We start from the raw sequence: 117,831 nt of genomic DNA on the forward strand, positions 1-117,831 counted from the left end.
TCAAATTGTATGCAAATATTGCTTTTGTAATTTATACTTAGTAATACGAATATATGTATATAGTATATAGTCTGAATTGAATATTATATACTTGAAATGCGCAGATTTTAGACATAGATTGTATAGTTGAACAGTTATGTATAGTAATGAATATGAGTATTGCTTATAATTAAGTTATTCGATACAATTGGATTTATATCAAAACGAAAGAATTCTACACAAAATGGCCAAAAAATGGATTTTTGTTTTTCTTTTACCTGTAGCAGGCGGCAACTCATGATTCGGATATAGATACTTAATTGCTTATAATTATAATCGATACAAGTATATAAATATATACCATATACTGCAAACAATATGTCAGCTACGCACTAATCAACAAATTTTTAGGCAATTTTTAAACACATTGTTTTACTCGTAGAGCTGTAAATTTTGAATATGTTTGTTTTATTCTCTTGTATGTTTTTTTTTTTAATATTTTTAAAATATTTTCAAGCACTTGATGTATAGTTTAGCTTAAAAATAAATAAGTTATTTGGTTAGTAAATTGTGTGTAGCATTTTCAACGGAATCTCAACATTGCAAGGAAGATATTTGGCGGCGTTATCTCTATTTTTACTTAATCGTTTGTTTATGGTTTATATAGTCGCCATATACTTGGCTTTAACTTATGAAAATTGCGCTATATAGCTATAGAAATATATAGTATATGTTTGTGGGTGCATTTCTTCTGTGCTGCAAATCTAAGAAAAAAAAAAAGAAAAAAAAACAATAAATAGAAAACTTGTGCCAATTGTGTACAAAAGGAAAACAATAAAATAAAAACATAAAATCGTTTGTCGTTTGGTTTTATTTTAAGCCTTAGCTAATAAATTCTGCTAGAAAATCATAAAAATGTACAATGTGTTCTTTACGTTTTCAATATCGAGATTAATGTTTGATGTACACATATTTCTATATATATATATTATTTGTTTTTTACACATTAGTTATGCATGCATTAACTTACTTGGCTAAGAGGAATTGACTAAAAACTTGTACAAAAACAATGAAACAAGGTCGTTTGCCTCAGCTCCCGAAGACGCTTTGAAGTCTTTGCCAAGAGCACATTGTTAGATTTATAATGGATATGTATTTTTAGTTAGTTAATATAAGCCGTTGACATCTGCTTAAAAAGCAGTCGTCGAGGAGCTGAGGCATTAAATTCAAATAGTCACACTTAAATTAATATTACACATTTATCAAAATTATAGCTAATTTTGCTAGCGGCTCAGAAATCATATAATGTACATAATGGTTTCGTTTTTTGTATTGTATTGTTTTGTTTTTCTTTTTTGATTGAGGATTAACCCCCGAATAACAACATAATGAACAGCAAAATGGGGGACTTTTATCTTTTTTGGGATGTACAACAAAATAATCTAAAAAATTCACGAAATGTTTGCACATGATTTTCCAAGAAGTTTTCTGGTTTGGATATTGTTTTGTTTTCTTATTTTTTTGTTTGTTTTTGGACAAAACTCTGTTGTCGACACAGCCAAGCAGAGGTTGTTGCTTAAAGTATGATCTCTGTGGAGCGTCGCTGGAGCGGATCACAGGTGTAGTCTGCATCTCCGCCCACCGGCGCGTACTTGGAGCTGCTGCGCTTCGTCCTCAGTGCGGGCAAAGTGGTTGTGGTTGTGTTCGTGATGCCATTGTGAGAGATGACAGCGGTGCGAGTTCTCGGTTGCTTGGCAACGGTGATGACGCTGGGCGTTAACGTGGCGGTGGAGCTATCATTGCTACCTGATGCAGCTGCTCCTGCTGCTGTTGCTGCACCGGAACATTGCAACTGGGCCCTTGGCGGTGGCGGCAGCGGTGTGCGTGGCTTCACTGGCAACTCCTGCAGCACAGCGGTTTTTCGTATGGTCTGCTGCAGCAGGGCATTAACATCGATGGCTGGCCACGCGACCAGCGAGACACTTCGTCATAAATGTGAGTCCAGCAGCGAGGGGCTGCGCTTAAGACGAATATGCTTGCTCCAGCTGGCACTGTTGCTGTTGCTATTGCTATTGCTATTGGTGGTGTTGTGGCTGCCCTCTTCTTTGCCACCCGTGGCGGAGGCGAGCGAAAAGTATTCGGCAGATTGACTTAGCGAGGAGGCATCCGCATCGGTTATGGCATTCACATCATCATCATCATCATTGTCCGCCAATTCGCTGTGCATCGTGTGCTCCTCGGTGCTGAGCGGTGTCAGGGTGCTGCTATGCAGATCTGCATCCTGTGTTGGAGTGCTCCTTATCGTGTGATCCGCAGCGGTGCGATAGGATTCACGCTGTCCGGTCGTCTCATCGTCATCGTCCTCGTATTCGCCACCGGCATAATTCTCCTCGTCGCTGCAACGGCCACAGCAGCAGCTGTTTGTGCGGCAGGAACAGAAGCTCTTCAAGCTACTACGACGGCTGCCCATTTGTTGTTGTTGCTGCTCGCTGCTCGCACAGCGATGGCAGTCGGCGGCAACGGTCATCTCGTGGGCTAGATCCTCGTCCAGGCTGCTGCAGGAGCTGGTGCGCGCCTGATCACAGCTGCAACTGGAGCAACGCGAGCAACTGCTGCAATAATCCTGCATCGCATCGGGATCGAAACGTTTACGCTTAATCCTCACGCATTGGTTGCGTGGCGGAACAGAGCCGGCAAAGGCTCGTGCTGTGCTGCTGGAGCTGCTGCTTGGCCGTTTGACCATCGATGGTGTCAATTGCTCCTCATCCTCGGGTTGCACGCCCAGACGCACATCATCATCGTCGTCATCGTCATCGTCGTCGTCATCGTCAGCGTCGGCGTCATCGTCAACATCGTCGACATCGGCGTCGTCATCTCGGGACAGCTCATCCGTTTCGATGGTCGTATTGGAGTTGATGGAGGCGCGTCGCCGTCGCTGACGATGCTGCTCGCAGAGCGGAATTAGATTCATGGGCGCACCGCCGCCCTCGCTGGCAACCTTATATGGAAAATTTGAGGTGGCAGTGCTGCTGTTATTCTCCGTTACGGTGGCCGCATCAATCTCAATCGCAATGACATTCGAATGCAGTTGCGGCTGCTGATGCTGATCCTCGCTGGAGTCCAAGGAAGACTTGTTGTGTGTGTGGTTCGCCTTGTTGGCTGGAAGCGGACTGCGCTTGGAATGCAACTGCTGTCGGGATTGCGTCTGCTGATGCTGCTGCTGATGATGATGATGATGATGATGACGGCGTCGCTTGCCGCCGCCGCCGCCGCCACTGTTGCTGCCATAGTGATGATGATGACAGTGATGATGGCAATGATGATGCGTCACCTGGCAATGGCAACCGGATCCGCAGCAGCAACAGCAACGTTCCACTGGCGTCTGTGTGGCATTGTGTCGCTTGCGCCGATGGCAACAGCTGTTACTGTGACTATGATTGAGCTCCTGTGCACCATTGCTAACGCCTCGCGCATTGCTCGACTTGTGCACAATGACCACCTCGAGATCATCGAGAGCAACGGCAACGGCAGCGGTGGCATTGCTGCTCTCATGTTTGCTCTGACTCTTGCCACTGCCGGCCGAGCGGGAAAGTAACAGCTTATTGTTGTTATTGTTATTGTTGTTGTTGTTGTGATGATGGTGATGATGATGATGATACTGAAAGGCTCGATTGTCGTGACACTGGCCAAAGTCGAGTGTTTTGAAGTGCTCGTCATCGGCTCGTGCCGTCAGCAGACGATCGTCGCCGCTGCTGCTGATTGTAATTGGAAGCGATAATTGTCGCTCCTCGGAATGCGAATTGTGCAGTTCGTGTTGTTGTTGTTGTGTTGTTGTTATTATTTGTTGTTCTTGTTGTTGATTAAGTGGAGGCTGTTGTTGCTGCTCTTCGGGGGCAAACTGCTAATCACCGCGTCTCAGATCGCGCGGCTTCGTATTGTGGCGATACAGCCAAACCTGCAACAATATTGCCAGATCCAGGCTGACCTGTGAAACAGAGAAAGTTGTTGATTAGTTAAGTGAGTGATAAGTTAATTCTAATTTTTAATCATTAATGGCTACGTTGCTTGCAGCTTTGTGATAATAGTTATCTTATATTATTCAACATCGATCCAACTATCATTACAATTATAAACTATTAAACTCCACAACTGATTGGATGGATGATGTAAATATATATATATATATATATTGACATGAAGCCATATTTAATCATAAGAAATTATAAGTGATAGATTATTGACTTTGTTTGCATTGTCTAAGTGTTTTCAAACAATTTTTACGTGTACATTATTTGATATTTGAGTTATTTCATTTTCATTTGCCAAATTTGTTAACGAAATGTTTTAAATTTTTTTTATAGCAGCTACAATTATATTTTTGCATGTTTTCTTAAATGAATCGTGGAATAATTATGAGTTCTTTGAACTTTTTTTATCATTTAAAAGTTTCCCATGTAATAAAGTGCAAAGTGCGACAGACTTAAGTTAATTATTATTTTTTTGATATATTTTATTTGTGCTACGAGTATTTGAATGCCCTAGCAGATGGTATTTTATTTTTCTCGCAATGATTATCAAGATTGGACAAGCATATCATATAGCTTTCATAGCTTGTAGTGTTTTTTATAATTAATAGTTAACTTCGACATGTGCAAAACAAAACGTAGCCGTTAATCTTTGTTAATTTGTGTATTTGTCCGTTTGATTTGTATTTGTAGAGGATTTTACGCACCTGCAACGTGCCACAAATCCAGAATTGCGAGGGTGCTTTTCTAGCGACAAAGTAACCAGTCTTGAACATATCACCGAGCGTCCACATGACCACCATGTGTATGCTCATACCATATGTGGATTTGTTTTGAAAGTTGCGCAGAAACTGCGGCGCACCTGCAAAATTTAAATAAATATTATTATTTAATTATTTTAATATTGTGTGCCAGCTGCTAGAATACTGTACCCAACATGGCCTCTGTGAAAACGGCCACAAAGCCCATGGCCTCCATGAACCAGTTGACGGGTAGCATCAGATATGTGACGGCAGCGCCAATGGCCCATACGACGAGCATCATGTCCAAATACGATTGAAAATCTGTCCAGTTCCAAAAGTATTTGAAATCCAGATCTGAAATATGATTAATATATATATATATATATTATAATGTAATAATAAAGAATAATAAATATGAAAATACTTTTCATATAAACAAATACATTTTCAGTTTTCAGTTAAAAAAAAAAAACAAATGCTAATATCAGATTTACCTACACTGTTATATGGGTATAAAAGGACTCTTGGCCAGGTTAGTTAAAAAGTTGATGAATAAGGAAGAGCTTTGGAGTCATGGGTCGTTTGATAATTGTGTCAAGTATTTGTATCGCGAATATATAAATAAAAAAAATCGTTTGCAATATTTGCACTATCGTGATTATATAGAAAGAAAACATTTAGATTTATTTCCACTACTCGAATAGTGTTACTTTGACGCTATATAAGGTAAAAGTATTCCGAAATCAATTGCTATTATTGTTGCCTGCTTTTCAGCGTTGAACAGGGGCAACACACACTTGCAACACATACACACAGCACACACAAACTAAGATAAGCAAGAAGCCCAAGGCGTGCCACTATAATTAGCTCAATGTTATTTCAGTGGCGCTTGTTCATTGATCAATTTATGGGCCACGTTTCCGCCTACTAGCCCAGTTTTTTTTTGTGCTTGCCATTTGCGCGAACGCAGATTGATAAGACAAAAGGCCAAAATACACTGCAAATGGTACATTTAGATAAAGCCTCCAAAGGAGCACCATAAAAATTGAAAATGCGAGTATATATTTTTAGTGTGTGCTGTCTTTTGCTATATAACATGATATGGCCGGAAATTGCCGTCAACTGTCGCTGTCACGAACAGTAAATGAAGAGCACATAAAAAAAGTTTTCAATGAGAACTGCACCTTAAAAATGTGGGTCGAACTGTGCCAGACTAGACTTACCATTTATATAATGTCTGGAACGTGCACGTTTCAGCCCACCTGCATCACTCGTGGAGACGGAGGCGCCTGTATCCGTGTCCGTCAGCACTTTTGGCAAGTGCAGCTCGTCGCCTAAAAAGGAATAATGTGTATTAGGCTTAATCGAATTTATTAGCCGACAGCCGGGAGGCGTAGGAGCACTCCACTCACCGCGAAGCGTATGTTCTCGTGTATTGGCACCCATCCGTTTCACCTTCACGCACAGGTGTATCATTAGGAACATGGTGACATTCATGACCACACTCTGCACCAGCAGTGGAAGCTCAAAGCGGCTGGAGAACCTGCAAATGATTAAATATCACATTAGTTTTTGTTGCCATGCCTGATACACTAAATGGCATTATAATTGGCCACACGAAAATGGTTCAATCAATGGAAGTGAATCGACTGCGAATGGCTTTTGGGACATAACTCACACAATCAATGAATAATTGTCGAGTACTGTTATCAAATTTGGCCCAATGAGGTTAATAAGTGTTCATAAAACAGTCAAACTAGATACAAGTAAGAAATATTTAGTAGAGTGAGCCCGATTGCAAGATAGTTTGATCTAAATATCGATAGTTATCGATAATTTTAAATTTGGTTTAAGCCCAATTTGAAGTCCTAGGCTATATAAACTCGGCTGTTGAATCTGATCAAGAATATATACTTTATGGGGTCGCAGATGCTTCCTTCTGCCCGTTTGCACAAAACGATTAAAAATAGTTTTTAGTTTTTACAGGCAACTTTAACAACGTTTAATAAGCTTAAGCTTGAAATGCCAAATTCGTTAATTCAGCTAGTAAAAGTTGCAAACATATGATTACGCAAGTTTTACACATTTTTAATGGATACTAAACACATACACAGAATTTCTTTTTGTGTTTTTCGCCAACTAAGTGAGTTAAAGGTCAAAAGCACTTGACATTTAATTTTATGCCCAGGTGAGCAGAGGTGAAAACAACTTTTATGCAATTCCCAAACTAATAGAAACCCATTTATCTTGAAATGGGCAGAAAGTGTTTAGTTTTCACGCAACTTGAGCCTTTTTTCAGGCAATACAAAATTAATAAATATGTTTTAATGTTTATTTGATACTTTTCTTTATAATGCATGCACCCTTTAAAAATGACTTAAGAGGATAGCTCAAAATTTTACTAATGTACTCATATCTAAGAATACTTTATTTTTGCCAAAACAAAATTCACAGATCTGCTTTGCATAATCAAAGCTTAATAGCAATTTGCATAAGATAACAACACGTTGTGGTTATTTTTAAATTGTGATTAACTCAGGCATATCAATATGAATTTAGTACACGATTTATTATAGAACCAAGTCAATTGTGGAGAGCGTACTTGGGGATATTAAAATATGATTAATGTTGTAAGTATTTTGTTTTGAGAGCCTTCAAAACGACGCTGCATAGAATAAATTGAGATTCATTCGGGAAATGATGATTTATGAACAGATTTCTGGGCCTACAAAATCGATTATGTGCTTTAAGAGGACCAGAACTGAACATTTATTTTTGTATATGGCAGGGAGACAGCTTTCAGTGTCAAGCGAAGCTGTCACACAGCTGACACAACGGCAAGTGTTGGCCACGTTTGTGGCAAAAGGGCCAACAACAACAACAACACACAACTACAGAGTGAAATAGGCAAACAATGGAACTGGAACGTGTTGAACATTTGGCAAGGCAACCAAAAAAAAAAAAAAAGGAAAAAATGGTGAGATATGAAAAGGAAACGAAGTTGGAAGGCAATACCCAAACGCATTTGTTAGGGATTTGTTTGTGTGTCATAGTCGATAGGCTGTGCTATTAAAAGCTCTTAATGAATGGTTTTTTGTCGGGTGATTTGTGATAAGTCTCTGCGCACCCAGTAGTCACAGAGTTAGTTCATAACATATAATATTCATACTGTGGATACGAACCTAAATAAATGTCAGCTGGAGGCAGGCAGGCAGGCAGGCAAATGAAGCGAACCCCAAAAGTAGACAGCGCTTTTGATTATCACGATAACAAGTTTGTCAGCCAGTTTGGTGCGATTTGCTTGTGTGCTGAATGAAATTTAATTACAAGCTCTGGCATTTAATGCCGTTCTATGTTTGGGAGCCAAGCCTACATACACAAATTGGCAACACAGTCTTGTTGCCAAATGACATGCACAAATGGGCAAATACTCGTAAATAGCTTGGTGCGAGATTGCGAATGTCAAATGGGGCGATAACTGCCGTCAGAAATAAACAACTACCTATTTGGTTAATCGGTAGAAAAGTTCGAAATTGAAATAATTTTTGGGTACAATTATCAAACGGAAAATACTCTTTGGGCTTATTGCTAGCACATATGTATATGACACGAATTTAGGTGCCGTTTCCGATTCTGGTACGTAAACTAAACCAATTTCGGTATTTCTGCATTGCAGTAGTAGAAAACTTACAGCTTGCTTTAAGTGCAGCAGTTCAGCACTTAGTGGTTTGCTGGTACATAGAACGACCATTGTATTATTCCACTGAGCCAAATTCGCATTGAAGCAATCCTTTTGATCAGTTCTAATCAAATGCTGCTCTTTGTTGTTGGTGGCGCGACCCGTATAACAATAAAGTGCAATTTGCCATGCTGTTGACATTTGCACTTTCCAACTTGCAACTGCACAAGTGCCCCAAAACACCACTGCCCTCACTCGGTACTTTTTCTTATCACTTGAGTGCAGTTACGGGCTTTAAAACGTTAAATTGTAAAACACAGTTGTTACTATCAAAGCAGCGTAAAGTGTTGTAAAAGGTGGAACTAGGGGCATCAGCAGGAAGCAGAAGTGAAAGACAAACGGGAGAAATTATCGTAGTAGGAAAATTCGTCTTTTTATTAAACTATCCGATTTCCTTTTGAGGGTATACAAGTTGTTGCCATAGTTTTTCCACTTTGTTAAGCTTAACTTTTAAATTGCAAAATAAGAAGAGTCAACAGCAGAGAAAGTTATACACACCAATACACTCAGCCACACACACACACACACAATCCATTTTGCACACTTGTGCGTGTAAAATATGTATGTATGTAGTAGTTTGTAAAAGTCGTAAAAAATCGATAAAATTCGAAACGCTTCGGCGGCTTCATATTTTGCTGCAAACGGATTGTTCTCGCTTGCCCCAATATAATGTAAATAATTTCAGTTATGCATGCCGCCTCGTCGGACAACCGCCATTTGACGACTCACTCTTGCCTCATGCCACATCACACACACATGCATTCACACAGCATTTCGCAGGCGCTTTTTCATGGCCAATTTGTGCAAATAGCCGCAACGATTTGACTGAAAGACTTGCGCTTGGCAAAACGAGCAAAGTTTCATGGGGGGGACAAAAACATTTATCCAAAAAATAAGAATAGCTTTAAGGCTGGCATGTTTGACTAGCAGATATCCTGTCTGTGGACAGGTAAAATACACACAAATAAAATACATTTGATTTAAATCTTCTTTGCATTTAGTACAAATCAACTTTAATTTCAAATTAAAAATCATTGAAGGGAAAATCACGTTTATATAGTACTATACTGTACTACATTTCACAAAGTTCATTACACTCCCATTTATACAGCTTACAGGGTATGGAAAGCATACAAATGCCGCTTAATGCTGATGAAGTTTTCATTGATAAATTTAAGCAATTTCTTCTCGATTTTTTTTTGTGTCTGCCTTCACTTGCCTTGGTAAATGAAGTCACATTCGGTTAGGGCAATTTGTGTGTTTGCTTATTTGTTAGGTTTGTGTGTCCTTCACACCCCCCTCCCTGCTCAAGGGATGTATGTGCTAGGATGTCCGCTTGCAGACATATGTATGTGTGTGTGTATATAATTAAAACTGTGCCGCCTTTAATGCACTGTTTGCTCAAGTGTGTGCGCCGTTTTGTTTGCTCATAAGCGCAAACACACACACACACGCACACACACACACACACACACACACACACACACACGCACACACATAGAGTGAAATTTAATTTGCCTGGAAGTAGGCTACACTTGGCAAGTTGGGCAGCAGTGGCTGAAGCACTCAAACCAATTGAGTACATGTCATCATCGCCGTGTGAAGAGGCCTCCTAACGAACTGAATGTTCAGGCATTCTCCGAGCGCCACTTAAGCCTGAATCTGAGCATGAAGACAACGAGCTACATACATATATACATTTAAAAAAAAAGAAGACACAAGTATGAATAGTGTATGTTTGTTCCATTGAATGCGCCCATTTAGTGGCTATATTATATATATATATATATATATATTGTGTGCATATGTGTGTGCGGCCGCCAAGATTTGTGTAAATAAGGCGTTGCTGATGAACCAGCCAGTCAACCAGTCAGTCCACAAGCCGTAGTAATTATCCTTGAAAAGCGAAAGGCTCAACGCGACTCGGCACCGTTTCCCTTTGACGAGGCGTTGAATGAGAAACTGGGTCGTTCAGTGGGTGTATTGCTTGTTTTAAGCTGCTAAGCTATTTGGATGACCTTGCTGGGATTTGGGTACAAGTCGATGAGGTCGAGAGTGATGGACTCGAAATAAAACTAATGGCAAAAACACCTGCTGACCGAAGGGTACACATTGGATTAGGTGCAGATCTCATGAAAGTTGCTTCCATCTTTTATAAATAATATATATTTCTGTATATCGACTATCGGATATAAATTAGACTCAGTTTTGTACTTTGTTGCAGGTCTTTGTTTTCAGTAAGAATAATGAGAATCAAGAATGATTAACTACTTTCCACATTTTTTAAATACTGATTGACTGATTGGTGATTTTTTGCTTATAATTTAATGAGCCAAACAAGATATTGTGCTTTAATCCCTATATTTATCAGGTTGTCGCAGGACATTTCTTGGTCGACTTATCTTATGGAGAAGAGCATTCTTACTTGTTTCAAATTGATGTACGTTATTTTCTCGCATCTTCTGTCAATAGTCATGACAAAATGAAATGTTCTCAAGTTCATTGAGTTCACGAAGTTTAGATTAGCAAAATAAATTGATGACAAAACGAAACGCATAACAGCAATACTGATTATATTAAGTTGCTTTATTTGCTCAATGAAAATGAATACATGTGCACATTTGACATGTTTGGAGGTTCTCACTCTCACATGCCGCTAAGCTGCCCATCAACACAACTCACATTATATTCGCCGGCACAGCTGGATGGGAAAGCTATTCCAAATTACGGCGGAGCAGCAGCAGCAGCTACGGCAACGGCAACACCCACAAGTGATAACAGAAGAGCCGGCAAGCAGATGGCAAACAAAAGGGCGGAATAACAAGACCACAAAAGAAAAATGCGCAAAATAAAAGGCAGTCGCAAATGTTGCCGCTTGGATGCTGTTAGGGGTGGGGAAAAAAAAGAAGAGCACTCCGGGATTTGCATATAGGCGTAAATATTGTTGGCAAGTCGATGTCAGATATGGAATAAAACAATGGAAGCATACATACATATTTATAAAACTACGCCGCCCCCCACGGCAACAATAAAATACACTCGATAAGGCAACCAACCAACTGGGTGAGCTCCAGCAAACTGTGCAAAAGTTTAACAGATCCTAGATTTGTGGCAAGATTTAAGTAAAACTTTGAGTAACTTGGAATTTAAGTATGTACGGGATATCTTTTTAAGGAAACCATTAGAATATTGTTGTAAAAAAAACAAGTCGAAACTACAACTTGCGTTTGAAGTTAATAGCCTAATAATAATAATAATAATTAGTTTCTAAAACTAATCATATAATAAAGAATGAAAAGGACTAAATTCTTTAATAAAAATTAGTTCTTGTATTCATCTACGTCTATATATTTCTGCGATTAAAAGCAAGTAGTTTATTATATGTAGAAAAATAGTAAGGCAGATATATATCAAATTACGATGCTCTATCGACTAACAGATATCCTGGTCAAACAAAATTAAATAAGCAAGATCTGCCTGTGATATACGAGAACTCATATCTAGCTCTTTTAGACTCTGAGATGGGCCTATTCATATAGCAGGACGACCGAACGGATACGACCAAACCGACTGTTGATGCTGATCAAGAATTCCGCATGGGCTCAGATAAGCTTCCTTCTGTCTGTTGTTCTGGCAATGTTTTGTAAGACTGATTATGATTTACAAAAAATGTGTATTAGATTGAAACAAATAATCGAATTCATAGAATATTCATATTTCATGTTTGCCACAGATAAGCAATGTGTTGTACTATTTTTAATGAATCCTATTTCAATTTGACTTGGTGCTAGGCAAATCGCTTGCGTCAATCGGCAGCGTTATTGGACATTTGAAGGGTGAAGGGGAGGAGGGGAGACTTGAGTGCGAAGGGGTTCAATGTTCTAATGCGGTATCAGCATTTGCTTCTGCTGTTTGTACTGTCATCAGACCGAAACTGTAAACATTGAAAAAGAATTCAAATCGAAAAATAGCGATTTGAAGGAGGGTCGAATCGATCTGTTGTTTTTGCTACGGTTGTTGTAACTGTACTAGTTGTTGTTAATGTTATTGTTGTTGTTAGTGTTATTGTTGCTCTTGTTGAGACATTTCGATTAGTTTCATGGGTCGTTTGGTCGGTGCTTTTGGCAACGCAAGCAAATTAAATGCCACGCATACAAATCAGTTGAGAGCTTAAAGTCTTTGCAAAGCAAGTAAGAGTGCTGTAGTCGAGTGAGCTCGACTACGATTTACCCTGAAACCAGCTGTTAAATATATTCTAAAACTATCGGCAAATTTATACAAGTTATATAATAAGTTTTACACACAAATGTGAGCAGGGCTGCAAGTGCACTCATTTCTTATAGAAAGCTCAGGCACTGATGAGTAAAACAGACCGGTCTGATCCCAGCTGACTGGCGTAGAATACGCCAGAATATATACGTATATATAGAATACACACAAAGACATATTGACGTATTGATTATCATGTCATCTCTTTCTGGCATATTGATGCATACAGAAAATTCTTGAGGCTGTTGATAGAAATGGGATCCATATGAGAATATTTTTCGACAATAACTTGGGTCTTTCTTATCCGATCTTGACGAAATTTGGGCAGTTGATTAATTATATGCATATGCATATCATATATTCATAAGAATATATTTAAAATTGTAGCATTTATTGCTATCGGAAATTTAAATATATCGATAATCGAAAAACGGAGGCAGTTATCGATAAAATAAAGCAAACTTGATCTGCGCCTGGTATACGAGAACCTATATTCCATTTGAAGTCTCTAGCTCTTATAGTCTCTGAGATCTGAGTGTTCATACAGACAGACGGACGGACAGACGGACATGACTATATCGACTCGGCTGTTGACCCTGATCAAGAATATATATACTTTATGGGGTCGGAGATGCTTCCTTCTGCCTGTTACATACATTTGCACACAACCTTTATACCCTTTTTACCCATTTTGAATGGGTTCAGGGTACAAAAATGACCACAACAGAAGGTACAGGAAGACCTTTAAGCATTAAGCCATTTTAAATCACCCAAGGGACTTGCAAGAGCGAAAGCCAAGCATTAAAATTCAATTAGAAAAGCGGAACAAAATTGCTGAGCTTTTCCACTGCAGATTTAATACACACACCACTTGTGTTCTCTAGTCAAGGCATAGCAGCCAAGCACGAGACATGACGTGTCTCGATTTGGAGACACGCGCCCTTATGTGACTTTCACTTTTACTTTTCTTAATTACGCAAAAGTCTTCAGAGCTAGAGCTAGAGCGGGCTATGGAGCAGGAGCAGATAAGTGCGAACTGTGATAGCCTCCAAGTTAACATTTGGGTTAGGCCAACTGACCGCACCCAGGCGGCTATCAAGATAGGAATCACCGCCTTAAAAGCTGCTCGGCTGAGTAATGGCATTGAATGTGCTTTACATGGAAAATTCTAAGCCGATTCTGAGCGTTTCAGATAACGTGAAGCGAATCATCTTGAAAGCTGATAAGTGCCTAGCAAGTTGTTGAAATTATATAAAGGTTACACAAATTAAAAATAATTAGAAATAATGGCTAACCCAGGCAAAAAGATTGCACATTCTCAAAATAAATTTATTCGATTGTACCTGTGAAAAGTATATGATTTATTAGTCTGATGTTAACCATCTGCCGAGTTCTATTAGGATAGCTCGGACTTCTTTTGGGAGTTTTAAGATATTGCAGTCTGATTTCAATGATTTTTGCTCATAAAATAATTCGCCTATAAAATATGTCTGTTTTGAATCTCTTTTTAAACAAAAAAAAATTGATCACACAAGAACTCATTTTTCGATCGATCATTTCCATAAAAACTATATAATATAGTCGTCAGTTCGACGTTAATCACTTTGTTGCCTATATCTTGGGTGGATTATAACACTATGCGTTTTAAGTTTGCTTAAGATAAATTGATAAACAAAAAAGTTGTTCAGATTTCATCTTTCCATCGATTCTTCCTATTATATATCATATAGAGCTATATGATAACGGCCTAGTTTGTAGCAAAAATATGAGAAGTTTCATTCAGATAACTTCAAGACTAAGTGACAAGTTTGTTATGTCGACTCAGATAGTGTTGCATATCAAGAATATATGTAACTTAATGGGGTCAAAGACGTCTTCTTCAAGGCGTAACAAAGTTCATTAATTATAATACGCTCCACAAGGAGAAAATGAGTAATATTTTGAAAAGAATACACTATAAATTGTGTAGAAAAGCAGCTAGATCTTTTTAAGTCGAAGACAGCTACTGTAATTAGTATTATTTCACATCGCATACCGCACAGCCACAAGCTAAATCCAATCAAACCAAAGTGAGACAAGTGAAAATTGTAAAAAAAATATACGCATATATAGTAAAGTTTTTATACACACATGTAGGTATGTATATATAAATACATACGAAGAGATCAACAAGCTAAAAGTAGAACCCAATATCATCATTATTAACAGCAGAAGCAACCGGTTTGAAATGTGCTAAGCGCTAATTTGCATGCAAAAGGTAACATCATAAAAAAAAAACACACACAAAAAAAAACCATCAACATTTATAGCTAAGCAAGAATTTGGCAACATTTGTTGGTCAGACGAACATGGATCGACCCAAAAATTAATTGGAACCTACCAACACACGACAAAACACTCAAGCACCAATTCAAATACACAGCACACCCCCCGAACCAGCCCACTGACCTTGGCACAGGTATTTTTAAAGTCTTTGTTTATTGTGGAGCATATTAAAAATAAATTACTAAATGAGTAAATGGGTCAAATATTAAACCAATAATGTCAAGTTTGTTTTATATGCAATACCTGCTTATTGATTTATTATTATTATTTTCTTTTATGGAATAGATAAGATATGTGGCATTGTTCAGCCAATACAATTTTTTTTGGGTGATAAGGAAGTTGCCGTCTAATGCCAAGTGTCAGCATATTGAAACACTTTAAGTACAGGTGTCTTTATTTTTTAGTGCAAAAGTAGTCAGAACTGGGAAGTACAAATAACAGTTATCTTGATCTTAATCAAAATTGAAACGAGGCGTGCAGCTAATTGTTAAACGTAGTTAAACTGAATTTGGCTTTAAATATAAACATTTTCTAAACATGAAACTTTGTTTCCGAACAATTAGTAATAATTGTAGACGGTCCCGGGACAACTTTCAGAGTTCCAATGCCTAAATTCTGTAGATGATATGAGTGAAAGCATTTCTCGTAAGGATTAAGCTGTTGGAGAATGCTGCAAGAGAATGGGTCCCAAAAAGTGGATGATTTGTTGCCAAATCGATAGTTTTAGGTAAAAATAAATCAGGCGACTTTAAAATTGTATTAATGTTACATTTGCACGACTTTTTTTTTAATTATCAAAAAATTATTTCTTGTGGGAATTTTTTAATATAAAAATATTTAATCTAGCAAACTAATGTGAGTTAGTTTTGTAAACTTATAATTTTAATTTAATAAGAATGTAAGCATATGCATTTCGTTAGATTTCACATAGTGTTTCCAAAAATGTTGAGTCATATTACTGAGGTAATTTTTTTTGTAGTTACACAACAAGTTGTGCAATTATATATATTCCAAGCATGCATCTGTCCAGCTATAAATAATAATAGGTTTGTCAGAACGTTCTACACTTAAAAATAGCTAGATTATTTTGTTACGTGAGATAATTTCTCTCTAATAATTTAATTTAATTTATTATCAATGTGTTCTGGTGTACAAAAATAGGCTCTTTATTAATGTCACCCAACATTTACATTAATTGACAATTATTGAATCCACTTTTCTCATGGGCAAAGGCCCCCTTCATAGCAGTATACCATTTAATACCCCGTATTATTTAACTTAGTGCTTCTTCAGTTTTTTTGTTGTTAGTTTCTACGTAAATAATATAATTGTTCTAAGAGGCTTTGCTTATCTGCAATGAACAATCTATTATAGAGAATGCACGCTGTGGGCGATAAGAAAGCCATTTAGCTTAAGTGAACTCAGATGTTTGCTGTTGTTGCTCTATATCTTCAAAATGAATGAGGAGGTATCAGTAACTACATAGACAGATCTTAGAGGCCTTCCGGGAGGGAGCTTATCTATTGAGGAAGCACTGAGCGGCGGTCTTTATAAGTTGCTCATTGCCGAGAATAAACATTCAAGATATATTATATATTGATTTGCAGGAATATTGATAACACAACACAAGCAACGGGCTAATAAAGATTAAAGTTCTTGATTAAATGTAATTTCCTTTGTTCATATATACAATGAATTACAATTCCATCTCATCTCATATTAAGTTTATTCGTTATTTTTGTGTGAGGTGATAATTTATAATATATTTTTATCTGGCTGCCCTTTTTCGCTAACAATTTTCTTCTCATTACTTTCTCTCATCATTTCAATTCCATTCTAATTAGCAATTATATCTGCAATGCCCACACTCAACGCTGCCACATTTGAGCCTCTAGCGGATAAAACTTGAATGCCGCATTTGCCACACGAGCGTTCATTGAACCCCCTCTACCCGGAATATACCCCTTACTCATCAAAATGGCTGTAATATGAAATTGTTGGCAAATTGTATGCCCTCTTTTGGCCTTTCGCAACTAAAGCGGCTTTTAACTTTGCACATTTGCCAACAGCCGACTGCACTCAAAATTTAAGTGGGTGCTGGTGTACTTAAAAATTATATTTATAACACACACACACACAGGTACATATATATATATATATATGTATAAATATATATATACAATGTATAATACACACAAACATAGCTAAATATAACAAGTATGCGTGCTCTAGTCGCGTGTGACTGCCTAAGAGATGCCAGTGTGAAAACTTATAAACTTATGTTTAAGAAATTGTTGCACATGACTTATTCAATCTCGTAAACCACAATATCCACAACATTACCATACCCACTTCTATTCATTTAATATGCACAGGGTATACCGATTACATACCACATGTAGTCGTCAAGCACTTTAGTACAATTTTCGTTCTCATTACTTGATCATATATGTATTTTGTTCAATTTGTGCAAATATTTAATGTGCAAATACGAGAGCAACAAATAAATAGATTGAGTGCGCTACTAATGAAACTATTTAGGAACACTTCCCACTACTTTACTTCACACATCTATGTATTTGTATATCGAAAATGGGTCTTATTATTCAAATTGAATGCACTTCAATCAAATTGATTGTGGTCTACTTACTTAGTCACGAATCGTCGGCCCAAACCGCAAATTGAGTCATAGTAAAAAAAAGTTCCATGTTTCTTTTTTTTTTTTGCTTTTGGCTCTCGTATTTGGTCGGGATCCCTTTCTTGGAAATTTAACGCCTCTTTGTTGGGAGTGAGCAAATATTTAAATATGCTAATGTGCCTATTCAACACTATTGAAAAGCTGATCCAATAACCAAAGCATAAGTTAGGCAGTCTCCAAAGGCAGAGTAGTATATTAATATGCGGTGATAATAAGTCATCGATAGTATTAATATTTTGTTAAAGCAATGTTAAAGGTAACTTATGAAGATACCAACTATTTAGCTTGGTAGAGAAAGCTCGACTAGAAGATATACTGAGCCCAGCTTTTATGCAAAACCAATTCTGTGTTTCTTATCCGATCCTAAAGAAGATTCTACAGTTCATCGATGAGATATCATGGTGCATTATATATCAATTTGAATGCAGTATCTTTACAATTGTGTCTTTTATTGCTATCGGAAATCGGCATGTTTATAGGCAAACAGAGGGACGTGCCTAGATTGACTTGGCTGTTGAAGCTGATCAAGAAAATATAAGCTTTATGGTGTCTCTTTGTCTTTTAAATACTTTTACACAATCTCATTATTCCCCTTTTGCCCATTGTTAATGGGTTCAGGGTATACAAATATTATCGAGACCATATTTAGTAGAAATTATATATGTAAATGTTTGACATTAAATATTTTAAACAATGACTTAATTTTATTTGCACACATATTTCTACTCTCCGTTCAGCTTTGCTTTTTGCTGTTGTTGTTGTTGTTGCTGTCGCTTATTGCGATGAATATGATTAGTATGAGTGAATCGATGAGCTCATTCAACCTATCGAACATTTCAGCTGTGTAGGTGTGAATATAATATAAAAAAGCCAAACAATGCTTAATATGCGAACAATAACAAATGAAAGTGAGGAGCAGGCGAACGTGCCCGGAAACGGTTCTTCACTTTCCGCAATCGTTACAATAATTGCCATTTACAAAGTCGCATTTGTAATTACTTTTTTTTTTTTTAATTTTTCACGCTTTCGAATATGAATTTGCATTCTGAGCAACAGCAGCCAACGTATTCGAGACGATTTGTTATAAAAACTGCATAAACTGCAACACTTTTCATTTTTTTTACGAGTTCGCATTTTATGTGCTCCATAAAATGACCCCATCGTTCCGGGCTGAGGTTCGCCAATGCACTTGGCCGGATATGTGTGGAGTGTTCCGGGGAATGGGGGACTGGGGGACTTTGTCAGTGCGACAGCGATTAGACAGTGTAATGATAATTAACTTGTCAGCCTGTTATTCAATTGGCACTGGGCTAATTTGTTCTCAAAAGCACATTAAGATGCAACAATACAATATAATTGCCACTTATTTGGTAAGCAAAAATAGCTAAAATAATTTGTTGACTATGAATAATAACTAATTCATGATAATAACAGAACTTAACAGTTATTATTGATTGTTTTATATTTATCCTGTATCAAATATTATTAAGTTATTAAAACAGTGAATTTCGATTTCGAATAATTGTTCGTTTTCGTTTGACGCCTCAAGGCCGACTTGAATGAGTTGCTTAGAAATCCATACAAATATGAAGAACAACTTTTTGAACTCATGGAATATTTTGGTATTGGAAAAAACATGGGAGGCTCTTTATTTCGTAATATCGATAATTTTCGATAGCAATAAAGGATGCAATTGTACAAATATAGCCTTTGAATATAACAATTTATCGATCAACTGCATAAATTTCATTAAGATCGGATAGTGAACGCAGATTTTGCTAATCATATTTTCAAATTGAGCAAACTAATAAAAACAAGCTTATTATGCATGTTTGCTGTTTGCAGGGTATCTGCTAGTCATGTTATATTGATGAATATAATTTAAACTCTCGATAATTATAAAAAACTCAAGCTTAATTTTGCAATACATTTTTTTTTTGTGATAATAACAGTTGGGAACCATAAACAAATAGTTAATAAAAATATTAATCAAATAGTTTCGGCCAAGCCAAATATAAATCATAAGCGTGTTATTTGTGCAAATGTTGTTTAATCATCGCGCACCCACAGTAAACACATGTATTTATGTATATATATATATATATATACAATATAGATATGCGACCAACGGAATCGCGTGTTCCACGTCGCCACCCGCAGATTGCAGAGTCACGCTATAAATACTCAAACCTGGGTAGGAGGTACTTTTGCACCCAGATTAACTGTCGCAAGGCATTCAGAATAAAAAATGTTTTCTATATTTAAAAAAGAAATAAAACAGCTGATTCACTTGGTATGCGAAAGGCCGACAAATAGTTTCTAGACAAGTTTCTAGCAATTCAATTATTGATTGTTGTTGTTGCGGCTGACTAACGAACGTGTCAGACAAATTGACGACTGCCACCAGTTGCGTCTGCCTTCGATTTTATACCCTGCTGCCTGAGGGTATTCCAATGGAACTGTAAGGCACTCTTCAAGAGACTTGCACAGTTTTTCAATTAAATTGATTGAATTTGAAATGTGAACAGTTGAATTTCCCTCCATAAGAGTAACTAAACTTCGGCATGCTTTAAAAAGCTATTTTTTCTTTTGTATTTGTTATTTGTTACAATTTATTTATAACTAACTTATGAGGGTTTCGCCCTCGGAAATGGCATTAAAAATGCATAACTTAAAAAAAAAACAAAAACTATAGCCACATAGCAGCAGGTGGAAGTGGTTGACCCTGGCGGCAGAGACGGTGACCGTTGCCTGTCCCAGACAGTTGATGGCCTCCAGCTGAATCAGCTGCTTGAAACAACAATTCCCAACCCGTTCTGTAATGTTTTTGGCAAGCAGCAATCATTGCACAAATATTCATTTTCAGAACTGTTTGATCTCATTTTGGTGGTCAAGCGAGGTGAAAAATTCAAAGAGATTTGTTTATTTGATGGTATAAGCAAATAGTAAGTATATCCTATAATCTTTAAATAGACTTGAGTTTCTTTTCTTCAGGGATATTTGAACAATATGTGTTTTATGGGTGAGTACAAAATACATCGTTTAAGTGTGTATTTGGTAATGTTCAAAGGCAGAGAATTACTAATAGCAATAAAGTTACTTGAATAATAAACTAAATTCATGATTGAATATAAAATTAAAATGAAAATAAAATGAATGTGCAAAGGGCAAACAAAATATACAATTTTGAATACTTTGCTATTATTTTATAGTATTATTTTTATTATTTTAACACAGCGTTTTCTCTCTGTGTACATATGATTTGCCCAGTGGCAGTTACAGCTGGTTCGGTCTGAAAGGAACCCTGACATTGATAGTCATTTGCACAGTTATTCAAATTGAATTAAAATTTGTTGGTTTGAATTTGATTCATTTGCGTTTACGTCTGAATCGACTCAAAAGCCAATTGAATGTGTCATCGTTATTATTGCAAGAGTGGGGAAAAAATAAATGCATGCAGTACACAAAAAAAGCAAACCGAATTTGAAGTGGCTTTCAGATATACTCATATATGCACATGTGATTGTTGTTCTCAGATGTTATCTTGAGTACCGGGTCAATATTTACAGCACATCGAATAAAACAGCGATCGCACTGCGCCCAGTTGACGTCAAGTTCCATTTCACCCTATTGAATCATAAACCCCGAAAAAAAAAGCGAATAATGCTGATGCCCCAAGAAATCGAATTAATTCCATCGGACCATAAAGATGTTCTAAATATGTACAGATATGGAGAGTAGTTAAAAAAAAACCCGCAGTCAGGCCTTGGCTAATGTAATAAATGGTCGCGCAGTAATCTACAAATCGACTGAAAACAATGACATGGCTAGACACAAATGCCATATGCCATGAGATCATACGAGCACTTCTACAAACATGAGCTGATAAGCTCGATAAGCCGCTGATAAGCGATCGTCTAACTTTTAAGTTAAGCACCGGGTGAATTCAGATAACAATGTGGACACATAACGTGCTGCACGGTTCTCTTTCGCCTAGCAATCTTGCGAATCTCTCACAGAATTCATCTAGTAGGCAGCTGGAAAATGCAGAACAAGTCACTAAAAATTATTAACTTACCAGAAGAGTATTCTCAGCGAATTGGCGACCAGAAGGGCCAAACAGACATACAAAGAGAAGCCGTCGGCGTCCTGCGTCTTCTTGATCTCGATATATTGGGGGACATAGGGTATAACGCCGCCGATGACCATTGCCGAGGCGGCCGCCCAGCCGACAACGTGACCGACAGTCAAACCCAACTCATCGCTAATGATCCAATCCATTTTGTTTTTTTTGTTTTATTGTTATTGAATTATATGTTATTGAGAGACTTAGGTGAACTTTTACTTAATATGACGGATATGTTTGCTTAAGTTCGTTGCTGTTGCAGTTGCTGTTGTTGTTGTTGTAGCTGTGCAAAGGGGTTGACTAGTTAGGAGGCCGGCGGCTGGAAGTTAGTTGTTTCGTTACTTTTTTGTTGTTTTCTTTTGCATTATTATGCAGTGACGACAGCGATGGCAGCGACGTCAAAATCAGCGTAGGCGTTCTTTAATTTTGTGCCAAGCAGAGCAGAGCAGAGAGGGAGAGTGAGAGAGAGAGAGAGAGCGCGCGCGAGTGGGAGAGAGACTGCCAAGATATGCAGTCAGCTGCTCAGATGCTGAGTGTGAGTAAATGCCCAAAGAGGAAGTCAGCGTAGTAGTTGTTGTTAGTGTTGATTACCGCTGTTATTGTTGTTGTTGTGGCCAGTGCTGCTACTTTTGTTGTTTTTGTTGCGTTTGTGTTTTCGATTCGCTTTGTTTTCTCTTTTTTGTTTGCTGTTTTTCTTCTTCACTTTTCTGCTACACTGCTACACACACACACACATAAATACAAATGAAACACACACAGCTGCTGCTTCAAAATTTGCCTTTTGTTATTGTCGCGCCGTTTTATTTGTATTGAATTTTCCAAATTATTTTTGCCACGCCGAACGCGAACGCGCGCCTTTTACAATATATCTGTGGTCAGTAATTTTCCTGCAATATCCTAAACTACAACAACTACACATGGACAACGAGAAGAAAACGAGGCAGAGGCAGCAGCAGAACTCTGTTTCCATTTCCCACGATTTGTTTGACTTTTAATTTTGTATGCGTCTTGACTTTTCTCGGTTTTCATTAGTTTCTATGATTTTACATTTCCATTGCGCGTTAAACAAAACCTAATTGACTGTTGTTGTTGTTCTGGTTGTCCTGCTTAGCTGCTTCCTCATTGTTTTCGCTTTGTCGTACTCTGATTCTTGTGCATTTTTTTCTCTGTGCAAAATGCACTTATCTTCCGTGATTTGTCCAATATTTATTTTAATTTTCGCTTAATTCCACCCGCGACGCACGTCTCGCTCGCTCGACGACAAAGCAACAACAACGGCAATTAACATAAAATGGTTAGAGCAAGTGTTATGCTCGAAATGGCACTGTAAAAGTAGCAGACTGTTAAGGAAGTGTGACCAGCTAATTTTTTCTTAACTGCTAGTATCTTGACAGTGATAAAATCACGTCTATTTGATTTTTTTTTATAATTATAAAATTAAAATTACATATTGTGTAAATGAATTTTAAAATATTATTTCCTTGTTTTTATTAGTTGTTTGGGATTTGGTTCTAAAATGCACTTCAATTTTAGCTTAGGCTGTTATTATTCTGTGTACTTTACAATTTATTGACACTCATTTCGAGTATATTAAAAAAATCTGTACAAATTGTCATTGGTTTAATATTATGCAACGATTATCACAGTAAAAACTAAAGATTTTGTATGAAATTAAAATTAAACTATGCAAAACACATTCGACTTTAAACACTAAATTTAAACTAAGCGAGCGCGTTCTTTTCTTAGTTTTTCTTTTTCTTCTTCTCGGCTTGACCCATTCCCTGGGATTCCTGATACTGTCGCACAATCTGATCCTGGACATCGGGCAGACAAGGTGAATAGCGGGAATATTCCATGGTGAACTCACCCTTGCCTTGTGTGCTGGAGCTGTGGATGAAATAAAATTTTAATAAAGAAATTTGGGAGATCTTCTTCGAGGTGAGCATACCGGAGTTCGCTGGCATAGCCGAACATATCGTTGAGTGGCACCTCTGCGTAGACGGTGAACCAACCCTCGGTGCCTTCTGTGCCGGTGATGATGCCATGCCGCTTGCTCAGGTGACCCATGACGGCGCCTTGGAACTCCTCGGGCGCTGTGACCTCGACAAGCATAATGGGCTCCAGTATTTGCCAGGAGCCATTCTGGAAGACCTCCTTGATGGCACCGTGGGCGGCGAGCATGAAGGCCAGTTCGCTGGAGTCGACAATGTGATGTCCACCATCCTGAAGGCGGAAACGAATGCCGGATAACTTGTGGCCGGACAACATGCCACGTTCGCACATCTCGCGATAGCCCTTCTCCACGCCGGGCACAAACTGTTTGGGCACATTGGTGCCCACCGTCTCATCGACGAACTCGAGCAGCGTATTCTGATTGGGCGGCAGCGGCTCCATGAGGCCAATGATGCGGGCATACTGGCCGGATCCGCCCGATTGCTTCTTGTGCAGAAAGTCAAATTCGCAGGGACCGACGAGAGTTTCACGGAACGCCACCTTGGGCTTGCCCAGCGTCACAGGACAGCCATATTCGCGCTCCATGCGCTGGGCATAGATCTCCAGATGCAGTTCACCCATGCCCGAGACGAGCGTCTCCTTCACATCGTTGTCAAAGTAGAAATGAAAGGTGGGATCCTCCTTGGTGAACCGAGCAATGGCCTTGGAGAAGTTATCCCGATCCTTGGTGTTGTTGGGCTTAATGGCCATCGAGACAACCGGCTCCGGCACAAATATCGATTCCATGGCCATATTATTCTTCGGATTCGTTGTGAACGTATCACCCGACGCACAATCGACGCCAAAGAGAGCAAAAATATCGCCGGCAAAGACCTCGTTAACATCCTCCATCTGATTGGAGTGCAGGCGGACGAGGCGAGCGATGCGCACCTTTTTGTTGGTGCGCGCATTGAAGATGTTGTCGCCCTTGCGCAGCACGCCCTGATAGCACCGCAAATAGGTCAGCTGGCCGAAGCGACCCGCCTCCAGCTTGAAGGCCAGACCCATAAACGGATCCTTGCCATCACGTGCGGGATTCAGCACAATTTGCTGTTTCTCCTTGCCTTCGTGTTCGATGTAGGCGAGATTCTCAACCTCTCCCGGATTGGGCAGGTAATCAATGATGGCATCCAGTAGCGGCTGCACACCCTTATTCTTCAGTGCGGTGCCCACCAGGACGGGCGTAAAGGTGCGCTTGATGCAGGTGCGTCGCAGGGCCGCCTTTATATCTGCCTCGGTGAAGGGCTTCTCCTCGAGGAAGAGTTCGCCAAAGGTTTCGTCCGCATTCGACAGGTGCTCGATGAGCTCTTGCCGACGTTCTTGGCTCTCTACGCGCATCTCTTGCGGAATCTCATCCAGGCGCAAATCCGCACCGTTCTCGCCCTCAAAGTAGACGGCACGCTCCTGCACCAGATCCACAAGTCCCTTGCAGTGACTCTCCACGCCAATGGGCAGCTGTATGAAGGCCGCATTGTGATTCATCTTGGAGCGTAGCTGCGACAGCACCCGATTAGGATTCGAGCCTAAGCGATCCAGTTTATTTATAAATGCCAGACAGGGCACATTGTAGCGCTTCATTTGCCGGTTGACAGTCAGCGTCTGGCTCTGCACACCACCGACGGCGCAGAGCACAAGGACAGCACCATCGAGGACGCGCAGAGCACGTTCCACCTCCACGGTGAAATCGACATGACCGGGCGTATCGATAATATTGATGTTGGTGTCCTTCCACATCGTATAGGTGGCTGCCGATTGTATGGTAATGCCACGCTGTCGCTCCAGCTCCATGCTGTCCATGGTGGCACCCACATTGTCTTTGCCGCGCACCTCGTGCATCTCCGCAATGCGTCCCGTGTAGAACAGAATCCGCTCCGTTAGCGTCGTCTTCCCGCTGTCTATGTGCGCCGATATGCCAATGTTCCGGATCCGTTCGATCGACTTGTGCTCCGCATATTTCGCATGCGAGCTGTAGCCGCATTGCAGCTATAAAATGCATTTAATTCAATTACATAATGAGCCGATTGGACAAACTGGTTTGACTATTTGTATAAACCGTGACGAACACTCACCTGACACACGGTTTTCATGGCGCTGAGGCGCAGCGACAGATTGCCATTCAGCACACGCATTATAAGCGACATTTTATCTGCTTTTTAATTGATAATATTATAAATTTTACTAATAACACGCGCTCGATGCCGCAACCCCGAAAACAGCTGGTGGCGTAAAGAGTGCTGCAAAGCGGCGATCGCAACAGTGCTGTTAAATATCCACACTCTGCTGTGCAATCGATATATCAACAATCGATTATTATAGCTGAGATGCGCGCGAATTATTGAAAAGTGCGCTAATCATATTGAATATTTAATTCTTAATTCCTTTATTCATACAAAATACCAGTAATTGGGCAAGTAAGTGTGTACATTTTCAGAAATGCGTCTGTTATTAAAGCTTACTCAACAAATAAAACAATAACTGGCAACACCGGAACATTAAAAATCAATTATTTAAAGTCAGATGTGAGCGCGCGCAATTGAAATGCCCGTTAAAACACATTTAAAACATTTATTCATAATAAATTCCAGGATCAGGTAGTTTGAGATGTTCTTGTTAATTTGTGTGCTGATATGGTAAAACCGCAATATTTAAAATATATATATATATAATACATATATATATTTATATGTGAGTGTGTATTTTGTTTGTTGCAATTTGTGCCATTTAAACGCACTAGAAATTCATTGGGATTGCTGATGGCAACAGTAATGGTGGCTTGTACATAAATACATATTTATAAATTTAGACATATACGAAAGTTATACAAATACAATAAATATTACTAAATCATCGATTCAAACGGATGTTTCTGTTGATGAACGATATCCGCCCCACAATTGCTTCGTCGTATCAAATTTTGGGTTCTGTAAAAGCGAAATGTTTGTGTTAATATTATCCACTGAATGTTGCTAGACTTTAGATCTGACAGAATACATACATACAGATATAGAGAGAGAGACAGAGGTTTGATTACGAGCATTCTATGTGGTATTTAGACATCAACACGATGCAAATGAGTATTTTGATCGCTGATTGATGGCTGATTAAAAGATGCTTAATGGGAGCAGGCAAATACCAAGATATTGTTGGTGCTATATATATATATATATATATATATATATATGTATGTATGTACAATGTGCCAGACTGAGAACTATGCACAAAATACACTGAAACAAAGGAGACTATAACTAGTTTTTTGTTTTTAGTTTTGGGCGCACAAAATGAAACATACAAATATTTAATTTTTACTTTTATTCAATGTTTATACGTATATTTTAATGTATAAATGTGTATCTGTGTGTGTGTGTGTTTGTGTCTGTCTTTGTTCGTGTTTGTATTTCATTTAGAGCTTAGCATAATGCACAAATTATAATACATTTTACAGTTGCATTTGTTTGTTAGTTTAGTTTATTATATATACTAAACAAATGCGTGTTCGGACTAAATATTTCTAAGACGGCTTTCCTCTAATTCCTCTAACGCAATACATAAATCACGTATCTCGACTATAAGATCACAGCTTATCCAATCCCAACCAATTTTAAATCGAAAGCCTTTCATAAAACTGTCAAAGTATAAACTTAATTAAAAGCAAACATAAAGGAACCATATATGAATAGTAGATATTTATAGCATAGTATATAATATATATATATGTATATAGGGAGTGTTCATATTGCATTAAATTGACTCCGGTAATGTATGGTTTGCATTTGTTGTAAAATTCCTTTCAAAAAGTGTATATATGTGCATTTTTTTGGAATAGATATTTATCCAGTTAGCCTTTGAGCCAGATAGTATGTAAAAATAATACTTGTATAGCTTGTACCTGAGCCCAAAATCTATGAGAAACATTTGCTGTTCGATATATATATATTTTTTGTATTGCCATCAACTATTTAGGCAGATGGTTAATTCTACTGGCACACCAAAACTGTTGTCAAAAAACCACTACGAATAAGCTATGTATATATTTATATATATATATATATATATATATATATATATATATATATATTTAGTTATGATACTGGTATGTAGAATTCCACATTCATAGTTTCGCTAATTGTATGCTATTCTTGAAGTCCCGTTCTGGAATTATCTATTTATGAAAATTGTGCATTTTTTCTACGCCTTCTGTGGACTCTCTCTAACACCATATGGTGTGCTAGTTTAGGTAGTTGGGTAGTAATAGTATAACACTTAGACGGGTGTTATATTGGCTGGGGTCTGAGTGTTGACCACGACACCTTCGAGCTTGGCAGCCGCCTCCTTGCAGCTGCTCGTATTCTGCTGTTGCATCGCCGACAGCGTTGTTGTAGATGTTGTCATCGTTTTGTTAGGGGTCTCATTATGCTCATCGGCCTCGTGCATGGGCGATAGGCGTGGCGAGAGGGCAGCATTTGTCGAGGAACTGAGGAGCATGGTCGAATGCAAATGAATGATATTTATACATATGTATATAGGAACATATATAAGGACATATATGTTTTCTATATGGGCACTTCCACAAATGAGATCTAATTTGATAACAACTAGTCCAAATTCTCAAGATGATAACATTATTTTACAATAGTAAAATACATAGAAAGTTATACAAGCCAAATCTTAAGTCCATCATTAAGAATAAAAGCATTATTTACAAAAAGTATTGAAGAATATGAGGATTATAAATGACTAAATGTCAAATTTTGAATGTATCACAGCAAATATGTACATTGGCTAATCACAATTTGTTGTCCTTCCTCTCACGTATATAGTTATGGAAATGCCCATATTTGAAGAATGCAGAAAAATACATTTTTTCTTGCTTGACCTTAGAACCTAATTAAATTAAGTTTGTGAGCTCGTGAGCATGAGTGGCGATTAAGTATCGAATTGGTTTCAGTAGCTAGCTAGCCGCATTGATTGAGGAGCTCGTGATTGGTACTGGTACTACTGGTACACTTACTGATTGCCATTGATTTGACGCACTTTAACGGTGACGGGTATGATCAGTTGCTCGGAGGTGCCATCCTTGTTGATCTGTTGCCAGACAGTTGTTCTATTCACTTCCGGTGGCATAGCTGCCGCAGCATTGCTGCCCATTTTGTTGCCCGATAACGGAATGTGTATAGTTGTAGCACCCGAACCGGGACCTGCAGGATTGGTATTGTAGGTGGCACCCGTACCGGGTGGCGGTTGCTGATTCTGATGATGGTTGTCCTTCAATATATAAGACATTCATAGCATTGTTTCTTTTTCTGTTTTGTTTTCTTTTTTTTCTGTTTTGTGTGGACAGAGAGAGAAAGAGAGAGAGAGAGAGAACGCTTGCTCGAGCGAAAGAGAGATAAAATGTGAAGAGGAGCAGGAGTTTGTGTGGTTTGGTAAGATTTTAAAGTGCAGCCGCAGGTGTTTTGCAAGTGAGAGCGAAAAAGAGCCAATGCGGTGTAGTTGTGTAATGCTAAGCTAGAAATTTAGATGCTTTTGCTTCTAATTTTTGCCAAATAGTTGTTTTATTTTTGTTTTTGGTGCTGGCTATCAAATTACAACAATGTCGCTATAAATTTTGCTTTGTTTTTTGTTTTGCCAATTAGGTTTGCTTTGTAATTTGTAATTGTTAGTTACTTGTACTATGATTTCTTGTCGTTGGACTATAAAATTATTTAACATTTAATACGTTTACATGGTGTAAATCTTTGCGCAAACTACTTAAGCTAGATTTCATTAACGTATACAGATAGATATAAATACAATATAGTAAGAGCAGTATATAGTTTAAGTAAAGATAACACATTTCATAATTGATTAATATGCACTAGAAAATAATAGAATTTCAGTTAGCATATACAAATAGGACCATTAGCTTAGGTACAGTTTCGCTTGGATTTGGATGGCAATTGCATTATAATTGAGCATTATGGTTGAAAAGAAGGAAAGACAGCATAAAAGAAAGAACGTACACAAAATATTTGTAAGCAAATATATCAAACATATAAGTATATATATAAAAAATGATATATATATATATAACAAAATGCAAAAAGTGCATGCTACGATTTAAAAAAAATTAAGGAAAAACATTTACAGAATACTGTTTAGAAAAAACATAATAAATATTTTCACTCGTATGTACAAACAAGTATACGAAGGCGTTATATACTAAACTTTAAATATATACATATATATATATGTCTGTTAAGAAATATGTATATGTATATGCATTTATGTACAACAAAATGCAAAAATCTCTAAAAATAATTTACATTATAAGATAGCAAATCAAATTATTCTGTGGTGGATTGTGCAGCACTGCAAACGCAAACGAAATGGTCAGCACTGTGTCGAGTTGTGTGCTGAGTGTGACCAGGTAAGTCAAACGGCGTGTGAATGTGTGGTGTTTGTTGCGGTTTTTGTTGCTTTTTGTTGTGGTTCTTGTTATTGTTTTGTGGCTGTGTGTGTTCTGAGTGCGTTGCTCAATTTTTAATTTTTGAGCAGACTACTTTGTGCCTCGAACTCCTTCTCATTTGCATTTGAGGTATTGCACTTGATCAGGGCGACGGCATTGTTGCCGGCACCATCAAAGCCACCATCGAGACCACCCTTCGGTTCGCGTTTGTTGCGACCACCGAAAAAGGGTAAATATTTCTGACAAAAGCCCACCTCAGCGTCCAATTGATGCAGATCATCCGCCGCCGCACGTTTCGTCATCTCCGGCATGATATCATCAAGGATTTTCAGCTCACGTCGCGTAAACACAAAGTCGAGGGATTTCCGTATGCCAATCATAACCACCAACATCAGCGGGAACAAAATGGATGTCTGCGAGAAGCTCTTAATTAGCCAGAGAATAATCAGACATGCCAACTGAATGAGGGTAAACAAGTGCACACGTTTAATGGGCACCTAAACGTAGAGAAACCAAAGAAATCCGAGGCAATCGTGAGTTAATAAGAATCTTGTCTGCTTATATGTTTTTATTTTTACCTGTCTCAGGAACATGTAGTCCGGTTGATATTTGGCTGGCATAAACATTATAAGGATGCGATCGAAGAATTGCAGACCCTTGAGCGAGGCCACGCCCATATATAAGAAGACCCCAAAGAGTACCGGCATCGGTATGTAACCGAGCAGCGGTGTCAACAGCACTGAGACGCCAATGGTCAGGAAGATCAGGATGTGAGTCACACGCTGCTCGCGCACACCCAAGAACTGCGGTTTCTCGCCAGGGGCACTGCACTCCGATTCTAGTTTCAGCGAGTTGACATGATTAATGCTCAGCACCGTAGCAGCTACGAACCTACAAAAGATAAACCACATTTGTAAATTAGGAAATACCATAAAAAAATTTTGAGATTATTAAGGCGAATAAAATTTCCTTAAAATACTCTTAACTGAAATATGTTGTTGTTTGATCATTTATAACCATTAGTTCTCAAGAATTAATAACCTCGACATAAAACTTACCAGGGCAAACCCATCACACTGCAAATGACAATTAGGCCGGAGAGAATAAACAGATCCAAGTGATAGCCACAGCCCTTCCTCAACTTGTTCTCCTTGCGATTGACAATCACAGCCGTAATTTGCTGATCCATAAAGATGAGAATGGTGCCCAGCATTGCTGGAAATACAGCTATGAGTTGTGACCACCAAGGATTCCTCTCGCTAAATGGCGGTATAAGCCAACCACGTGTGCTCAACGTGGGCTTCAACTCATGGGGCACCTCAAGTTTCTGTGTGGGCACACCCAGCGAGTAGTCAAAGAAGGTCATCGAAAAGATGGCAATCAGTACGGAAAAGTCACTGATATACTGGCGCACAATGGATGGGAAGAACAAGGCATTCTTGAACTCCTTGAGTACGGTGGAAAAGATGAAAGTGCCGCTGCATAAAACCACGGACATAAGGAATACGTTCTCGGTGGGTGGCTTGCCACAATCTAGACCCGTCAAAGTACCATTGTAGAACTACATTCAAGAGAGAGAGAGAGAGAGAGAGAGAGAGAGAGAGAGAGAGAGAGAGAAATCAGTTAAGATGAGCTCATCGATAGGACTTTCGTAGATTACCTCACAAGAGTCCCATTTGTACTTGGCAAACTCCAAGACGCTGGCATTGCTCTGCAACGGTGGTGTGCAGATGCAATCGTAGATGCCTTGGTTGACGGGGAACGTCTTGCCAATAACGACCACATTCTCGATGGCCTTGTACACGAAGATCACTGCGATAAGTGTGGCAAAATTCTCCTCGGTGAAGCGTGTTATGTAACAGACAAGGGCGCTGGCATCGATTGCAACCAAGGTGACACAAATGACTGCGACCCACATGCCGATCCAAAAACGGAATGTCATATAGTCCCAGCCTTGAGCCATCGAGAACTCATAGACAATGGACTCGAAGACCAGCACTGGACCAGTGGAACCTAATATTGTTAACGGCTGTCCGGAAAAGAAACCATAACCCATGCCACAAACAAATCCAGAGACGAGGGATTCCATGGCCGCCATGTTCTTGCCCGTCGCCTCGGAGAGTAGGCCACCGAACGTAATGATGGGCGACAGGCAGGCGAAATACAAAAAGATCCACGAGGCCACACACTGCATGGAGAGGGCTTCGCGATAATCGCTCCAATACCAGGGCGCCTTACGCTTAATGTCATTGATAAGGCCGCCAAAGAGGCGACCCGATCGCGAGAGACCAGACTCTTCACGCAAGCGCTGCTCCTCCTCCTCCTCGTCGATCTCCTCCTTGAGCAGCTCTGGTGGCCGCTTGCGCACCTCTTGCGATGGTATTGCCGCTGGCGGCTCAATGCGTATTGTTGGATCCCATTCGCCTGGTGGTAATACTGTAACCGCATCCAAAAACTCATCCACGCCAGCGAGCAAATGGTCTCGCTTGCGTGCCCTATATGCTACCTCATGGAAGATTTCATCCGACATCAGTGTGGCCATGGCACGTCCAATCTCATGGAAGTTACTCTGGCTGCCCGGTGGACCCAGCAGTATGAAAATAAATCTGTAAAGAGGTTGAGGTGTTAAAGAGCGATTAGCTGATGGCTTCATCTAAATGCTTAATGCAAGAATGCGATCTGAGATGAAACCCCTTTAACAGATAGTCAATATACCTAACAAAACTTAATGCATCCCTTTGATTCTTGGCTCACCTGGTTGGTACTGGCACCTCGGTCAGATCGCCCATGACAGCCGCCTGGCTTAGACGTATGAAGCACGAGAGGGTGCGCTCCAGGAAGTCCACCTCGCCCACTAGAATGTTGCTTGCTTCCGCTCCTGGTGGTATTTTGCGCATGAAATTCGTGTTACCCTTGTGTTGCTGTTCGGCGAGCTCTGTGCCGCTGGTCTGCCTGGCCATCGATTGGCTGCTGGGACTCTTCACCATATCCTCTGTGATCACAGGCATTTTATATTTGGGCCGCAAATTTTTGGAATTTGATTTTTTCTCTACATTAGTCAAATTCGGTATCGCATAGATAGGTGGTACGGAGTGGGTTTTTGGTATTGGTGGTATTGGTAGACGTGCAGGTTGTTGGTTTTGTTGTATATTGTTTATCGGATATAGGCAATACATTACAGCAAAGACAAACAACAACATAAATCATAAATAAAGAAATAAATACAATAGAAGTGCAAGAAAAGTTTAGTTAATAAAATTCATTCACATTGGTGTGATAGATCATGCGCTGAACATATTATTGAATACTCTGAGTTACAAGCATGCAAAGGTGTGTGTCTGTGAGTGTGTGCGTGTGTATTAGAATGTGTAGAAGGAGATAAATGTACTTAAAATCACATATCTGAAAATTATTGCCTTATATATAGGTTCCAATGTTTCTTGGAGCAACGCGCATGCAAATTTCTTCTTTTTTTTTAGATCTTGGCCTTTTTTTAAATATTGTTTACTACCAAAATAAGGAAACAAATCTGGGATTCATATTTGCAGCTATTTTTTTTGTAATAAAATCAAATAGGCAGACACGTAAACGAACGGTAACGGTAAAGATAACGATAACTTTTTGATTCTTGATATTTTGGAGGTTTTGAAGTTTTGGTTTCTTTACCAAGCGCCTTGCTGCTGGGTTTGCCGGGCACAGTTAGAAAACGTCCCATTCCCATTCCCATTCCCATTCCTAGGGCATTGCTACTGCCATTGGTATTGCCGGGGGGTCCGGGCTCGCTGGCGGTTACCGATAGCGGCGTGGTTGCCATTAAAGTGTTGCCAGACTGCTCTTCAACTGTAAATTTGCGTCGTAGTATTGTGATTGATTAAAATACATAAACAACGAAACGAAATGAAAACAAGGAAAAAAAGAAAAGGATATCTAAGAATCTCGCGATAAGTCAGCTGCATCATGTCTAGATTATTTAACGCGAAACCCAGAGGAATCTCAATTAAATAGGAGAATATTATCATATCTTGGAATATTTTGTGAGGAGTTTCATAGCAGATAAATAGAGTTGAGTATCAAAAAAGTTGTAAGGGTTGAAAATCAGCTAAAAAATAGCTGGAAGTTTTATATTATATAGAGATAGAAAAAAGGAGAGAAATATAAAGTTAAACTAGATACATATCGTTGTTTAAGTACAGCGTGCTATGGTAGGTACACTTTACGCAAAGAAGTTAAACCATTTAAAGAGTTTACACAAAAATATGTCTAATAAGACAATTACTTGGCAATTGGGTCGTCGTTGGCTGTTGCTGTGTCGCTTGTCCTTGTGCGCTGGACGACGGGGCATGCGAGGGCGAGGCACCCGCATGGAACCAGGTGGTAACGCCAATAGCGCCCATGTCAGCTGTTTTTCAACAAACGAGTTACCAGTTGGGGAGCAAAATCGAGCGATCGTTAGAAGTGGTGTTAGCAAACGCTTTGAACTGACGTTGCACAACACTGCATTTGTGACTTAACTACTTAACTAGTGTTCGAGTGATTGATTGATTGATGAATGAGATGGATATTGCAGATGGAATTGTATGAGCGTGAATCGTATCGTACTTAGAAGTAAAGAGGCAGAGTTACGAGTCTGCGAATCTATTTGCTAGATGGGTGGTGCGTGCTCTCTATACAGCTGTGGTGTGGGTCTGGAGCATTTTGCGGTGCATTGAAAAGCTGCTTGGAGAGAGAGAGAGAGAGAGCGAGACAGAACCAGAGAGAGAGAGAGAGTGTGTGTGTGTTTGAGTGTGTCTCTAATACCTGTGGGAACAGCGAGATAACCACCACGCTGATCCTTACTGGACACAAAGAGGGGCGTCTCGGGTGTACGGTATCCATCCAAACCGAAACCAGGCGATGGGGCATGCAACGAATGCCCACTTGCGTCTAAGCAACCCCATTTTTTTGTTTTTTTTTTTTATTTTTATAATGGTTAATATTGAAGTTAATGTGGGTTAAGTTAGGAAGAATCTCGACTCATGATGATGATGCGCAGCAAACGAACGAGATGAGCTTAGAGTACACTGATAATGACGAAAGGCACTACTCACTTTTTGATGACGACTGATTGCGCATGTCTGCCAGGGAGCGAATGATTGGTAGACGCGACTTCTTCGCATACTCGTGCTGATGCCGATGACGACGCAACAGTGCATCCTTCACCTTATCCTTGACGTCGGCGGGCAGGGTGCCACTGTTGACCATTTGATCGCAAACCAAGTCGGCGACAAGCTCCAGATTGCTGGCCTCCATGTCCAGCATGACGCTGCCATTGAGGAGGAGGCCACGCAGCTCGAAGAGCGAGTGCAGCGAGAGTGTTGCCACATGCGGCTTGGACCAGCGGTTGCCACCCTCTTCGACATCCTCCTCGAACTTAATCCAGCGAGCTGTTTCCTTCCATTCAATTTCATCGCCTTCCTTCACCAGCATGCCCATCTCGGAGAAGAGAGGATGCGAAACATGCGAGCCATCGTCCACATCCTCGCCCAATATAAACTGTACACGTTGTGCGGGCGGCGTCGCTAAGAATGGTCGAATAAATGGGTCAGTAAAACATTTACGGCACTCAAGGAGACAGCCACAGGGTCTGAGCGTAATCCGGTTAATTGGCCACATCATTTGGCCCGATCCGCTCGGGAATCGCTCTCGACCATATGGCCACTTAGTATCTGTGTGTTAGTTGATTGCGTGTCTGATGTGATAGTGAGGCAAGTGAGGCAGGCAAAGGTTCGGCCTGTATTGAATGGGGTCAGGTGTTGATTATTAATGAGCCTAGCTCCGGTCTTAAAGTAGCTTAGTAAATTGAATTTTAATATATCTACATTAGAGTTAAGCTAGTCAATAGTTCTATACATGTTTTATATTAACAACATTTGCATATAGCTGGGTGCTAACCGCATTATTGCAGTCTTTATAAAAATTATATAAGGAGGTTAGTTCTTAACTAAGTATTTATATTTGTATACGTTTTATACTCAGTTTAACGTGACTGTGATATGCTCAAGAAATTATATTTTGATTTCTATATGGCTTCAATTTAATTTAATTTGTTGACTATGATAATTCGGCTCAACAGATCTGAATTGCTATTAAATTGTTTTCTCTGTTAGTTGGTTGAGTTTAGCATAAGCTAACATTTATTTTGGCAGAGTTCTCTTTTTAACGATTCTCATGTTTCAGTGGAGGTTGGCAACCCTTTTCAAATTTGGTACAAATAAACTTTCGTTGATTTTGCAATCATCTTTAAATTTAATCATTCATCTGGTAAATATTGGATAACAATATGAGCAGGAAGAATAGAGTTTGTTAGCAGAATAATGCTGGCCATCGTCCGTCGAATAATGCATTAAGCTGCTCTGCTAACTCATTGATATATTGGTAAACACCTTTTAGAATATTTCACAGATTGAGTTGAGGTGTAAAACCGGTTGATAACAGATTTGACAAACATCTTTATATCATTTGCTAATAATTTATTCATCTTTGATGTAGACCGTGCATAACTGACTATCTCCATTTCAATGATTCACTGCAAACTATGATTTTCACAAGATGATTATAATTTGTGTAGCCTACTGCGACGAGTCTCACATCCTGTAATTTGCTATGATTTTGAAGCAGCAACGTTGATTGGCCGCAGATGTCAACTGGCAATTGCCCTCATCATTCATTCAACAACGTGTCCAGTTCGCAATTATTTTTTCCAGCATACACACACACACACATACACACATAAGCACATGCACATGCACAGTAAATTTACACTGGGATTGTGGAATAGTTGGTGCTATGCCACCCACCTGGACGCTCCACTTCCTGTTGCTTGTCACTGATGCTGCTTCTGCTAGTGGCAGTGCCACCAGCAGCTGCCGCACCCGCTGCTGCTGCAACAACGCCTCCCCCGGGTCCACTGTGGTGATGCTTGCGGCGTCGCTGAGAATGGCGTCGTCCTCCTGGCACGTGTACGCCCACATAAACGGTATGTGCACGGTGTCCTGCATGCGTGGATTCAAATTGAATGTGTCGCTTAATTGATTACAACACAATACCAAACACAATAACAAAGTATACACACATACTACGTGAATAATTCTGCACTCGGAAATCAAATGGCAAAGTCGGTCAGTTTATTCCGTTCCGCTTTTATGGTTGATAAGAGTTGAGGCTACAGCAAGTTTATATTCTATGCCATTGCGCTACGATTTGCCCTAGCTACAGCCGACTTTCGTATCAGGTCCAGTACGGCATTGCACATACGCCGCATTGTCTCATGAGGAGGGTATATTTTTTTTAGATCGGAATTGCTTTGTGTGCCTAATTGCAGCTGAATAAGCGCTCATCTAGTAATATATGTATATTACTAATTTATTTCTCCACTATCTATATACGTACTATGATCTGTTAACTTCCTAGTCCTATTACAATTTTAATTGTGATATTGTCTGTATTGTGTGGCAGCTGTTAGAACTCGATCTGATCATAATTTGAACTAATTATAAGTGACAATTTTTTAGCCTGAAAAAATCGATATACAAATTAATATTTGTATATATATATCAATGACTGGTGGGCGTTTAGCAAGCTGCTGCTTACTAATTTAATTTGCAATTCATCTGCGAATACAGTGCGGATTGTTTACACGAATAACTGAAGGTATAATGCTGGATTAATGTAAAATGTGTGAAAAGGCATAAAGGTAAAGTGAGTGGTATGTATATGGATTGAATAATGGATTAGACAAATAGGATAACAACATAAAGTTTGTAATATTAACGAAAAATAATAATAATTTCGTATTAAAACTAATTAAATATAAATTAAAATTAAAATAAATGGGTGTATATTGAAAAACACTAAAGTTTCATTGGAGTAATTAACAGAAACTTGGGAAAATGTATAAATATGTTAAAAATAATTAGACTAGACTCATTTATAGATGATTTCTTATCCCATCAATTCCGTTATGTCTCAAAATAATTCTCAGAGAAATATTTTTAATAACTGCAAAACCCGCTTTTAATATTTTTAAAAACTAAAAATTAACTTTTATGCTTAAAATCTTTTTCAATTATTATAATCATATATCTGTGGTCTGTCTTGTCACATTAAATCCATTTTAATTCTAAATTATTATCACAATAGGAAAAATAATTTTTTGAAAAGTGCATTAGCCGGTTTTTGAACTTTATTGAGTCGAGTAAGTTATTCAACAGATTTTATGCAGTTCACGTTTTCTATGAATAATTCACGTAAGCGTCCAGTTTGATCTAATTGCCCGATTAATATGCTAATACTTAAAAATTATCAATATTTAAAAAGCAATCTATAAGGGAGCAAATAATTTGTGTAGTAAATCACGTGATTCAAATAAAAAAAAAAAAATCAACATTTTTGGGAGTGGCATCTTTCTATGACACATTGTATCGCATTGCATTCTCAAATATAGTTTTGCAAATTAACACGCTACTAAATGTGTTGCTTGTCATGATAACTATTGTTCTGTCTCCCATTTCTTCCCTTGCGGCATTTTGCCTATTTTCTTTGGGTTACGTAATACGAAAGTTCTCAGGTGTGCCTGAGCCAAAAGCGCGGGCGTGTCGTTAAGCAAGTACAAATTTTCAAAAAGCCTCAGCTTTCAAGTCTATTAAACTGATTTGCCATACATTGCGTATACGCCGCGTGATGCAATAGATTTGCATTTATTTACTTACCCTCAAAATCGTTTTCTGTAAATTGCTGAGTGAAGTCCTCACCACCGGTTCGGGGATCTTTTGGTGCCTCATCGTCACCGCTTGAGGAGTTCATGTTCCAAGGCCTTTAAGAAAAAAGAATAAATTCACAAATATTTAGTTTTGTTAAGATTTATTCTACTTTTGATCCATAATTGAAAATAAAGCTCATTTTTAATGATTTTCTCGCACATCGATTTAATTATTTAATTTTAGAAAATGTTGCACACTCAAAAAACCAGTACTGCATATGCCTTCATGTAATTGAAAAGTAATTCCAAATGAATCAATTCTAGTGGTGTCATTTGGCTGACTTAAAACACTAATAAACATTTGATTACTCTGACAGTCACGCCCACTTCGCATTACAGACAATCACAAAGTACTCCAAAAATGATTTCGATTAATAGTGGTTGGGCAGCGATGCCTGTCATTGTTTAGTTTAGCTTAATTCCACACGCGATTAATGGATGAACTAAGCCCAGCAATTGTTTCGCTTATTCAGCTAAAGTTGCTCAAAAGATTTGTCGGTTTTTATTACTTTTTATTATTGTGCATTCCATATACGCAGTGAATATTTAAGTTTGTGCGCTGAATTTTATACTTTGACGAGGTGTTATAATTTAGACATCAAAAATCACATAATCTTAATCAAATACTGGAACTATATAAATATTTATTTGTATGTGAGTTTTAGTGTATTTTGTTGGCTGGGTTAATTAATTGGCTTGACAATTTGAATATTTTGTTTCTATTTAAATATTTGCTGTGCATATTGAGTATGTGAAATAAGTAAATAAATACTGTCTCAATAATTACAATGTTAATGTTCACGTTACAGATTTGATACATTTAAATTCCAAACCAACTTTGTAAAAGATTGCCAAACGTGTTGAAGTGGTTATAACATCAGGTCAAAACCTTGCCACTATTAGAAGTGCATTTTTGAATTATTCAACAAGCGTGATGCCAGCAAAATAAATATACTGGTCGTGTATGCTCGACTATCTGATACCTGGTATAGAAGCATAGAACGAAAATTGCATTCTATTTAAAGTTTCTCAATAGCTTCAATTAGAAACCTTTTCAAACCTATTTTTGAATAAGAATCAAACAGTCTACGCTTTAATATTTGATTTTGTAATTCGATTTGCACATGACATGCGAAATTCCTTATAAAAGTATATATTTGCATTTGATCCATTTAATACAATTTTTATTGTGTCTATAGAGTGAATGTATCACGATTGTCGTAAATATTTATTAACATCTTGAGTCAACAACAGCGCTATCAACAGTCTAAAATGCTTATCTATAAATATGAAGTACATGTTTGTCTACATATATATTTACAAATATGTATATATGTATATATTTACATATGTATATATATATGCTTGTCCAACTGATAGACAGACCCTCCAAGCTGTCTGCCAAGTGCCGTTATAAACTGTGTCAATTTCAGTCATACGAAATGTTAATATTAAACCACTTTCGCAGTGTCCCAGTCGCCATCCAAACCAATATCAAGTGACTCACGTAGCGCCGGTTTATAAAAACAAGCAGCCGACAGATATGCACACACTTGAATCTTTAACAAGTTTGTTCAGGCAAGTGTTTAATTAAACTCTTAAGCCCAAAGATAAATCATTTTGAGAAAGATATTTTCAAACTGTAGAACAATCAGAACTTATTGGGCCCTTGTCCTTGATCTCTTTTATGATCGTTGCTTAAAGTTTCGTAGATAAACTCGTCAATTTCCCACTGTGACATTTTTAATAGCACTGATATTTTTTTACCGGTTGTCATGGGTTCGAGTCCCACTTCGTGTGTACTTTAAAATATAATAAAAATTAATCAAGTTCCAACGAATAACGTCACGCGTTTGTTTTATGTGTTTACTATAATTGACTGCTAATAACTAATAATGTCATGAAAGGAAATTTTTTTAAGTACTTAAGAACTTTTGACTACCAGGTACAATATTTAAAAAAATTCACCTCATTGCTAATTGTATGTTGCACTTGCCTTGGGGCTTAGGAATTTATTTTACTCTTTACTTACGTTTCTTCTTCATAATTGTTGGCCATACTCTGGGGATTTGACTTAGATATGGATTTTGACACCGACAAAACACACGATCGCGTATCGTTTTTAGAATTGCGCGTTCGATTTGCTTATTACTTGATGATTATTGATGCAGTCCAAACCGAACTATGCGATTGCCGTAGATAGGCACAATATTTGTCCAATTGCTTGTCGCTCGGATCAATTTGCTATTTATCACGCCGTTCTTACGACTCGCTCCAAGCCCGTGCGATTGCAGACTAACTACTAACTGGCCGATCTTCAAAGCGAAGCAGCGTCGGCGCTTAACCCGCTGCTGCGACTGCTGCGTTTGCTGCGTCTGCTGCTGCTGCGATTAACGTCGGCAGCGACGCCGACAGTGGCTGCACAGTGGCGCCAGGTATTGTTATTATTCAACAAACTTAAGAATCAAGCCTTGATTAATATTGAGTTATAATCTCTCATTAATATATAAAATCACATTTGTATATAAAATAACAGATTCTCTTTTTCATGTTATCCACTTTGACTTCTAACAAGTTAAAGTTCAAATACTAAATACTTAATAGCTCGGAGCTAATAGCACTCGTACCACTGTCCGTCGATCAGAACACACAGTGTGTTAACGGGAGAGTGGAAACATACTTTCAGAATGCCTATACACAAATCCGACAGACTCATTTACAAAATGTGTTTCTAAACGTTGATATACATTGCTGACTTTATCGATATTCGCCGTCTTTGTTCTTATCGCAGGGTGCGTTCTACCATTCTTTTTATCAGTGTGAGTAACTTTGCTGTACAAGCTGTTTGTCTAACTTGCAATTAGTTTTTATTACAAGATTTGCAATAGGGTTGCCTTTATATATATTTATATTTACATTTTTTGTTACAGTGATTTCATTGATTAATATTGATAATAGCAGTTACAACTGTAATTTTCCAGAATTTTTATGTGTTTGTATTTAATTTTTGTTTTTTTTTTTTTTGACAATGTTGCCGTGCTCCCATTCAACATAATCGCACAATCAATATTACAAGGTTTATGACAAGATTAATTTATTATATATTTTATATAAAATCTTTTTTGTGTGATGCCAAAGGTCTTTCACAATAGGTTACAGCACTTTAAGTGATTGCTTGTTTGTTAATGAATTTGTATTCATATTTTAATACTAATTTTCATGAATAAAATACGGATAATCTAAGCTATTTTGAATTTTAGATAACGTTGTGCTTCTGCTTTGTTTTGCTTTGTTTGGGGTAGGTTTTCATTTTTTTGCTTACAAAATTAAATAATTTTAATGACAAGACCAGCCAGCTCTTTATTTATGTTGCAGTTAATTTTTTATTATATTTTTTCAAGGGAAATTATAATGAAATTGAATAAACATTTCAAAAGTGATGGAAAATTGTGTGTAAGAATTAAAGTCGCCTAATAACTGTCTTTACATGAAACGACAACTTAAAGCTAATGCAGTTCTTGAGAAAGAATATTTCAGACAATTCCAAATACGAGCTTTATCCAAAAAATGATCTATTGCAGATCTTGTGAAAGACTTACAAAACTTATCAAGTTTCCGCATGTTTTCAAACTTATTATACAACATTAAAATTAAAATGTAAAATTAATGTTTATTCTTGTTGCTGCCCTCTGATTTTATATTTTTATCTTTTTAATAAAATAATAATGATCCGCTTCTAGCAACCGCATTAAACTGGTATTTGTTAAACATTTTGTTTATCACTTGTTCCGAGGAAACAAACAACAAAAAAATATGAATATGAATATATATATTTATTTTGTAACTCTTTTCGTTGTCTTGGAATTATATCAGTTGCCTGCTGGAGTCGTCTCGCATATATTGCCATACATATCTTCAAATATATGTATGGAAAACATATGTTTGTCGGGACTAAATCGTAGGAAAATTGTAAACAGAAATGACAAAAGTGCCAAGAAAATATGTTGGGCATGTTGTGTTTTGTTTTTACACTGCTTTGTGGTATTTAACGAAATTAAATTTGTAACAAATTGCCAGACTTAGATGCGTAAAAAGCGACGCAAACAGAGTGTCATCATTTTCTGGCTTAAACTGGAATGTGGCAACCGCATCGAGTTTTGGCAACTTACAAATGGCTAGTGCCTTAAAACAGACTCAAACTGTCTGGCTAACTGACTGTAAGAAAGTCGGTCTGATTTAATTAGACATTTTGATTTTAATGACGTATCTGCAGCGGGGAACTTTATAAATCTCTGCTGAATGTTTACTGAATTTGGGATGTTTATTTGATTTGTTAGGATCACTTCCGTTGGAATATTCATAATTTCATTTTTTCTGGTACAATAAATTATCGTTAATTAACACATGACAGCCTGGACATATAATATTGTTGAATTGATGTTGATTTACTGCTCTAATATTATTAAACGTTTGTCGCCTGTAAGCAAACACTTGAACGATAATTTCATAAAAATAAAATCGTCAGTTAAAGAGTCTAACGCTGACAACCTTTTCGAGTGTCTGTATAATTAATATTATTAGTAACCTAACTAACATTGACGTCAGATATTCTCCATCTTATCGATGAAAATTTGAAAAATCATTAAGCTCCTTGGGCATAAACGTGTCATAGCCAAGATTCATTGCAATTTAAAAGCTTAAAGCCTTGTTGGAATCTCTATATATTTTCAATTGCAGTTTGCTTGCTTTAGACTTATCGCAACCTCTTGAGAAGTTATTCTTGATTACAAAATTGTTTAATAAACGTGACAAGCTCCTCAACTGAGATGTTTATCGTTGCTGGGCTGGCGCGTCATTCTGCCAAATACTTGAACAAATCACTCGATAAGGTTTTACTTTCTGGCAATTGTGGAGCTTATCATTATCTAAAATATGTTTGGTATTAACTTATATTGTGTATATGGTTTTGTTTGTGTCGCTTGATGGGTTTATGGTTTTTGCCAAATTTCACAATTTCGAGATCGAGTTTTTAAGCCAAAAAATATCACCAGTTTATCGTCAGATCAAACGTATCCATAAATATTGTTGTATGTTTTTCTTTGCTTTAGTTTATAACACTTGTTTTTAGTCATTTGTTTAGTTTGAAGTGTCAATAAATGCTATTATTATTTTATCTTAGCCGACATTTTAATATACACTATTATTGTTTAATTAATGAACAAATAAGGCGAGAGCTTATGCATCTACAGAAATGTCTAGATGGGGAGGAAATGAAAGAGGAAGGTCATTTAGTATTGATCTAATATTGACACCAAATATTGATATACAAATAGAAGTAGGGTGTCTAGCATTAATAATAATAAAAATGCTATTTTTGTTCGTTAAATCAATATTTTGAAGCTTAGAAACAGTTTGATTGGTATGATAAAACCTGAATTGGAGTATAACATCAAATTAACATTACATTCATAATTTTCTTCAAGTCTATATTGGGGTAGCGTATCACATTTGTTTGTATGTACATAAAATATTATCATTGATTAAAAAAAAAGGGATTTGCCAACTCTTCCTTTGATATATCGCAGCGAATTTCATAAAATTTTTATGAACAACATCAATTTAACGACCCAAGCCCTTGATTAACTGGTTAATTGGGTCACCTGACTGCGGGAATTCACATTTAAAATTCACATGTAAGGCACAAAATGATTCGCCAGAGCCCTCTAATATTGAATATATTACTTGTTAATCAACTCGAATGTAAATATTATTTTTTTCATTTTATATATTAAGAGAACTATTCGATGCAGAGAAATTACTTGTGTTGCCGAGGACAAATCAGTTGTTAAATAAATTAAAGAATTATTACTTCAAATTAAGTTCCTTGTTCTAATGTAAATATTAATTGGCCTATTTTATCCAGAGAAACTAAATTAGTTGCCGAGAACTTGTTGTTAAATAACGACCTGTCGATTAAAGTGAATAATTATTAGTATACCTTAAGTTCCTTACGTACAGAGTCCAGTTTCTATATGGGTTAATTATAACCCTTTCCATATTTATGATTTGGTAATTATCAGTGAACAATTTTAGCACTTATTATTTGTTTTTGTACAATTCTGGTTCAGTATATTTTTAAAGGCATATCGACAAATCCTCAGCCATATATTTTTGTCAAGGCCTTCTGACGTTATAAATCCCATGAAACTCAGGGTCGTCTGCTGGCAACTTGGCTTACTCGCACCTAAGGCCCAGTTGAACAGTTGCCCAGTTGCACAGTTGTCTAGTTAAGTGGTCAACCGTACCCTCGCCGCAAATTTAAACCACAAAGTCGTGCACAAAAAATATATATCTTCAAGCTTGGCTGATGTCATTCTTGACACGATTGCTTCCACTTTTATTGTCTTTGAGGGACGTCATTTAAGGCGATGAATTTCAGGCGTCAGCTGCACGGACAACCAAAGCCCTGCTGCCATAGACGATTAAAATAAATAAAAACTGTATAAATGAACCACTACGTTAAATGAAATGAAATGGTTTAGTTCCAAGTTTCATGGTAAGAAATCTCATGCTAATGGCAGACAAATATCAAAAACCCGACTTGTACCGTTTGTTCAATTAATTAACAGAGCGCCAAATATGAAGCAAAAGTTTCTAAAAATAAAATCCTATATATAAATATGAAATAATCTGCAAGTTTACTCAAGTTGAAGAGGTGCAAAGGGGCATTGTGGGTACCACAAGCGTGCCACAGAGGCTACAAGCATTTCATGTCAAATGTTGCATTGCGGAAATGACATACATAAGATATGGGGGCGTGTGAGGCTTGGTCCAGCTAGGCAAATGGGATCAATGTCCCCGCCTAGATGTTGCACTGGAGAATGAGGCAAGCAAAACAGAAATGCCAACTAGGGTAGACAGTTCAGCATGGGTACAACACACAGAGAGAGACACGGAGGCAAGAGAGACAGACAAACAGAGAGAAAGAGAGAGAGAGAGAGAGTTAAGCTGCCATGCAGAAACAAGACTGGGAGTGGAGAGTTTTGCAAGAAGTGTCTGCTTTTGCCTATCGAATGCTTCCTGGCAGTAATACTGCACCTTATCATAATAACTACAATAGATATCCAGACAAAAACACATATGCACTTGCCATGTTATTGACCCAGTGCAGGCTCTAACAATGCAACACACACAGACACACACACACATTTGGTTGCATCGAAACAAAACGGAAAGTATGCCAAAGTTCTCCAGAGATGCAGACAATTTATATATTATTTGTCTAGTTCCTTCCCTGATATGGCTTAAGCCTTTTGGTCGTGTCGGCTTGTTTTATTTGCGCTTTCAATTAGACGCCGTTAAGTTGAATTTATGGCCTAATCGCATATTAATGACAATAGCCGGAAAATTTTCGCGGCCGTTCATAAACTGTTGACTCTATTTGAGATATGCTTTTTATACTTACCTATTTTGCCGCCCACTTTATTCGTAGTACTTATATCTAGATGGGTTCTATGTTAGGTGTGCGTGTCGCGGAAGTTTCCATTGTCACTTAATTGGGGGCAAATTGTCTAGTAGTAGTAATGCTGCACAATTTGCGCATTATGGAAAAGCTATTGTGTTCAGATTTCTTGGACTTGCCTTCAGTGTGACTAATTTAAATACTTATCATATATTAAAAAAGTATACGTACTTCATATTGTGCGGCAGTCTGGGGTAAGCAAATAACAGCCTTTCAAACTGACGCGCTTTAATAGCTACAATTTATGTGGAAAAAATGGGAGAAACAAAGGATTATGGAACGGTGATGCCTCATTCAAAATAAATAAAGCACTCGAAGTAAACATTGAAATTTTAATCGTTTTAAATGAAAATTCAATTTCAGATTTAATCCGATGCTTAGCTGCTCGGTAAATTTCAAAGCTCTGTTGAACAATCAAATCTTATCAGAACTGCCTGCCTCTGCTTTATCCTATGAGTGATTAATTTGGTGATTATTAATAGATTAGCAGATATTTGGCTAGCAGCCTCTTAAAATATCGCCTATTTAATTACCGGCAATTGAGTTGCAAATCAAACCAAATTGTTGCTTTGCAATAAATTATGTTTTAAGAATTATATTGGAAAATTGCTTTAAATTAAAAATAATGTATCCATTTTTTAATATAAATATAAAGATTGAAGCCATTAGAGAAATGCCACTATTTAGATAGCTTTGTGTTTGTTTATGTTGATATACATACAGATGAATATCTGTATATTTCAGATCTAGTCTAGACATCTTTAAAGAAAATTCGTAGAGTTGAAAATTGTATATTGATTTGGTGTACGCATTACCTGCTACAGTCCATTGTTATCACTTTTGACAGCCTGCCATGTCCGAGGATATGCTTGAGTTGTGCCTGTGTTTGGGTTTGTTGTGGCATTCTGGCATTCATTTCCACAATTTCACAGTCAAATTTGCCAATGTCGCTGTTTGCTTTCGAAATCAGCAACAAAGAGACAAAGACTCAGCGGCGGGTTATTGACTCGTGCAACAGCGACTGCGATTGTAGAAGCGGCAACGTCCGCGTCAACGTCAGCGTCAGCAGCAGCGACGTTGACTGCGTTGCTGCAGACACAAAGGACAACAACGAGCAGTAACGAAAGGAGTTACCACAAAGTTGAAGTTGCGTTCAAACTAACACAATCTATGACTAGAAATTAATCGCCTTGCAGCACTTGCATATATCCTGTATGCTGGTAGAGTACATGATTAATTGTTGTGGATCGTTTACACTTCGAGCACTTGACGGCCAACGCTAATGGCAGCCGTATCCGCCTCGCATTGAGTCGCGCGCTAGACTAATCTGGCCGGGTTAGGCGGGCGTATCGTAGTCGTGTCGTCAGCTAGAGTTTTCCGCAGCCGGCTCAGCTGTTTATGTCGTCGCTGCATTGTGGATATACAGTTCATTCGGTCTGTCTGATAAGCGCACTCTCGCTCTCTCCATTCTTGTCTCTCTGTTGGCTGCAACAGTTGCACAGAGCGCATTGCTGCATTGACTGCTCTCTCTCTCTCTCTCTTTCTTTTGCTCCCTTAAACTCTTTGGCTGCGCTCTTTGGTCGTGTGCCTTAAAATGCGTTTGTTTTTTTTTTTTATCAGTTTCTCACATAATTATCTCGTTATTAGCACATTACAAGTTCGACCCGAGTGGAAGCAGAGGGAGAGCTTGCCTCTGGTAGCGGAAGCCGTCCAAAGGATGCCAATGCGGTAATGTGTAAGTGTGTGTGTGTGTGTGTGAATGTTGGTGTGTGTTGCTATTCCTGGTTAAATGTTTCGTGTTGATTTTGCTGTTACTGCAATGCAATTTAATTAAATTTAACGTGCTCAGCAATTTGTGGAGTGTTTTTTGCAACGTTAAAATTACATTCCATAAATTCCCAATAACAGTAATTGAATGATGCTGATGCTTCAAGGCCGGTATTTATATTTATTTGTATTTTTTTGTGGCACTCAGTATCCACTTAGTTTGAGCCTATGAACTTTTTAATTGACATTTTAAGAATAATTTTCGTGTCAAGGCTATGACAAAGTAATAAATGCAGATAATTTGTTAAATTTTGACATGATTTTAGATATTTGTTCACAGCAAAATTATAAGTATTTTAAACTATTCTTCAAAATTAAATTAATTGTGAAAACATAAATTGATATATTATCAAATGCAAAATGCATTTCGGGTGAAAGTTATGAGAAAGTGATGAAAGTGAAAAATGTATGAAAGTTTAACACATTCCATGTCTATTTAAGATAAACTAATAAACAATTTTAAAGTACTCTTCAAATTTAAATTTCTAAATAAACTGATACAGAAAATGCAGTTTATATTATTTTAAAATTGAAATCATTATTTAAAATTGCATAATATCGGCATATCAGGAAATGGCATTTTCCTCATATCGCGAATTCCACTTTCCTATTTGGTTTGCATTTGCGCTGCTTATTTTATATACTATTGTAAGCGTCCGCTTCTTCGCCCCCTCCCGCATTGCATTTAATTTTCCTATTCAACTTGACGTTTTTCGACCGTTTTTCCTCTATGCGGAGACATGACGGATATGAGAACTGTAGCCAAACGTTTTGTAACCAACAATGTTCGCCGGCTTATAGGAAAACTAGGCCCGTAAAACGTGCGAATGCCAAAGCGATTGTGCGGAAGGGAGCTGTGGGGTTGGTGGGTGGCCGGTTGGTGGTGGAGGGGGTTAGTGGTACGTATGTATGTCGAGTATATAGGCCCCGGGCTCGTGCCAGTGTCAAGTGTAAATGAAATTTTCAATTTCGCAGTGTGTGCAAAAATCAGCAAATGAAAGGAAAACGTGGCTCTTATTGATTTTTATTTTAACACCACATACAAGGGCGTGGTTAACTTTTCGCAATAGGGGGCGGCCTAATTGTAATGTATTCACAAATTTGAATCACATTCCACACATTGTAATCAAATAATCAAAAGGATTCCAAAGGTTCTTGGAAAAGTCCACTGAGCCTAATATTAACGAGTTGTTGTGTCTACACAAATTGTGGTGCCTCCTTGTATACATACATTCTATATGGCTATAAACAGATATGGGGACATTGTGGGCTAGTTAGACAGCGGTGGAAGGCCGTATTGTAACGACACAAAAGCCACTTATACATATAAATATATACCAACAAATTTCCAGTCTGGTTTAAATTTGGATTTGGTTAAAACGCGACCACAGACGCACTTTCCAGCAAGCACTCATGCAGCAGGCGGTCTCATTAGAAGCGTCGCATCTAAATATAGGCAGGGATTTGTGTCAAGAGGTTAAGGGCACGTATAGCTTTAGGGCTTATTAAAACAACCTGCTTCGCCTAAATTTAAACAAAAGCTAATCTAAGCTGACAGAAAGTTAAAATCAACATTTTACATTTCGAGAATAAAAGCAAGGAAATACAAAAAGAAATCTTCTGTCAAATTTAACACATTATAAAACTATGCTTAGGTATAGATAAAAGAAAACGAAGATTCAAACTTCACAGCTGACTGGACGGATGCTGAAGAGGAAATTCGATGTTTTGAAATTTATATATAAAATAAGAAAATAATTTGACCAGCAAAAACAATGAAAAGAAATATGTAAGTGGATCTCAAAGTTGTAAAACTAATATGATTATGTTGAGAAATGTGAGCTGTCAAGAATACGTTACCTGTTCTCAAGTACCAACTGTCACTTGACATACGCATAACTTGGAGAGTAATTCCACACACAAACACACACACCCGCACACACGAGCTAATTATAGAAGGACTTTTCTACTTGAAGGACTTTTCTACTTGCCGGGCATACTTTGTAGTTTCGACGGCCAAAATAATGCTGTACCTGCTGTCACCCATTGGTTTTGCATAAGTTACTACACCATATGCCCATTAAAGGGCAATGAATTCGTAATGCAGAGCAGCAGGCACTGCGGGAGATGGCTACTCAGCTGACAGGCCGCGTAAAAATAACCATCGATTGGAGCCAACATTTCGCGTTGACGGTTTGATGTCCTTGTCCCGAAGGCTTTGCATGTGACAGTACTGTGACTCTTCGCTTGTGGCAAGAGTAGCATATAAATTGTGATACACGCATGTCCCATTATTCCCACACACATGCACATACAGTAGTCAATAGCTAGTGAACTTAACCTAAAAAGTTATATTTGCTTCATGGCTCCGATTGAAGCTCAACTTTGCTGACTTACTGGAAGCAGACTATTTGGCGTATTTATTGTATTTGCTCGCTGTGGCTTCAGGTTCGATTTCCATCTGAGAATGTTGCGCAATATGTTCTTAGTTAAGGCGAAATAATACTGATTAAACAAGTTTGCTTTGTGACTTCCTTGCCGCAGCGAGAAATTGGATCTTGGCAAGTGTTTCTGCAGTTTGCTCAAGTGAAGCATAAATAAAAGTTATTTTCCCAAATAAATTTATTTATTAATGTGCAAAGTAAGTGAGAGTTGTTAAGCCATATTATTTTCCCATTTTCGATATTTTGAGGTGTGTGCTGTTTACTATTTTGAAATCAAATTTTTTATGTCTTGCACCTGCACAAAAGGTAATTAAAATTTATTCACAAAACTTCTAAATTTGTTAATATTTCACACATTCTTTTATAGAACTAATTTAAAAAGCAATCAAGGAATCAGCCAAAGAGCATACCGAATTTCTTAACAAAAAACTTTTCTCATAGATTACGTTTGAATAAAACAAATCGATTTATAATATAAATCGGTTCAAAATTCGTTTACAATGTACATATTTTGTCCAAATCTAATCGAAGTTGGCAAATAATCAACTTTGCCTAAGGCTCTAAGTACTTGGCAAGGATTGAATGCGAAGAAAAGTGTGCATATCTTTAAATTAAAATTCACCATCTTCAGTTGGCAGTGGCGCCAACAACTGAATTGCAAGTAAGTGACAAAAAAGCACTTGAGGGCATAAAAACAATGCTGACCCCCTGACCCGCTTTACAAGGTTATTTACTGAATGGGTGACATGAACTGAGACTGAGGCAGGTTAAAATACCCCGTGTATGGTTGGATATATTGCCTCTTATCAGTTCAAAGTAAAGGTTTGCAATAGGAAAGTTAGCTATAAAAGTTATTCTTGAATATACTAAATAATACAAATGCAAACAGAAACTAAGCATATGTATTTTGTAGACGCATATAAATTTTTGCTGAAAGCAATCTACTATCTAATTTACCCCTTATTTTACGTCTGTACAGGAATGTATATCATAAGTCAGTTTAATCAAAAGAAATCTGTCAGCTGCTGTTTACTCTAAGCCACAGCATAACATGTGGCCACATTGGAGCCCTGTTAAAATGGAACGTATTCCATGAATTTGTATACTTTGTCGACAGTCACATTAAATTACTTTTCTGACCGACTCATATTACACAGACACTATTGAATGAGTAACTACACAATTTATTTGTTTGCTTTTTTTTTATCAAATTAATCAAAATGTTAAGCTTGTTCTGTGCTTGACGCCACCATTAACCGACTAAGAAGTGCAAAAAGCACAATCAGAAACAATAACAAACTACATTGCTCGATTTTAGAGTGATTGACCATAAAATACCCTGTGCAGGCAGACCCAAAGTAATCACAGCATTGATTAATTTCGCATTAAATATATGCTGTGATAACAAGCAGCTCTTTTTAAGACTTGCAGGACACAGAAGGGAGATTAGGAAAGCTATGAGTACCCAAAAGAGTTGGGGCTATAAATATATCATATGAGCTTTGATGGCTTTAGGAGAAGCTAAAAATAAACGACATACGAGATTTATTTATTATTTATTAAGCTTGCTTTATCAAGCTATAATGGATTCGGGTACTTTGAGCTCTTTATAACATAATATTTTTACAAATAATCATAATCACATTGATCAATTTATAATGTGTAGAGGGTATATAAAAATGTGTCAAGTAAAAGTGAAAAGTTTGACTGCTGTTTGCTTCTTTTGCTCATGACTGAAAGTAACTTACCGTATATGCCAGGAAGCCCTGGCTGTAGGGTTGGATAGGGCGTAAAAGTTGGCAACAGTAGCTGCTGCTGCTGCTGCTGCTTACTGACCCAGTTAGATGGTAGATGCTTATTTTGTTCTTCCTTTAAATGCTGCTCATTTGGTATTTTTCATTTATTTGGATTTGAAACGGTGGTTTTATTTGATTGTAGCCGAGCTAAATGTATAGCTCTCTTTGTGGCAGTGTTTGCTTTTTTAATTACGCGAATTTATTTGTTATTCAATTACAGCAATGACTACATTGGCGTTTGTGGTTGTCAGTGGTATTGTTGGCTTATTTTGAAGGTGTTGGGATTTTATTTTTAATAATTTATCGATTTTGGCATTGGCTATTCACTGTCGGCTGTCGGTTCACTCCCTTTAATTTGCTCTGCCAGGTTTCTTGGCTCATAAACATTAACATAAAATATTGTATTGGTATTAAATATTTATTATGACTCTATATATTTGGTTAATAGATTTTTTTTCGCTACTACTTTAGAGATTTAAATGCACTTTGTTATAGGGTACGGGACTTGGACTCGGTTTAATATTAGGTACACACACACATTCACACACTAAATACACACACACACAAGCAGGTAAAGTTTATTCACAAAATTGTAACAATAAATTTGACTAAAAAAGATTATTGTTTAATTGGCTTGTTTTAATTGTTTTCGATTTTAGCTGTATTTGTTGTTTTTGCAAAACGGTTTTTTCTTGCAATTTTCTTGGCTTTCTGGTTTCGGTTTCGTGCAGCTTTCCGTTCGAATTGAAAAAAACACGTCCGCACTGTGCAACGAGCCAGGAGAACCTAAAAATCAGTACACATATTGCCAAATAGACAATAGACTCGGCTTGCCAAAACGCTCTCCCACTTGGCGTTCTCCCTTTCTGTTTCGCTCTCTGAAACGGTCTCGTGCGCCGCCGCATCACCTACTCGGCGTCCTGTGACATTTACAATGTCACAGAGAGTAATTGACAAAGAGAGAGAGAGAGTGAGAGAGAGAGACCATGAGTCAGAGAGTGTGAGAAAGTTTGTTGTCAGAGTTGTAATCCAAGTTCGAGCGCGAACGTGCGTGTGTGAAAGAGTAAGGGCTGAGAAGGGCCAGGTAGACGTCTAGAAATTGTTTTCATTTTGTACGTCTTTGGGGCGGCGACTCCTTTGGGGCTCGCTCTTTTGATTTTTGTAGTTCTTTGTTAAGTATGAATATTTTGTTGCCCGATTTAACAGTCATGTGTCGTCAAGAGGTGCGCTACACCACAAACTACAGGGTATACGACATAAGCAGTCGGAAGGGCAGTTGATGATAAGCATAATGAGCTGTCATCCAAAGATATCAATGCTAAATAAAATGAAAACTTTGATAAAACTATTGATGACTAAGTACATACATACTCGCAAATTATATAAATAACATTGGTAATAAAAAATCTGATTTGCTTGAGTTCAATTAATATTTGTACTTTGTACATATTTACTTACTGTCCCTTGTATTTGTGGAGTTAAATATTTTGCTGTTAAATATTTACCAAAAAGATAATTGTATAGTGTGCTGATCAATGAACGCTTGGTAAATATAAATATAGTACAATTTATTACTATTTGGTGCTATTTTAAAGTTGCCCCACAACTACACCCGTGCACTGAGAGCTTGGGTTTCTGTTTGCATCATGAGACGTGTGCGTGTGAAAGTAAGTACATCAACCTGGTTTGCTGCTGTCAATAAATTTTCTTATCAATCACAGCCCTGACCATATCATTTGGCTACGGATTTTCTTTGGCATTCCCTAAAAGTGTTTTGTGAGTCGCTTTGTATATCAATGCAATCAGGTGACGGCCCCTCAGTGCCATTTCACCTCGTCTGGTCATTACGGGCGCGTGCTTGCGGCTCATTGACTGACAAGTGGATTGGCAACCTCCGCTCTTATTAAGCAATTGAATTGGCGCTGTTGACGTAGACGACCCGCGGAGAGGGTTGCTTCCAATTACTGCTGAACCTATTTGTGGCTGCGTGCCCAAACCGCTTTGCGCTTTTTGCCGTGTTTTTTTGTGCCAATCAAATGGTAGCCATTAAGTTATTGGGGGGTGTAATGGTTTATTGTGCTACTGTGTGCTTAATAGTGCCAGTGGCTTATGCTAATTGTTGGGCTAGGTAAAGAAACGCGGCGATAGACGTTGTGGATAGTTCAGAAGATGCTCGCTGTTCTCCCTCCTCTCTCTCTCCCTATCACCTTCTCGTTCTCGCTCCCTTTGCCTTAGCATTTTCCTATCTCTCACCCTTTCCCGACTACTTAGCTCCACCTGACACGGATCTACAGTGGGCGAGGATGGATGCAGGGGATGGTCACGTGGCCAGGCAAGTCTTTCCGGTGTCTCATCATCATAATACTGATCGCTGTCGTTGCCATAAGCATCCGGATCCTCAGCAGAGCTTAGTCCATACAGAGGATTAGGACGACCCCGGGAATTTGATTGCGGTGAAGATTTCGGGACCATTTGGGGATAGCTAGGTCCATGTCGTCTGCCTGTCCGGAAGCGTCGTGGCTGCATCGGAAGGGTGACTGGATTGCCAGCTTCATCGCTGCACTTCAGGCCCCGCACAATGTTGTTCATGTAGATCGAGTGGGGCACAGGCTCCCTGAACTTGGGTCTAGGACGGGGCATGATCTGTTTGTTGCTCACGTAATAATCTCGTCGCTGTGGCATCATGCCAATCCGTTGACGTGGCTTGGCAAACTGACCCTCATATAGAATGGGCTCTACATAGTTCTTGACGGGCTTGCGATAACGACCTGACGACGGCATAAGTCTCATGTTGGCTGTCAAAATGGAAGAGGTTTGATAGTTTTTCTTTTATTTTATTTTTTATTTTTGCCTTACCCGCCTCCTCAGGCGCTGAAAACTGTGGACATATATTTGTGTCCTGATCCTCGGCATCCTCACAGTCTTCGCTTGCTGTGGTATTAGGAATTCATTAATTTTGTACTTTGAAAATCGATAAACAAAGAGTTAACCATAAGACAAGCTAAATACAATTTTTTACGTCTTGTTCAGTATGTTTTCTGCGTTGCATAAATTATGACTATCTGACCTTAGTGGCGCCACATACCTTCACTTTCTTTGCCGTCTTCTTGGTCTTCATTTGTTTTGCTCTCATCGGTTTCCGCTGCCGTTTCCTCATCAGCTGAAGCTTCAATGCAGCCAGTTGTTGTTTCAATTTCCGGCGCTAATGTGGTGGACATTGGACGCGATCGCAACTCGGCCGTTTCTTTGCTTAGAAACACCGGAAAAGTATCACTGGGTTGCATGGCGCCATCCACTTTAATCTGGGGCTTATCTGGTACCCTTGCCAGTTTATCACGTAACTTCTTGCGCCGCCTACTTCGCAGCGACTTCAGATGGTTGTGCATTGCGTAGCCCAGAGTGGTGCTACTTGGCGCCGTTGTGGTTATTATTGTTGTCGTAGGTGGCAAGGTGCTCATCTCCACTGTGGTTGACAACTCTTCTTCAGTTGTTGTGGTCGTTGGTGTTGTGGTGCTGGTTGTTGTTGTGGTGGTGGTGCTAGTAGTGGTGCTCTCTGTTGTACTGTTTTCAACTCGAGGCGTTGTTGTTATTGTTGGGGTTGTCTCGACTTCAGTGGTTGTCGTTGCTTGGCTTGTTGTGGTGCTGTTCTTGTTGTTCAGGTCTTTGGCTGCAGGACTTGGTGCAGCTTTTCGCTGCTTTGACTTGCACTTTTTACGCTTCGGCTTCGGCTTCGGCTTCGAAGTGGTAGTGGTGCTTGTGCTTGGGCTTGTGGTTGTGGTTGTTGTCATTGCCGTTGTTGTAGGCTGCTGCATTCCTAGCGTGAAGTTTGTGCAAGGATCGTGTCGCGTCAGTGGGGTGCGCAGTAATATGACACGCACAAAACAGGGATGCTGCATGGGCAGCATTGGACGGGAACAGGGTTCAAGTGTGTCGTTGGGTGGTGCCGGCTCACAGGGTCGGCCATAGTCGCCACACTCTTCACTCTCGTCGAGATCATCGTCGAATAGACTCAATTTGTCGCTGCTGTCCTCCGCCAAGCTATCGTCACAGGGCACGGAGGAGGCAAACATTATGGGACTCGATCGCTGGCTGCGGCCACCCAAATCACCATTATCCACACCCAAAATATTCTGCATCATCTCCAGCATTTGCAGTTCGCTTTTGGGCAGCGCCGAACTTCGATCAATTTAATTGTTTTTATTTAATTAATTTATTTATATATAATTCTTTACTTACCCAATTGTCGCGCCACAGAGCAGTGCCCAGAGTAGCAGCAGCAGCAGCATCGATAGACTTGTTGGCAGTTTGGCAGTTTCCATGGAAATGTTGCCACAGCTCAGTCAGCGTTTGGCTTTTGTTTTGTATGGCAACGATTGGCGTCGGCGGCGTCTCAAATGCTCGACCGCACACGTATCTGCCAGATACCGAATGACGCTCGAATGCAGCTCGCACGCTGCGCTCTCACTTTCTGGCAATTGAGATGCACACCCCCCGCCCCAACACTCACTCACTTCGATTGCCCAAAAATCATAGTTTCTGTTCAGCTTTCTCATTAGAACGTCGCCGACCCAAAACACCGTCCGTCTGCTTGTTCTTCGCTTTCGTTCGCTACGTGACTGCTGAGTTTGCTGATTTTTCTTTGCGCTTGTTTATTTTGTCATGCACTTTTTGCTGCTGCTGTTTTGTTTTATTCGACCTGCATTTGCATTTTGTTTTATTTCAACGCTTCTTTTTCTTTCTTGTTAGCATTTGATGTTACATGTTTTTCGGCTTTTCTCAGCTTTTCGTTAATCACTTTTTAAGTAGTTAGTCGACATGGGTGGGACATGTGGTGTCAAGGGTAAGGTGTCTATAGGGGTATCTAAACACACAAATGTTTTTTTGTAATGTGGGTACTCTGTTGACCAAGTAATTAATACCGTCAAACTGCTTGAGGTTTCACATAGATGAATACATTAACAACAGCAACAACAACAGAAGCAAGATAATGCTGACTGCTTGTTTTTGTGGTTTCCAATTTAATTTGTCGCATTATGTTCAACTTCAACAGTTGAATATTCGCTTATCATGCTAGCTAAAATATATATTTGCCAAATTGAGTTTTAATTGCAGCCTATTAATAATAAATATTAAAACTAATAAATGCGAGTCAGGACTTTCCTATGATCAAGTTGCATTAGTCAGTAATTAATTAAATATAATTAATATTCATATGAAACATGGTGAACTGAAAAGCTAACGAATATGTCCAAAAAAAGAGCTGCTCTAAATCAATCCTTACTATGCTAAACATTATTTAAGTCTGCCTATCTTATCTACAAAAGCTATATATTAACTTGTGCTGATAATTGCAACACACTTTATGGAAAAAACCTGTGTATTCCAAGATTTAACACATTCTTTTTCCAAAGTTTAATTATCAGGCTATCTGCATTTCTAATTTTCTGCACATTATTTTGCATAACATGGGTGTTAAATGTTTCTATCCCATTGGGATTGTTGTTGTTGCTCGTGCCACACGCTGGGCTGTCAATGTGTCAGTGGGGAAATGCGTTAAACTAATGCGTTCCTAACGTGGCTTGAACTCAAATGAGATAAGCGTTTTATAACATCAGTAAACAAAAGTAGCTAACATAAAATGAAATAAAAAACAAATTACATTTTTAGCGCAATTAACTAATAAAAGTGATTTATTCTAAAATGTAAGATTTATAATAAATGCAGCTAAGAGAACCCAAGCACTCAATATAATTTAAGGACATTTCAACACATTTCATGCCAAGGGCGTTTTATTTATTCATGATTCCAATTGACAAAGTGATAACAATTTGATTTGCTCTTGGCAACAATTTTCAAAAACATATGAGTAAGAACCACATGTTGACAGAACAAGATTACATTTGAATTCAATATTAAATAAACTCGGCGACAGTTGAGGATACAATGGCACCATATAATGATGAATGTTTTTCTCACCAATTGTTCCACAGCTTGTTGTCGTTGTCTTCCAAGCAATGCTTTCTACATGCAAGAAACAGTTTAGCACGCAAAGCGCTCAGCAATGTTGACAAAGCATATCCGTGTCAATGTCAAGGTGGGCGTTTCTCTGGGTGGCGAGACTGATGGCTTAACTCAGAAATGCGTGCCACAGTGCTGCTTGTCTAACAGGAAAACAAACAACTTGTCCGCTGTATATACATATGTGCGCCTGATATCGTACACCATGTACGCACACAGGATCAATAAAAACAAGAGTGAATTATCATTTTCACAGGTTGACAACCAATGCTAATCGGATATGTGTGCAAACTTTTCAAAGGGTTATTTAATGCTGTTTTTATACAACAACTCGTTCTTCTTTAGAATACCACAAATGTCCGACTTCAATTGGTTGACATGTGATTTTTTATATATAAAAAAAAGCAATCTAAAAAATCTATTCCATAATTAAGAAGCGCAATCCACAGAATTCGTCTATCAACACCAAATAGAGACTTTAGATTTACTGAGCTCCTCCATTGCATTATTTGATATGCTGCAGAAATTGATTGAATTCTAACAAATTCTGTTGGTATGATCACGTTCAAAATATTTCATTTAGATTTAGGGAATTGTTATGATTGGTCGGAAACATTGTACACTAATCTTAGGTTGGTTTTTTAATGCTGAATACTAAACATTCTTGAAAATGTCGATTATGTTAGATGATAACAATATGACTATGGTTAATATCATATGACTGCTGACTTACCTATTGAAAAATAAATAAATCTACTGTGCTTAAATTAATTGTATTTAAAGCTGAGATATTAAAAAGTTCTTTAATTCACTTTTTTTCTAAGAATTAATTTGCATGGCCTTTGTATTCTGAGCAAGGTAGCTCTCAAATTTATATGCAGACTCCAACTCAGCATCTTAAGATAAAATTGCTGCTGTTGCTAGGTATGCCGTACATTCATACATATTTTGTATATATGTATGTCAAGTATTATCGTGAGTAGACAATTCGCAACGTGATTGTGTGAAATAAAGTTGACAAGATATAAATAAATATGTTTTTGTCTTTGAATGCATAAACTCCGCTTTATTCCCTATGATAACCACTGTGATTTGGTCAATCGAAGTGTCAAATTGCTATTTGAATATGAAATATAGCTCATCGAAGGTTCAAGTTCCCGGAGACCCAAATCAGATACTTTGCGATTTCAGTGAAACTTTTTATTTCATTTCATTTTCATGTGTTTGTTTTTTTTTACGTTTGTTTGTTTTGTTTTGTATTTTTTTTTTTTTTTGGTTCGTTTTATGTTTAAATACTTATTAAAATTGTTTTTGTTGCGGTATGTTGTTGTTATTAGCGTCTGCCTTTTGCAGATGTTCGTATGTGAGTGAGTTTTTTTTTTTTTTTGCTAAATGAAGTTTTTGCCATTTTTTTGTTGAGATTTTTTTCTGTATGCGACGGCAGCTAACTGTTATTATATATATGTATATGGTATTATCTATGATATAGATGTAGGTGTATGTATGTGTGTATGCATGTGATTATGTGCGTGTGTGTGTGTGTGTGTGGGTTTGTTTGTATTTCTGTGATTTTATTGGCCTTTAGTATTATTAGCCTTCGTTCTGAGCGTTTCTATCGTTTGCCACATTATTTTCGTCTTGCTTATCATTTCATCAAAGTTTTGTTTTATAAGTTAGGAATGGAAAAAATACAAGCAATAAACTTTACAAATTACATTTAAAAAGTACAAAGAGAGCGTTCTGTGTGTATGCTGTGTGTGAGAGCGAGTTATATAGTTATGTATATATTTAGATAGGGATAGAGAGGAAGTGTGGGAGCAGACAGACAGATAGATAGATAGATTGTGATGGAAACTGGTGTGGCCCGCCTACTTATTTACAAAAATATTTGTCCTCATAGCGCTGACAATAGTCACAGATCAGCTGACAGCAACGTCCATTGTTGAATCGGCATCGACACTTCTCCACCTGTTTGAAGACCCGCGTGGTGTAGCCACGCCCACAGCATAGATTCGCACAATTGTCGGGATGCAGACACTGGCGATCCTTGGTGACCGAGCAGTAGGTGGGCGAGGTCTCCAAATAATACAACGTTGTGTACTGCGATTGTTGTTGCTGCTTGAAATCAAAGAAATATTGCTATGTTAGTTTTGTGTCAAAGCAAGTTAACTATTATGTAATATATTTAATGCAGAAAACAGTATGTTGCTTAAAAAAATAATACAAACAAAGCAACAGCTAAAGTTACTATTCTTTATCTTTTTTTCGATTATCAGAATATCTTCAAGATAGTCTAAACTTTTGTATACAATTTAAACAAGTAAATACATTGATACATTTTCAGACTTAAAGTTAAAATCTACATTTTTGAAAATGATTATTACTGTTGTTAGTTAGTTGAGAACGCTTTAAGTTGGGGAAAAACTTACTTTCTTGCGTCGCTGTTTTGGTTTTTTCATACGACTCGCCGGTGCTTGGCGCATGGTCCGCTGATTGGGGGCCTTGCGAATGGCCTGGTTATATTTCTGGCGTAGCAGAGTGGCCGTGGCATTGAAGTCAGCCATTTTCTTCCAGCAGGTCTTCATTGAACAGGAGCCAGAGACTCCGTGGCACTTGCACTTGTCCTTCATCAGCGTGGAGACGGCCTCAATGCCAACCTAGGGAAAGATACAATAAATCAGATTTAGATCTGCAAACTGTTGGAATTCGTTTTTAGATGTGTGAATCTACCTCAGAGTCGTGTCGCAATATTTCGGTGACCTCGTCCCCATCGCCGCCGCGCAAATCCAGGAAGCTGCGCGTTACCCGCTTGCCATGCTTCAGATTATCGTTGCAGCCACCCCACTGAAAGTCCTGATCCACCCGGTTCTGTTTGCGCGGTCCGCAGCTGCACTTGGTCATCCGCCCCTCGGCGCAGGCCCTGGCTATTGAGTGCGTCATCGCTGCCGCCGTGAGGGCATGCACAAATGCCGTCTCCTTGTAGAGCTTCTTGAATATGTTGCGCTTGCCACGCGTCTCAATTGAACAGTTCCAGCGATCATAGCGAAACTGATCCTCGCAATGGGTGGTGGCCAAACGTCGCGCCTCGCTCAGCGTACCCGGCAAACCGGTCTCCTTGCGGCACTGGTGATTCTGCCGTCGTGTGGCGGGCATATAACGGCACGGACCACCCACCTGACCCTGCGATGTGAAAACGGCCATGACTGTGTGCTCCGAAATGAAGTGTTCGCTGTAAATGCGACAAAAAGTTATATAAGAGTACTAAATTCCACTTAATTTATCTATCAAAAGTTATTTGAAATTGTTGAAAAATATGTTTATTTTTATGTATTAACTATACTTTTAATTTCAATTTATTTTAATCATTATTAAATTGTATTTTACGTTAATTGCCTTAAGTTTTTTTTATTAAAATTTTCAATTTTCATTTAACGACTCAGGGTTTAAGTCTATGCTATAAGCGAGAATTTGTAAAAAGATTTTCGTTAAGTGAATATTTGCTTGGTCTGTGTCATTGCTTAGCAAGTATACAATCCACCATCGTTATTGAAATATATTTTTTGCAGCGCAGTGAGCTTTTTGTCGCCCAAACAACGTCAGCGTTATTATTTAAAATGACAAATATATTTTAACAAAATTTGTAACTTGCGACACTTTTAAATAGCTGTTCTCATAAGACTGTTAGGCAATTGTAGGAGAATTAAAACGAATTTTCCCAGCTGATAAGCCAAAACACAAGCACCCACCCATTAACCCGTTGCATGTAACGAGTGATTTCCTGGGAGCCACGCCCAGAAATGTACACTTTTCGCTTATCAGTTGACCCAATATGCAATTTCTGAGAAACACCGAAAATTTCGACAGAGCTTTGATTACTTTTTATGTGATTCTTTTATTTACGAAGTTTGTATTTTGATTTTTTACAATGCCGCCACGCTTCCTGTCCAGCTTTGGGCAACGTGTAACGTTATCGCGCTGTCTCACTCTCACTCTCTGACTGATTTGCAGGAAATCTTAAATTCTCATAAAACTTAAGTGCACAGTAAATTGGCGTATGAGTAACGATCTCAGCATTTCTTGGCTATTTCCGTCTACATCGCCGCTTCGGGGCACACATCGCCAACGCGCCAGCGCTCATTGCCTCAGTTTACCTCTAGCCTCGGCCCATAACCATCATCCGCCCTCCCTCTCCATCTGTCTGCCATTCCAAGCATACCCTCTGCTGCCCATTTTGATTGAAACTTTTGCCTGTTCATAATTTGGTTGTTGTACGTGTAATTTTTCTGTTTTCTTGCGTGTGGGAAAAATAGCGCAAGCGGTTTCTAATGCGAAATTAATTTGCCAGATTTTCGCAATTAATTAATTAATCAAGTGCTTCAATTGTTTACAACTTGTCCGACTTCGCACCATGCGGTATATTTTTTTGTGTAGATCTTGTGCCTGAGCGAATTTTTATCTATTTATCTCCCGCAGAGTTATTTTGATATTTGACGTAGTTTTCGATTTGATTAAATTATCATTCGTACTGGCCAATTGAATTGCTTCAGCTGAGAGATGAAAACTGCATGGAAACTTTTCCAATAAGCAAAAGTTCGGTTCGGCGTGAAAAAAACATTTAATAGCTATCGAAGTGGACGTGAGACTCAAGATTATTTTATTTTACTTAAGTCAAATATTAGATTAGATCAGAGTATGTTGTTGAATAATAGAAGTTAGATATTTTAAGAAATTTTTGAGAGGGAAATAAATATTATTCTAAAATATATTACTTCTACAGTTGAGCTCTACACATTTATTGTATACTTTAGCGAATACCTATTTAAACATCTTAAAATTTGAGTTTGAGTTCTCAACCCAATTCGAAATCGCATCTAGATTCGGTTCAATATTTTTGAATGCCACAATTTTGTCAAGAGTGAAACGATTTTATAAAGCAAGGCCGTTTTAATCATAGTTTGACCTCAATAGTAATCTAGATCTAAGTCTTTTAATGTTAAATTATTGATGGTAAATTCTACACAAACTTTCGTAATTTTATTACTGCTTTGCCCCAAATAAATATCTATGACGCCACCAATATAATAACATCATAGAATCTCGATAGAAAAAACGTCTTGTTTCAATGTTATAAGTAGATATTCGAACTTTCCAAAACAAATGTGATTGCCATTGTCTTAATCAGTGGACTTATGTATATTTATCTATTGTATCAAACCCACAAAAATTTGACGCAACAACAACAATTGCTAAGTGACAACAACAAAAACAACAAGAGACAGTCTTCAATTACAGCTTAAAGCTCGTGTAAGTCGTTGTGTAAGCTTACCCAATGTTGTTGTTGCTGCTGCAAGTGCAATGGAAAGCGCATTAGTCAAAGCCCACACATGAGAAGCTACCCGCTCAACACTCCATACTCCCCTGCCCCTTGTTATGCTCATGTTACCCACTTCAGGCTGGTTAATGTGTGTCGCCTTATAGCATGGAACATGTGGAATTACGAGCTCAGCTTCAGTTTGGAGGCAGACTATTTCTCTGTGTGACTGTAAGTGTGTGTGAGTGTGTGCGTGTGTGCGGGTGGGGGGCGTGTCATTTAATCCTTTTGACAAAACGTTTACATGCGAAATGAAATACAATTAGCTATGCAGGTGGGCGTGGCTGCCGAACAGATAGAGATACATACAAAGATAGGACACAGAGACAGAGACGGAGACGGAGACAGAGACAGAGACAGAGCGCACTGAGTCTCTGGATTTGTGTGCACTTTAATTTCACAAATTTAGCTGCCAGCAATTTGTATCTTTGAGATACAAAGTAGTTGAAAGCTATTAAAACGGCCACGGAGCTAAACAAACTGTAAAGAGTTGCTGCTGCTGTTCTGGTTGTTGATGTTATTGTTGTTGCTGCTTGGCAGGCCAAACAACAAATTGATAGGCAGACAGACAGACCGACGGATGTGTGCCAGCAAACATCAGAGCAGCCAGAGAGAGAGAAACAGAGAGAGACAGAAAGAGAGAGAGAGAGAGAGATAGAGAGAGAGATAGACACGGCGAGCGACTATAAAACAAAAGTGTTGATGGATATTTTCCTCGTGTGCTGACTGACTGACGACAACGGCATTGAAGTTGTACTACTTAGCTGTTGCTCTTATACCCTGTACACATAAAAACATTGTGAATCATCTTGTGAATAATCGAAGAACTATTTCGACAACTCAAGATCTGAAATTTTTGGTGTTGACCAATTTTGTTATTCAGCTATTTACGTTTGTAGTATAATATTAAGATACTCAATATTTGTTCAACAATTTCGTTTATGTGTAGAGCGAAAGTGTATTTATCACAGGGTATCTTAAAGTTAAGCAGCAGAGCTTTAATTTACTTCATTTAGCTATAGTTGCCGTTGGCTTCAGTGCTACGCATTTGTACAGATTCATCAAATTTTCAGAAACGTAAAATATTCAACACACAAATGTATATGTGGAGAGAAAAATCCCTTTGTGCTGTGGCAGAAGCATTTTATGGACTTACAGTTTAAGTCGCAATAGTAGCAACAACAGCAGCCAAAGAGCATAGCAAATGTGCAGCAGCAGCAGCAGCAGCATCAGTAGCAGCAACAGCAACGGCAACGGCAACATAAGCAGCAGCAACATCAGAAAGCGATTTGAAAGTAGTTCGAAATTGAAATCGACGCAGGCACATAAAATCTTTTTTAAGTAGCATAAGCATATGAACTGGCTGTGAACCGAGAAGCTGGCTCTCTTTCTTTCTTATTTTTATGGACTTTTTACCATTTGCATTTTATTGCCAAAACATAAATGCAGCTGATATCAGCCGCCCCATCAGTCCTCCTTCCCACTTGCACCATCCGCCTCAGCGCGTTGCACTTTATTTATAAAACGCTGGACGAGCTACCGATTTGTGGTGGTGGTGGTGGTGCTGGTGGTGGTGGCATGTGGTTGAGTTTGCATTGCAGATCGTTTCTCGTGGCGATTGTTTGTTTATATTTTTTCATTGGCCATTGGCTGTCACATAATTTAAACGCAAAACTTCAATTAAAACGCATGCAATCAATGCCAATATTGAAAATGGCAAATTGCAAATGGAAAATTGAATCTTAATCGCATTGTTTTATAATGGACAAACGGCAAATGAGACGACTGCGGCAATTGGCTTCAAGGCGCAATGCCTTTGTGTTTGACTGACTGGGAAATTGGCAGACAGACCCCAAGACCTGACACATACATAGACAAATGTACACATATGTGTATGTAAGTCGAGTTGAGTGAGTCTGAATTGAGAGAGTTGGGACATCTACGAAATATGGTCTGCAGATTCGCTTGGGTTGCTTTAATTGATGGCAGTCTATTTTCCAATGCAGAATCCATTAATTGGAATGGAGGCTAATGAGCCTGTGTCCGATGGTTGAGCAATTTCTGTCACAGCTTTTCCAATTTCAAATTTTATAGTTATTAATTAGTAAGGACAGTCGTTTGGCTTTTATAGAGTGGAAATAATCATTAAACATAATGTTCTTAAAACTATATCATTCTTAATTGCTTATGAATATAAAACGGGCCAAAGTACTTGGGCAATTTCAGAATTTTTGTCTCATTGGTTTTGTTAATTTTATACATTTGTTGGCAATAATGAATGTGACCAGTAATGGAAGGTCCAATGAGATTAGTTTTAGTTACATACAGTTTCATTTTCCCAGTAAGAAGAATTTCAAAAAATTGGATTTAAATGAAATGAAATGAAATTTCCAAGAGTTTTAAGTTATAATTACAATTGACTTGATTAACTTAAGAAGCATTTTAAAGCTCGTTATAAATCAGATCATTATCGTGCGAAAAAAAGGTCGGAGAACAAGCTTGCTTACTTTGCTAAATTCAACAAAGAGCTTCTTAATAAAGTTTCTCTTAAGCCAAAGTATAATTGAGAAACCTGTTGGTTATATATATTTCAAAAATGCATCCGGTATTTCGATTCAATATTCTTAAGGAGTCTTAATTTTAGTCATTTCGTGGCCCCGTTTCGCTAATTGCCAACGAGAATGCTGTTTCCTCATTGTGAAAGCATTTGCCAATATATCAACTCTGTTTGGCCATCTGTTATTGCAAATCCCCCAAGCAGCTTAAGAGCGGATTTCAGATGCCCTGTCGCTCTGGCTCCCTTTGGCTACCTTTGTTACCGAAAACGGTACCCGGGTATTCCTGTGTCCCCTTCTTGGGTGCGAACAGCATTATTTTATGGGCTAGTTTCGCGACACAGCAAAACACTTCAAAATGCGCTGTAAATATGCGCTTAAGCTGTTAAATTGCAGGCCGCCAACAAGAGCAACAGCAGGAGCGGCAGTCGCGTCAGCAACGGCAACAATAACAATAACAACAAAAGTCGCTGACAGGCCAAAAATTGCATGTGCGAAAACCGCAAGACAAACGCCCGACTTTGTTACTCCCCTCCCCCTCTCCCTCTCCCTCATTTTGAATCCCAGCTCTGCTGGCTACAGCAACCCCACGTTTATAAGGGCGGTTGCTTTTGCTAAATGCTGATGTATGAGATGCTGCTGTTGTTGTTGCTGTTGCTGTTGCCCGATTTCGACAGCGTTAAAACATAAAATATGCTGCCGCTCATAGTCGTTTTACCTCCCGCAAACCCCCAACAAGCCACAACCCATGAATAATGTTGCAGCGGAGTGAGGGGCAACAACAACAGTCGGTGGTTGTTTGGGTGTTGTTGCTTCCGTTGCTGCAATGACGCTTCATCATAAAAAGCGCATCCTTGCCAGCGTTCAGAGTAGCTGCGTTCAAGATTATGGTCATCAATTTTGGCATCAAGCAACGACGACAAACAGTTGTAACCGTAAATATTGTCAGCTGCTACTGCTGCTGCTGCTGCTGCTGCCCAAACTGCTGCTCTCCACCCCAAACAACAACAACAAATGTGCCCCTCGGGGTTTTGCAAAAGGGGAGTAGGGGTGGGGGGTGGCTACGTTAAGGCATTTTTATGGGCTGGCTCATAAAATTTGTGCATGGGATTTGGTTGAACAGTAAGTAGACAATAAAATGACGTCGCTCCTTTTTTTTTCTTCCAAATTTTTAATAAAAGCTGCGGCAAATGATTAAAATCCGGCAACGACAACGACATCGGCAGCGGCAACGGCAACGGCAGCAACATCGACTGCGCAGTAGCAACAGCAATCAATTTATGCCCACCCAAGCAGACGGTTGGGCTGGCAAGCGAGGGTCGTTTCAGCACTTCCACACTTTTCTAATGCTCAATATTGTTTTTGTTTTTGTGTAGATATTTTCATTTTTAAGCATTTTACGGTTTCTCGGTTGCTGTTGCTGTTGCTGCTGCGGTTGCAATCTCGTCGTTTATTTACTCAAAACGCTGCTTGCGGCAGACAAAGCCAAAATGCAAGCAACGTTAAAGTTTTAAGCTGGCACAACAAAAAAATGCCGTGTTGCTGCTGATGCTAATATTGTTGCCCATGTTGTTGTTGCTGTTGCTACTGCTGCTGCAGCGTGTGCGCCATAAAAATGCAATAAAAATCTTTACGACATATTTCGCCCAGCAACCCTCATACGGTATTTGTACACTTCACACCTTGCCAACGCATCTTGGGCGCTTCCTTCCTGCCCTCAAATCGCTGATGTTGCTGCTGATGATATTGCTGCTGCTGTGCTGCAATTGCTGCTAACAGCGCCGCATCTGGTGAGTAAATTTAATGCGAGCACTGCTGAGTAGCTGGCAGCTAGCCTCAATATTTAACGTCATTACCGTGTTGCAGCTGTTGCTGTTGTTGCTGCTGCTGCTGCTGTTGCTGCTGTAGTTACTGTTGTTACTGGTCACCCGCTGCTTGTGTCATCAGCAAACTAACGCTTTGTTTATGCAGCATAAATTCGCTGGGTTGTTATGCTTTTTATTGGACTTTCATGCATTTGACAGCTTCATTTTAATTGTGTGCTGCCGGTGAGATTCATAAAAATTGATTTGAAATTGCCAGCAGCAGCAAGAGCAACAGCATTAGCAATAACATTGCACGTTGTCATTGGTAACTGGTTGTTCCTCACTTTGTGCTTAGTTTAGTGCTGTTTAAACTTTTTTGCCTTGCTTTCAATTCATTGATATGGCTACTGCCCGCCAGCAACATGAGTTGTTGATGCTACATCACTGTTAATACAACATTGTGTTGTATTTATAATGGCTTTTCAAGACTTGTAGCCACTCAAATTGCTCGATTTGCTTATTGCAATAGCCTAGTTATTCCTTTATTGCAACTTTTCGCAAAGTTAAAGGTATTCAAGTTCAATTTCTTTAGCATATACCATTCACAAAAGCTCCGTAGCAACGTTACAAGTTGCTTGCAATTTGAGAGCATCAAAATTTCTTTAAAGTGGTAGTAATTAGTTTCATTGTGTATTGCAGCTCACATTTCACTCGCCAATGGGTTTGCCCTTTGGTTGCTTCAACGCTTCCGCTTTGTTTCGGTGCCGCACAGCAGCAACATTTATTAGCCTTCAATGCGCACTGCTGCTGGTGGTGCTGCTTTTGCTGCTGTTGCATTGCCAAACTATTTTTCAGCTAATATTAGCTATTGTTGTTGCTACTTCTGCGGTTGCTGCCCTTGTTGTTGTTAGTGCTGGTGCTGCTGGTGCTGCTGGTGTTGTTGGCGTACTCGTATTTGTTTCTGCTTCAGCAGCATTCCGGCAATTTGTCTGCATTTCTTTTCCAGCTACCACATTTTGTTTGCTATTATATTCTTTCCTATAATTCTGTGGCTCGTCTGTGCATTTTACAACTATTTGTTGCTCGGCCACGCCTCAGGCACTCCCTCCCGCCCACAAGCCTCATGGCCGTAGCTAATGTTGCGCGTTCTTGTTGCCTGCTGCAGCAGCCTCTTCAACGAAATATTTATCAGGTAATTTCTGAATGAGGAAGTTTATGTCAGATCTCTAATAAGCAGTGCCTATTATTGCCGCCGTTGTTGCTGTTGCTGCTCCCCCAAGAAATGCTCTCTACCCGCACCATCATCATACATCTAATTTTGTTGTGATTTAATATGGCTGAAGCATTTCGGTTATTTATGAGACCTTCTTTGGCCACTTGACATTTCTGGCGCTCGCTTTTCCGCGCTTATTTATAGAAATGTCATAACATTTTTTTCGTGCTGTTAGCCTGCGCTTTTACAAGCATAAGCAATTAAATTTAACTGCTGGAATTTGGAATTTGGAATTTGCTCGGCCCACACCCACAACTCCGTAGGAAGTCATCAAAATTGACAGCACATATACATTTAAATTCATTTTCTCTACGCATTTTCTTTTAAACATGCGTCGCGGCGATTAATGATTAATTTCCTTTGGCCGAGGTTGCTCAGCTGGTCAGATCCTGCAGGAAAACCAGAAAAAGAGAAAAAGAGAAAGGGAGAGTGCCACATAGAGGCGCTGAGAGACGCATTAAAATTAAACATCAGCATCAACATTAACGTTAACGCAAAACGCAATCAACATTAAAACTTTTGCTGCTGGGTTTATGTGTGTTGCTGCTGCTGCTGCTTGGCCATAGTCGTGGCTGCTTTGGGAGAGGACTATGGCTATGGCTATGGCTAGGACTAGGAGAGAAGGTTGGGGGGAGGTATGTATGTAAGTATTTTAAGCGCACTTTTATTTGCGTTCATAAAAAGTACGACTACGTTGTATGGGCCAGCGATAAGAAGGCCAAAATGCGTTTCGCATAAAATGCGTTTTTATGACCATGACGAAAATGCGAATCGTACCCAAAAATAAAATAAAGGCAAACCCAAAAGCTAAGCGGTATATCGCACTGGCAAAAAAGGTGGCGACGGGGCAGGGACTCCATCACTCCATTCCCAATACATCAGCAGCTCATTTGGAGTCACAGCCGGGGCCAGGCAATGATGTATTAATGGACGGTCACGTAGCACACATAAGATTTCTTAAAAGCAACCCTCGCAAAGCTGGTGAATAGGCCATAAAGGCGGAGCGAACTGTGGCAGCGGCAGCGGCAGCGGCCTTGTCAGCTGGCATCGAGTACTCGAAGATAGTAGTATGAGTACACTCGTATTTGAGTATGAGTACGAGTACTTGTGGCAGCTGTTGCAAGCTGAGCGGACGAGCGCAAAATTCCTCGACAGCTCTTCAGTTGCTCATTGAGTGCTAATTAGGCAAATGCCTGACCCCTCCTCCACCTACAAATTGGGGCCAACTTGGCGCCACATTCACATAGACACACATAGCAGATGATGAGTGTGTGTGTGTGTGTGTGTGTATGTGTGAGTGTGTATGTATGAGTTTGAGTGCTTTATTTTTTTAAACAAATCAAATGCTGCCAAGCGCGCATTCAATCAGCCAAGTTGATGTTGCTGCTGCTGTGAGGTGATAAAACAATTTCATGTTGCTCATGTGGCAGCTGCAGAGATTGTTGCACACACACTTTTCACTTTTGCTTTGTTAAGTTTACATATCAAATTATTAGCTAATTAGTTAAAGACTCAACTTCAGAATAACATTTCTATATCATATCATTAAATTTAACAGCTTTGTAAACAACTAAAACTTCACTGCCATTTGGATTAACTTTTGGTAACTTCATGTTGAATATATTTTTGGAAATTTATCGCATATTAAATATGAGTTTGGCGTTTCATAAAAGTAAACATCATCGAGTATCTTTTGAAGTATCTACTCGTGTAGCACATACTCGAAAAGTATATTTATAAATAGTTGCGCAATATTTGTACTAGTCCTTTGTCTGTTTGGATTTACATTCCATTCATTAGGTAGGTCGAAGTAGAAGCCGTTCGTATGTGAGCGTAATTTAAATTGCTCTATGAAAATAACTATATATTGAAGGCCTAATTTCATTGGTATTTTTTTGATTTTATAATAAATTGAAGCTTACGCTCAAATCTAAAATAAAACTTAATGAAACACTTCATCTAAATATTATATTCCAAACAGTTGTATGTCTAAAACCTCTTACATTCATCGTTTGCTATTTCATTACTTCTTAATATGCCTTAGTAATTGAATTTTGATGTGTATAGTGTAGTAATGTTAAATATTTTGTTTGTTTGTGTTGAAGATATTCGTATTTACTTGCAGAATGTCACGGTAATTAGCTAGTTGTGTTAAATGCTTCCGCTATCCGCTTAAGAAAATATTAAATGATCATAACTTAGCATTGAGTGTTCGACACAGCTGCACAGGTTCGGCTAGGGAATGAAATGTGTTGCTGGCATCCCAATCCGTTAGCAACTTCCGTTTGTTGTATGCCGCATTTCGACACTCCAACAAATTTAAGCCAAACAAATGGCCAAACAACCGAAAAATGCAATCCAATTTGGTTGTGGCACGCCTAGAGGCAGTTGGCGAGGTAGAGGTCTGTTGGCGGGGCTTGGGGTATGGTCTGACGGATCTGCCACAGTCTGTGGCCACACAGTTGCTGACTCTGGGTAGGTGGCTCGGCATATTTGCTGCGCCTGTCAACGCCAAGATGCGCTTAAGCATTATTAATTGTTTATGAAATGAACTGCGCCGGCCACTAAACAAATGATAATGAGCAGCGAAATATGCAAAACGCTGCCTAAGCAAAGCTACATAGTAACATCAACAGCAACAGCAAGAGCAACAGCTATAGATCTGAGGATGCCACAGCGACATGGGGCAACTGAATGCAGTCACATATTCATGCCTCGACTGCGCATCGACTGGGCGAGCAACAAACAGTCAGCAGGCAATTTTGCATAATTTCCGAAACACATGTTGCCTTCAATCATGCGCGAAGCAGCAGCTACAGGCCCAGGTCAGAGATACATATAGGGGGCAGAGAAAGAGTGAAAGAGAAAGAGACAGAGACAGAAACAACGACGGAGACGGAGACGGAGACAGAGGCGGAGGCGGAGCAGGAGCAGGAACCAGAGCGAACGGGCAGAGTGAGCCCTCGGGGCCACATAGACAAATTGACTAACTGACTAACTGACTGAGGCCTGCAATTCGAAACTGTGATGGGCACTAGCACTCTGCCTGGGACTCGGCCGGAGAACAGCGAGGAGATGGGACGGGGACGGGATAGGATGGGATGGGTCTTGCCGACTGGCAGCAGAAAATCAAGTGAAAATGTAGCGGAAAACATTTTAATACTAATTACAAAGAATTTGTGCCGCCGTCGTTTCGCACTTTTCCTTTTTTTCCTCCTTGTTTTCTCAGTAAGGTTATACACTTGCTATTGGCCTTATAAGCTTGGTTAAGCATCTTGCATCATTCAGAAAAAAAGACAATTGAAAGTGCAAATTTTTAGTACACAATATGAATGTATTTTCTAAAATAAAATGTCTGGAATTTTGTTCAAATTCTATAAATAGCCCAATTTCGACTTTGGTATGAGAGATAAATTTGTTTATCCAGAACATCCTTAATTCGTATACTGAAAACATAAGTATTGGGTAATCGTCTAATGAATTAAATGTATTTATTTTGAATATCTGTCAGTGTATTTTAATTCGTTGTGTTATCTGTTAGCATTCACTCTCACTTTCTGGGCACGGTGTTGCTGCTGTTATGGGCTCCCTTCATTCCCCGTCATTTTTTTCGATTTCCGAAAATAAATGTTTGGCACAGCATTTTGTGGGACAGGACGACGAGCACCGATTGTGACTCTGACTGCATTTTAATTGGAAAAGAGCTCGTCCAGGCCGGAGCTGGAGCCCGTTGCAGTGTCAGCTAGTTTGGTTTGGCTTGGGAGTCGTTGGCGGCATTTTCGCTTTAATCAAATCGTTTTATGACAGCTTAGATATACGCCGACAAATGACACACAAGACACATAAACGTCATTAAGTAAACACACGACCCAATGCGATCCTCAGTTCCCCATGGGCAAATGGAAATAGGAATGGGAATGGGAATGGGAACGCGTGTTGGGAGTCGGTGCATTGTAGATGCAATCGGGGCCATGCGGGTGGCAGGTGAGCCGCTCGCTTGACATTAAACGCGTGTTAATTTCAGTTAATTTGGGGCGTGATTCGCTTTGAGTGAGTCGGGAAAATCAGCAGCAGCAGCAGCAACAACACTGGCAAAGGCAACCCATCCATGTTCGCATCCATCCATCAACAACTGCGTGCGTCTTCTGACACGCTTCACTGCATTTGTCAATCAGCATCTTGGGGCAGTGTAGAGAATGGGGTTGAACAGGGTAAAGGGGGATAATGGTATCGCTGTGGCATTTGCATGCTTGTGTTGCAGCCTCAAGGTCCATCACTTGTCTCGCGGTTTTTGGTCTGGTTCTTCATCATGTGGCGTCGATCTAAGCAAAGTATTGCTCTTGAATTTCGCTCGTGAAAGTCTTTCAGCTAATCAGGCAGAAGAAAGAATCGGCTGGTGGAGGAGGGGAGGGGAGATTGAGGGGGTATTGATGTGAAGTGCGTATTCGTGTTGAAGATGATGAGAATGTGGCACTTGTGCTGGATGCGAGAGCATTAAAGTGGGCGTGAGATTGTGAAAGTCATTCATGTAGAGCAATAATGTATAAAAATAAATTAATTAAAACGCATCTATGTACGTAAATTAAATATTTAATCTTAGAAATGAAAACTTGAAATGCAAAATTTGCCTAGCATTTTATCAATAGCAAAGTTCATTTAAAGTTTAACTTGATTCAGAGTTTCATATTGATAGCGCTTACAATTCTAAACGGGTTGAGTAAGTTTGAGAAAGATCGATGTAGATGATTTGCTGCTCCCTAAAAAGTTGCTTGAATGGCACATTCGTTGTAATTTGAGCCTCTTTGTAATGCCATCGATTCTTTTTTGCTTTCTGTCTGCTCCTTGCAGCGACTGCTTGTCGACGAAGCAGAATTCTTGAAGTTCTGAGAGGGTAGTCTGTGCTCTTCATTTTTACAGCACTGGCTTTTAATCAATTGCTGTTATCCATTTCATGTTTCTCCGACAAGAATCCGAATTGAATTAAAATACCAAACATGTTGTATTTTATTTTCGGCATTACGTCGGCATCTGTTCTTCTCTGCTCTACACTCTTTTTTACTCATTTCCATAATTGTTGTGCTGTTGTCTGATTGTGAGTGGCTTTGCTTTGTGTCGCCGCCGCCAGTTGTTGTCATCATTTCCATTGTCGTCGGATGCCTTTTCAGGGTCAAATTGCCAATTTATATCGATCTGCAGACAAGTCGCAGCCACGCCTCAAAGACCGCGAATGCATATTAACACCTACACTCAAATGGAGGCGCAACTGCAGCTGACAGCTGAAGGGCGAGAAAGTTGCAAAAGCGGAGCAGATGAAAGAGGAACTTGAGGGGAGTGTCTAACGTTCTAGGCGTCAATTAGGCTTTAAAGATCTGTCGAATAGCTGCGAAGCGTCTTGACTCTTGTCGCCAATTTGCGCAAATTATGTGCGCGCCTCTTAAAGTACCGCTAAGTGAGTGCCGAGCCGTGACAACAAAACGACAAAACAACCAGACAACAACGAAGCAGCCAAAACTCCAATTATGTCAACAGCAAACAGAAACCGCAAGAGGCGCAACATCAAAGCTTAGCCAGGTGCTGGAGCCTGCCCCGAGTGCTGTTTGCCAGCCGACAAAGCAACAGTTGTTGCTCAGAACCTGGCCAAGAGCCGAGGCTTGCGCTTTTCTTGCTTTTCTCGCTTTTCTCTTAAATTCTTTTTATTATTTATTTTTTTGTAGGTTAAACCGTTTAACAGGATGTGACTGCAATTTAACTGTTAACTGCGTGTGGCAAATGCGGCGGCTCACTAAACTTCCCCCTACTGCACACACCCGCTTTGATCTCTTTGATGTGTGTGCTTGGAGAGCGCCTCAAGGTCCGCTAGAACTTCAAGGTCCCACTGTTGTGTGCCACATGTGTGTGTGTGGTTGAATGTGTGTGCGTCTGTGTGTGTGTGTGTGTGGCAATGTTTGTCTTTGATGCAACTTCCTCAATGCGCTGCCAAAGAGACGCAACTTTGGCCAGGCAAAGACATTGCCCAAGATCAAAGGCATATATACAAAGCAACAGAAATGAAAGCAGCAACAGCAGCAACAGCAGCAACAGTTGTAGCTACAAGAGCAACCACATCTAAATTCATCGACTCCTACACACGGCTGCCATAGCCGATTGGAGTTTGTTTTAATTTTGACACCTTGGAAGATCTTGCAGCATGTTGTTTGATTTTCATTTCGCTTGCATGCAACGCTTGAATCTGAATCCCAACCGCAGCTCAATTCTTTTGATTTGTTTAAGTCATTTTTGGGTATTTCTTGCTTTCGACGCACATTAATTACACGAAGATGCATTTTGTGTCATGGGAACAACAAAAAATTTTCCATTTCTATTGTTGTTAAGAAACTGCAGACTGCAACCCTCGCAGCGATTGTGGCACAGCTTCAATTTCGGTTTCAGTTTGAGTTTCAGTTTTATTAGACTCATCATAGCCAATTTATGAGGCGATTTCTTTGGGGTTTCCAGCTGATTTTTTCTATTCACTGTTTTATTTTTATTTTTTTTTTGTTTTGTTTTTATGGCTTAGCTTTGGCCAAGGCACAACAAAGGATGCTGCTGTATAGAATTTAAGCCAAGCTGGTAAAACTGAAAATCCCCGACTTTATCATTAAGACAAAAACCACGAGCAAGCGGAAAAGTCTAATGGCAGCAGCTGCATGCCACTGACAAAGAGACTGTTCAGCAGTTTCAAATGAAGGCAACGGCATCATAAAACGCAGCCATCAAAACGACAAAATTAAAAAGTTCAAATGGCAAATGGCAGGCAAATTGTTGGCGGGAAAATGGCTAGAAAATCAAATTATCAATGCTCAAAGACACAACACCGCACATTGAATGTACTTCATGAACATCGGAAAACGCAGAAAATATGATCATCTTTCAACGTAAGCAAATGAAAATGCTATATTAATTGGTGGGTAAAGGAAAGCGAAACAGAGATCTCTGAATAATAAATGACCGTGAATGTTTTCTGCAAAAAGCAAGAGAAAAAATATGACTTGCAAATTGTATCTGTATTCTAAGCACTGCAACAATTCCCAATCCATTTTATTAGGATTCTGTTTTGCATTAAGGCTTTAATACTGCGTCACCAAATGCTTGACCATGTCGCAATGCCCTCAACTTTTCAAGCACCAACAAAAACAGAAAAAAGTCAAGCAAATTAAATAAAAGACCACAATAATAGAGGAAAGGAAAAACTTTATGCCTGCCATTTCATTTTGCAAGGGTACTATACTACCGAAAGAGGGGACACCAATCTTCCTCCCCAGAGTTGCTTTCATTGTCGTCACTGGCATATTGAGACAAATAAATTCTTTTTTTTTGGTGGTGCCACATGGCGATGACTGCAGCAGCAGCCGCAGCCGCAAAAGATTTCCCGCATTTCTTTTGCAGGGATATTTTTAATTTTGTGCCAACCGAAAGAAAAAAACCCAAAATAAAAAGAAAAATATAAACAATACCGAAACTTTACACATAATCGTTATCGTCAATTTCGAGAGCCCAACCCTGGCGTCTAGCAGAATCATCTGGCATGTTTCTTGGTAACCAGTCTCATAATTTGCGGCCTCTGTGCAACAAAAGCAATTCACTGGCTTTTCTTCTGGGTGGAAAAATTAACATTTTTATGTTTCCGCTAGGACGCCAGACACTATAGAGATACGAGCACTATAACCACTCAGATACAAAAGGCGACAGGAACAGAGACAGAGACAGAGACAGAGAGTTGAACTTTTGTGAAACTCAAAGAACTCGCATAGTTAACATTAAGTTGTTCTTTTGTTCTCGCAAAGCCAGCAAACAGCAAAGGCAACCCAGGCAACGGTAAGTAAGTAAGTTTTAATTACTCTTTGACAAATATTTAACTGGGAGGAGGGAGGAAAGCAAGGGTCGTGGTCGGGGACTACAAGGCTTACGCACAATTAAGCAGATTTTTGCCGCTTGTAAGGCAAATGAAATCACAGCGGGCCAAAGGATTGACTGAAAAGGGGGTTGAGTCTGCCTGGGGTGGCGTTGGCTTTTGTTACACCCTGTAACAACATCATTTTGCGCCGTATAATGTCATAAATGTCTGTTAACAAAACAACAGACGTCATAGGGCGAGAGACGCTAGACGGAATGTGGAAAGGGGGGTGGGTAAGGGGGGGGAGGGGGTCGAGACGGAAACGAGACTGTCAAACATTATTACATTATTTGCCTTTTGCTTTGCCTTTCAAATGGTGAAATTGAAACCAACCCTGCCCAATTCTGACCCCAACCCGCGTCCCCTACTCTTTAGTCAAATTTGCAGTTATTTTTTTGGTTTTTGGTTTTATTTGACTTGGCTGCTGAGTTGCTGGTAGCTGCTTCTTCTTGTTCATCTTCTAATATTACCAGGCGCAACCCTGCGCTGAAGATTAATTGCGACTGCCGGGGGAATCATTCTGGTTGTGGGCAGCGGGCAAATACTACGCTTCCTTGTCCATCGAGTGCCTGAATGGCAATTATTAAATTTTCATTACATCCCCTAATCAGCTTTTCTGCATATTGATTCGTGTAAACAGGCACCCATCCCAAATCCAAACCCAATCCCCGCCCCCTGTTGCCTGCTGCCTGATGCCTGATGCCTGCTGCCTGCCACACTGTGTGCTACATTTCCTTCGACTCGCATATTTGCATATTAGGCCAACCACACTGAGACCGGGTGAAGTTGCACTTGCAAACGAACTGTTTAGGCAGGTGTTCAAGTACTTTATATCCAACTGGGCAGGACAGAAGATTAACGGAGTAACTTGGCACTTGGTCTCCATAAAGTGCATGCAAAGTGAAAATTGATTTACTCTGGCTCATGGTCTCAAATCTGAATACAGAATGAATAAGTGGTTTCAATTTTTTAAATCTTAGCTTATTATAAAAAAAAAATCCAAACTGTAGTTTTAAAATTTCTTGCGTGTCCATTGAGAATTGAAAGTGTGGTGTTTGTTTTTGTTAATAGAATATTGCAATTATCTTAGTTCTTCAATAATCTCAATGAATTTCAAAAGATGTGCTGAAGTTTTAACTACTTCATCATATGATGCCCTTTAGTATTTTAATGATCGCTATAAGCAAAAAGCATAATTTGCTAATATTGCACTCGATTTGTGCTGACATTTCAAATCAATAAAATAGCACGTTGCACCGCATTTGACGTTGAACTCAATGAGGGAGCCGAGTGGCAGCAGAGTAGCTCATCAGCCAAATGGCAAATTGGCAAATTGGCAAATGGGAAAATGGCTCCGGTAAATAAGCCGATTAATTGTAATCAAGCGGGTCTAACAGTGAACAGTGAACAGTGAACAGTGAACAGTGGTCAAATGTTGCCTAATGGGCTATGGCTATGGCTATAGCTGTAGCTTGAGCTTATTGCTGTCTATCGATTTGTCTGGTCTACGGTTGGGTCAACGTTTCAGCAAGTGAAACACTTTCTACCCCATTGAGACAAGCACAAAAGCAAAAAAAGAAGAAATATATATATATATATATACATGTATATATATATAAATAAAATAGGTACAAAATTAACAGGGAATCAGGCTGCAGCTGCAAGTGTGGCGCCCATTTGGCTATTGGGCAATAAAAAAATTCCCAGTTCCCGCACGGAGAGTGCTGAAAAGGACTGGAGGAAGTCCAGCAGTAACCCTAGTTGGAGATGGCACACGGTTGGAGTTGCAGTTGTTTTTTTGTGGGTGGCTTTGTAATGGCAAATAATAACCGTTGCCACTGCCAGGTCCTTTCCCCTTTACCACTACATTGCCTGCCGGGCCTCGGCAAGCCCATTGTGACTGCTACTGCCTGTTGTCAGTGGGCAAATTAATGTGAAGTGTAAGTAAAATTTACGTTGCAGTCCGTCGCTGCTAATAATCATAAAAAACGACGGCTCGCACATTTTGACAACTGGCCGCCGCCTGGATTGAGACTAGCCAGTAGCTTCAATAATTACGCCTCCACCCTCAATTCTCAATCCTTGCAATAAAAATGAAAATGTTTTTGGCTGACAGGCGCAAAAAGCAAAGTAAGTATAAATAATTTTACTTTATTGCTTAAGCGCGCCTCCGGGCTTAACACAGACAGCAACAACCAGCATTCCGAAGGGTCGCCTTTCGTCCATCACCTCAACTTCTGCCTCTTGGGATTTCTTAGCAGATTGTGTGGCAACAGCTTCGGGTGGTCTTCAGACTGTTGCACATTTTGCGCTGTTATTTATTTAACTTGGCGGGATCAATAAGCATTAGCTACTGACCGATTCTTATATAAACTTGGAAATCAAGTGTAAACAAATAAATGCGACCAATCCAAAGTAATTAAACTGAAAAGTTGTTTGGCATACATCAAAGAGCAAATTCAATGGAAAAACACAAACGAAAATTGGAGAGTTTTAATGAAGGCGAGTTTTTATTTATCTTTTTCTAAGAAACCTCAATAATACGCAGTTTTCACTACAATTTGCTTAAATAAAGGCAACAGAGAGAAACAAATTTGGTCTAATTTGTTTAGAAAGCCCAATTATGAAATTCTATTTGTACCTAACAGATCTGCCAAGCTACATTTTTTCGGAATAATTCGATTAATTATTATTATTATATGGCTTAATACATCTGTAATTTGAAGTTTTTGGTTAAGTATTTAACTGTCACAACATAAATTTTCCATTTATTTTCATTTAAAATAAAAAATAATGTCGAATAAGTTGTTTTTAATATTTCTTAAGATAACTTTGTGAGTCCAAATCGTTAACTTAAATCATGGAACATATTAAATATTTATTTTATAACAGGCAAGGGTCAAAATGTGATTGCCAGTTCTGTGATGGGTTAAGCCAGAACTCAAGCCATGTTCTTAATGCCAGGGAACATATGTATGAGCAGCTCGTTATAATTGCAGGAGGGTAAAGAGTAAAAGTTGATTTGTGAATGGTTCAATCTGTAGATTGTCTGGTCGGGAGACGATTGCACCACAACATGTCAATGGCAATTGGCCCCAGGCCAGAGAATGCCATAAAAAAACGCATGGGATGCCCCCGGCATGTTGTTGTTAATAGGACAAAAGAATTTGACGAGCTGCCTCAAGTTGAGCGTCTTCATCAATTGATGATAAGATTTCACTTGTGCATGCGCCCTCCAATTAAGCGTGTGTGTGTGTGTGTGTAGTGCTGTAATAATAACTGTTAAATTACTCACTATGGACTCTGCATATCCATGCCTCCTCCTCCGCCTCCACCGCCAGCAGCCGCAGCGCCTGCTCCAATAACTCCTCCTGCGGCGCCAGCATTAAGCATAGTTCCTCCTCCATAGCCGCCCATGCCGCCTTGCATGCCCAACATTCCGGACATGCCTGGCATGCCCTTGCTGCCCACAATAATGCCGAGATTGGCCAGTCCAGCCAGCGCATGCCCATGTGGATGCCCTCCCTGTCCAGGGCCATGGTGTCCGATGCCATGGCCCATTCCCATGCCCATTCCGTGGCCCATGCCAATTCCATTTGCTGCCGGAGCGCTTGCTGCTGTGCTGCTGCCTAGGCCTGCGATACCTCCCAGCTGATTGACGGCAGCACCACCGCCGGGCAGTGGCAAGGCACCTGCACCGCCTGCAACACCAACACCTCCCAATTGGCCAGTGCTGCTGAGCAGCGTGTTGAGCAGCGTACTGTTCAGGCTGAGATTGTTGCTGCTGTGCTGCTGATGGTTAATGTTGCTGCTGTGCGGCTGTTGATGTTGATGCTGTTGCTGCTGCACGTTTGCATTGCTGTCGATGCTCGGCAGCAACAGTTGCTGCTCCTGGCAGCGTCCCAGCCGGCTGATTAACTGCAGCAGCAGCACAAGCTTTATAATTATCGTTTGCATATTGTTCTTGTCAGCAGTTGGCAATTATCAGTTATCAGATTTACTAAATGTGTCGCTTTGTTGTTTTGTGGTTATTGTTGGATATTGTTTGGTTCCGGTCTAAAGTCTACTTTTTGGCGTGTTTTTGAATGCGTATTGAATGCGATTATTTCGGTTTTGTTTTTGTTGTTGTAAGTACTTTGTAGTTAATAAATTATTAAATGCTAGGTTCTAATTGATAAAATATTTTATTTATTTTAATTATTATTGTATGATTAATATAAATTTTAATCAATTTATTTGTATGCAAGAAATGGTTTTTTTTTATTATTATTTTTGAAATTAATAAGACTGCGTGATGTATAAAAAAATGTATTATTAAATTCTATTCGAATTATACTTTTTTTTTGTTTCTTTACTTATAGCCTTATATTGAGATTATGTAACTTTGATAGTCGTGATATATGCCTAAGTATGTATCTATTTAGCTTTATTTTCCAATTCCAATTTCGTTTCGTTTTCTTGTAATTTTTTGTTGTTTTGCTATTCCTGAACTTATTTGGACTGCTTAATACTTTTCGTTTGATTTGCGCGCTTTATTTTTCTTGGCAGCTACATTTTGTTTTTTACAAACATTTTTTGAGTTCACTTTTGCATGATTCAATCAATTATATATATTTTTTTTGATTGTATAGATTTTCACGTGAGCACTTCAAACGGTTTCTCATTGATTTTTTGCTGCTTTGTTTTCACATTATCAAATGTTGATTTATTTGGTTAACAGCAGCGTCCGCCGCAGCCTCCTGGCCGATCCAGTTGGCTTCCTGGAAACGTTTAGAGCTGCTCGATAGCTGCGTTCGCCGAGGGCGCAACATCAAAAGGCCAGCGATTCCAGACAGATCCCCCGATCGAGCGCAACGAAACCCGTTTGAACAGACGACGCGCCGCGTCCGCCTCGATGCCTCACGCCGATCCATCCATCTAAACAGGCTTAAAGGTTTCGGCTCGTTGTTTCTGTTTTTTGTTTCAGATAAAACGGCGCCGACTGCGTCTTCAATACAATGCGCGATTGGGGGCCGGCCGGCCGGCCACGTCTCATATGTGGACTCTCTACTTGTTCAGATCGAAACACGCGCGCCGGAATCGATCACACGGAAGTTCGGTGTACCGTTGCAACGGATATGTTTATACTAGCGCGAAGTTGGCTTTTGCTTTTGTGTGTGGTTTTTTATGTTATTTTTTTTTGCCAGGGACTCGACTCACTTTCGACACGAATTGGTTCGCTCAAGTCTGCTGTATGCCATATACGATATACGCTATATTGCTCTGTGGCTTTTTCTGTGTGCGGCACACACGTGCGTTCCCCAGCTCGTTCGGAACTCGACTGTAGACCACGACGACGACGACGGCTGGCGGCTGGCGGCTGACGGCTGACGGCTGCTTCGTGTGCTCTCGTGTCGTGTATCTTTTGGATTCAGAAGCGTCGTCGTTGCCCGGCTCTGATAGGCACATAAAGTGCGCTCGTTATTGGTTTTTTTTGTTATTGTTGTTATTGTTGTTGCGCATGCTGAAGAAATTTGCTGCTGCGCAGCTAGAGCGGTGGTAGCTGCCTGAGTTTTTGAGCGCAAAAGATACAAATGTATCTGCAAGCAATGCTTGTTCAATAACAATCACAACTTGTCAATGCTGCACAATTTTTGATTTTTGATATGCATTCAACTAACTAATCGTTGTGTATCAGCAAAAAAACAACAATTTTAGAGTGACGCTGTTCAAATTATGCTCTTAACAAAACATACAAATTTGTACAATTCCAACGAAAAACGAGCTTGAAATATTTTTTCTGTTACATAAACAGAATACATCTGAATACATCGATACAGCTTAAATATCTCTAATATTTGGAATATAATCTCTTTAAGTTCTCGTAACTCGTAAGTTATAATTCAGTTTACTAATAGCTATAATTTTAAGGCAATTTATCAGTGATATTTTAGCTTCTACTGAACTATATAACTTATTATCTGAATGCGCAGCGAATTGTTAACAAGTATTTGTAATTCGCATCTGCATCTGCATCTGTATCTGTATCTGTATCTGTGCATGTACGCTACTGCACATCCCTTGTGGCTGGAAGCAATGCATTTGTTTGTCTATAGATAAACGCAGAGTTTTGTGTTTTTGTTTTTTGTTTTTTAGGCTGTTTTGTTTGCTCGGTTCATCCATTCATCCATCAGTCAATCTGTTGGTTACACACATTTCTCCTTAGACAAACCCATATCCCAGCGCTCAGCAACTACTTTTCCACTTGTTGTTGTCTACAAACTTGAGCTGTTTGCTGTTTACCTTCTTTCTCCTGTCCGTCTGCTGCGTCAACACATTCCCAAAAGGGCAAGGCACTCCACTCCACTGTACTCTACTCCACTCCATTCCACTGCAGTTGCCGATACCAACCACCGGCTTGGTATCTTCTCATCGTTTTATGGGCCTGCAAATGAGGCAAAAATTGCAGTTACAACTTTTGACCCAAAACCGTATGCGACCTGGAATCTCCGGCTCTTCCGTCTAATATTTTCTCAACGTAATTACAAAAACAACTAAAAATCATATACTTCTCTGTTGTCGTCGTCGTTGTCGTCGCCGTTGTCGTTGTCGTTGTCGATCATTCGGCTTGCTTATTTGTCCAAACATTTGTCAATTTCATTGAGCTCTGACCAGGCACATTTCCTCATGGGGGCGATCATCATTTGCAGAGTGAGGTGTCGGCAAACGCTTTGATCGAGCGTCGACGTTGGCTTCAGTTTCGGTTCAATTAAGATTCATTTTAACGTTGATATCTCACACATGTATGTAGTACTCATATACATAGTACAATACATGCCATGATTGTGCGTTCTTTGCCGTTTATCTAATTTACTTTTACTTACACCACCAACTACAACTACGTGAATATCTATATGTATGTCTATCTATATATATCTATATATATGTATATCGACTGCTGGGCGCCCTCTGCCAGCTGATAAGTATCTGAAGATGGGCAACGACTAAGTAGCTCTGGCCTGCTTTTATTGGCTTGACAATGAGCCCGTGTCTCTATCCCTATCTCTATCTCTATCTCCATCTCACTCTTCTTCTGGGCAAGTGAAGGTTAATTGTGAATGTGCTTCAAGCACTTTTTGGTTTGGGCCGTCGTCCCCAAGCAGCGCCCAGCGGGCATACAATGAGACTTACTAATGATTTTCAATGAGCTGAAAGTCTGAACGGCTAATAGAAAAATGACGCATTCATAGCACTTACCAACTGAAGACAGAAAACGTTTCGAGCTACTATAATTTCTTTCTATTATGATAAATAAAAACATAAAAACATTAAAATAAAATTATTGTTATCTTCAAGTTGGTCAATCAGGCAGTCATTGTTTGAGAATCGATTATCTTAGTAATTTATTAATTACAGAATGTTTTATCGAAGACTGCAGAGATATAAAGACAATGCATAACATACAACAAATTTTATCTACATTATGTCTATAAATTTTAGTTGTAGATTCAGTAAGCTGTCAAAAAGTAAGCTATGCAAAATCTGGAAACAATCTGTGCAGTTTATCTTTGTATAAAAAAAACTATTTTATGTGTCTGCTTTTGCATTTTAAGTATCTAACATTAAAATATTATAAATCACAGTTACATTTTTACACATTACGTGAAATGAGAATTTTTATGAAAATAGATACAAAGTATACTCCGCTATGTAAATTTTCAATTGTTTTCCCTTTTTAAATAGCAATTTACTGACCCCCAAATAAATATAATTGCCCTTGTAAGGGTCAGAAAGGTCAGCGACATTGACCAGTGCAGTGTTAAATGTAGCGTAAAATTGCAATGTCAAAACGTTGTCATTGAAATCACGCCTTTCGAAATGGACTCCCATCCCACCATCGCTGTCCCCTTCCAGAGATCACATCTAATGCGTCAATGGCATGCCAGAGTCCATTAGACTCCAACTTTGCAGCTAATTGTCGCCAACTGTTCGAGAGTTCTTTGAAGTGACCCCCCCTCTGAAGTGACCCCCTTCGAATGGTGTTCACTCGCATTGGAAAATGTTGAAAATGTTGCAGCACATTTCCTGTGTTTGCTGTCGATTTTGGTCACTCACACGAAAGCCTGCGGGGAAAACAAAATGCAAACATCCAAAGTTTTCTCACTGTTTATGAAAAAGCAATTTTTGGTTAAAAAAAAAATAAAAAAAAAAAAAAAATTGAAGCTTCGAGATGCTAAGAAAGCAACACAAATCAAACAATAGCCAAGTCTAAACATTTTTACAGACACCTGCCACTAATGACGTCTTGTTTTGCTGTCTGCTGTCTGCTGTCGATTCTGAGTGTGCCCTGTAAAGCCACGATCAACTGTGGCATGCAGAATTTGGTGTGTGGTTATGCAACTAACAGATATATAATTGAATGAAATGATTTAAAGTGTTCAGCTGATTGTATTAAGAAAATCTCGTAATTTGCCACTTGAAATTGTTATGATTTTTTATATTATATTGGGTAAATTAAATAAATAAACTAATTGAAATGTTCGTCACTTATTCGTTGGACTTGGTGATATAAACAGGATATCTGTTAGTCAAACAAAATCAAGCACATTTGCTGTCTTACCTGTTGTAGATGTTGCTGTGGTGGTTGGCCTGAATCGCTCAATCATGTGAAGTGGTCAACATCTATTCTTAGCACTTAATTGGCAACTAGGCGCCGCTTGATGTGCCCATTATGATGCTACTACTGCTGCTGCCATCTTTTAATTTCTTTTATATGGTTGAGAATTTTTAGTGTGGCATTCTGCGTTGGAGGCGCAGTCACATCAAAGGAGTAGGAGCCAACTAAAAATGACTGCGAGGCCAACTTCAAAGGCGTCCACTGGCAACGACTTGCGGCTCCAGGGCCCAGGTATACACGGTTCGAATACACACCGGGTACTGAGTAGTGAGTAGTGAGTTGCGAATAGTTGTTGCTCTATGCCACACATGTTGAACCGAGTGTTGCTTTTCTTGTTTTGGGTCGTCGCGTTGCATGCGACATTAATTTCAGTTCCTGCTGCTTCAATTTAGTTTTTTGCTCTCAAAATTAATTTCATAGCCAATTGCTTCGTGCGCCATAAAATGCCATTCAATGCCCGACAGGTTCATTTAGCTGCCTATTTCTCTTCCGCTGCATCTTCCCATTCCCATCTGAATGTTTTGTTCTTTTGGTTTTAATGGCTCATACTTACTCCGCAATTGAGAAACGCATCAAATAAAATTGTATTTGGTTTGTTTTTTTTTTTTTAGAGGCATTCGCTGCAATTAGTGCGTCATTTATATTTGCAATTCAAGACTATGTGGGAATATAGAGAATTCCCTCCTCCCTCCGTACCACCCTCCACCACTATACACATTTCAGCTCCATTATAATGGACCCGCATGGTATTCAGCAGCGACGCCGGCTGTCAAATTTATGACAAGTTATGAGCGGCAGCAGCATAAACAAAGCCCTGAATCCCACTCATCATTCGGGCAGATGAAAATGATCTTCTACTCCAACTGCTGCTTAATTGTGCCGCAATGCTCTCTCTCGAGTGAGAGAGGAGGGCCGGGGAGGGCGTTACGGTACTTCCACTTGAAGTAGCTTGTGTGTGTGTGTCTGTATGTGTCTGCCAAGCAGGCGATAAGCTGTGAAGCTCTTTAAGCTGCTTACAGAAAAAGAGCCTGTAAGTTATGTCCAAGATTTTCGCTTACAAAACACTTTCCTTTCATGATGGGATAAATACACGTATATTCTGACAAAACGATTAAATCAAACGATAATTGACGAATCTTTGCACTTTAGTTAAATGTAAAAAGTATTCGAATATTAATAACAATATTTATGATTATAAATAAATTTATACGAACATAGCATAATACTACAATAGGGATATTACCTTTGGAAGTATCAAGTTCTGTTCTGTAAAAGAGATTTAAAATATTAAGTTATTTAAGTACAACTTTTAAAAATGTCTCAAGCAATAGCAATTGAGGTCCTTACGCCCAAGATTGTGCTACAAGAAAGACTTGCCAAAGCCATTTCAGATGCATGGCCAACTTAGATTATTTCAATTTTTCGTACAGGACAAAAAGAATGCTTCACGAGCCCATCTCAAATTTGCGTGTGCAAAATGCTTAGAAACCATTGTTGACACTTCTGCCCCCTTTCATTATTTTCAGCATGCTAGCAGGGCACATCAAAGCCAGCAAAAAAGTGATATTCAATAAACGCAAACATTTCTTAAAGCCTTCTCCCTATTTGGAGTCCGCATCGTTGACCCCAGCCACAGTTACCGTTACCGTTGCCGTTGCCGGAAACTGTAACCGTTTCTGCACCCGTTCCTAAGGTCAGATTGTTTATGCGCCAAATATCCAAAAAATAGTTTTACGCTCTTACGGATAGCTGCGAGTCGTAAGTGCGTCGCCAAGGATAAGTATAAGTATAGTGAATGCCAGCTAATAAGAACGCATATATTCCAAAGGCAGTTCGTGTTTCAGAAACTAAAATATGTATCTAAGGGAATATTGATTGCAATTAAAAGTGCTGGGATATGAATTATATTTTTGGGAGGTCAAGTGAATTGAAAAACAGTTGAAAGTACGATGTTAATATGAGGACACGTTGAGTTTGTGTTCCAATTTGCGAGGGACCACTGTCTAAGGATAAAGCAGGCGCAGGTCCACTTAAGGTAACAACAGGCAGTGGCGTCGGCGGCGGCAGGAAGGCAGCTAGACACATTTGGGCAAAACTTCTGGCTCCTTTCTATTGAAGAGCTGGGAACAAAGGAATCAACAAAGGCGCCTGCTTGCTCGAATACAGCTAGCAATTTAATCAGCTTGCCTCTCAGCCAGAGAGAGAGAGAGAGAGAGAGTGGGATAGGGGTGCGGGGGACTGTGGACGACTGCTGCCAATGATGTTGTCAAATGGCTGCCCCTCTGTTTCCCGCCTGCCCCAAATCTAGTCGAATGCGACCAGTTTGTGTTTAATGTGGCGCAAGCAAAAAAAATTTGCTCAGCTACTTTTGCCTCATTGCCCGACGCCAACAGAATTTGTAATGTGTACCGTAATATTGTTTAAATGTTGTTGAATTCTGATTCAATTAAAGCGGATTTCGAGTACCAGGGCTTCGCTTAATTAGCACTGCCATTGCGGGCCAACGGAAAGCCTGAGGGGCGGCTGAAGCAAAAAACCTAGAAATTTAAAGCATAAGGACGAAGGCGCGTGCAGCACTCAACTCACAAGGGTTTTGTGGTAATAATGGGAGTAATCATTTTACGCTCGCCTCTCATAAGACAATCGACCTGCATTAAATACATATATATATATATACATATATATATATATCGAAGAGCCATTTTGGGAATTGTTAATTAATTGCTTAATGTTGAAAAAAGCATTGACAAATTAACATTTTGGTTTGCCTACACAAATATATTGTACTAATATGAACGTAAGTTTATTTTTTCCATTTCATATTATATTTTTTTATTTTTTTTTATTTTAATTTAAAGCGCTGAATGTTTGTATGCATGCATACATATTTATATTTTAACTTTTGGTCCAAATTTTATAATTTTCTAATTTTTGTCATTTTTTTTTAATTTACCTATGCCCTTGTGTATTTTTTCTGGCAAATCCTTTATTACAGATTTTGGCAGGACGTGGTGCGTTAGAATTTCGAGGAGCTACTTATACTGTATCGAATAGAAATTGGATGAAAAACTAAAATATTCTTTAACCGCATGACTAAAACGAATCGTTTGATTTTAAATTATATTATTGTTCCAAAGGTAAAAAAAATATTGAATTGAAAGGCTTTAACCTGTCTGTTGGAACATGTGCAACCTGAGGGCAACTGAATGCGAAAACTTCCAGGCAATGATGAGGGTGATATCCAAATTCTAGACGATGCTGTCCGTGATAACGTAGGAGTGACGTTACTTTAGTTAACTGATATTTACCATAAATATCAAATAGATCCTTTAATGCTTAGACCGAAGATGGAGATGTCTTAACCTTAAGTGTTTCAATGTAGTTAAGCAAAAACTGAAGTTCAACTTAGATAATTAAGAATCAGTTAGTGACCTCAAAAAACTCGACAGGTAATTAATTTTCTTAAGATTACTGCCTACTTTTAAGCTGCGCAAACAATTTAAACTGGTTGTGATATCTGTTGTGCAGATGGCGCAAGCGAGAATGCAAACAATGCGCTATATTAACAGAACTGGTTTGCGTCTTAGATATATTAACAGAATAACTTTACATGTAGCTGTATTATGTGATGTGCGTTCAGATAAAATGTCCACAATAGATGGCGTTAACAAATATATTCAAATAAAAAATACATCAACTTTATTAAAGAACTTTGAAGTGCCTCACATAATTTATGATATCAGCGTAGTGGCCTTTCGACGTGAGAGCGCCCATAATTAAATATCCCTTAGTAATTAAAATGTTAATTTTTAATGCATTGCTTAGATAAACTATAACTTATAAATATTTTAATTAAATACAAATTAAAATTATCTTATTATTTATTTATTAGCTATAGCTAAACAAGAGCTCTCTAAAATATTCCTTCAAGAATTAAAGGCCAACATTAAAGAAAAAATGTTGAATCTAAGCATGGAATTTTTAGCTATGCCAATTTGTAAGATAAAATTTTGCTTTTACTAAAATGACAATTTCAACGTGCTGCAAAAGTTGTATCCAGTTTTCACTGCCTCTGCGTTTATTGCCAACAATCTGTTGTCGACCATTTCAAGCGCACTTTGGACCACAACGATGATGATGCTGATGATGATGATGATGATCACAACGTTAATGATGATAATACTGATGATGATGATGATGGCAGCTAAAGTTGAAGGATGCGTGCGCCATAATAAGTCACAGCTACAATTACAAATGTGGCTGTGTGTATTTTTGTCTGTGTGTGTGTCCTTGTGGATGCTGCATTCGAAATGCCTGCAGGGCCTGCCAATGCAGCTATATGTATGGGTACGGGTATGGGTATGTATGCCATAAGGAAGGCAGGGGAGAGGAGCTAGCAAATGCAACTGAGCGCTGACTGTGCCCGGGTACACTTGACGCAATCTTAATAACCATGAAGCAGCGTGGCTAATTAGCACAAAAAGCTTCGCAATAACCATGCTCAATGAGGCACAGGGCACCCGACAACTGGGAGACTAAACAACAATGCACCGGCGAGGGCGTGCAACACGCGTCGTATGCTCAACGAGGCCTCTGTGCCTCTTTGCCTCACTGCCTCTGCCATTGCCAGCGAGTAGGTGGAGGCAGGTTGACTAGCGAGCGAGCGAGCGAACGAGCGAACTGCTGGGCAATCTGCTGCTCTTGAGCAACCACCTACCCCCTTGCACCCCTCTCTCAGTTCACCATATTCGTCTCAATGTGCACACTGCGTGTTGATTTTTGGTTCTGCTTTCGGTTTACATATCAAAACAATTAGCTTTCTATACCCTCTGCGTATTTTAATTAGTTGACTTGGGTATCATGAAGTTGAGCAAATTTTTGCGTCTTCAACTCAATTAATTGGATATATGTTCCTGATCAGCATGATGGATAGAGTCTTCATCTAGCCATTTCTATCTAGCAATATCTGTTTTGGTGAACGCATTAATCTCGAAATCAAGATGCATGTACAAGGATCAGTAAAAAATCTTTAAGAGTTTAAGAGGTCAACCTTATTTTGATTTGTGTAGATAAAAAATGAAGTCAGTTCTCAGTTTGATGCAGGGTATTCCCTAGTTGCACAATCTCAACTAAAGCGGTCTTGTTTTTGCCATCATTGTTGTGGCGTGGAGTATGGTTTGGGAAGGCGTTGAGGGGTGGCTGCTTGGAGTGCATTTTGTGCGTGGTGCTGTTGCCCTCAAGGCCGCACTGTACTGAACCGCTGATGAATTGTCCAGGTCGCCAGAGAACTGACTGCTGCCTGCTGCCTGCTGGCTGCTGGCTGTTCAGCATTTGTTTGCACAATCAAGTTGCGTTGCTTAACCCAGAGGTTAAGGCTCCCCCACAAACACAGCCCTTTGCAGCGCACTCAAATTGTTGCTCAATTGTTTACGTGATGTTTTGCCTAAATTAGAAACAGTGCCAATCTCGGAGGCAAGCGCAAACACCAGGTCCAGTTCTATTGCGTATACGCCCAGCTGGGCTGCCGTAAGCTGCTCTTTTTCCGGCAAGTTTCCAACTAGAAACAAGTGTAACTTTTGCCAGTTTAAAGCTCCAACCCTGAAACAGGTGTAGGTCCTCGGTTCAGCTCACTTCAGTTGGGATTGGTTTGGTTTGGTTGTGCTTCAGTTCAGGGCGTCCTGGCCTCAAGCGTTTTGTGCACTTCCCTTCGTCCATTAATTGGCTCGCATATTGCCAATTAAGTTGTTTGTGAAAAACGGAAAATTAATTTGGATTTGCCTCACTTTCAGATTCAGATTCAGATTCCGATTCAAATTCCGTTTGCTGCAATGCTTGGGGTCGAGTTTTAGCGGGGTCGAGCTGCGGTAATTGAAAACTGGGCCCATTCCAGAGGCAGAGCCATAAATTTTCAGAGAGCAACGCAGCAACTCAACGCTAATGGTAATGGCTGATTGGAAACTCGTTTCCAGCATTAACATAATCGCTTTAAAATTGAAACTGAAACTAAAATGCAGTTAACAACAACAACAACAGACTCAAGTCGCATATACATCGCTCACATTTGTTAACCGATAGCCAACTATTGTTTTAGTTGCTTCCTCTTCTTCTTAGTGTTTTTTTTTTTCTGCTTTTTAACAAAATTCAAAAATTGAAAGCGAGCTTATAGCAGCCCAAATGCACGAGGCATATTTTAAAAGTTAGGAAATAAAAGAAATATCTGAATTAAATTGAAAGACAATTTCATGGAAATAGAATTTTACTGAATTAAAAATGAATTTCAAAATATATTTATTAGAGCAACAAGTGAAGTTTAATTAACAATTTAATTTAATCTTTAAGTTTAATTTCCAATTACCAGCTAACAATCATAAATCTTAACAGCTTATACCTAGATAAAGCAAAGGCAATTTCTAATAGCTATTGTTATTACTAATTACTTTTAAATCGACCCTCGCTCGTATTGGGATTTGCATTCACGCTGGTGGCAATGTATTAACATATCAACATTTGTTAAATGACGTTTGACTTTTGTGTGACAACGCGATTTTAATTCAAAGTGGTCCCCTCGGTGGCTGCTCAGTGGCTGCCTCTGCTTCTGTTTCTGTTTTTGGCCAAATAATATATTTAAATAACTCAATTAAGCATAAAACACAACTGGTGGGCACTCCGAGCCATGGAATTCCCAATGAAATGCCATGATATATGGCTAAATAACAATAACTGTCAACCAACATTTTTTAATTAGCAGCCCAAGCGCCCAGCTCGCTATCGTATGAAAAATAATCGAATAAAATATGCAACTTAACCAAATAAATAAATAAATAAACAAACTGAAAATGTCTGCGCTGGGAGAGGCCACTTTGACGACGCCTCAAGGTGTGCCCGCAAAGGTTGTTGCGGCTTCGTTGCTCTTCTTGTCATATTATTACATTTCTGGTATGGAAACGCCAAAAATAAATGAGGAACCTTATCAATATATGGAACAAATTAGATACTATATTGATATGAAATTAGGGTCATATGCAGTAGATAGGATTCGGCATGACAACTTACAGCAACAATTACTGCCGATACATATTACATATTTTGTAAACAATGAGAATGGTTTCTCAATTTAAGAGGTATATCTTTAAATGATTTCGACAAGTCCTAAGTTACTGAAGTCAATGAAATCAATAATTTTCCATGGGAAATACCCTGACTGATAGGGCATCAACTGGTTGTGCATGACCTAAGCTCTATTTCTTAAGCCCATATCTAAGATATATGCTAACGATTATAGCTTAAGGTAATCGTAATCGTCAGCCTCATAACATTTCGAGCAGAATTTAAAAAATTGCTTATTAATATGAAATAAATGCGTTGGGCCACCAACGATAAACGATAAATGCGACTAAAAGTTTTTGGCATTTACATCTAATGAATATGCAAAACAAAAAATGTCTCTCCATCTATGCCTGTCAAGGTATCTGTATCTGTATCTGTATCTCACGCACACATAGGCCCACATGCATATATGTGTGTGCATCTGTGTGGGCTCGTTAATATAAACAGTTTGCATATATTTTTTGGGCCTGGATGCCAAAGTGGGCACAACGCGAGCGTAGCTGTTGAAATAAAAACATTTGGCATTTTATTTGATATCGGCTTATTAAGTTGTATGCATTTCATTACCTTCTCGCATCTCGCATCTCGAACCTCGAGAGTCAAGATGGCCAATAATAGATTTTTTCTGAATTTATGATTCAATTTGTGTAGTTTTTACGACTTCATTTTGAGATTTCATATGGATTTTTAAATAGAATTTAAGACTTTGTGCAACAGTACGGATGAGTTATGGGCTACATTGGGGAAACTTCTTCGAAAGTATACAAAAATTATAAGTATTTATACAAATCAAGTGCACGTCTCTATTTAGGAGAAATTACAATGTTTTAATTTGTCAATAAATGTGTAGAATGTTAAAAATGTAATATTTTTAATATATTATTTTTGACACAAGTATTTAAATGTGAATGTCATGCATATCAATTTCTAAAATATACTAGCACTTTAAAAACACACACACATTAAGATTTCCAACATTAAAATTAAGTATTTACGTCATCAGATTGAGCTGAACTCCAATTTGAGTCCAGTGGACAGCATTTGCCAGTTCAGCTTAATTAAATTTATGGAGATTTTGACTCGAATACATTTCCAGTCGCCTTAATTCCCACACACAGCGCCTGGTGCCCAACGAGAGATCCGAGACATTGAAATAATATAAATACTGAAGACGTTGGTTTAATCAAGTTATTAACTCGTGAAATATCAACACATAGACCTCAAAAGATTAAATTATAAATATTAAATGACATAGAAACGAAACGAACCGAAGCTCAAAGAAACACACACACACAAAAAAAGGAAAACAAATCGACAGCAAATAAATATATGCGATATGAAGATATTAAGACATGAATAATTAATATCACTGATGAAAACTTAATGAAGAAATAGAAACACACACAGACAGCTAGACAGTTGGACAGTTGGACAGATGGACAAAGAAATAAATAAATAAAGAGTGGAATCTCCAGCACGACTTGAAATATATTTGTCATAGTTTCAACGACGACGCAAAATGCTAAAAACCAGAGGCTCCCAGCGCCAGATGATATCGAAAAGAGTTGTGGAGGGGACCACACACACACTCAAACAATGAGGCAGATGAGCAAGTTTATTTTTTTGTTGTGTTTGGGCAATTAATTTATTATTGGCAACTTGAAAATTTATCGATTGGAAAAGCAAAGCAAGAGAAGAAATAAAAAAAACGGAGCAGCAATTTGTAGATCATAAAATGGGTTGACTGCCGCCGCTTACAGATTGGGGATATGGACACGATGAGCTCGGTTACGGACTTAGTGCCGTAACTTATACAAATTTGACATTTTTACAGCTGGTTCGGCAATATACTACTATTACGTGAATGCTTGGATAGACGAGGTCCCAATGCGACCCATTGATCAGCCGCTAACAATTTCAATCCATTAAAAGCGCAACGCGGAGCAAAAAAAATGTTGCCTCTAATCAGCCGGCCAAATAACAACTTAATTAAAGGCCCTAAAAGTCAACGTCTCTCCTGGCACATCTGTCTTCGCCTTCAGATCCTCTCTGTGCTCCTCTCTACCTGTCTCAGTCCCAGTCCCAGTTCCCATCCCAGTCCCAGTCTGTGCCTCGTTTGCCGTCTGCATCTGTGTGGGGTGCACCAAAAAAAGCATTTCCAATTTACACTTTGCTGCTAATTTGCGTTGACGCTTTTAGAACCGCCCGGAGCGCTCCACAACTTGAGCTCATCATCTCTCAGGTTAAGCCCCTGCCAGCTCCCCTCTATTCGCCCGTCCTTCCGCGTTGCATTCCACGATGTTGTCCTCGCCATGTCCAAGTGTCTGCCTGTCTATATGTCTCTCTCCGTCTCTCTGTCTCTCTGTCTGTCTGTCTGCCAGTCTGTCCGTGTGTGTTTTATTATTATGATGCATGCGATGGCGACGTCGTCATCCTCGACGTCTCATAGCCATTGACATGTACCTTGTGCTCGTGCCCCATCCTCAGCTGACGCTTGTTTTTGTTGTTGTTGTTGCTGTTGCTGTTGCGTTTGCTGTTGTCGCTCTGTTGTTGTCATTCAGCGTCATCGTCAGCGTTGAAATTGTTCATTTCGAAAATGCCTCAATAACAATAACAATTGTCGTAAAACTGCACAGGATACTGAGCCAAACAGAGCACACAGCTTTGTCTCCGTATATATGTATATGTGTGTGCGTGTGTGCATGTGTGCATGTGTGTGTGTATGTGTGTGACTGCGATTGTGTGTGATTATCTATAAAAGGATTTTGAGCAGATTAATTGCGCGTGATTGAAGCGCGCTGCTTCTGCTGTTGCACAGTGGCACCAAGTAGTTTTTATTGATCCGTAACTAAAAGCTCATTGCTATAAAACTACAATAAAAAAGAAATTCAATTTGCAATGGATTGATTTATAAAGATCTCCGTTAATAATAGTGCCAGAAAAGCAAACTTGGCAGCTATAAATGCAGTATTTCAACAGCAACGAGCAAAAAAGCAGCTGGGAATTATAAATTTCATGCCACTAACGAAAATCAGCAATCAAAAAATAAAGATTTGTCATTCCAAATGTTTGAGCGTGGTTAACAACTTCAATTAAAGACGCTTTTCTCTAATAAAACGTACTTCACTTGCAACTTCCGCTAATTTTACAGCACTTTCTCATTTGGCCAATTTGGCCAATTTGGCAACCACTGTGCTCTCTGCCCCCCTTCTACTTACTCACACATATGTGTACATGTATAAGCTCGCATCGTATTGCCATATAAGTTTGTTGTCAGTAGGAAGAGGATGAGGCGAGCGGAGACGAAAGGAGGGCGGCTGCGAGGTGCTGTGTCTGACTCTGTGAGCACGGCAGTAATATGAGCAGTAATAAAATTTGAATTTATGACGAGATTCCATTAAAGCTTCTTCACCACACTCATCACACACTGCAAGTGAGGACAACGGCAGAGGGGGTGGTGTGTCGGCGGGAGGGAGGGCATACAATATTTGCCTTTACTGCCTGCACAATGCGAGATAAACAACTCGAAAGAGATGGAAAGAGAGAGAGAGAGGGGGCGGGCGGGCTAAAACAAATTTAGCAAGCAAAAACAAAAATCAACAACAAAGAAGAAAAAAGACAGCAACAAAAAAGAAGCTAAAATTGAAACGCAGAAGCAAAAACAATCAAATGCAAAGATAAAGATGAAGAAGAAGAAGATGCTGGTCTTTGCAGCAGCGAAAATTTCTCGTAATAATGTGATTTGATGCGGCAGCCAACCAATGACTACCCCCTAACCCCCTAACCACTCCCCCCATCTCCATCATCTTGCCCACTACCCCAACAACGACAACATTTGCACGGCAGCAGCTGGACAACAACTTTGTCTGGCTTCGAGCCGGACAAGTTGCCAGATATACTCCGCATATATACAGACTACATTCAATAACTGTCCCAGTCCCAGTCCCAGTCCCAGTCCTTGGCACAGACAGGCAGGGGGGGTGGGTGGTGATACGGTCGGTTGATACGTTTATATGACTTCGATTTCATTACGCATAAACGAATTGAAATGAATTTTTATTGCACAACAGCAAAACGAGCAGACGAACATCGTTTCAATGTTGTTGCTGCTGTTGCTGTTGCTTTGCTCTTATCTTTTGTTTAATGTAAAAACTTTGTTGAATTGAGCAGCGAAATTAGTCGTCGATTAATAATTTTGCACGTTTCGATTAAGCAGTTGTCAAGTTGAGTTGAGCTTTTTATACAATTAGCATGCGCTAATTAAATAATCACATTCATAAATACCAACAGCTCTCAGATAGCTGCCGAGTTTTTCGAACTCCCACGCTGCGATAAGGATATATCAGAACGACGGCTCCCACGCTACAGTTACAGAGATACAGATACAGATACAGCAATGGCAACAGATACCGAGTAATTGTCATTAAACATTGTGTGGTGCAAGTGGTTTGAGCAGTTGAAACGACACCTGAAGGTTTGCCGCAATGCTTTCCAGGAATTCACTCAGGGCTGGCAGAAGAAAAAAGTCAACAACAAATTCGAAGTGTGTCTCCTTTCGCGTCGTTCCCATAAAAAAAAATGGGAAATATATATGGAGAAAATACATAAATATACTGGCAAACAATAACAACAAATTGTTTAACAACAAAATATAAATCTTAATTGAATTGTGATACCAAGATGTTGACTGACTGCCACGACTGAATGCCCAACAGACAGAACAGAACGAGAACGGGATCCCAAACTCAGGTGGAGCACATGTTCTTTTTTTTTTTGGCCCATTCTCGCGCTGATTTCTGTGTGCCTGGGTCCCAGGTTCGGTATGGTGTGGTTTGTTTTGAAAGTGGGTGTGTTCCACAATAGCGCATTCTTTACAACTAGCTACATTGACTTTTGTGTTATCTGTTGCAGACACAATGCGCAGACACTCGTACCCTCATCCGTATCTATAGGTATCTATGTATGTGCTATCTGACATTTTATAGATGCTTGCATTTTGAGTTTTATGGCCAAGTACACATGTCTTTATTAATAACCATTATTGCTTGAGCACACAACTCAATTGTTTTCGTTGTTGTTAAAGACCAAAACGCTCTCGAAAGTGGCATGTAGTCTTAACTGGCCATAAATGACTAATTGCAACGACAATTATCGCAGACCAGTGAGAAAATATAATATTTAGATTCAGCAATCATTTGCATGCTTCATATAATAAAAGCTAAGCAAAGAGTTGCCTGAGAACCTCAAAATGGTTGGACAATAAATATATTTGTCAGCAAATATAACCGTTTGTACTGCAAAACTTTAGGGTTGTTAATGGGCGATTTGCGGCTTACGCCCAGAGTTTGAATAGAAAGTTCCATGCAGGATTTAATTAAAATTCCACAAGCTAGTGGGGAAAAGAGTCAAAGAGTCAGAAAGCACTCACCTACAAAATGTTGCAAAAAATAAATATATTTATGGAACGGTTAGAATTGTATTGAATGGAACACGCTTATGCGAAAAAGTAAAACGGAAAAATTTCAAATCTCTGATGTTGTAAATATACTATGCACTGAGCGCCTGAAAGCATTTCAAGAATTGCATACGGCTTATGCTTATGAAATTGTTAAATTTCGAGGGCCTCAAGCCTTAAGATCTGGCCATAGTGCATAACAAAACTAAATAGGGCACACTGATTTAGGGCACACAATGAGAGCTAGTGAGGATGAGAGCAAGCCCTCATGCTAGAAGGCGAGATAACAATGAGAGCAACGTACACAGATTTGGATTTAAATTAAGCTAAATCCTCTCAAGCGCACAGATCGACAAATGCTAGCGTGTGTGTGTGTGTGTGTGCCGCTAATAGACAACAAAAAGGTACACAAGATACAGATACGTTTGCAGATACAGATACACAGATGCAGATACAGTTGATCATGCAAAATGGAAAGCGCTTAAGTACCACACAGCTACAAGTACCTACGACAGCAGCTACAAAACTGTTGCCGGACAGCAGCTCAACAAGTGCCGAGGGGCTAAGGGTAACTGAATCTGAGCGATGACCATAAAATAGGCTAAAACCCACTTGGATGCTGCTGCTGCCGCTTAATTTGCATAAAAACTTAAGATACGCGTTGCGAGTCGCGTGAATGAGCGACGGGCAGCTGCGGATCGGTCGCGCGCACGCCAGGCGCAACTTCCTGGAAAAGGACCGCCAAAGTTGTTGCCGCCGCCGCCGCTGCTGCTGCTTCTGCTGCTGTTGCTGTTGTTGTTGTTGTTCTTGTTGTACCTGCCGCGTGTGAAAAAACGGCAGATTCCAGGCAAGCGCAGGCCCAGGTTCAGCCCGGCATCAGCGTTACCAGTTTTTGAGCCGACTTTGAGTTTTTAGCCAAGTGCAATCGATACTTTTACCTAGCAGCTGATTCAAAAGAGAGACAAACTCGAGCTCGAGTTTGAGCAAGGAACTCGTTCTGTATATGTCATTGGCTAAACGGAGGCAGGCTCTCAACTCATTAAATCTAATATCTTGTTTATCTTTATGTATCTCAATCTGTAGTTGAGCAACATTGTCAACTCTGCCGCTGGCCATTTTTATGAATGAGCAGCCCGAAAACAAAAATACAAATAAAATCGAACGAACGAAGATCGGAACAGCGGCGATCAACGCTTAGAGATAACCAAGGGCATGATTTAAGAAACCGTATGAAACAGTGAAGATAAGAGAGAGGGAGAGGGAGAGGGAGAGAGATAGGGAGTGAGAGCGTATTACAGCGTGTGTGTTCGCCTATCAATCTCGACTCAAATCCCTTTCAACCAAGTTAATCATTGGAAAATCACTTCCTTCTCAGCGTTTCACATATGCGCCGAGATTAGTGCAAATTTCATTTGGCTCGACAGCAACAAAAGCATCTTTGAAGTGCTGCCAAGCGAAAAACAAAAAATACATATACATATACATATGTATCTTGTAGATACAAATGTATTTCCTGCATCGCCGGCAACAAGAACCACACGCAAAGTGCTTAGACAAATTTGCATTGGAATTAAGAGAGCGAGTGGGTATTTTTGATTTTTTTTTTTTTAGTTTGCATATTCCCCCAAATTCAATGCTACGTTTTGGTTGGCCACTTGACAGCTGTCAAAATGCCAGGCAAATATTTTGTCAGCCTGCGTCTTGACGGGGTAGAACTAAGAAAGGGATGCCTAATTAAGCAATTTACCGAAATGCATGCACCTTGTTGTTTTAACAAATTCCCAAAGGAAAGTGTATATACTCAGTACCCCCTACATGTGTACTTCGATATTTTAGGATGTTTGTTTTTCTGTCAATTTGAGAATCTCACGAGCGCGCGCGCCACATCACATCTTAACCCTATTATGGGCTAGGGTTAGGGCCAGGGATTTGAGCTTAGGCTGCGGGCCAGGTAAATGGGAAAAGGTTAAGAATGCATTTTGGGCCTTTGTTTGCGCTGCGCTGCACGCGTTCATAAAATGCATCAGCGAATTGGAATTGAGAAATGTGTTCGACAAACAAATCGATGCCGATGAGTTCGAGGCGGCAAAACGCTAAAATCTTTAGCTCTGTTTGCTCACATTCATGGGAATATGGCAGCAAGTGCCGACGCCAGTCCCAAGTCCCGATCCCAAGTGCCTCGTACACCAAGTTCCATGGCCCATTGAACATCCCATTCGATCCTCAGGCAGTCCAATCCACTTGCCACCAGCGCTGAGCGCTGCGCACTTTACGATATTTGATTTCCTCATTTACGGATTTAATTTTCTTTCAAATCTACCGATCGCCAGCTCTCACCCCGATCCTCTTGCCATCTCCACCTCCAACACATTGCACTCGCATCCGACTTCGGCATCGACTTTACACATTGGTCTAGCCAACGGCTGCTGTCTTTTCTGTTTACCAAGTTTTGGATGTTTTATCGCTTGATTGGTTCGGTTCGGTACGCTTTGGTTTAGTTTGGTTTGGTTTGCTGCTTGACTGCTGTTGCCGATGTTGACCCAGGGCGCGTTACCAGCCAGAAATTGAGCTGTAAGCCAGCACTGGAGCACTTAGATAGACATCAATGATGCTGCCCGAACTGATCTACTCTTACGTAGGCTACCTAAGAAGCAGAACAATCTCCCAATATACTAGATATTTGTGCAAATAAAACAAATAAAGTAAATGTTTCAAACTGTGCGCTCCAATATTTATTACAATCCTATTTATTGCACTCCAGAAAAATGTGGGCTAATTGCCTACTTCATAGAAACTAATGTGATCTGTATTTATTTTTGTCGAAATAGCAAAATAGCCAATATTTCTCTTATAATTTTATAAGCTTGTATAATTGAAACCAATAACATTAGTATATTCCCCAAATTTTAGAGCTTTTGCTCTCCTTTCTTTTCTCCAGTATTCAATCCCGCGTTCTTTCAGCAAATGATAATTAGCAAAGTTGTTGACCCTACACGAGAATCGTCTCCAAAATACGACTCCTTCGCAACCTTTCCCAACAATTATTGCAAATTGATTAATTAACGATCACCGTTCATGTTAACCCGTTCTGTCTGCTGTGCTCCCTCTCCACACTCATCACATAGCAGGAGATCGTTTTCCCCTACCCCTGCCCCGTTGCAGGTTCCTCATATACATAACCTCAATTTGTCGTCACATGTCACACTAAGAAAAACGACGATTCCGTTCCGATTTAGGCGCCACCAGCTGTTCTACACTCCCATCCCGCCGTACTCTGCACCCCTTATCCAACACCCTAACCCCGATGTCTCCGTCCCCGTCCCCGTCCCCGTCGCAGTCCCTGCCTCTGCCGTTGCCCTTGCCATGTAAACGTCCCGCTGATGACATCTTTGGCACTAGCTGCCGCCTGGCGTTTCATTTAATTGAGTTCACAGCCAAAAACAATAACAATAAAAAATTAATTCAAAAGCAACAAACACCCTGCGATCAGCAACAAAAATGAAATGTGGAACCTTTTAACCTTTTTCGGTGTCGCTGTCCCCAGGTTTGGTGTTTTTGGGCATCGGGCATCGGGCATCGCTTTTAATAGCCCATGCGCCGAGGCGCTGAAGACCGCATTGGCCACTCCTTGATCGTTTTTTCTTCCCCTGTTGTTGTTGTTATTGTTGTTGATTTGTTGTTGGCGTCGGTGTAGCGCCAACAGCAGCTGCCGTTTCATTTGGGTTGTCAATTCAATTAAAGCCTAGGAACGCACACGAAATTCAAGAAACCGAAACCAGAAAACGAAGATCGCCTCAATTAGAACCTCTTAGGAGCGTGCGCTCAAACAAATTAAGAAACATTTTTAACCAAAAGAAATGTTACAAAATTAGCCCAAAAATTTCATGCTGTTGGCATTCTTGTGGCCGGTTGTGTTTTTGATTTTGTTGTAGATCTCTCGATCTGTCGATCTCTTGATCGTCGTGGTCGTCTTGTGGTCTCTGGACACACAACCTAATGAAGCCAATCAACATCAACGCCCGCTGACTTGTTGATCTTTTGTCCATTCAGCGGTGCAATTAATGCATTTGTAGATTTATTAATACGGAGCTGCACTTCGTCGCTGATCGCTGATCGTTGTTCGTTGATCGCTGATCGCACGATGAAGATATTTCCTTTCTCACACTTTCCACAAAAAAAAAAACAAAAAATAAAAAATAAAAACAGAAAGAAAGAGAGGCAAAGACGAAAAGAAGCACAAAGATGGAAAAAAGCGGCATGAAAAAGTATTCAGCACACAAAACATGACACGATGACAAGCAAAAAGAAGCGCCAGGGCAGGCCCCAAGATCACTGATCAAGCGAGGCATTAAAACTCAGTCGGTTCAGATCGCTCCATAGAGTTCAGCTCTCATCTGTTCTGTTCTGTTCTGTTCTGTTCTGTTATGCTCTGTTTGGCTCGGTTTGGTTCGGTTCAGTTGACCAATGAACAGGTAGGAGAGCAGAGCAGAGCAGAGCTGAGGGGTCATGGAAGCGATCGTGTGATCAGTTGTGAGATCGTGTGGAGTTAATGCGAGTATTAAAACCTTTTAATAAAAATCTTTAATGAATCAATGAAGTCTGAATGAAGCGTCTGGTCTGATTCGAGGCTGCTGGAACCAAGATCGCTGCACAATGTAGCTGGGGTAGATGGTAGGCGCTGATTAGGCGCATTAATCGATTGAAGCCACAATCATTCCCCCCACCTCCCCCAGCAGCATACAAATCCCGAATGGAATGTGGGAGCCTCGTACCGAAACTTACTTAGTTTGTTGGCGTCAGCGCTTATCAAAAGGCATTCTTTTGAATAAAAATTAAATGAATTAAATTAAAGGCCGTGCAGCGGGCCGAGCGAGGATCGCAGGCTGCCCAAGCTGCACAAGCTGCACAAGCTGCTCGCAACTAAAGAGCTGCAATAAAATTGTTTTTAATCTTATCTCACCAACGCGGACAGCCTCAGAGCCTTTTAGTCCTCTCGCCCTCTCTGCCTCTCTCCCTCACACACACACACTCAGAGTGTATCTTTCTCTTTCGCTATATCTTTGCCCAAAAGCATAAAACCCACTAAATATGCTCGACTTATGGCGCATTATTCCGTGTTGCAGCAGCTGCCAACTGTTCCGCATTGCATATTCATATATGTATACATACACATATATAGTACCATTAAACGCATCCATATCAGCTAAAGACGCATTCATTTAATTTTTATACCATGCTCTCATTAATAGTTAATTTACGTATAATTGATTGATATAAGAGGCATTCTTTACCATCGTTTCATTGAATATCATTGTAAGTACTGTTGAGCGAATCTGCCATCATTAACTTAACATTAACAGGGTATTTGTTATTCGTAGAATCTTGAGTGTGGAGCATTTTTGCTGGCCAATGCTCATTTGGATGAGTTAGTTCTTATATGGCATATGCGGCGCCGGAACTTGGACCCGAAACGGAAGCACTGGCACTTGACGAGCAGCTGGCAATTTGCGATTAGACATCATTGGGACCGATGGATGGGTATGGGGTAGGTCCATTTATCTAGTCGGGGCGACGACAGCTCAAAGAATGCCAAACACAACGGGCAGTCGCATGAGTTCTGGTACTGATACTGCTGCTGCTGCTGTTGCTGTTGTAACTGGTTCTGGTTCAGGTTCGGGTGCTGGGTGGTCGCCCTGTCGGTCTGTTTGTTGCACTGCTGTGCGGTTGGTCCTACATATACTATATATATATATATATATATATATATACAGAGAGAGAAAAAGAGACGCATCCGCATATGTTGATGATGAGCTCTTGTTCTCAATCTTTAGCTACTGCCACACGCGGCATGCGGTCATCAAAGAAGTGCTGGTCAAATTGCAGCAGCAGCAGCAGCAGAGGTAGCAGCAGAGCGGTAGCAAATGAAGTGATAAAGCTGCGCACGCCAGGGGATCCCAAGCAATGCATTCATCGTCGACATCGTCGTCGTCGTCGTCGTCTTGTGCGACATTCCCACCGTGGACCTTCGATAAGGTTAATATGCAGCCTCATGTTGAGGTATTTGAATAAAAATTGTGTCATGTCAACGCAGCAGCAGCAGCAGCATCAGCATCAGCATCCACTGTTGTTGTCTTATCAGAGTCAGTCACAGTCTCTCAGACAATTGTGGTGCGAGCTGTGTGTGGATTGGTTTTTAGGTGGGCCCAAAAATTCAGCTGCAATTTGCAACGCTGTCTTCTTGGGCATCTTCTCTTGGCTTTAACTAATATGTGTAAACCGCGTTAGTTACGCTTCAACAATAATGAAGACATTATTAACTTGTATTTTGGTTGAACTGTGAGCCGAGCCCTATCATTGCGTTGTCTGTCGACGATTTCCACTACATCTTCTTGCTGTTATTGTTTTTGTTGTTGTTGTTGTTATTGTTGTTGCTTCCTGCCGCAGCTGACAGGCATTTTACTTTCCTTTAGCTACTTTCACACACGCATCCCACTGCCTATCGACTGCGCTGCTTCTGTGCCCATTCTTTAGCTGTCAGTAGGGCCTCTGCCTGCGGTCCTGTCTTCATCTGCAACGTGTGCGATGAACAGTTAGTTCCTTTGTCGGTGATTTGTGTCGGCACATCCTTTTTGGTGCCTACTCCTACTCCTACCACTCCGCCTTCTTCAAGGAGGGTGGCCTAGGCAATTGCAATTCCCAAACTGCAGCAATAACCGTTAACTAAACGCTTTGCGCCACAAGTGGCCGACGCTCAAAGTGGGAATCTTCGCATACAACATCTTTTCTCTTTCAATTCGCAATCACATTTACGCTCTTATCATCCCCAGCCATAACCTCACCCAATGAGCTTCATTATTGATGCGTATTTTCTTTTTTTTTTTTGCATATCGCAGAGCCCATTAGCTCAGCAGATGCCACTGGTGCTGGAGTCAGTTGTTGGACCACATGGCCCTCTCGCCTCATGCTCCACATTTCAATGTCAATTTGTATACCCTTTTAGAGATTATTATGATTTTGTCGTTACGTTTGTACCGCATTGAGGAGATGCCATAAAGTATATAATGTCTGTGTGTCTGGTCTCATTTATATATATATATATATCTATCTATCTATCTATATCAAGTATCAGCTATCTTGCTGAAACTTGGCTTACATCTGTATTTTGCATCAGTCACTAAGGATGTCGACCAGATCGGAACACTATATCTCGTTCGAGAGTGAAGTAATATTTTGATCTGCTGTCTACAATTTAGATGTCAACAGACGGCTTACAAGGGTATCTCATATTCGGCATGCCAAAGATAACCGTTTTCTCTTGTTCATTTTCATTTGGAGTGCCTGAAAATAGAAATCGCATTCGGCCGAGATGAGATGGGAGTAAAGTGGTCGCGTTGTCTGGCAATTGATTACGGCAGCTAATGGCAAGTGTGTCTGCCTCAATGTCTGCAATTCTCAACTTGCCCCATAGTCCGCGCCTGACTCCCCTCTCAGTTGGCTCGCATTTACAATCATCATTGGGCAAACATCAAATGTGGGGTCGGTTGTTGCCGTGGCCCAGAAACCAGATATGGGCAAATATCATTATGGCTACAAATATGCAGACTTACTTTGAGTTGCAAAATAAGATGATGAGATTAAATGAGGTGGTGAAAAGTACACACTCGATTAAATTGGAAAATGCATAGGAATGCCAAGTAATCAGATGAGCAAAATAATGTGACTTAAGTAGTTGGTATACAAAAAATGAAAAAAAAGTAAATATCAATGAAATCATCGGAATACAAATATTTCAGTTAAATAATAAATACAAAATTAAAGGCATGTAAGAATCAATTGTATCAAAATGATTGAAAGTAAATAGTAAATATCAATTCGCAATTCGAAAATAAATTCGAAACTGAAATTCTGGTATTTCATGGCGAGATTTGTGGATTTCATTCAGTTTAATTGAAATTTGATTGAATTTATTCATTATACAATGGTAGTTGCTCCCAGGAGTGATTTTCGATCAGCGCCCAAATCCATTAGATGAATCAAAAGCGATTTCTCAGCAAAACAAAAATAATAAGAACAACAACAAGAACAACAATAACGGAATGTCGCTTTAGAATGTGGAACCCTCGTTAAAAATGAATGAAAGCTTATTAAAAATATTTCTTTATTATTGCACAAAAAATCATGGGGAAAAATACAAACTTGGAAGCACAAATAAAAAGTTAAAATAAAAAATCAGCAAAAAAGTAACACCAAAAAAAATATAAAAAAAACAGGCGTACAAATGTTAAACATTTGCCACGATGCCATGACGAGAGCTGACTGCAAAACGATGCTCCTGAAACACTGGATACTATACTGAACCGAACCGAACCCAACCGAACCCAACTGATTGAACTGACTGACAGTCAGTCAATGCGATCCGTTGATGATGATAATGACACTGACGAACACGCATGAATAAGCCCTAAATTCTGTTGGATCTGTGCGCAGGATCTGCAATGCAAAACTACGAAAATGCCACAGAAATCCTTAACGAAAGAAATAAATCTCGGAAGCGTTCTAGTTTTTGCTCGCTTGCGACCTGTCTCCGGAGAATTGCACGCTTCCCCCAATACCCAATACCCAAACTTCAAACTCCAAGCTCCAAGCTCGAACCCAATCCCAGTGGCCAGTTGAATTGAGCTGAGCTGGCGACAAAAAACTATGCACAGTAAAGTCTGTCAACAAAATGCGTACACAAAAATGCTTGCTGCAACATTTTTTTGCCAGCAATCAGATTTTTTGCTGTCTGCATTCAATTTTTTTTTATTGTGTTTCTTTGTATTTGTTGTATTTTTTGATGGCTGTGCAAACTGTCACAAGAAGAAAGATTTTTTGGACTTTTGTGCGCTTTTTGCGAACATCGCATATTTAAAATTATGGCCGCAACCATAGCTGAAGACACGGTGCGGACTTGGAGTTGGAATTGGTCTTGAACTTGGACTGCGTCTTAGCCATGGCCATTTAAAACGTCTTCGAAATTAATATTGGAAGCAAAAACTGTGAAATGCTGTGAAAAGAACGCAAAGCGAATCCCAACTGAACGTCGGCTACAAAAAGCCATTTTTGTTAAATCTCTCAAAAAACAAAAAAAAAAAAAAACAAAAAAAAAACGCAGATAATGATGATCATGATGATGATGATGGTTTCGCGAGACAAGCGAATGACGAATAGCCCATTGGCCGTCGGAACGAATGTGAAATTTACGGAATCCGCATCGTTTCACAATTCTGCAAGACGACAATTAAGCACGAAGCAGCCCAAGGGCCAAGGAAGAATTCTCCGCAACCGAGAAGAAACTCCCACGGGCCACCCAGTGCTACAATTTTCACTATTTCCGACACTTTCCCAGCCACACCCAGTGCCTCTAGCTCAAACTCTCCAAAAATCGTGGGCAAAGTCAACAGCAATAACAAAAGCAACAAGAACAACAGCAACAGCATCACAAAACAAAGAGCCAAACAAAAATCAAAAGACAAAAGATCAGGAAAAGAAACTATAAAATTCTGTAGCCAAATGAAACATTTTTATGTGCTTGTCCATCCGTCACAAATTATATAATTATCACCTGTGTATTGGATAGGCCGCTTATCGTCGCTGTGAATCTGCCGCAGTCGCAGTCACAGTCGCAGTCGCTGCCTGCGTCGCTGCTGCTCGAAATTTTCGATTTGTGACGCTTTATGTCTTAATTTCGTTAGTGTATCTTGAAATGGGTTGGACTAGATGCAGCCCATGTGACCAAGTGCAGGCAACCCAGTAACCGGCAACTGCTGATGCATCCTCTGGTGGTCAACTTTTATCTTTCCACGAAATGCCACCCAAAATGCTCATCTTTAAATGCGGCATCGCGACGCGTTGCAGAGAAAGTGACTTTGTAACTTTCATTCAAGAGAAACGACCGGCAACCACATCTGCAGCAGTAACAAATACAAATCCAGCATGGCACTATCTTAGGGGATTCGATTTGCGATTACAAAAATAGCCTGTGATGTGTGTTTAGTTCCCAAGGTATTGGGCATGTGAAAGAATGTTTTCTAATTATATGTATTTTGGTAATCCAAAAGTTTACTTGATAAATAAGTTACCACATTAATTAAAATATAATTTACATAATTTATGAATTTTATACAACTATCACATTTTAACCAACCATTAAATATATTATATTATATATAAGTATATTATAATAATTGTACATTAAGGCTTTTTTTTATAATTATTTATATTGTCGAAAATTGCGCCACTAAGCATTACTCATCATGGTTTAAAATTTGACCTTAGGCAAAGCTGAATAGATTTAAGAAAACTAAATTTATATTAGAAATATGATTTTTGCTTGGAAGTCGTGTAAAAAATGTATTACTAAATAATCATTTGTTGACTGTTCAACATTTTCTGTGATATCATCATTGTTTTCATCACCTTAGTCTCTAAGTATTAGCTGACGGGGGACTAACTCTTTAGCAAGAGCCACGCCCATGTCATTGCTCAACGGCTTTGATTGCCTTCGTTAACCAGAAATTTCGAATTGTTACCTGACATTAGCTTATGATTGTCATCTCTTGAACCTGTAGTTGGGCGTGTCGCTCATAATTTTAATTTTTTTATTAGCGCCATTTTGAAGGCAAGTAATGTCATTTTTTCTGCTCGTTAATTGCACAATGACGAAGCTGTCGCCGGTCGGAAGCCAACGGCAGCCACCGCCTCCTCATCTTCATTATTTGCTGTTTAAACAACAGTTGAAGACAAGTTGCGGCTGCTGCCACCGCTGACGCCTTGGCACGCCAAAAGCACACAAACGGACGGCTAGACACGGCCAAGTACCGACTTAGTAGTAGCACAGCCAAAAAAAAAAAAAAAAAATTATAATAATAATATAGGAAAGTTGAAAGTTGACATAAAGTCGCACTTGAAATACTCTATAAGTAATTTTGATCTGTCGATATTACTAATGATGAATAATTTTAGTAAGCAAAAACTGTTTACATAAGGATGAGGAAATATTTTTGATGAAAAAGAAAAAACATGATTTAAGTGCTTAATTTTCATAAATTAATCTCAGAATCAAAAACTAATTTATTTACACAATTTACATTTTTTTGAAAAGTTTTTGCCCTTAGACAAAGTTAAGTGTTGTATATTTGATTATATTTCACAATCAGTGCGGCCCAAAGAGCTTCATCAACTTAGAATTTCCAACACCTTTGCCATGTGAACTTGATTCAAAGCATAAGCCATTCTTAACCATGGAAAGTGTGTAGAACACAACATGAACAGCAACGCAGCAACAACGACAAGTTTCTGGTATTGGCCAAAAGCCAGTAAGAGTCGTCTTGGCAGCGACTATTTGTCTATTTGTTTATGGCCTTAAGCTGCGCTGCCTGTCAATAAGTGTGGGAAAAGCCAACAAAGCTAGACGCGCCTCACGATCGTCACGAGATTCGAATTGATCGCACACTCCAACGAATAAAGAGAATATATATATATATATATAAATAAACGAATATATAGAGAGAGGGGGAGAGATAGTAGAGCTAGAGTTCGAGCCATCTATGTAATAATAGACCACCCAATGGGCTTTCTGCTTCCTGGAAACAGGACTATTGTGCTCTACATATAGTCATGGCTAATTAATATGTGGCCGCTTTTTGGCACAATTGTTGCGCTACCGATGATCGTCGAGCATTTCCAGGAAGAACCATCTCACACACAAATAATTAAGTTGTTTTCGGGGTCATTATTTTTCACGGCTTTTGTCGGCACAAGTCAAACAACAACAACGGTAACAACAACAACAACAAAAAGGAGGGTGTCGCAAGGGAGCAGCTGGCCACTCGAAATCAATTTTTGTATCCTTCGGGCGCATCGAATGTGGCGTTTACTCAGATTTTTGATTTTTGATCGAGCGTCCTTGTACGTGGCTCGCATTGTATTGTTTTTGTGGCGGCCCCGGGTCAAAGGTCGGCCAGCTGATGGGCTATTCTCGACGGCGTCACCGAGTCGCGTCGATTTGCTTGGCGCCAAAATGCGTCAAAAGAAAGCAACACGAATGGGCCAGCGATTCGCACTCCATAAACTGCATAATTTAATGTGGGGATCCCAAAACCCAAACACCCTCCCCAAAGAAAAATTAATAAGTGCAGGAAATGCAGCCACACACAAGACACACACACACACACACACAGATAGAGAGATCCAAGGGTGGCGCCCGAGGCGTTGCCGCCTTTTGTAGTTTGTAGTCTGACGCAATAATTAAGTCATTTAAATTATTAGATGACAACAACAACAGCAACAACAAACAACAATTAGAAATTACAAACAAACACAAACACACACACACACACACACTTGGGAAAAGCCGCCTCAGCTCATTGATGACTTTCGACTATTTTTGGTTGTGTTGCGTCTCGCCAAATCCTCGAGAGAGTTTTGGTTGTTAGTGTTTGTTGTTTGTTGTGTGGTGCCGCTCAGGTTTTTCACACGTTCGCGTTTTTTCCCCTTGCTCGTGACAGCGGCGACAACTTGGCGGTCGGTCACAGATTTTGGGCATCAGTTAATAAGTTTCCACATTTTATGCAAGTGTCGTTAAAATGTTTTCATTATGCGTATTTTTCCCCGTCAAGCATCTGGAAATTTTACACGCTTAAGTGGCCCGGTGGAAAACTGAGACTAGCATAAGTACCAGACTACACGTGCCCACAGTCCTCTCCTCTCTACTCTCGCCAAGAATCCGGTTCCGGCGTACATTGACTTTTGCCAGACACTGTTGTTATCCCAAACAATATTCGTCGTTAAGTAGGGCTCTTCACTAAGCCCCTGTTTGCTCTCACTGCTTACTTTCCCAGTTCTTAGTCCTGCTCATCGTCGTCTTTCCTGCTTCGCATGCACCTCAAGTGCAGACGTGTGGCATGCAACTTGTATCTGAATCTGAATTTGAGCTCTGCACAAAGTGCCACAGTGAAATTGGTAATAGCAGCAGTTAACTTTGGGTTACAATTACGCAGAAACGTGTTACTAATCAATGCAGCATAATTGCAGAAAGCTTTCACAATCTTTTCTTAGTATAATTTATTAATAAACGAACTATAATTCAATTAAAACACAAATTGGTTAATTTGCTGGTCATATTTTATTTCAACTATAATATGGCATTGTATAAATATATATTTTTCATATTTCCGCACACTCAATTTCAGCAAAAAAGCATCTGCTGTTGTATCTATAATTCACGTTTGTGTTCAAATTTTTCGTATAGGCTATTTACGGCTAGTTACCAAATTGTCACCACCAACAAAATGGCTTTCTCTTGCACTAACAATTGGGACAACAAACACCATACGCACCGCTGCCGCTTGGAGCGCCATCCGCCATTCCCACTTACCCTTCACCCCATGGCCTTAGATAGATAGGTAATGGCTGCTGTTGCTGGTCGAGAGATCACACTTCCGGAAGCGTAGCCGGAGCCGGGCATCGACCACCGCCAGCGTTGCCACAGCTGATGATAATGCATTATGCATTCCGGTCCGTATATTTTTAATTGTTAATAGAAAAGTAAAAACACAAAAAAAAGCACTTTATCTATGCAGCCGCAGCCACAGCAGCAACAACAGATAAAGAGAACTTTAACACCTCTACATTCACCTTTCGCATTTACTTTTACCCTCGATCAGCAGCCGCACAAAATGTAGCCAAGCATGCGAAGATAATTTTACCATTTTAAAGGCACTTAACGACTCCAACAAAAACCAAAAATAAAAAAAAAAAAACCAACTAGCCAAAAAAATGCGCGCTCATAATTTTTTTAAACACACATTTCTCTGTGGCACGGGAAATATAAATTGTCGACAGCGAAGGTGGGAAGGGAGGGGTAACAAAAAAAAAAAAAAATTCTACACTGTCATCAAAGCGTAACTAAACGCCCATTTTTCTCAGCTGCGGAGCCGAAGTTGAAAAACATGGAGCGGAGCCAGAGTTTTTGGCTGCGTCCATTTTCGGTAGTTATTAGTGGCATATTTTGGCCTAAAGTGCGTGAACCATGTCGAAAAAGTGGCCAAGCAACAAAATTTATTGTCTAGAGCAGTAAAGTTAACAACAAAATGGACCTCCCCATGAGTCGGAGTTGAAGTCGAAGCCGAAGTCGAAGTCGAGACATGCAACATTCAGCGAGGCAGGCAACAGCACAAAATATTAACGCCTCAAGCAACTACAACTACAACAACAAGAGCAGTTGATCAGTGGTAACTGTTATTTTGGTAGAAGCAAAGCCAGAAGAAGAAGAGGAAGAAGCAGCAGCAGCAGCAGCAATTCAAACCTCTTACCTTATTGGCCAAGTCGACCACCATCATCGACAAACGTCTCACTGGGCGATAGAGGGAGAAGGAAATGGAGATGGCGAAGAAAAACACGGAGTGGGAGAGGGAGAGACGAGGGTAGCGGGCAGCGGGCAGCGAACTGCGGGCTGTGCTGATGATGATGGCGTTGATTATGGCTTATTTTCAAATCTCTTTTCATACCTCCTTTCTACTTCTTGGAAGTGGCCAAAGCAAATTATGTGGAGTCATCAATGGCAGCAGCAGCCACAAGATCTGCGAAAAGCATCGGAATCGGAATGGGAGCAGAAAGACGGCACAGCTGAAGGCACCACACACAGCATCCACTATCCAAACAAACATCTCAAACACCAAACAGCTAAAATCAGGCAACAACCTGGCCATAGATAACAGTGGGTGTGGATCCACAGCAATGAACTGCAAGAGTACAGCAATTTGTGAGATTTCACAGATTGTGTCTTAAAGATTTTAGATGGTAGGGGTCATCGAGTTAATGTCGAACATTTTGTCTTAACAACACACAACAAAAGTGGCATCTATAAAAATTGATTTTATTTTGCTTAATTATACATGGTATACATACTATTTGTAAATATGTTTACAAAGATATACGCTTCTGCAATCATTATCCTTTTACATGTCTACCAATTACTAGCTATTAAACATATTTAAGAATTGGAACTTTTATCATGATAGAGTCTGATGGATTGCATTTTTTTATTACAAAGTTTGCTTGTGTATGAGCAAGTTTTCTGGGTCGTTTAGAATCAGAATATAATTTTAAGAATGCCATTATTTAAGTCTTACGATTAAGTAACCCAAAAAAGTATTTTCTTATAATTTCACTTCTTTAAGGAAACTACAAAAAATCATGAGGCAGACAACTTTCAAATTAATGTTATCCTTTTGCAGAACTGATCATACTAATAAAAATGAAAAAAATAGGAACAGATCTACTGATCTACTGAAGTTTTGCGAAATTCAAATAACTTACGAGGAAGTAAATGGAATATTTGCTGGTTCATTGAACAATGGATGAGCCATTATAAACTTCGCTTATCAACAAAATGATCGTGCCGATCTATAGAATAAGCCAACAAAAATTTACTACCAGCAGGCATAATAGCCTCATGTCATGCCCATTATGGAAGGCATCCGCCCAATCCTCGACAATCATCATCATCTGCTGCTGCTGATGCTGCTGCTGCTATCGATCTATCGCTCCAACGCAGATGATCGCAGATCTGACTCACAGATCTAAGCGTAAAATCGAGTGCAATAAAATAGCTAGCCGAGAGCACAGCAAGTGCCCAACTGTTTTGAATCAACAAAATTGGCTGGCAACAAAGACGCGACACGCTCGCCAAGCGGAACCCAACCCGAACTGGAGATCTATAGAGTGAGAAACTCTTGGACGCGAGCTGCAAATGATCGCTGCGATGATCGGCGAATGCAGCGCAGTTGGATAGGGAACGAAGCAGAGCAGAGCAGGCAGCAGCAGCAGCAGCAGGACGAGATTCAGTTTGAGGTTCGGTTTCAAGCGGAACTAGCTGCATTTTTGCACGGCGCATTAACAGGCAGGCAACAACGTCAGCAACTAGAATCAAGCATAACAACAAACATTATGGCCCAAAGCGGAGGACTGAGGCAACAGGATCTCGAAGTGTTGCAAATTTTTATTTGGAAGCAATTTTCACACCCTGTGCGACATCAGGCAACATCACAAAGAGGACGACGGGCAGCCCATGCACATAAAAACTATGTCCCTGCAGGACATGCTGCTGACAGGACACACAGCGTGGCGAATGCAACTGTTGACAACTTCATGGAGCGAATACGGACAGTTAGTTGACTTGAGTTGAGCTATTTGCTGCTGCAATGTAAGTTGCAAATGACGCCAAATGATTGTAGACCATATAAATTTCGATTGTAGCTGATTAGCAAGCTGGCCAGGTAAACGTGCAATGTGCTACGTGCAACATGGCCCGATACACGCCTACCCCCTAGGGGAGTGAGAAAAAGGGAGGCCCCGTTGCCAGCGTCAGCGTTTTAGTTGCGCTTACACAGCGATTATTTGCAATTATGAGTTGAGATTTAACAGCTCAAAAGCGACGCCTCTCGTTCTGTTGCTAGCAACACCTCCTGGAATATTGCCATACTCGAATTACAGCAAAATTTCCCAATCACTTTGACAGTTTGACTTGGTGACTTGTTCAACAATCACCTGCAATCTGGCCAAGACTTGACCTTGACCAAAAACAAAAAAAAAAATAAAAATAAAAACCTGCTCAAGGACAATGCTGCCGTTCAGTTTGACCTTCAGGGCCGTGTGAGCCTCGGGGGGTTTGTGGGCGCTCTATGTGGTTGTGCTTGTTGTGGCGTTGCTTTGGTTTCTCTCACCGCTTGCTGCTGTTGCTGCTGCTGCTGACGACCTTAGAAATTTGATGGATTGGTTCCCATTCCCAACTCAACCCGAATCGAAGGTCATCAGCTGAAATCGCATTCGCTACGTCTCGTTGCGTGGCTGCGTCTGCGGCTAACCATATCGCATGGTAATACCAAAATTTATATAGCCTTCATTATGGTCAAATTAAAACTGCTCATCGGCCATTACTCACCAACACCAAATTGCGCGCCTTTATGAGCGCAATATCGAGTCGTCGAACAGAAAGAGAACGAGTGAGAGAGGTTAGCATATAGCATATAGCATATAGCATACAGCGTATATCGGACTACCTACAGCGGTTTTTATGATTTGTTTACATGGCTGCCCCGTGAACAGCAGCTTGAGCAGTCTGTCAGTGTTGCTTTGAGCCAGAACCAGAGCCAGAGACTGTGTTCTCATCATTTGGATTTTCCGCAGCAATAAAATTAATAAGAAAGCGCTAATTTTGTAGCTCCGGCCACGACCACGTCCCCTTTCCCGTTGCCGTTTCCTAAGCAAATATGTGAGTAGTTTGAACTCACTCGTCTAACTCTTTCGCGAGCCCATCTACCATATACAAAATTGTGCCAATATTTGCACAGGCTTGTTGCTTCAATTGCAACGCCATTTTGTGTGTGCCTTCCAGGCTCGCTTTAATGACATTTCCCATCGTCCGAATAGCAACAACAGCAGCGGCAGCCGCAGCAGCAGCAGCCGCCTTAAGCCCGCAAATAATGGCCCATTAATAGCTTGACATAATCTTTAAAAATACATTTAATTCATTGAAAATGCAACGGCAACAAAACACATCGCATTGCAAATGCTAGAATGCAATGGCAATAGAGGAAATGTGTGAGCTGAAGGGGATCTTCACTCCAGCCATCCAGCTGCTGTAGGTGCAAGCGGGCGCGAGCATGCCCAAACTGCAGTCTTGACTGTCCAATTAGTTGGCGCAGCCAAGGCAGAAACACGCCAAGAGCAAGAAGAAGGTGAGCAACGTTTGCTTCTGCTTTTGCTTGTGTGTATGTGTGCGACAGAGAGAGGAAGAGAGAGACAGGGAAAGAGAGAGAGAGAGAGAGTGTGAGTGAGTGTGTGAGCAAAGAGCGTGAGTGAATGTTTGTTCTACCTGGTACATAAGCAGCGAGCACTCCGAAAATAAATTTACTCCGAATAGCAAAGTGAGTGGAAAATTTAATGGGGAGATGAGCTAATTCAAAGCAATAATTACAAATTGGAATTGAACATTAAAAATACATTTTTGTGTGCATTATAATTGAATTTATTATTGAACAATTTTAAGATAAAAGTGATAAAAATAGTTTTAAATTATAAGATGTTTAAAACATTACATATTCTGTTTATATTTTTTTTGGAATGTTCTGTGTTTCAAAATCTGGGATAAATGACTGAGAAAAATACAAAATTTGTATGCAAAGCAGTGAAAAGAATATAATAAATTTTATAATTTATATGTACATAAATGCTTTTCTGATCACAAAATTTGATAACTTATAAAAATATATGGAAATTAATTTTACATAAGTTTTTGTGTACTTATAATTTTGATTACGTGTTAAATAAATAAATACATATATGGAAAACTATATTAAACCTTTAATTATTAGTTGTAATCTGTTGCACAATATCACTAATAATGTATTATTAGAAAGCATTCCGCCTACCGATATGGTCTATTAAGTGTCGACTAAAGCTGTCGATCCGCTAATTTACTGTTATTGAAATTTGTGTGAATTGTGGAATATATGTGCAATTAAATGCAGTTAGTGCACCCATAAATTGCAAACTAAACTAAAATAAATTCCATCAATCTGACAAAATGATCGTCTGACAGTGATACAGAAAAATGCACTCGCTATCATTTTCAATATTTCCGCCATTTCCTATTGGGCACAGGCGGTCTATATACCACACGTACACAATACTAATGCAGCTACCCATACTCGCACACGGCAGCTGCTCCAAGCATTCGTGTTTCATTTCATTCGGTTATAAGTTATAAGACTAGCTGCACTCTTCTCACGCACGCAGTGGCCGTGTAGACGACGAGAAGCAGCAAATTGCTCCTCCTCCACGATCGTTGAACGCCCGACGGGTAGCACAGAAACCACGGCCACAG

At 39.5% G+C, this 117,831-nt stretch overlaps 5 protein-coding genes across 19 annotated transcripts; all 5 read right to left on the reverse strand.

Annotated features, from left to right (window-relative positions):
• Window positions 1–1,482: 1,482 nt before the first annotated feature.
• LOC6567068 (hybrid signal transduction histidine kinase A) lies at window positions 1,483–23,171 on the reverse strand. The gene is given in 6 exon segments (XM_032739649.1): window positions 1,483–3,964; window positions 4,712–4,866; window positions 4,937–5,101; window positions 5,971–6,081; window positions 6,160–6,290; window positions 21,857–23,171. Coding segments are annotated over 6 exon segments (3,174 nt in total). The 5' UTR covers window positions 22,060–23,171; the 3' UTR covers window positions 1,483–1,555.
• Window positions 23,172–23,493: 322 nt separating this feature from the next.
• LOC6567084 (elongation factor G, mitochondrial) lies at window positions 23,494–26,154 on the reverse strand. Its single transcript, XM_001993246.2, has 3 exons — window positions 25,966–26,154; window positions 23,853–25,879; window positions 23,494–23,791 (listed from the first exon to the last, which is right to left on the reverse strand). The coding sequence occupies exons 1-3, from the start codon at window positions 26,035–26,037 to the stop codon at window positions 23,647–23,649; spliced, it is 2,244 nt and encodes a 747-aa protein (XP_001993282.1). The 5' UTR covers window positions 26,038–26,154; the 3' UTR covers window positions 23,494–23,646.
• Window positions 26,155–26,447: 293 nt separating this feature from the next.
• On the reverse strand, window positions 26,448–47,613 carry LOC6567086 (sodium bicarbonate cotransporter 3). Of its 13 annotated transcripts, XM_043214448.1 has the most exons (13): window positions 41,174–41,394; window positions 39,092–39,195; window positions 37,181–37,375; window positions 35,432–35,902; window positions 34,621–34,743; window positions 34,011–34,184; window positions 33,099–33,336; window positions 32,005–32,950; window positions 31,403–31,905; window positions 30,923–31,235; window positions 30,599–30,841; window positions 28,908–29,161; window positions 27,966–28,370 (listed from the first exon to the last, which is right to left on the reverse strand). In XM_043214448.1, the coding sequence occupies exons 1-13, from the start codon at window positions 41,197–41,199 to the stop codon at window positions 28,160–28,162; spliced, it is 3,801 nt and encodes a 1,266-aa protein (XP_043070383.1). In that variant the 5' UTR covers window positions 41,200–41,394; the 3' UTR covers window positions 27,966–28,159. The 13 variants fall into 13 exon arrangements, with proteins under 13 accessions (XP_032595081.1, XP_032595084.1, XP_043070383.1 ...); XM_032739182.1 differs by lacking the exons at window positions 34,621–34,743; window positions 41,174–41,394 and adding an exon at window positions 47,479–47,613; XM_032739183.1 differs by lacking the exons at window positions 34,011–34,184; window positions 41,174–41,394 and adding an exon at window positions 47,479–47,613.
• Window positions 47,614–54,176: 6,563 nt separating this feature from the next.
• On the reverse strand, window positions 54,177–57,317 carry LOC6567087 (flocculation protein FLO11). Of its 2 annotated transcripts, none has more exons than XM_001993249.2 (4): window positions 56,967–57,317; window positions 55,816–56,906; window positions 55,587–55,661; window positions 54,177–55,525 (listed from the first exon to the last, which is right to left on the reverse strand). In XM_001993249.2, exons 1-4 carry the CDS (start codon window positions 57,047–57,049, stop codon window positions 54,855–54,857), a joined length of 1,920 nt encoding a protein of 639 aa, XP_001993285.1. In that variant the 5' UTR covers window positions 57,050–57,317; the 3' UTR covers window positions 54,177–54,854. The 2 variants fall into 2 exon arrangements, with proteins under 2 accessions (XP_001993285.1, XP_043070448.1); XM_043214513.1 differs by having other exon boundaries at window positions 55,816–56,888; window positions 56,967–57,295.
• Window positions 57,318–60,266: 2,949 nt separating this feature from the next.
• On the reverse strand, window positions 60,267–81,806 carry LOC6567088 (protein Wnt-4). 2 transcript variants are annotated; one of them, XM_001993250.3, is made up of 4 exons: window positions 80,981–81,806; window positions 61,479–61,977; window positions 61,178–61,405; window positions 60,267–60,863 (listed from the first exon to the last, which is right to left on the reverse strand). In XM_001993250.3, exons 1-4 carry the CDS (start codon window positions 81,640–81,642, stop codon window positions 60,621–60,623), a joined length of 1,632 nt encoding a protein of 543 aa, XP_001993286.1. In that variant the 5' UTR covers window positions 81,643–81,806; the 3' UTR covers window positions 60,267–60,620. The 2 variants fall into 2 exon arrangements, with proteins under 2 accessions (XP_001993286.1, XP_032595263.1); XM_032739372.2 differs by having other exon boundaries at window positions 60,267–60,866.
• Window positions 81,807–117,831: the final 36,025 nt, after the last annotated feature.

The sequence above is a fragment of the Drosophila grimshawi genome, unplaced genomic scaffold, assembly GCF_018153295.1.
Source record: "Drosophila grimshawi isolate 15287-2541.00 unplaced genomic scaffold, ASM1815329v1 contig_1377, whole genome shotgun sequence".
Lineage (NCBI taxonomy): Eukaryota > Metazoa > Arthropoda > Insecta > Diptera > Drosophilidae > Drosophila > Drosophila grimshawi.

Coding starts and splice junctions, on each gene's coding strand:
- LOC6567086 (XM_043214448.1), bottom strand. CDS start 41,199: ATGGCCAACAATTATGAAGAAGAAAC. Junction 34,744..35,431: donor CAATCAGTCGTCATCAAAAA/GTGAGTAGTGCC, acceptor GTTGAAAAACAG/CTGACATGGGCGCTATTGGC. Junction 32,951..33,098: donor GAGGTGCCAGTACCAACCAG/GTGAGCCAAGAA, acceptor ACCTCTTTACAG/ATTTATTTTCATACTGCTGG.
- LOC6567088 (XM_032739372.2), bottom strand. CDS start 81,642: ATGCAAACGATAATTATAAAGCTTGTGCTGCTGCTGCAGTTAATCAGC. Junction 61,978..80,980: donor ATGGATATGCAGAGTCCATA/GTGAGTAATTTA, acceptor TCGCATTTACAG/CGAACACTTCATTTCGGAGC. Junction 61,406..61,478: donor TATTGCGACACGACTCTGAG/GTAGATTCACAC, acceptor ATCTTTCCCTAG/GTTGGCATTGAGGCCGTCTC.
- LOC6567087 (XM_001993249.2), bottom strand. CDS start 57,049: ATGGAAACTGCCAAACTGCCAACAAGTCTATCGATGCTGCTGCTGCTG. Junction 56,907..56,966: donor CTCTGTGGCGCGACAATTGG/GTAAGTAAAGAA, acceptor AATTGATCGAAG/TTCGGCGCTGCCCAAAAGCG. Junction 55,662..55,815: donor AGACGGCAAAGAAAGTGAAG/GTATGTGGCGCC, acceptor CTAATACCACAG/CAAGCGAAGACTGTGAGGAT.
- LOC6567084 (XM_001993246.2), bottom strand. CDS start 26,037: ATGTCGCTTATAATGCGTGTGCTGAATGGCAATCTGTCGCTGCGCCTC. Junction 25,880..25,965: donor CCATGAAAACCGTGTGTCAG/GTGAGTGTTCGT, acceptor TGCATTTTATAG/CTGCAATGCGGCTACAGCTC. Junction 23,792..23,852: donor GGCTATGCCAGCGAACTCCG/GTATGCTCACCT, acceptor TTTCATCCACAG/CTCCAGCACACAAGGCAAGG.